The sequence below is a fragment of the Lithobates pipiens genome, unplaced genomic scaffold (genome assembly GCF_037356315.1).
Source record: "Lithobates pipiens isolate NorthernLeopardFrog02 unplaced genomic scaffold, aLitPip1_a1.2 Scaffold_13, whole genome shotgun sequence".
Classification (NCBI taxonomy): Eukaryota; Metazoa; Chordata; class Amphibia; order Anura; family Ranidae; genus Lithobates; species Lithobates pipiens.
This window is the reverse complement of record NW_027507718.1, coordinates 515,577,443-515,721,621: the sequence shown is the minus strand read 5'-3', so window position 1 is coordinate 515,721,621 and position 144,179 is coordinate 515,577,443. Positions and strand designations below refer to the sequence as shown.

The window sequence follows — 144,179 nt, the reverse complement described above, 5'->3', positions numbered from 1 at the left end:
CCAGTAGGAGGTGTAGGGGGTCAGTTAGGTGAAGTGAGTGTTCCGTAGGAGGTGTAGGGGGTCAGTTAGGTGAAGTGAGTGTTCCGTAGGAGGTGTAGGGGGTCAGTAGGCGGAGTGGGGGTTTAGTAGGAGGTGTGGTGTGTGTGGGACGCAGGTTCGGGACCATGTGCCGGTGACGCGACCTGATTCGTAAGTGGCTTTATGTGCTATTCATATGGTTTGTATTGCCTAGTCGGCTAGATATAAATGGTGCTGATCGGAGGGTTACCATGAGTCGTTATGTGGCAGTGGCGACTGGGCTCAAATGAGGAGCAAAGCTGGGCAGTAAGTATGAATACATGCGAATGACATAGTAAGACCTACGAAGCCGTAGGGGGCGGTTAACGAAGGGGAACAAGATATCCAGCGTTTCGGTAGAAACAGTAACAACAAGTCCTACCTGCGACGGCGAGCGTTAAATGGCCGAAGAAAACCTACAAACAGGGAATCTCAAAAGCACCAACTCACGAACATGCAGTGAGTTGGAAGAGTCAGCCTGATGATGAAATACCGCACACTGGAACTGACACAGACCATCATAGGCGGTCTGCTTAAATACCCCCTGGGCTCCTCCCATAATTTCAGGCCACGATAGAGATAGAAATATATATCTAATCTCATATATATATATATATATATATATATATATATATATATATATATATATATATATATATATATATATATATATATATATATATATATATATATATATACACACATACATAAATACACACACACACACATACTCTGCAACCCGTGTAGCCTATATATATAGTGCATTCTGTGGTGTACTGTTTCTAATACACTTCAGGCGGTGTACACAGTATCTAATAAAGTGTGTACAGTTTCTACTACACTTCTGCACTGGGTAACTCTGCTGGCAGCTGGGAAGGATGCAGGACAGGGTTCAGTATTGTTGGATTGTTCTGCAACCAAGCCTCCAAAATGCTAGTGGTGATTATGCCACATCTCTCTCCTCCACCCCCCTCCTCTTCTTCTTCCTCTATGGCCTCTTGAAGATTTGTCCTCTGAACCAGCGGTGCTCCGTAAGCGTTCCAGGGGCTACACAAGCAGCTTTTTCTTCTTGTAGAGGGGAAAGCTACAATCATAGGTGTATTTTAAATGATAGAGACAGAATATCAACCAAAAATCCAGATAAAACAGATCAGTGAGTAAAATCAGTATTTGATCCTCTACCAACCAACAATAATTCTGGCTCCACTATGTGCTCATGTGGTACACAGATTAGTCCTGTCAGCCTAAGAAGGTGCTCCTAACAACAACCCGTTAGGTGTATAAAAGATATATGCCCAGAGAATCTCTTTCTTCCATTCAAACCTCACCATCATGGCCATGACCAAAGAGCTGTCAAAGGACATCAGGGACAAGATTGTAGACCTGCACAAGGCTGGAATGGGCTACAAGACCATCAGCAAGAAGCTCGGTGAGAAGGAGACAACTGCTGGAGTGATTATGTGCAAATGGAAGAAATACAAAATAACCATCCCTCGCCCTCGCTCTGGAGCTCCATGCAAGGTTTCGCCTCATGGGATAAGGATGAACATGAGAAAAGTGAGGGATCAGCCCAGAACTGCACGGGAGGAGCTTGTGAATGATCTCAACTTCAAGGCAGTTGGGACCACAGTCACCAAACAAACCATTGGTAAGACAATACGCCGCCATGGATTGAAATCCTGAAAGGCCAGCAAGGTCCCCCTTCTCAAGAAGACGCATGTACAGGCCCTTCTGTAGTTTGCCAATGGACATCTAAATGATTCAGAGAAGGATTGGGCAAAGGTACAGGCCGACTTTGCCTGCATTGAGGGGCCATGTATTGTAAAATTGTGGATGAGAACCTTCTTCCCTCAGCCAGAACACTAAAGATTGGTCTTGGATGGGTCTTCCAGCATAACAATGACCCAAAACATACCAACAAGGCAACAAATGAGTGGCTCAAGAAGAAGACATTAAGGTCATGGAGTGGCCCAGCCAGTCTTCAGACCTTAATCCTATAGAAAACTATGGAGGGAACTGAAACTTCCGAGTTCCAAAGCAACAGCCAAGAAACCTTATGGATTTAGAGAAGATCTGTAAAGAAGAGTGGACCAAACTCCCTCCTGAGATGTGTGCAAACCTGGTCACCACCTACAAGAAATGTCTAACCTCTGTGCTGGCCAACAAGGGTTTCTCCACCAAGTACTAAGCAATGGCGGCCCGTGCATTGTGGGCGCAGGTGCGCTGCCCCCCCCCATCCATGCACCCAGCCCCTTTCAGGACGCCAGATACATGGATTCCTATGGCGGGGGCAGGAGGGTATGGTACTTTTTGAAGCACCTGATTAGAACCAGAGGCTCTAATAGGCTTCAAAATAGGGTGGGCTTGGGGCGCAGAGAGTGCACCCTGATCCCACCCAATTGTGTGGCGATAGCAAATTAATTTTCGCTACTTTCACACCAACCTTCCTCCACACCAATTAGTAGGCGGGGCATCAGACCTGTTCCCTGATTAGCCAAAGCGCCAGGCCACCCTATTCGATGCCTGGCGCTTAGGAAGAGGAGCGTAGGAGACACATGCTGGAGTGGAGTTCGCCGCCGCTCTGGTGCACTTGGGGAGGAGCTGCTGCCTGGTGGTAAGTGCCTGACCACAGGGGGTCTGTCAGAGCCACGAGCCATGAACGGGGGGGGGGGGGGGTTGGGGGTGCTGCCAGAGCCACGAGCCCTGCAATGGGGTGCTGTTAAAGCCACAAGCTCCAAGGGGGTGAGCCCAGAGATGGGGGGGGGGCAAGTGTGCTGTCAAAGCTGCGAGTCCTGAGAGTTGGGGGGGGGGGGGGGTCGATGGGCACAATGTATGTATTTGGTGGGCACAGCAGCTGTGTTTGATGGGCACAGTGGCTGCGTTTGATGGGCAAAGTGGCTGCATATGATGGGTGCATTTGATGGGCACAGCAGCTGCATATAATGGGCACAGTGGCTGCATTTGATGGGCACAGGGAGGCTGCAATTGATTTTTTTTTTTTTTTTTAAGAATGTTTCAGTTTGTTTGTGCCCTCCCCCCCAAAAAAAATAATTTGAGCACCAGCCACCACTGGTACTAAGTCATGTTTTGCTTGTTGCTTGGGGGGGGGGGGGAATCAAATACCTATTTTACTCACTGAACCGCAACTCGATTTATAAAATTTGTATCATGTTTTTTTTTTTTTATTTCTTTTCAGGATTCTTGGTTGATATTCTGTCTCTCTAATCATTTAAAATACATAAACCCCCATTGTGTACTTAAAGCGGAGGTCCACCCTAAAATGGACCTCCGCTCATCGGAATCCCCCCCCCCTCCGGCGCCACAATCGGCACCTTTCAGGGGGGAGGGGGGTGCAGTTACCTGGATAATCCAGGTAACTGCACCCACTTCCGGGCTAGCGCTCTGCGGAACGAGCGTAGGTTACGCCTCCGTTCCGCAAGCGCCCGCCCCCTTCAGCAAGTGCCCCGCTGCCTGCTGGGAAACACACAGCTCCCAGAGGCAGCGGGGACCGTCCGGATTGCGCCGCGCGGCTCGCGCATGCGCAGTAGGGAACCGGGAAATGAAGCCGAAAGGCTCCATTTCCTGATTCCCATACCCAAGATGGCGGCGGGACCCGGCAGCCGAGCGAGCGATCGGCTTCGGGTGCCGACATCGCGGGCGCGCTGGACAGGTAAGTGTCACTATTTAAAAGTCAGCAGCTGCAGTATTTGTAGCTGCTGGCTTTTAAAAAAAAAAAAAAAAAAAAAAAACGCGGAGTCCCGGTGGACTCCCGCTTTAAAAGTGGGGGGTACGCCTGTATACCTATAATAAGAACGATAGGCCCTTCATCTCTTTGTAAGTGGGCAAACCTACAAAATCTGCAGGAGATCCAATCATTATCCCCCCTCCCCCCACACATTGTACAATACAGCTCGGAGGAGGGGAGAGGAGAAGAGAGGAGAAGGGGGGAGGAGGGGAGAGGAGGAGGGGGGCTCCTGCCTGACGCTCTCCTTGGCCCAGCTCTGACTGCCTACCAAAGTTTATTCCGATGTTGTCACCCTGCGTCAGAAAGACTGCAGGTCACATGATCACCAGGTGAATAATAAAAAAAAAAATGCACCAGCAACATCTAAGGACAAGTAAGCTACAATGCAAATCATTTTTATTTTTTTTTTGCTATATCTGATGCACTTTGTAGTATAATATTTAGTGGTGTAACAGTCACTTGGTTTAGCGCCATGTGTTTCAATTATTTATAATAGGAACAAATACACAGAAGTAAGCTACAATCTATTCATTTGTCTTCTTGTTTGTCCTGTAGGTGCGCTTTTTTTTTTTTTTTTTTTTTTTTACGCGGCGGAATAAAATCTATTAGTACAGTGAGATGTGTGTGACCACATGTGATCATCAGATGTACCACACACACAGGTCTTTTTATGAATTGTGTTCTAATATCGGGCAATACACACGGCGGAGCGCCCCCCCCCTTACCCGCGTTATTGATAACGATGACCCTCTGAGCCGCGTCCCCTCCGTTCAGCTCCTGCGCAGCTTGCACTGTCTTCTTCACCCCGTCTGCTGAGCCCAGGTCTGCCGCCACCCATCTCACCTCCACGTCCGGGTACTGGAGTGTCAGCTCTTCGGCCAACGCGTGCAGCGCCCGCTCTGTGCGGGCCACCAGCAGCAGGGCAGAGCCCGGCGCCGCCCTGGGGCACAGTTCCAACGCCAGGCTCCTGCCAAACCCCCGGGAGGCCCCCGTGATAACACACAGCACGGTGCCCAGGCTGGAGCTTCTCCCTCCATCCATCTCCTGCATTGTGCAAAGGAAAGGTTGCACAATGACTGTCATTCTCCCCCCCCCCCTCGTCTCCTTCCTCATCTTAAATCCGGCCCCTTTCCTTTTTTTTTTTTTAACCACCTTTATTAGCAGTAGAAGCAGGCGAACAATACCGTGAAAATACGAAACCACCTGGGTTTTGGGATTAACCCATTCATGATGAGAATACATGTTTTATTATATTATACAGCAGGGATCTGCAATTAGTGGACCTCCAGCTCTTGCAAAACTACAAGTCCGATCATCTGGGTGTCATGCTTGTGGCTGTCAGAGTCTTGCTATGCCTCATGGGAGTTGTAGTTCTGCAACAGCTGGAGGTCCTCTAATTGCATATCCCCGTTATACAGGATTTATATCGCGCCAACAGTTTGCGCAGTGCTTTACAACACGAGGGTAGACAGTACAGTCACTTTACAATTTGGTACAAGAGGAATCAGAGGGCCCTGCTCGTTAGAGCTTACAATCTAAAAACCTCTTACAGTTCAAAGCAGAAAATTGGGCTTGAATGACGTTTTATTTATTTTATTTTTTATTTTTTTTAAAGCCTATATATTTAATATAAAAAATAAAGAAATAAAAAAAAGTCTACATCAGCTGTTTCTGCAGATTTTGATGCACAGCTAAGTTTAACCACTTCAGCCCCGGACCAATTGTCAGCCTAAGGACCAGAGGTCTTTTTACAATTTCGCACTGCACTGCTTTAACTGGTAATTACACGGTCATGCAATGTTGTACCCAAACGAAATTTGCGTCCTTTTCTTCCCACAAATAGAGCTTTCTTTTGATGGTATTTGATTGCCTCTGCGATTTTTATTTTTTGCGATATAAATGGAAAAAGACCGAAAATTTCGAGAAAAAAATATATTTTCTACATTTTGTTATAAGAAAAATCGAATAAACTCAATTTTAGTCATACATTTAGGCCAAAATGTATTCAGCCACATGTCTTTAGTAAAAAAAATGTCAATAAGCGTATATTTATTGGTTTGCGCAAACGTTATAGCGTCTACAAACTAGAGTACATTTTCTGGAATTTACACAGCTTTTAATTTATGACTGCCTATCTCATTTCTTGAGGTGCTAAAATGGCAGGGCAGAACAAAACCCCACCAAATGACCCCATTTTGGAAAGTAGACACCCCAAGAAAATTGCTGATGGGTATGTTGAGCCCATTGAATATTTTTATTTTTTTGTCCCAAGGGATTGAATAATGACAAAAAATAAAAATAATTTTTTTTTTACAAAAAGTTGTCACTAAATGATATATTGCTCACACATGCCATGGTTATATGTGGAATTGCACCCCAAAATATATTGTGCTACTTCTCCCGAGTACGGGATACCACATGTGTGGGACTTTTTGGGAGTCTAGTCGCGCACGGCACCCCAAAAACCAATCACCACCTTCAGGATTTCTAATGCCCGTACACACGAGCGGACTTTTCGACATCCAAACTCCGACGGACTGAGTCCGGCGGACTATCCGATCGTGTGTGGGCTGCAACGGACTTTAGCGAAGCTAAAGTCTGACGGACTTTAGAAATGAAGCATGCTTTAAATTTTCCTGACGGAACTCCGCCGGACCCGGTCCCCTTTGAAAAATCCGCTCGTGTGTGTGCTACTCCGACGGACTAAAACCGACGCTAGGGCAGCTATTGGCTACTGTCTATGAACTTCCTACGTCGAATCCAGTCGTACGTCATCACGTTCGACTCCGTCGGAGTTTGGTGTGATGGTGTGTGGTCAAGTCCGTTCGGTCAAAAAGTCCGCCAGAACTCCGTCGGAACTCCAGCGGAACTCCGGCGGAACTCCTTTGGAGGTCTGTCAGACTTAATTCCTCTCGTGTGTACGGGGCATAAGGGTGAAAATTTTTGATTTCACTTCTCACTACCTATCACAGTTTCGAAGGCCATAAAATGCCAAAATAGCACAAAACCCCCCCAAATGACCCCATTTTGGAAAGTAGACACCCCAAGCTATTTGCTGAGAGGCATGTTGAGTCCATGGAATATTTTATATTTTGCCACAAGTTGCGGGAATATTACAAAAAAATTTTTTTTATGCTCAAAGTTGTCACTAAATGATATATTGCTCACACATGCTATGGGCATATGTAAAATTACACCCCAAAATACATTCCGCTGCTTCTCCTGAGTATGGGGATACCACATGTGTGGGACTTTTTGGGAGCCTAACCATGTACAGGACCTCGAAATCCAAGCACTGCCTTCAGTATTTCTAAGGGCATACATTTTTTATTTTACTCCTCACTACCTATCACTACCTATCACAGTTTTGAAGGCCATAAAATGCCAAGATGGCACAAAACCCCCCCAAATGACCCCATTTTGGAAATTAGACACCCCAAGCTATTTGCTGAGGGGCATGTTGAAACCATTGAATATTTTTTTTTGTCCCAAGGGATTGAATAATGGCCAAAAATAAAAATTATTTTTTTTTTACAAAAAGTTGTCACTAAATTATATATTGCTCACACATACCATGGTTATATGTGGAATTGCACCCCAAAATATATTGTGCTACTTCTCCCGAGTACGGGGATACCACATGTGTGGGACTTTTTGGGAGCCTAGCCGCGTACGGCACCCCGAAAACCAATCACCACCTTCAGGATTTCTAAGGGTGAAAATTTTTGATTTCACTTCTCACTACCTATCACAGTTTCGAAGGCCATAAAATGCCAAAATAGCACAAAACCCCCCCCAAATGACCCCATTTTAGAAAGTAGACACCCCAAGCTATTTACTGAGAGGCATGTTGAGTCCATGGAATATTTTATATTTTGCCACAAGTTGTGGGAATATTACAAACTTTTTTTTTTTTGCACAAAGTTGTCACTAAATGATATATTGCTCACACATGCTATGGGCATATGTGAAATTACACCCCAAAATACATTCTGCTTCTTCTCCTGAGTACGGGGATACCACATGTGTGGGACTTTTTGGGAGCCTAGCCGCGTACGGGACCCCGAAATCCAAGCACCGCCTTCAGGATTTCTAAGGGCATTCATTTTTTATTTTACTCCTCACTACCTATCATTACCTATCACAGTTTTGAAGGCCATAAAATGCCAAGATGGCACAAAACCCCCCCAAATGACCCCATTTTGGAAAGTAGACACCCCAAGCTATTTGCTGAGGGGCATGTTGAAACCATTGAATATTTTTTTTTTGTCCCAAGAGATTGAATAATGGCCAAAAATAAAAATATTTTTTTTTTTACAAAAAGTTGTCACTAAATTATATATTGCTCACACATACCATGGTTATATGTGGAATTGCACCCCAAAATACATTTTGCTGCTTCTCCTGAGTACAGGGATACCACATGTGTGGGAATTTTTGGGAGTCTAGCTGCGTACGGGACCCCGAAAACCAATCACCACCTTCAGGATTTCTAAGGGTGAAAATTTTTGATTTCACTCCTCACTACCTATCACAGTTTCGAAGGCCATAAAATGCCAAAATAGCACAACCCCCCCCCCCCCCCCAAATGACCCCATTTTGGAAAATAGATGCCCCAAGCTATTTGCTGAGGGGCATGTTGAGTCCATTGAATATTTTCTTTTTTTGTCCCAAGGGATTGAATAATGGCAAAAAATAAAAATAACATTTTTTTTACAAAAAGTTGTCACTAAATTATATATTGCTCACACATACCATGGTTATATGTGGAATTGCACCCCAAAATACATTTTGCTGCTTCTCCTGAGTACGGGGATACCACATGTGTGGGACTTTTTGGGAGCCTAGCTGCGTACAGGGCCCCGAAAACCAATCGCCACCTTCTGGATTCCTAAGGGCGCAAATTTTTGATTTCACTCCTCACTACCTATTACAGTTTCGAAGGCCATAAAATGCCAAACCCCCCCATTTTGGAAAGTAGACACCCCAAGCTATTTGCTGAGAGTCATGTTGGCTGAACGAAAAAAAAGAGATTGATCGGTGGGTATGCCCACCATTAGAATACCTCCCTTCATCCACCCACTTCTAATGATGGACATACATGCACCATTTATATATGCCGAAGCATGGGGGCATCCAACTACAAAAAAGTTATGCAACATACACATGGCGAACTTTTCCACGGGCAAGCCCTCCGTCGTAATTTCGACCGTATGTACGCGGCATTAGGAGTAAAATCGCTCCTCCGCCCCCCGGCTGCACCCATGCTTCAGCATATATGCTCTTTTTTTTTTAACTGTAGTGGTGAAATCACCTCCTACAGCATTGGAGTCACGGCTTTATGTATCGTGGGAGCAAACGCTGTTGCTGTCAAGATAAATAAATCCACGCTGCAACTGAATGGCGTACCTAGTAAGCAAATTATGGTTAACGTTAAAACAAAGTAACATTACAGTATAACAGTAAAACCTTACCATACCATAACTGCAAAGCAAATGCCAAAAAAAACTGTAAAAAATAAAACATTTTTTAACACAACCTGTGCCTAAAATATATATATGCCGAAGCATGAGGGCATCCTCCCGCAAAAAGTTATGCCGCGTACACATGGTCGAACTTTTCCACGGGCAAGCCCTCCGTCGGAAATTTCGACTGTATATACACGGCATTAGGAGCAAAATCGCTCCTCTGCCCCTGCTGCCCCCATGCTTCGGCATATATGCTCTTTTTTTTTAAACTGTAGTGGTGAAATCACCTCCTACAGCGTTGGAGTCACAGCTTTATGTATCGTGGGAGCAAACGCTATTGCTGTCAAGATAAATAAATCCGCGCTGCAGCTGAATGGCGTACCTGAAAACAAAAAAAATGGTTAACAATAAAACACAGTAAACAGTAAAACATAAAAAATTTGAGAGAATAGAGAGAGAGAGAGAACAATAAAACGACAACTATTTTTTGTTTTTATATTTTATATTTTTTTTGTTTTTTTTATTTTACTTTAACTAGCCTGTGAAATGCTGTACCCTACGCTAATACTTCACTAGTGAATGGTAGCGTTCAAAACATTCACCAAGGCAAAGACCAGGATTGCCAGGACAGCGTGGACAATAACAACGGGTGTCACGCCTATATCCACGCTTGGTACAGACACGACATCTTCTTTGGGGGGTTCGTTGGGTAGGGGTACTCGGGAGGGCATAAGGAAAATGCCTCTCATGCAGCCGGCTTACTGCATTTGGTTGGGAATGGTGAGGTGCAGAACCGTCTGGATACAGAAGGTCTGTGACAACCTCTCCCCGGAAAAAAATAAAAGTTAAAGTCCCGCCTGAAGCTCTGTATAGCACATAAGCATTCAGCATAGCCAATTGAAATAAGTAAACAGACACTTTTTTGTACCAGCGTCTGGCCTTACGGGCAACTAGATACGGTGCCAGCAACTGGTCATTGAGGTCCACCCCTCCCACATTTTTGTTATATTTGTGGACACAGAGGGGTTTTTCCACAATACCAGTCGCCGTATGAATTTGAACCGTCGTGTCTGCATGAAGGGAGGTAAGAACGAAAACATTCTTATTATCCCTCCACTTCATAGTGAGCAAATTATTACACCGATAGCAGGCTCTCTCCCCCAGCCTAAGACGGGAATCTACAAGCCGCTGGGGAAAGCCCCGGCGATTAGGTCGCATGGTGCCACATGTTCCAATCTGCTGATCAAACAAATGACTAAACAGTGGCACGCTCGTGTAATAATTGTCCATGTACAAGTGGTACCCCTTTCCGAACAAGGGTGACACCAAGTTCCACACTATCTTGCCAGCGCTTCCTATGTAGTCAGGGCAGTTCTCCGGCTCTACGTGACTGTCTTTACCCTCATAAACCATAAAACTACATGTATAGCCTGTGGCCCTGTCACAGAACTTATAGAGCTTGACCCTGTATCTGGTACGCTTGTTGGGAATGTATTGTTTGAATGACAAGCGACCAGAAAACTTAATCAGGGACTCATCAACGCAGACAACTTTATGGGGAGTAAACAAGTCTGCAAAACGTTGGTTGAAGTGGTTTATGAGGGGCCGAATTTTGTAGAGCCGATCGTATTCAGGGTCTCCACGAGGATGACAGAGTTCATTGTCACTGAAGTGCATGAACCGCAGGATCTGCTCGTATTGTTTCATGGACATGGAGTTAGAGAACACGGGCATGTTGTCAGTCGGAAGCGTGGACCAATATGCCCGCAACGTCATGAATTTATGTGTGCCCATGTTGAGGGAAAGGCCCAGAAAGGTCTTAAATTCGGAAACCGTAACTGGTTTACAATCTCTGGCAAGGGAAGGCAACTGGGGATTAGCGGCGATGTGTTGACCAGCATATAAATTAGTTTGATCCACAATAGATCTATAGAGATCTTCCGTGAAATACAGCGAATAAAAATCAAGTGGCATAAAATCAGCTGTATCCACCTGAATACCGGGTTGGCCAGTGAATGGGGGAAGTAAAGTACTGGTGCTGCAGAAGTGGTGGGCACCCAATCAGGATTGGCGAATTCTGCAGGAAGGGCACTATGGGAACGACGGGCCTGCCTTTGTCTTCTTCTTGGTGGCAGCGGGACACTACTTGTGCTTGCCACCTCGCCAGCTTGAACTGCACTTATGGGACTTGCCACGTCACCACGTGATACTGCAGTGCTGGATGTACGTCCAGGGTCTACTAGGCCGCTGGTGCTTGCCAGTTCACAAGAAGGATGAGCGGCTCTAGTACTTCTCTGCTCCATACGAGGGACCTGCGATTCTTGCACCTCAACAACATCAGAAGATCGGGGTCGGGTACGCCTGACGTTAACAGGGACCTCATCTTCGTTGTCAGAGCTATGTGTCATGGAGCCGCTGTCCTCTACAGGATCGTATTCTGAGCCTGAATCTGACAGATCAGTGTTTTCCTCTTCACTATCTGTCATGCTCAGAAACGTGTAGGCCTCTTCACTAATGTACCTTCGCTTTGCCATTTTGGGCTCTAAATTTAGGGGTACACTAGTGAAACTCACAGGTAAAAAAGCACCTAAGCTGTCAGCGACTGTATAAAACGCTACAAAAAAAAATGTTAGCGATCGCAGGGATCAAGCCTGACTCTGCGAACGCTGCAGTTATGTGTGTTGTGTTTTGTAAGTGACAGTGATCGATCGATACTGCACTTGGGGGGGCTGGGCTGGGCTGGGCAGAGGGACAAAACGCAGGTGCTAGCAGGTATCTGTATTGATCCCGCTAACAATGCGTTTTTTTGGAACCCTAAACTGCTGGGGACGCTAGTATAGATCTGATCAGATCAGATATTGATCTGTTCAGATACTATACCACTACGGGAGGTGTATGCTTTGCACGTGGGTGTTAGCGGTACTAGCACTAACCTAGCGGTGCCTGGGGCGACGCAGACCCTATCTGACCCTAAAACCTAATTGATATCACCCGCCGGCTGATCAGGGGGTTAAAGCTTTATTGGGTAATAAATGGCGGGTGCCCTGAATGCCCGGAATGTTCTTCAATGGGAAGCACTGGGGGACACTATGAATCTTCTTCACTGGGAAGCACTGGGGGACACTAGGAATGTTCTTCAATGGGAAGCACTGGGGGACACTAGGAATCTTCTTCACTGGGAAGCACTGGGGGACACTAGGAATCTTCTTCAATGGGAAGCACGGGGGGACACTAGGAATGTTCTTCAATGGGAAGCACTGGGGGACACTATGAATCTTCTTCACTGGGAAGCACTGGGGGACACTAGGAATGTTCTTCAATGGGAAGCACTGGGGGACACTAGGAATCTTCTTCAATGGGAAGCACTGGGGGACACTAGGAATCTTCTTCAATGGGAAGAACTGGGGGACACTAGGAATGTTCTTCAATGGGAAGCACTGGCTGACACTAGGAATCTTCTTCAATGGGAAGCACTGGGGGACACTAGGAATCTTCTTCAATGGGAAGCACTGGGGGACACTAGGAATCTTCTTCAATGGGAAGAACTGGGGGACACTAGGAATGTTCTTCAATGGGAAGCACTGGCTGACACTAGGAATCTTCTTCAATGGGAAGCACTGGGGGACACTAGGAATCTTCTTCAATGGGAAGCACTGGGGGACACTAGGAATCTTCTTCAATGGGAAGAACTGGGGGACACTAGGAATGTTCTTCAATGGGAAGCACTGGCTGACACTAGGAATCTTCTTCAATGGGAAGCACTGGCTGACACTAGGAATCTTCTTCAATGGGAAGCACTGGGGGACACTAGGAATCTTCTTCAATGGGAAGAACTGGGGGACACTAGGAATCTTCTTCACTGGGAAGCACTGGGGGACACTAGGAATGTTCTTCAATGGGAAGCACTGGCTGACACTAGGAATCTTCTTCAATGGGAAGCACTGGGGGACACTAGGAATCTTCTTCAATGGGAAGCACTGGGGGACACTAAAAATCTTCTCCACTAGGAAACACAAGGGAACACTATGGCTCTACTGGGAAGTACTGGGAGACAGTATGACATTTTCCCCGGGAAGCACACCATGTTTTTCCATCTTATCTGTAATGCTGTGTTCCCTTCAAAACAAATGCTCACCTGCACAGCAAATCCAGCACCATGTTTGGATGCCATACAGTGGGTCCCACACTATCATCTTGGTCCTCTTTAGCTGGCTGTTTATTCTACACTAGGGATATTCTTGGAATTCGGGGTCACTGGGCATCTGGCACTAGGAATACTGTTGCTCATTCAATGCCTGAGGGAATGAGGCAGATGGTCTGGCTGGGCTGGGTGTGTAGCTAATTTATCAACATCAGGTGGATAAACAGTCTTGAACACAAGTCTTGTTGGATACCACATAACAGCCGAACCTTGCAAGTTAAAGCTATGAAACTACATGTACCAGCATGCCTGTTGGTCTTTGGGGACAGAGGTGACAGATCAGAAGTATATGTTGCACTAACATGTCAAGCCTTAAAACTGTACACATTTATAAATGGCACTCCAGAAAAAGAAACCCACCATTCCACTGTTTTTTTTTTTAAATAATATGCAGTATAGTGATTACTGGTGTACTGCACTCACTTTAGCCCTTTTACTGTCACCGCCGCGCACCCCACCATGTTTCCCAGGCTCCGCGTGCCCATAGGCGGATCAGGGATCGGCAAGGTGGGTGCCACTGGGTAAAGGGGAGAGAGATCAATGAACATCCATTATCTGATATCCCCTTCCAGCTACTGACAAGGGAGCCACGTGTGAAAAGTCACTTTCCACAGCCAGTAAAGAAGCTAGAAGAAGAATCTGGATCTGAGCTGCATTAGCTTTATTGGAAGGCATGTGAGACATTGGGGGTCTTTTAGATCCCTGATGTCTTATTAAACAGAACCTGTCAACAAAAAAAATCATCACACAGGGGATTTTTTGTCCTCTGCTGTATGTGATGAAAAATAAAGTAAAAAAAAAAAATTAAGTGTAATGTTATACCGCAACAATAAAACAATGTTGCCCCAAAATTGTTTATCACCTCCCCCACTCATACATACAAACATAAATAAACATTTCTAGGTGTCCACACCTAAAAAATGGCGTTGGGGTCCCCCCAGGGTCCATACCAGACCCTTATCTGAGCATGCAGCCCGGCCGGTCAGGAAAGGGGGTGGGGGCGAGCGAGCACCCCCCCCCCCCGAACCGTAGCAGGCTGCATACCCTCAACATGGGAGGTGGGTGCTTTGAGGAAGGGGGTGCTCGGCGGGCCCCATGTTGATGAGGACAAGGGTCTCTTCCTGACAACCCTGGCCGTTGGTTGTCAGGGTCTGCGGGTGGGGGGCTTATCAGAATCCGGGAGCCCCTTTAATAAGAAGGCCCCCAGATCCCAGCCCCCCACCCTATATGAATAAGTATGGGGTACATCACCTGGGGGAAAGAAAGTCAATAAAAAAACACACAACAGGTTTTTAAAGTAGTTTATTAGGCAGCTCCGGGGGTCTCTTCCATCTTCAGGGGTCTCTTCCAACTCCTCAGCTCTCTCCGACCTCTTCTGCCGCTCTCTGGCCTTCTCTCCCAGTCTCCAGTTCTTCTCCCGCTCCCTGGCCTCTTCTCCAGCTCTCTGATTCTTCTCCCGCTCTCCAATTCTTCTCCCGGGCTCCTCCGCTATCTTCTGCTCTTTTGCCACTCTTTTGCTAGTGGTGGCCCGGTCTCTTCTGTCATCTTCTTCCCATATTGACACAACACTCTCTCCCGCTGTAATTCTGTGTACATGGTACTCAACAACTTATATAGGCATGGGGCGGGGTCGCCGGGTGATGTCACCCAGTGACCCCACCCTTTATGATGGCACAGTCCCAGCATGCCCAGGGACCCCGCCCCTTACGATATCACCGTCCGGGGCATGCTGGGACTGTGCCATCATAAGGGGCAGGATCACCGGATGACATCTGGTAAGGTCTGGTAAAATCCATTACCAGACCTAAGGGATATTGTCGCCTCTCTCTCACGCTCGCTGCAATAGGAAAATGTGATTTTCCTATTGCAGTGAGCGTGAGGTGTACACCTGAGAACCAGCCGAGAACCAGCGCGATAGGATCACACTGGAAACATTCTCGTGGGCAGGTGCTGGAGCTGCCCTTGCATCGTATTTGGTCCGTTGGACCAGCATACAGACAAACGAGTTTCCCGCTAGGAAATTGGTCCATTGGAGTTCTGGCGGGAAGATATAAAACATGTTCTATTTCTACAGTCTGTCTGTCTGACAGCAAAGGTCCGATGGAGCCCACACACGATCAAATTGTCTGACGGATTTGTTCTGTTGGATCTTTACTGTCAAAAAGTCCTGTCGCGTGTATGTGGCATTACAGTAAAGAACCCTCTACGTAGTTTAATGTTAAACCTCTTTTCTTCTAATTTTAATGAGTGGCCACAAGTCATGTTAAACTCCCTTCTGTGAAAAAGTTTTATCCCTATTGTGGGGTCACCAGTACGGTATTTATATATTTAAATCATATCCCCTCTCAAGCGTCTCTTCTCCAGAGAGAATAAGTTCAGTGCTCGCAACCTTTCCTCATAACTAATATCCTCCAGACCCTTTATTAGCTTTGTTGCCCTTCTTTGTACTCACTCAATTTCCAGTACATCCTTCCTGAGGACTGGTGCCCAGAACTGGACAGCATACTCCAGGTGCGGCCGGACCAGAGTCTTGTAGAGCGGGAGAATTATCGTTTTATCTCTGGAGTTGATCCCCTTTTTAATGCCAATATTCTGTTTGCTTTGTTAGCAGCAGCTTGGCATTGCAGCCATTGCTGAGCCTATCATCTACTAGAATCCCCAGGTCCTTTTCCATCCTAGATTCCCCCAGAGGTTCTCCCCCCAGTCTATAGCTTGCATTCATATTTTTGCCACCCAAATGCATTATTTTACATTTTCTAAATTTTTCTACATGGAATTTTCCAAAACGTAATAAGAAAAATCCAGAAGTGGTTGAGTGCACCCTTCCTTGACATGCAGAAAAACGCACTGTCCTTTAGTGGATGCTTAGTGGTGCAATTATATATTAATGGAACTCCTACGCATCTACAAGCGTATGCGTTTTCAAAAAAAAAGAAAAAAAGAGAAAAACATTAAAACAACTTCCAGCAATTCTGCTTGGAAACAAAGGGAGTGTTAAAACAGAACTATCTCCCACTTGGCAGGTTCATTCTGCTCAGGGAAAGGGTAGATATTGAAATGCACACCAACCCAAACAGGAAATCCCAAAACAAATTTAATAAACATAATTGTTAAATAAAATGAATAAATAAAAAAAACACAGCAATTAAAATGCCTTTTTTTCAAATGGAGTTCTAAAATAAATTAATAAATAATACGATATAAAACATAACTTTTAAAATCTATGAACTTTGACTTATAACAAAAAAACAAACTCAGAAGTTCAAACTCAAGCCCAACAGACCTTTAACCATTAAACAATTAAAGGACCATCACAGAACAAATATTTAATACCAGTGAACAATTAACCAGTTCAGCTCTCATTCCTGTACACTTCCTATGGACCGCAGTAAGGGCCGGTTCACACAGGGGGCGATGCGAGGCGACACCGACTTGCCTCGCTGCGACCTCAGCGGCGACTTGCAAATGACTTCTGTATAGAAGTCAATGCAAGTCGCCCCGAGGTCGCCCAAAAGTAGTACAGGAACCTTTTTTCTGAGTCGGAGCGACTCGAGTCGCTCCTCTCAGAACGGTTCGATTGTACAGAACGGGGGCGACTTGTCAGGTCGCGGCACGGCAAGTCGTGTCGCCTCGTGTCGCCCCCTGTGTGAACCGGCCCTAAATGTTACATTTCTGCTTTGGACCTATTTATTCAGCAATCATTTTGTCGTTACTCAACAGAACAAAATAGTACTTAAAAAGGAGCTGCACCTAAAAAAAAAATATTAAAAGCCAGCAGCTACTAATATTGCAGCTGCTGACTTTTAATAATATCACACTTACCTGTCCCAGGTTCCAGCAATGTCGGCGGCAGATGACGAGCGATCGCTCGTCTCGCTGCAGCCACCGCCACCATCCTCTGTCAGGGAATCGGGAAGTGAAGCATGAGGGCTTCATTGCCCGGTTCCCTACTGCGCATGCGCGAGTTGCGCTGCGCTTCTCTTATGGTCCCCCGCTGTGTCTCTGGGAACTGTGTGTTTCCCAGAACACAACGGGGGGGGGGGGGGGCGGAGCGATGCGGGGGTCTGCGGCGGTCTGGCCGGAAGTGGGTGCAGTTACCTGGATTATCCAGGTAACTGCACCCCCCTCCCCCCCGAAAGGTGCCGATTGTGGCACCGGAGGGGGGGAGGGATAATACTAGCGGAACTTCCCCTTTAGGGTGAAGAACCGCTTTAACAAGGTTTCTTTTGTCTTGCATTTTTTTTTTTAATGCATTCCATAACAAAAAACCAAACCAAAAAAAATATTTTTTCTACTTTTATCTACTATGATACTGTAAATTTGTACAATTTGTCTTGTTTAAAATTACACTAAAATTGTGATTCTGGTACAAAGAATTGAAAACACTTTATTTTTTCAATTTTGTGTTGTTTTTTTTTGTGACACTAAGGCAGTGATGGCGAACCTTGGCACCCCAGATGTTTTGGAACTACATTTCCCATGATGCTCATGCACTCTGCAGTGTAGTTGAGCATCATGGGAAATATAATTCTGAAGCATCTGGGGTGCCAAGGTTCACCATCACTGCACTAAGGAGTCTTTGTATGAAACATTCGCTGTGCAGATCTCTTAACCATTTGTTTGCCATATGATTATCTCCTATGATTGTCAGTTCCATCTAGTGGAGACAATGCTGTAAACATTAGTGCCTACGCAAATGGTTAAGACAACCATTATACATAGACCTCTAAATAAAATAACAAAAAAAAAACAAAAACAAAAAAAAGTTAGAATATTAACAGTTAGAAAAGTCGAGATGTAAATAAAATCCGGAAATTAATAGTTAAGGGGAGAAGGGGAAAAGGGAATTCATTAGGGCAGATTAGGGTCAACAAAGTGTTAAAAAATGGTTAAGTAGGAACAAATTTAATTTAAAAAAGTACTTTTTAAAAGCTGGTCACTTTAACTGCAAATAAATGAAACAGAGTAGATATAAAAGTAACATTGTTACTTTGTATCCCTCTAACTGGTGCCAGATGTTCTGATTTGTTGACTGTATGGCCCCTTTCACACTGGGGCAGAAGCGGCGTCGGCGGTAAAGCGGCACTGTTTATTTATTATTCAGCCACCAGCGGGGCGGTTTTAACCCCCGCTAGTGGCTGAAAATGGGTTAAAACCGCCTGCAAAGCACGGCTGCAGCGGCGCTTTTGCCGGCTGTATATCCGCACTGCCCCATTGATTTCAATGGGTAGGAGCGGTTTAGGAGCAGTAGCAGTGAATACACCGCTCCTTTACCGTCCTGCTAGCGCACCGCTCCAGTGTGAAAGCCCTCCGGCTTTCACACTGGAGTAAAAGGGGGCAGATTTTTTGAGGCGCTGTACAGGGCACACAGAATGCACCACAAACACCCCAACTCTACTCTGATTGGTAATATGCCAGACTAACTGGCTAGGATTAGTGCAGCGGGGACCAGAGGAGAGGACAGTGGGCAGTGTTTGTTTCCTCACTGACACTGACATGTGGGGTGGAGTCGACTCTGGGATCAGAGGAGAGGACACTTGTCACTTCCAGTTTCCAGGCCACAGTGGGGGTGGAGTAGACCGGTGGATTCTGACATGCGGTGCGATGCCTAAGCTAAGTGGTGGGTGGCAGTGGCGGGCTGAACAAGGATGCATTTGCAAACTGGGGGAGGGGTAATTGTGCAGACTGGGGGAGGGGGAATTGTGCAAACTGGGGGGGATTGTGGACACCTGGGGGGTAATTGTGCAGACTGGAGGGTGATTGTGCAGACTGGGGGGCTGTGCAAACTGGGGGGTAATTGTGCAGACTGGGGAAACGGGGGTTGTGCAGACTGGGGGTTAATTGTGCAGACTGGGGAAGGGGGGATTGTGCAGACTGGGGGGAGGGGGGTGTGCGGACTGGAGGAGGGGGTAATTATGCAGATTAGGGGGAGGGGGATTGTGCAAACTGAGGGGAGACTGGGCAGACTGGGGGGGAGAATTGTGCAAACTAGGGGGAAGAGCAGTCAGCAAACTGGGGGTGATTGTGGAGACTAGGGGTAGGGGGGATTGGGCAGATGGATGGGGGTGTGCTGTGAGCGTGGTGTCCCACGATCCATCCGTCAGGTGGGGGGGTGCTGTGAGCAGAGTGTCGGGGGGGGGGAACATTGTCATGCTGTCAGTGTGTCAGTGTCTGTGGTGCTGATCTATATTACGTATCTGTGGTGCTGATTTGTATACCGTGTCTGTGGTGCTGATCTGTATACCATATCTGTGGTGCTGATCTGTATACCGTATATGTGGTGCTGATCTGTATACCGTATCTGTAGTGCTGATCTATCTACTGTATCTGTGGTGCTGATCTATATACTGTATCTGTAATGCTGAGCTGTATACTTTGTTCTGTGATTCCGGGGCTGTATACTACTGAAACTATGTGTCAGGTCACCTTGAGGCGAGGTGACAGATGCACCCCGTAGGGATCAGGAGTGCACCGCAAGGTTGTGGACCCTACGGTTGACTGCTGCAGACGGGGGACAGATCTCACTGGGGTTAGAGCGTAAGATTCCCTGGGGCGCGGAGTCTAAGAGCCAGCAGGTTTTCACCAGCGCCTCGAGTGGTGAGGATGGACTTGGCTGCAACTGGCTCCAGGTCACGACACCCAGGGTCCCCCAGCTCACACCCACAGCAGGCAACAGGAGGACAGGGATGGTGAGGGACAAAGCCCAGGTCGGGGCCACAAGCAGACAGGAATAGTCAGGGATACGCCAAAAGGTCAGGATCACAGGCAAACAGGGATAGTCAAGGACACGCCAAAGTCGGTAACGGAATAACAGCAGAACACACGGCAGGTAACAGGAAGCTAACACACAAAGGTTGATCAGCAGGGCTGGCCTGCAGTGCACAGGTTAATATAGAGCTCTCTGTTAGGAGCTAGGGTGGAGCCATGCCAGAGGATGGATTACAAAAGCAGACAGGTGAGGGTCGGCTGGTCTCTAGATGAACACATGGGAACAGGTAAGTAGACAAACTATTGCATAACCATGACAGTACCCTCCCTCTTACGAGGCCTCCCCCTCCCCCGCCTGGGTCCAGGCTTAAAGGGAAACTCCAGATGGAACCTCCTCAACAGACTAGGAGCAAAGACCTCAGATGCAGTGATCCAAGACCTCTCCTCAGGGCCCAACCCTTTCCAATGTACAAGGTACTGAATAATGCCTTTACGGAGCCGGGAATCCAAAACTTGACTAACCTCGTATTTTAGATTATCCTCAGAGACTGGAACCGAGGTAGGGAGAGGACGAGAGGACTTGAGGACTAAAGGCTTCTTAGGAATGCGTAAGGGCATGAGAAGATCAGGAGCCTGAGCAGGGTCCCCCAGAGCCTTAAAGATGAGTTGGGCATCCATAACAGGACCACCAGACTGGGCAGAGGTCAGTGGATCCCTGAGGTCAGGTTGGTTAGAGGATGACATGTCACAAGAGTCAAGCTGGATAGCTGAAACACAAACAGAATGCAGAGAACACTGAGAAAAAGATTGAAAACCCCTCCTGGCCGAATGAGGTATTCTATCCAAAGGATGGATTGAGCCTCTTAAATGGGTTTGAAAGGACATAGTAGCAGTAGGGTGAGGCTGGGACACAGAAGGTTCTGAACAAGAAGCAGGAAGCTCATTGGGCATGGGCAAGTGGTGCAGAGGCCGACTGAATAGTATTGTCAGATGTAGCGACCATCTCAATCGCATCACAAGGCATAGCGACTCTGGAACTTGCAGACAAGTTAGCCTGACTGTGCGTTCAAGGGAGATTAGGGACAGGCAAAGGTAAATGGTTATGCGAACTGGAGTGAATGATCGACTCAGGTTCATAGATGGGCCCCTCATCCAGAGTACCACATGACCCAGAGAGTGCACCAGTCCGACTATTGCAGGACGCATCGCAAGGATCGCCATATACAGCGGGAAAAGCAGAAGATACTGGGATGGTGGTAACAGGAAGTCTCTCCTTTGGGGTACCCTTGAGTAGGCAGGAAGAGGAACAGGAGGAACCCCAAGCCAGGCTCTGTCCAGCAGACCAGTCAACGTGTGGAGAATGGAGCCGTAACCAAGGAAGACCTAATATGATAGGAGATGAAGCCTTAGGTAAGACAAGGAAGGATATCCACTCCTGGTGGAGTGTCCCTACTGACATCTTAACAGGAATAGTCTGGAAGCGGATAGGGCCCCCTGGGAGAACCGTGCCATCAATCGCCAAGACCACCAATGGCGTTGTAAGGGGCAAAAGGGTAAGTCTCATGGAGGATGCAGTTTCCCAATCCATGAAATTGGCAGCGGCTCCGGAATCCAGATGTGCTGAGACCGAACGAGAGGAAGCACCAACATGAAGCAACACAGAAAAGAGAAGACGAGAAGGTGAAGGTGATATTTCAGGGTCTAATACTCCACCTTCGAGATGTATTAGCCCTGAGCGTTTTTCCGGACGAAGAGAACAAGTGTCACGGAAATGACCTTTAGCCCCACAATAGAGGCATAGGCCCAGAGTTCTGCGCCTAGCACGTTCTTCGGGAGATAGCTTAGTCCAGCCCAACTGCATAGGTTCCTCGGTAGGCAGGGGGTGCTCCTCGGATCGAAGAGAAGGGCCTGGGGGCTCAGGCTGCCTAAAGAACGGGGAGTGCTGGCGTCTTTTTTCCAGGGTCCTCTCCTGAAAGCGAATATCGATCTGGTTACACAAGATTATGACACTGTCCAGATCAGCAGGAAGGGATCTTCCTGCTAATTCATCCTTCACTCTATCAGAGAGGCCATGTAAAACGGTTGCAACTAGGGCCTCGTTATTCCAGCTCAATTCAGCTGTGAGGATACGGAACTGAAGAGCATACTGTCCCACAGCCGTGAACTCTTGACGGAGACGTAAAAGAGCGCTAGCCGCTGAGGAGACACGACCCGGTTCCTCGAAGATATTCCGAAAAAGTTTCAAGAAATCAGACAGGCTAGAAACCACTGGATCATTCAGTTCCCACAGAGGGGCGGCCCAAGCTAGCGCCTCGGCAGACAGGAGGGATATGATATATGGGACTTTTGCCTGATCGGACAGGAAGTTTTGGGGCTGAAGTTCAAAATGAATTGTGCACTGGCTAAGGAACCCCCTGCAAGCCTTGGAGTCCCCAGAGAAACGGACCGGAGCTGGTAGTTGTAATGAATGTGTTGCTGCGACTGATGCGATAGGTGCAGCAGCAGATAGCGGTTTCGGTTGTTGAACTGGGGGTCCTAATGAGGCCTGAGTCTGTTCAAAACAGGATGCCAAATCCTGAAGGAATTTCATCATCTGGGTCTGATGCGATTCTTGGGTCTCAAGTCTGCGAACTAAGCCCTGCAACGGATCGACTGCAGGAAGCGGCACGTCAGCCGGGTCCATGGCTGATCAAACTGTCAGGTCACCTTGAGGCGAGGTGACAGATGCACCCCGTAGGGATCAGGAGTGCACCCACTGGGGTTAGAGCTTAAGATTCCCTGGGGCGCGGAGTCTAAGAGCCAGCAGGTTTTCACCAGCGCCTCGAGTGGTGAGGATGGACTTGGCTGCAACTGGCTCCAGGTCGTGACCCCCAGGGTCCCCCAGCTCACACCCACAGCAGGCAACAGGAGGACAGGGATGGTGAGGGACAAAGCCCAGGTCGGGGCCACAAGCAGACAAGAATAGTCAGGGATACGCCAAAAGGTCAGGATCACAGGCAAACAGGGATAGTCAAGGACACGCCAAAGTCGGTAACGGAATAACAGCAGAACACACGGCAGGTAACAGGAAGGGCTGGCCTGCAGTGCACAGGTTAATATAGAGCTCTCTGATAGGAGCTAGGGTGGAGCCATGCCAGAGGATGGATTACAAAAGCAGACAGGTGAGGGTTGGCTGGTCTCTAGATGAACACATGGAAACAGGTAAGTAGACAAACTATTGCATAACCATGACAACTTCACCAGCCGCCACTGTACAGATGGTTAAAACATTACTTTTCCATTTATTCAAACTTTAAAAATTGTGATTAGGAATGGGAGGAGGGTAACAATGTTATTTGTGGGGTGAAGGGTGTAAGCATTGGTGTTCAGTGGAGTGGTGTATAAGCATTGGGGTGGGATCGGGTGGAAGTATAGGTGTTCATTGGCAGAGAAAAAATTATTGGAGTTCAGTGGAAGAGGAAATATTGGTGATTAGTGAAGGGGGGAAACCATTGGTGTCCAGTGGCAGAGGGGAGGACATTAGTGCTCATCAACAGAGGGGCTATACATTTGTGTTCATTACTGGAGGGGAGGGCATTGGCATTCATTACTAGAGGGGAGGACATTGGTGTTCATTACTGGGGTGGGGGACATTAGTGTTCATTACTAGAGGGGGGGGGCATTGGTGTTCATTACTAGAGGGGGAACATTGGTGTTCATTACTAGAGGTGGGACATTTGTGTTCATTACTAGAGGGGGAACATTGGTGTTCATTACTGGAGGGGGGGCATTGGTGTTCATTACTGTAGGGGGGGTATAGGTGTTCATTACTGGAGGGGAGGACATTGGTGTTCAGTTAGTAGCAGAGGGGAGAACATTGGTCTTCGGTGGTCTTCGGTATTACGTCCTGTTCATACAGAACAGGACATAAGCCTCCAATTTTAAAATATCTCTAACCAACAAAGGCGTACGTCCCGTTCAGTATGAATATCCATTGGGACATGAATGCATTCATTTGCAATAGCTAAAATTTTGAGAGGGTTATGAGAAGAACATTTCAGATTATTTGTGGAATTAATGCATTTTTGTCTCTGTACATCCAGGTTTATGTATATATTTTTGTGGTGTTATTTTTACAGTTACTTATATTTTATACTGGTATTTTTTATTGATGCATTAGTATTATTTTCAAATTAATAGTAGAGATCTAATATGTTTCTTGGCCACAAGATGGAGCTGTGTTCCTGTGCTGTGTTTTTAATTTAGAAGAATAGCATTTAAAAATGTTTTTCTTTGTTTAGTCTACATTTACTTTTAGGGAAAGTGTTTTTACATCTCCCATTTTTATAATTTTTGTATTTAATTACAGCAGGTATTAACTACTTCCATACCAGACACTTTCACCCCTTCCTGCCCAGGACAATTTTTAGCTTACAGCGCTGTCGCACTTTAAATTACAATTGCGCGGTCATGCAACACTGTACCCAAATTACATTTTTATAATTTAATTCCCACAAATAGAGCTTTCTTTTGGTGGTATTTGATCACCTCTGCGGTATTTAATTTTTGCGCTATAAATTAAAAAAGACAGACAATTAAAGGAAAAACAAATGAGCACTGATAGGCAGCACTGACGGCACTGATTGGCGACACTGATAGGCGGCACTGACGGACACTGATAGGCAGCACTGATGGGCACTGATAGGTGGCACTGGATAGGCAGCACTGAGGAGGAGCTACTGACAGGCATTACTGAGTGGCACTGATTGGCACTTTAATGGGGCACCGAGAGGCATTACTGATGGGGAACTAATTGACACCTTTTTGGGCCCTGATTGGCACTGTTGTGGGCAGTGGGCACTGATCAGCACTAACAGGCATTTATTATGGGGACAGGCTGACAAGTGTTGGGCACTGATTGGCAGCTGAAGGGCACCTTTTGATGGGGGCTGTGCTGATAATCAATGTGCTGATTATCAGCACAGACCCCACCTCTGACAGGGAGAGCCGCCGAACCCGCCTGGTTCACGTGATGATCCGCTGTGATTGGTCACAGCTGATTACGTGGTAATAAGCTTCTGTCAGAGGCTTTATACCACAATTGGAGTTGCGGTGTGTCAGACTTACACACAGCACCTCCGATCGCCTCGCTTGCGCTCCCCTGCTGGCACGCGCTGGCTATTTTATCCTGATCATGTCCTATGACGTCCGGTCAGGATATCACAACCACTTTGTCATCGTCATTCTGCTATATGGCAGGTGGCAAGTGGTTAAAAATAGATTTTGTGTCTTTTATATGCTTTTCTTTAGTTTGGGGAGTTGTTTTATGACACTTCCTGCGTGTGGATTGTATGTGGCTAACGATCTCCGCCAATATGGGAGGAGTATCCCTTCTCCTTTCTCCTGGTGGGGCGTAATCATTGCCGCTGTTTCTGCCCACAGCTGTCCCATATATAGAGTGTGATGGCACGTGCTGACTACACCCCTGACAACATCAATGATGACAAAACACATAGGGAGGAGTCAAGACGTATGACTTCATCATTTACTGGGACACGGCAGCCGTCCTGTTGGTTAGAAACTTTGGTTTCCATTTACATTGCTGTTTATCGATTACTTACGAGACATACTACACTATGCTATGCTCCTTCCATCTTTCTTTATATGCTTGGGAGTGATCTAAGAAGTGTGGGCATTGAAGGAATACCTAGAAAGGAAGAAAGATACATCTCCAGTGACACCAGTCCAGGATTATTTTGGATGAGGCTTTTCTGACCTTCTTTAGGAGGTCCACATCAAACGGTAAGAGGATTGGTGGCGGCTATCCTTGGTTACACCTAGTCTCTTTTGGTGTGGAATATGGTTTGAACCACTTCCGATGGGGAGTTATGAACTTTCTTTAAAGGACTGTCTCATTTAATTGCGCTCTCTTTTTAGCGCTGTGCCTATTTAAAAAAAAAAGTATCCCAAGAGGCTGCCGGATCAGCTACACGACATTCTGGCCTATCTTCAATGCTAATTCATAACTCAATGTTCAAACCTAAAAATTTAAATGCATAACTCTATCTGCAAAAATAAAAATAAAAAATTATTGTAAATATTAATTTGTAAATATCAGTTTATAAATTTCTTGTGAATATCCATTTATACATATCAGTTTGTAAATATGAGGTTATAAATTTATTGTAAATATCAATTTATAAATATCAATTTGTAAATATCAGTTTCTATATTTATTGTAAATATCAATTTGTAAATATCAGTTTATAAATACCTAAATATCAATTCATTGTAAATACCTAAATAAATTTATAATAAATACATTTATTGTAAATATCAATTTATAAATATCAATTTGTAAATATCAGTTACTATATTTATTGTAAATATCAGTTTATAAATACCTGAATATCAATTAATTGTAAATAATCTTAACCACTTAAGGACCGCCGTATTGCCATTCTACGTCATCAGAATGGCACAGGCAGGCACAAGCACGTAGATGTACGTGCCTGCCTTCCAGCGGGTGGGGGGTCCGATCGGACCCCCTCCCGCTGGCTACGGCGGTCCGTTTCCCTCCGGGAGCGATCCGTGATGAGGGGATGGCCATTGGTTTCTGGCCACCACCTCTCGATCGCTCCTGGCCAATGACGAACTTCCTCCCACTGTGTATTGTTTACACAGGAAGGAGGAAGTGATGTCATTCTCCTCGGGGCGGTCTTTTTGACCGGACTACGAGGAGAAGACACAAAGTAAGTGCACCAAAATTCAATCCCTTGGGACAAAAAAAAAATATTCAATGGTCTCAACATGGCCCTCAGCAAATAGCTTGGGGTGTCTACTTTCCAAAATGGGGTCATTTGGGGGGGTTTTGTGCCATCTTGGCATTTTATGGCCTTCAAAACTGTGATAGGTAGTGATAGGTAGTGAGGAGTAAAATAAAAAATGTATGCCCTTAGAAATCCTGAAGGCGGTGCTTGGATTTCGGGGTCCCGTACGCGGCTAGGCTCCCAAAAAGTCCCACACATGTGGTATCCCCGTACTCAGGAGAAGCAGCAGAATGTATTTTGGGGTGTCATTTCACATATGCCCATAGCATGTGTGAGCAATATATCATTTAGTGACAACTTTGTGCAAAAAAAAAAGTTTGTAATATTCCCGCAACTTGTGGCAAAATATAAAATATTCCATGGACTCAACATGCCTCTCAGTAAATAGCTTGGGGTGTCTTCTTTCCAAAATGGGGTCATTTTGGGGGGTTTTGTGCTATTTTGGCATTTTATGGCCTTCGAAACTGTGATAGGTAGTGAGGAGTTAAATCAAAAATTTGCACCCTTAGAAATCCTGAAGGTAGTGATTGGTTTTCGGGGTGCCGTGCGCGACTAGACTCCCAAAAAGTCCCACACATGTGGTATCCCCATACTCGGGAGAAGTAGCGGAATATATTTTGGGGTGCAATTCCACATATAACCATGGCATGTATGAGCAATATATCATTTAGTGACAACTTTTTGTAAAAAATTTTTTTTTTTTGTCATTATTCAATCCCTTAGGACAAAAAAAATAAATATTCAATGGGCTCAACATACCCATCAGCAATTTCCTTGGGGTGTCTACTTTCCAAAATGGGGTCATTTGGGGGGGGGGGGGGGTTTGTACTGCCCTGCCATTTTAGCACCTCAAGAAATGAGATAGGCAGTCATAAATTAAAAGCTGTGTAAATTCCAGAAAATGTACTCTAGTTTGTAGACGCTATAACTTTTGCGCAAACCAAAAAATATACGCTTATTGACATTTTTTTTACTAAAGACATGTGGCTGAATAAATTTTGCCCTCAATGTATGACAAAAAAAATCGCAAAAAAAAAAATCGCAGAGGCAATCAAAAACCATCAAAAGAAAGCTCTATTTGTGGGAAGAAAAGGACACAAATTTCGTTTGGGTGCAATATTGCATGACCGCGCAATTACCAGTTAAAGCAGCACAGTGCGAAATTGGAAAAAGACCTCTGGTCCTTAAGGTGTTTATTGGTCCGGAGCTGAAGTGGTTAATATCAATTTATAAATTTCTTGTAAAAATCCATTTATACGTATCAATTTGTAAATCTGAGGTTATAAATTCATTGTAAATATCAATTTGTAAATATCAGTTTATAAATACCTAAATATCAATTCATTGTAAATAATCTTAACAGTGTGTTTTTAATGTGTGCTATTAATAAAAAAGAGCTTTCTTTCTTCTTCGTTTGTAACAGTAAATGTACATAATGTACATGGGGTCCTTATTTGTAAATATCAATTTTTAAATATCAGTTTATAAATTTATTGTAACTATCCATTTATAAATATCAATTTGTACATATGAGGTTATACATTTATTGTAAATATCTATTTATAAATATCAAATTGTAAATATCAGTTTCTATATTTATTGTAAATTTAAATTTGTAAATATCAGTTTCTATATTTATTGTAAACATCAATTTGTAAATATCAGTTTATAAATACCTAAATATCAATTCATTGTAAATAATCTAATCAGTGATTTTCCTTTTAATAAAAAAAAAAAAAGAAAAGAAAAAGAACTTTCTTTCTATTCACAATTTGTAACAGTACATGGGGCCCTTATTTGTTCTTTAAGCTCTATTTTTTGGTTGTGGTCCTCCGATCCCAATGCAAGTCTACCAGACAGGGTGTAACAGATTGAAAACAATGGACATTCTGTAGTTTCTAATGAAATAAAAAACCCACAACGCTGATGATAGGCACCACGACATCCAGCGTACCTAAGATCAGTCAAGGCTTTGAGTCATATGAGGGAGTTTGGCTTAAAATAGAGATTGATGATGATGATGATGATGATGCACATGACACACAAGTGTGATAGTCAACGGGTCAAAGAGGCCACCTAAAATTCTCCAATTTACTATAGAAAATTCATTTCAGATTTTAATGCATCTATCAGGGGCTTGCTACATCTCCATTTGGATGCAATGGGACAGATGTAGTAAAGGAAATTAGTTAGAGCGGTAATAAAATTTACTATTGTATGCTTTCATTGTGGACATGCATGAGTACTCAGATATACAGTATCTCACAAAAGTGAGTACACCCCTCACATTTTTGTAAATATTTTATTCTATCTTTTTATGTGACAACACTGAAGAAATGACACGTTGCTACAATGTAAAGTAGTGAGTGTACAGCTTGTATAACAGTGTAAATTTGCTGTCCCCTCAAAATAACTCAACACACAGCCATTAATGTCTAAACCGCTGGCAACAAAAGTGAGTACACCCCAAAGTGAAAATGTCCAAATTGGGTGTGTCAATATTTTGTGTGGCCAAAGTTTTCCAGTCACTGCCTTAACCCTCTTGGGCATGGAGTTCCCCAGAGCTTCACGGGCCACTAGAGTCCTGTTTCACTCCTTGGAGCTGGTGGATGTTGGAGACCTTGCGCTCCTCCACCTTCCGTTTTGAGGAGGCCCCACAGATGCTCAATAGGGTTTAGGTCTGGAGACATGCTTGGCCAGTCCATCACCTTTACCCTCAACTTCTTTAGCAAGGCAGTGGTCATCTTGGAAGTGTGTGTTGGGATCATTATGTTGGAATACTGCCCTGCGGCCCAGTCTCTGAAGGGAGGGGATCATGCTCTGCTTCAGTATGTCACAGTACATGTTGGCATTCATGATTCCCTCAATGATCTGTAGTTCCCCAGTTCCGGCAGCACTCATGCAGCCCCAGACCATATCATTCCCACCACCATGCTTGACTGTAGGCAAGACACACTTGTCTTTGTTCTCCTCACCTGGTTGCTGCCACACATGCTTGACACCATCTGAACCAAATACGTTTATCTTGGTCTCATCAGACCACAGGACATGGTTCCAGTAATCCATGTCCTTAGTCTGCTTGTTTTCAGCAAACTGTTTGCGGGCTTTCTTGTGCATAATCTTTAGAAGAGGTTTCCTTTTGGGACGGCAGACAGACCAATTTGATGCAGTGTGTGGGGTATGGTCTGAGCACTGACAGGCTGACCCCCCACCCCTTTAACCTCTGCAACAATGCTGGCAGCGCTCATCTATTTCCCAAAGACAACCTCTGGATATGATGCTGAGCACGTGCACTCAACTTCTTTGGTCGACCATGGAGAGGCCTGTTCTGAGTGGAACCTGTCCTGTTAAACCACTGTATGGTCTTGGCCACCATGCTGCAACTCAGCTTCAGGGACTTGGCAATCTTCTTATATCCTAGGCCATTTTTATGTAGAGAAAAAATTATTTTTGTTCAGATTCTCAGAGAGTTCTTTGCCATGAGGTGCCATGTTGAACTTCCAGTGGCCAGTATGAGAGAGTGAGAGCGATAACACCAAATTTAACACACCTGCTCCCGATTCACACCTGAGAACTTGTAACACTAACGAGTCACATGACACCTGGGAGGGAAAATGGTTAATTGGGCCCAATTTGGACATTTCCACTTAGGGGTGTACTTACTTTTGTTGCCAGCGATTTAGATATTAATGGCTGTGTTTTGAGTTATTTTGAGGGGACAGCAAATTTACACTGATATACAAGCTGTACACTCACATTGTGTCATTTCTTCAGTGTTGTCACATGAAAAGATAGAATAAAATATTTACAAAAATGTGAGGGGTGTACTCACTTTTGTGAGATAATGTATGATTTGAAGGAAGTAGCTTCAACCAAAGGCTTCTCACACACATGCTTTGAAATACAGATACGTGAGCTGTTTTACTTGCTAATATATTTGTAATTCTGCTCAGACATACTTGTGATTCACACATCCCTACACACCACATAACCAGGAGAGTGACACTATTATTCATCCATGTTGTAACTTTACAAATTCCTGGGTCTCCGATATGCTTATTGGTCAAGTCATCAATACTGTATATAATATCAACAATTATACTTTTTTTTTTTTTTTTTTTTTATGTTTTTTAAAATCAATTTTTAGGAAAAGAAAAACATACAGTATATTACAGGCACATATAGATACACTATATTGCCAAAAGTATTGTGACACCTGCCTTTACACGCACATGAACTTTAATGGCATCCCAGTCTTAGTCCGTAGGGTTCTATATTGAGTTGGCCTGCCCTTTGCAGCTATAACAGCTTCAACTCTTCTTCTCCTTTACACGCACATGAACTTTAAAGTTATTGTAAGGCTTAGTTAAAAAAAAAAAATAATGAACATGTCATATTTACCTCCACTGTGCAGTTTTTTTTTTGCACAGAATGGCCCCGATCCTCGACTTCTGAGGTCCCACAGGGGCCCTGGTAGCTCCTCCCCGCATTATATAACCCCCTAGGAAAAGCGCTCTCCCGGGGGGGGGTTACCTTGCGGCCGTGCTCCCGAGTCCAGCATTTGCATCCATAGAAACAGAATGCCGGACTCGGCCCGGCATCCGCGTCATTGGATTTGATTGACAGCAGCGGGAGCCAATGGTTGAGCTGCTATCAATCTATCAAGTCAAGAGACGGGACAATGGGCAGAGGGGAGGGGCGTGTCTCCAGCAAGTAAAACGGGGGGGCTGGTGGGCCAGTCAGTGACAGAAGTTTTACATGAGGGTTTACAACCCCTTTAATGGCATCCCAGTCTTTGTGTTGTGGGATAGAGTACATCTACTGATCCATATCTGATCCATATCTTAGCAAAAACAGGGAGAGGCTCTAGAAACCAGGGAGCCTGCCTTTAAACACACATGAACTTCTTGCTAGGCTGTCCACAAGGTTTGGGAATGTGTGTATGGGAATGTGTCACCAGAAGCACATTTGTGAGATCAGGCACAGATGTGGATGAGAAAGCTTGGCTCGCAGTCTCTGCTATAATTCATCCCAACGGTGTTCTATCGGGTTGAGGTGAGGACTCTGTGCAGGCCAGTCAAGTTCCTCCACCCTAAGCTCACCCATCCATGGACCTTGCTTTGTGCACTGGTGCACAGTCATGATGGAAAAGGGAGGGGCCATTATGGTGTGGGGTTGTTCTTCAGAGGTTGGGCTTGGCCCCTTAGTTCCAGTAAAGGGAGCTCTTGAGGTGTCCGCATACCAAGACATTTTGGACAATTTCATGCTGCCAACTTTGTGGGAACAGTTTGGGGATGGCCCCTTCCTGTTCCAACCAGACTGCTCACCAGTGCACAAAGCAAAGTCCATAAAATACATGGATGAGCGAGTTTGGGGTGGAGGAGCTTGACTGGCCTAAACCTGATAGAACACCTTTGGGATGAATTAGAGTGGAGACTGCGAGCCAGGCCTCCTCGTCCAACATCAGTGTCTGACCTCACAAATGTGCTTCTGGAAGAATGGTCAAACATTCCCATAGACACACTCCTAAACCTTGTGGACGGCCTTCCCAGAAGAGTTGAAGCTGTTATAGCTGCAGAGGGTGGGCCAACTCAATATTGAACCCTACAGACTAAGACTGGGATGCCATTAAAGTTCAGGTGCGTGTAAAGGCAGGTGTCCCAATAGTTTTGACAATATAGTGAAAGAGTCATGAAAAAAGCACCCTTGTGTTTTCTAATCTAATACACGACTGTTTGTGTAAAAAGGTATCATTTTGCTGATTAAGTAAAAAATATATTGTTGTGTAAGATGGGTCTTGTGTTGAAAACGAAACTAGACATAGGAAGTGACGTATGTGTCATAAGACAGTCTGTGTTTATATCTGTCTGTCACATTGTGACTGACATTGTGATTGGTTGATGTAATTTGAACATGTACCCTTATTGGTGGAAGATGGCCAGTAACGCCCATACTTAACACCTTGCCGGGGATAATAAAAGTGAAACAGTATATGAGTCAACGGGTTGTTGGGTCAATTATTTATATATGATGTTTCCTATGCTTAGAGATATTTTGGATATGAAGCAACGGAATCGGCAGATGGCAAGGTAATTATAAGGTAAGGTAATTATAAGGTAAAGTAATTCTAATGAAATAATAGATTATAATTAGATAATAAGATAACAGTCAGGACTAGTGTTTAAAGGTGTAATCGCACCTTTGGATGACACAAGATAGTTACAAAGTCCAGTAGTGATCTCTATACAGTGTAAAGCTATCAGGTTGTCCAAAACATTATCAGGACAGGACAGTGCAGCTGGGAGTGGGTGGGTAGGTAGGAGGGTGGATGATGCAGGGTGTGTGCTAATGAGGTCAGCTGGTCAACTCCTTCCTGTGTCATATTCTATAGTCTGACCAGGAAGTAAGACATTACTAATGGATACGTCTGGAAACATGGACGAGGACAAGTAAAGCAAGTGTATGTAGAATTTATGGAAAGCGTTGATATTTTTGAAAAAAAAAGTACATGAATACACTATTGGTACATAAGGGAGATGGAATTTAGAAAAAAAAAAAAAAAAGTGAACTTATCCTTTAATGTGTACTGGACTTCACAAGGGTTCAAAGTGCCTTCATGCTTACTCAGGTGTGCTACTCATCCCAAGCCTCCCATTAATGGAATGTGCAGTCAAGAAATTAGCTTTTCTGCTTTCTTTACTAAATGGTAAAATGGCATTACAGGGTCCAAGTAATCATAAGGTGTTCAAATGCTAACGTCTCTTCCATTAGCCGCAAGCTGTACTCACAGAGTTAAAGAGGAAGTAAAGCCTCATAAATAAAAAATAAAAAAATAACCCCTGCAAGCCAAAGGCATAATGAGCTAGTATGCATAGTATACTAGCTAATTATGAATTACTTACCTGAGATCGAAGCCCCCGAAGCAGTCCTCGTTCCCCTCCTTCCGAAGCCGCCCTCTGTCCTGGAGGGAAAAATGGCCAGTAATAGCTCGTGGTCTGCTGGATCGGTTAGGAGAGCAAGAGGCACTGTTTGGAGGAAGCACCTAAGCAGGGTGCCAAAGCGTTTTGTCACACAGCTCTACCCCATCTATCAATAGCCTAGGCTATGCTCGTTATAGGCTGTACTATGCTGGCAATAATCTACTGTAAAGAGATGTGAGAGACTAGTATGATTGTTGTATTTGTTCTTTATTGTATACGCTTATCAAAAACCAAAAACATATCTTTAAAAAATAAAAAGAACGAGGGGCAGCACTTGGAGCCAATCAGGCTCTACTGCAGTCCACATGTGCTGTCTATTTAACATTAGGAGCTTCCTTGGAGTAGGAGAGAACAGAGTTGTAATCAGTGTACTGCTTCATTGCCCATTCCTAGGCAGGGTGAGTCCCAGACCAGTGGTATTGGTTAGCTATAGTGAAGGAAAAAGAGGGGTCTATAGTACAAAATTTAATGGTGCAGTCTAACAGGTAGACATGTGCACTGACAATAAATGTGTTTGTTTTCATTTCATTTGTTTTTTTTGCTTTTTTCGGAAATTTGGAATCCTGAAAATTCAAACTTGTGAACTTTCAAATCTCCTGAATTTCACATTTCCGAATTTCAGATTTTAAAAATTTCCGAATTTAGAATTTTCAAATTTCTGAATTTTCAAATTTCCAAATTTCGAATTTTCGAATTCCGAAATTCAGAATTTTTGAATGCCGAGTTTCCGAATTTTCAAAATTTGAAAATTCAGAAATTCCAAAATCCGAACATTCTAAAATCTGAAAAAAAAGAAAGAAAATCAGTAAAATTCAAAATAATAATAACTAATAATAATATTAAATTATAGGTATTGGAATTATCTTTCAAATTTGGCTGTTTGTGAATGTAACATATACAAATTTATCTGAAGTTACGAACTATCTGAAATAATGAATGCTGCATTCAAACAAATGGAATGGAACAAATTAATAGTAAATAATAATAATAAAAAGGTTTTATTATTATTATTGTTATTTATTATTATTATTAGATCGTTACATTCCATTAGTTTAGCGACGGCATTTGTTATTATGGAGAATTTGTACCTACGGATAAATTCGTTACGTTCACAAACAGCCAAATTTGAAAGGAAATTCCAATACCTATAATTTAATATTTACTATTAGTTAGTTATTATTTCAGATTGTCGGGTTTTCGAATTTTCATATTTTCATTCTTTTGAATGTTCAGATTCTTATTTTTGGATTTTCAAATTTCAAACAAAGAAGTTTTGAATTTCTGAACTTCAGAATTACCGAAATTTTGGAAATTCGGAATTTCGTGAATTCGAAATTTCGTAAATTGTAAAATTCAAAATTTCAGAAATTCGGAATTTCGGAAATAAAAAAAAAAAAAAATCTGAAATTCACAATTTTTTGTCAAAATTCGTTAAAAAAACTAATTCGGAACTAAATTAATTTCACATGTCTACTAACAGGGGTGCCTAGATCACAAGTACACACTGGGAGCTGTACACAATGCCCATAAGCACAAGTCTTTATAAGCACAGACTTTTATAACCAGATCGAGAAGCCGTTCAACTGGCACTAATCAAACAAATGATGCTAATCGAAAAAATCAACAGGCTTGCCAGATATAAAGGTGTCACCCTGGAGAATGTCCAGCATTTTCTTTGCAGAGACCTGACAGTCAACAAGTTGTCCACTTTCCTGCAAATGAATAAAATGAAGGCGGGCATCGGGGTCTGCTGTATGACGCCGCATCTGCTCCTGCATGGCGCTATCCAGGGGCCCTGTAGGGTGGGGGGAAATAAAGCGCATTAAGTAGGGCAGAAAATACCATAATAACATGTTTATATAAAGGAAACCTGAAGACTTTTTAAAGTTAATGTCTGTGGAAAAAAAATAAAAAATTCAATACCTCTCTGCAATGCATATGTAGCACCCCTCTGACACCCCAAAGGTAAGACAGCACCTCCAGAGGCAGGGGCGGGCTAAGACTGAATGAATCCTTGAATCCATGGCTAAGACTGAGAAAAGATATTGTGCGCCAGTCACTTTTGTCTTTTTATAGTTTTATTGCAGAACAATCAGGGAGGTGAGGGTTAGGGGTCCCAGATACCGTATTTCCAGCTTCACTGTGTGAAAACCTTTAAGCCGACAACACTATAAGCACGTTCCCAAATTTCTGTACATCCTCCAATGAGTCGCCAGGCCCTTCTGAGAGACCAGCCTTCTCCCTGGCTCCCTCCAGCAAGGGGGCCTCTCCCCTGGTTCTCCTCCTTGGCACAGGTTCCTTCAGACCAGGCAGGACATCATTAGGACCACTTCAGCACACTTTAGGCTCCAACACAGGCTATTGGGCCTAAACAAACAAAAAAAAAAACTCTCTAGCAATACACATCAAACTGAGCATGTGCAGAGTGCCCCCAAGGCTCCCCATTGGAAGATTTCCCTCTATTACTGTTCTTTTGCCTTCACTTTCAGAAAGAGGTTGGCACAAGAACTTAAAGTGTTACTAAACTCACAACAGTAGAATCAGTCTGTTTATGCAGTAAAGCATGCTTGTTATACTCACTGTGGAACCTAAGGGGTTAATCCTCCCCATTGTGTAAAAAGGCTGTTTGATCCTGTGTTCTCGGATCCTCCCCTTCTTCCACTGTTCCCAACCCATCTCCTTATAGAACAGAGCCTTGGGGGGCACTCTGCACATGCTCAGGTTGGTGTGTATTGCTAGAGAGGTTTTTTTTTTTTTTTTTTTTTTGGGAAGAGTGCATGTGATCAGCACAGGGCCAATCAGTACTGTCCAGAAAGAAGGTCAGGGGTCCTGCAGCCTCATAGGACAGTCAGTGGAAAATGAAAACTCCTCCTACATCAGACATTGATAGAAGTCAAAAGACTGCTATATACTACTGATGAGAAAAGGTATTTTGTAGCTTATATTTACCAAAATAATTGCATTTCCATGTTCCGTGTACTGTGGGGGACCAGATATAGTGAATGCAGGGTCCGGGGTTTAGTAACACTTAACACCTTCCTGCCCAGACAATTGCGCGGTCATATTACACTTTACCCAAACTAAATTTTTATTATTTTGTTCCCACAAATAGAGATTTCTTTTGGTGGTATTAGATCACCTCTACGATTTTTATTTTCTGCTAAACAAATAAAAAAAAGACAGAAAATTTTGAAATAAAAAAAGTTTTTTATTTCTGTTACAAAACTTTGTAAATAAGTAAGCTTTCTCCTTCACTGGTGGGCACTGATATGCAGCACTGATGGGTACACATAGGTGGCATTGATGGGCACTGAAAGGCACCACTGATAGGTGGCACGGATGGACACTGATAGGTGGCAGGGATGGGCATGGATGGGCACTGATAGGTGGCACTGATGTACACCAATGCATGCTACTCATAGATGCCAATCAGTGGCAAAAAAAAATGCCTGCCAATCAATGATGTCCATTGTGGGCACTGATTGCCATCCATTGTGGGCACTGATTGCCATCCATTGTGGGAACTGATTAGCATACCTTGTCGTGTCTAGTGGTGGGCATCCCTGGTGGCATCCCTGGTGGTCCTCGGGGGGGGGAGGGGCTGCGCTGATAATCAATCAGCACATACCCCCCCCCCTGTCAAAAGAACAGGCGATCAGCTCTTCTCTACTCACGTCTGACAGATACGAGTGAGGAAAAATCAATCAACGGCTCTTCCTGTTTACATCGAGGTCAGCTGGATCAGATTGGACACAGCTGATCACACAGTAAAGAGTCTCTGTCAGAGACTCTTTACCTAGATCGGAGTTGCAGAATGTCGGCCTGACTCACCGCAACAACGATCGCTGCGATGCGTGCCCCCAGGGCACACAGCAGCGTGACATTCTGGCAATATCATATGACGTCCGGTCAGGATATCACAACCACTTTGCTAACGTCATATTGCTATATGGTGCCCGGCAAGTGGTTAAAGTGGTTGTAAACTCATTACAACCACTTTAACCTACAGGTAAGCCTAGATTAAGGTGCAAGAAATATCTCCCAAACTTAAAAGATTTAGGAGATATTTGCAGGAATAGTGGCATTGATGTCTATGGCACATGCGCCGTAGACATCGGACTAAGGCGCACCGAGCGTGCCGTTTCTAGTGCCAGCACCGGCGCGCATGCACGGGTTTGACGTCATCGCGGCTCTGGCCAGTTACAGCTTCTGAGCCGCGATATCCAGAAGTTAATCCGGGATAGATGGCGGCGTCGGAGGAGCCAAACGAGGGCTGATGCCGGGGCTTTGATCTGCAGGGTGTATTTTTTTTTCTTAAAAGGCTTTACTTCCTCTTTAAGAACTAAAAGTAGAACTACAGGCAAATCCTTTTTTTTTTCATTATGGATAGATCAAGGAAGGGTTATAACCCTTGCCAGATTTTTTTTTCACCATCCGTGTCCCATTGTGGAGATTTCCTTTCACTGTTCCATAACCAAATAGGAAGTAAGAGGAAATCCCTGAAAATTAATGGGTTTCTTTGGGGTCCCTGAGGTCGCCAGAATACCCCATTGGAAGATTTTCCCACTATTACTATTCTGGGGACAACCCAAAATGTGGGGGTTTTCTTTTACTTAACTTTCAATAATAATGGTAAACAGAACAAATAGTCTCCTTAACCACCTCGCGCCCGCCCTATAGCCGAATGACGGCCGTAGAGCAGGCACGTTCGTCCGGGTGGCCACCCCTGGACATCCTGATGTTTACTTCCGCAATGCGCGCATTGTGGAAGTTCTGTGTTCGCCGTGTCCCCCGGGGACAGGCAAACACAGATCGCTGTAAACGGCCAATCACAGCGGCCATTTACAGCGTGATCGGCGTGTCCAATGGGAGATGATCTCATATGTAAACATATGAGATCATCTCTCAGCGCCGCTCTCCCTCCTCACACAGGCAGTGTGAGAGGGGAGAGATGAACGGTTGCAGCGGCAGCCGTTCTGCCTCGAGTTAAAAAAAAAAAAAGTGCCATCCTCCCCCAGCAGTGCCATCCTCCCCCAGCAGTGCCATCCGCCCCAGTGCCATCCACCCCAGTGCTACCTGCCCCCAGTGCCATCCACCCCAGTGCTACCTACACCAAAAAACATCAAAAAGCTCACTATGCCTCTTACTAAATACCTTGGAATGTCTACTTTCCAAAAAGGGGTAATTTGGGGGGTATTTGTACTTTCCTGACTTGTTCGGGTCACAAGAAGCGAGGCCACCAGTACATCAGATGTGATCAATTTTGTGCGATTCGCACCACACCTTGTAGACTCTCTAACTTTCACAAAGACCAAATAATATCCACTAATTTGGGTTATTTTTACCAAAGATATGTATCAGTATAAATTGTGGCCAAAATTTATGAAGAAAAATTAATAATTTGCATAATTCTGTCACAGAAACAAAGAAATATGCGTTTTTTTTTCAAAATTTTCGGTCTTTTTTCATTTATAGCGCAAAAAATAAAAACCCCAGAGGTGATCAAATACCACCAAAAGAAAGCTCTATTTGTGGGGAAAAAAGGACAACAAATTCATTTGGGTACAGTGTTGCATGACTGAGAAATTGTCATTCAAATTGTGAGAGCACCAAAAGCTGAAAATTGGTCTGGGCAGGAAGGGTGTTTAAGTGCCCAGTAAGCAAGTGGTTAACAGGGACACAGACAGCAATAAAAACTGATGGGGGTTCTAATCACTCTCCACTCTATCCAAAACTAAAAACAAATTTGCCTTTAGTTATACTTTAAACGTTGGAGCAGGTGCCCAAGAAAGAGTGAGGGGCTGGCGTGTCCCCCAGTTTTTCCCTCTGTAGGAACTGGATGGCCAATGAGAGGAGTTTCAGATAGGGCCTGGGAGGATGAATATCTGATTTTAGCTGAAAGCCACAAACTACCTCATATTCATTGATCTAAAGCCGGTATTTGGGATATATTGATGCCATTATTTGGACTGTTCAGTTGAAGGAGAATTCAAGTAAAAGAGTTTACTCCAACAAAAACTAGCTGTGCAATAACCTAATGGGTGAAATTTTCAGCTCAGTCAATACCTGGGAGGTGACGCGAGTTCTGTGTTTTACTGGTCAGTGCTCGAGTTGGTGGTGATGGTGGTGGAGTCTCCCGTCTTTTGTTAAGAGTAATATGGTGGCCATGGCCTCCATGTCAAATGGGCCCTGGGTGGTCGGCTGGACTCTGGGACCTTCTTCTGTATCATGTGTCAAGAATGGGCTCATGTAAGTGAGTACTCCAAGCAGGAAGGGGTCAGGCCACCATCCGTACACGTGATACTGATCGGTTTGGGTTGAACAACTTGTGACGCACTGCAAACTTGCACTTAGAGGCTGGCACTTGGCTGGATGTGAGGCCCACATGTGAATGAGTCCTGGCTTCACCTTACAGGTGACCATATTCATGGTGGTCTCCATCAGTTACTAGCAGTTACATGCACAGGATTAAGAAGTTTTGGCCAGGCCCGTGTTGGTGGTAAGATCACAGGATTGGGGCTGAAGGTAAGTATAAGATCAGTTTCAGCATCAGAATGGACTTCATCAAACTTCTTGGAGTCTGTTTTGGAGCTGGGAGCCTAAAGTCCTGGGAGGAAAGACTGGCAAAGATGTGACAAAAGTTTGGACTTTGGAGCCTCAGAGAACTCCATCAAAGGGAAAACACTGGTACTCCGCAGTGAGATTCTCCCTGTGTTGCAATACCTCGCCTAGGCCTGGTCCCCCGGGTCAACACCTGCAAGGCCATCACCAGGGAGGTGTTTCACTTCATCTGGAGCTTAAAAATGGACAGTGTGAAGTGGGCGGTCATGTTCAAGGAACCTCTCAAGGTCGGTAAGGGAGTGCCCGACATCGCCACATTACTGAGGGTGTTCTTTGATTGTAACTGCATCCGCAGGACTTTGGTTGACCAAACTGTGGACTCTGTTGGTAACTCCATGTCCCGTTTTTTCCTCCTGCCTCTTTGGAGGTCCCTGGGATGGCACAAATGGGACAGCTCCATCCCCTACAACTGGGACTTTCCTTACTCTGATATTTTTAAGTTTATCAAGGAGCTGGGGCTGCATGGAGTTAAGCCCGACTTGTGGAAGTCAAAAACTATCCACAAGTTGATTAGAGCATCTGACATTTTTTAGACTGTTCCAGGCCTCCCTTCAGCCACTTGCAAAGTGGTGTGGACAACAGGCACAAAGTTCTGGCATGGATGGCAATCCAAGGGGAATTGGACATTCATGCATGTCAGAAACCTTTGCAGATACAGGCACTGCCCCTTTTGCATCATCCAGTGGGGAAAATGTTTTGCATGTTTTCTGGGAGTGCCCCTTTGCACAGGGCCTGTTGAGGTCCTTGGAACCTGAACTTAAAGACTTGGTACCACAGACTGCTATCACACACTTCGGTGTGTTGAACGGACTCTTCTGTGAAACTCATTCACAGGAGGACATTGACAGTGCCTCGTGGGTGCTATGCTGCATTAAGGACGCTTTATGGTGTGCCAGAAAGCGCCTCATCCACCAGCGGGAGAGGATGTCCTTCGAGGACTATCGTAGACTGACTCACAGTCTGCTCAGAGACTATAAGTTCATGGACTTTAAGGAGGAAGAGGAGGTCTGAAGGTTTCCCCTCCCCCCTCCCTCTCCCCCCTGTATCCTTTGGCAGTTCAATAAAGCTTCGGGCCTGTGAACTCTTTTTTCCCTCCCCTAGCCCCCCGCCCCCCCCCCCACTCTCCCCATCACACCCATTGCCCATTGGAATGCTATTTGACAGTATATGACTTGACATTTTTTGACATGTCTTTGAAGTAATGCTTTCAGTGTAATGCAGCGTCATGCATGATGTGATGTTTCGGGGTACTATTACTCTGCGCAACACATCAGACATCATACCGCAGGATTGTATGCTTGGAACCGTATTGTTATGTAGTGTAATTATGTGCTGCATCACAGTACAGAGTGGAATGTACCCTGCTGAAATATTTGTTTTTTTGTATATTTTCGTGCAAAATAAAGTATACATTTTCAACCAAAAAAATAAGATCAATCTGCCTGCACTCGGGAAGGGGGTAGGGCGAGTTTATTAACTAGAGATGACATTGGCATTTACATTTTAGGGAAAAATAATTCATCACATCAAGAGAACTTATGTTTTAAAACTCTTGTTTCTACGTCCAGTTTGTACATGGAAGCAGCCATAGTTGGTCCTGATTTTATGATGATTCTGCTTCCTGCTTGGTGGTGCGGCTCTCAAATTGTTCCCCACTGGTCCTCAGTGTAAATTTATGCACTCTAAATATGAATTATCACATAAAGTTTTTCAGGAGGTGTTTAGCAGGGATGTCGACTTTACTGCTTAGTACACTAGAGGGAGAATCTACAAATCTGTATGTGGATCAAGGTAGCTATTGCACCCTCTGTACCTGCTGTACTTCCCCTTTTTATCTTTTGTTTCCTTTCCCTATTTTGCTTTAAATGTTTAGCACATTGAATTTTACTAAAAGTGAGAAGTTACCTGGTGAGTAGTTGAGTACCTGGACATCCTTCTCCTCCTCGGCCAGCACCTTAAACATCATCTCCCGAGCCGCCTTCCCAGCGCAGTAGAGAGTACAGGACTTAAATGGCTGCTGAGCTGCCAAAGACGTGAGATTGACCACCAGCCGCTGTAGCCCTGGCCGGCCCGGGAAGATCTTCAGCAGGGAGGAGGTCAGACACAGCGTTGATGACACGTTGAAGGAGAAATATCTGTCCACTTCTAGAGGGTCCGTAAAGTCCACAAAAGATTTGGTAATATCACCCAGAGACCCTGCGGAGGAAAAAGAAGACACAGACTTGCAATCAAGAATAGTCATTAAAGTTTGACAGCCAACCAGGTTCAGCACAAACTTCTATATCTGCACAATCTGTACAATAAGGTGGCCACGTTTCTAAAATGAAATTCAACGACACCCTACAGATCACGCCCACTTTTAATGGAGGTGGGAGAGGGGAGAAACAAGGGAGGGAGATAATTGCGCCATGCCAAATGCATCACACCAAATGCCCAGTGTGGCCAAACTGTGCTATCAGTGGGAGGGTCTTAATAGGGAATAGTTTATCTGAGCCTATGTTGCCCTGAGTCAAGAGTACAAGCCCAGGTATGCATTGCAGGTCACCATCACAAGCAAGGGCAAGGCAGCAAATGATCCACATCCATATCTACTGCAACTAAGTCTGCACAAGCCCAAAGTGGAGGGACATGGAAGACCACATAATATTGGCACATGATGGATTACCCTTCAGCTGCCTGGGCTGGGGACACCATTATTAAAGCTGGAAATTAATCAGGACACGTTGTTTTAACTGGGGATGTAATCTGCAATGTTTATTTTCATGGGAACAGCCCTCTAATTTGGGGACTGTCCCTGGAAACTGGAGATGTCTGGTCACTCTACTGTATATAAGATATTTTAGTAGATGGATCTTCCGTGCCTGTGTTGTGTGTGGTCAGCTGCCATCTAATGCACCCATGGAGAAGGGAACAGGAAGCCCTGGAGCAGCCTTTTCTAACCAGGGTGCCTAGGCTTTTTTCAGCGGTGCTTTGGCAAAATGCCTGAAAATTGCCCAAAACTTGTATAACTGGCAGTGGATGGATGAAGCCTGGCTTTTGAACCCCTTTCAGACTGAGCCGCCACCGGCGTCAGCGGTAAAGCGCCGTTTTACCGCAGTTTTAGCAGTGCCGTTTGCTATTTTAACCCCTGCTAGCGGCCAAAAAAGGGTTACATCCACCCGCAAAATGCAGCCGGAGTGGCGTTTTGCCGGCGATATCACAGCACTGCCCCATTGATTTCAATGGGGAGCAGCGGTGGAGGAGATGTGAGTTCACCCTTGGGCTTTCACACTGGAGTGAATGGAACAGCTGTTTTAGGGTATTTTGCAGGTGCTATTTTTAACTCTATAGCGCCTGCAAAACGCTCCATGGTGAAATGGGTCTTAGTTACACAAAGTCACATGTTTTTATTGTGCACCATTACAACTTTCCAGCTGCTGGCATGCTAACAACCAATGATGTCATAGGTTGATAAGGAGGACATCAAGTGCCTGTACTGCATCCTTGTTTGCCCCACCCCGTCAGCACTGGGGTCACATTAGCTCAGCAAGAGAGAGACTGGTGGAGAAGAGAAACCTTGGAATACTTACTAGTCAGCAGTAGCACCAGTGTACAAAAGTGGATTTGCTTAGGAAGAATAAATCACCTCTAATGCTGGGTGTCCTACATGTGTGGATGTTGTTATCCAGTCCTCAACTTTTTTCTACCTTTAACTTTCTACTTACTACCCCACTGCCTTCATCCTCTAATACAGCTATTGCCCAGGGCATTACCAATCATTTAATAAAACAAGATAGATGCAATTTGTTATGTGCTCTCCACTGTCCAGATATCTCCCTCACTTTACATACCAAGTCCACCAACAGATTCAATATTTTCCTCTATTAACTCTGTTGCTACGGAGGATTTTGGAAGACTCTGATCAGATGCCCACCTATTTGTTCACCGGACCCCATTCCATCACAAGTATTCCAGTCAACCTCTGTCTTGATCTATTTAACACTTTCTAACTCAAATCTTCAATCTCCACCTCTATACTGGCATCTTACCCATAAAACAAATGCTATAAATTAAGTTGCAGTTCAGTGAGTAAAATAAGTATTTTCAAAACATGACTTAGTACTTGGTGGAGAAACCCTTGTTGTTGAGGTAAGACGTTTCCTGTAGTTGATGATGACCAGGTTTGCACACATCTCAGGAGGGATTTTGGTCCACTCTTCTTTACAGATCTTCTCCAAATCCTTAAGGTTTCTTGGCTGTCTCAAAGTTAAAGCTCCCTCCATACATTTTCTATAGGATTAAGGTCTGGAAATTGACTAGACCACTCCATGACCTTAATGTGCTTCTCCTTGAGCCACTCCTTTGTTGCCTTGGCAGAATGTTTTGGATCATTGTCATGCTGGAAGACCCATCCATGACCCATCTTCAGTGTTCTGGCTGAGGGAAGAAGGTTCTTCTCCAAGATTTTACAATACATGGCCCCGTCCATTGGCCCCTCAATGTGGCAAAGTCTGTCTGTACCTTTAGCAGAGAAACAGCCCCAAAGCATCAAATTTCCACCTAGGTGCTTGACTGTAGGGATGGTGGTCTTAGGGAGAACTGGTGCCCAAAACTCAACTGCATATTCCAGATGAGGTCTTACTAATGATTTGTACAGGGGCAAAATTATATTGCTCTCTCTGCAGTCCATGCATCTCTTAATACAAGAAAGGACTTTGCTCGCTTTGGAAAGCTTGGCATTGCATGCTATTATTAAGCTTATGATCTACCAAAACTCCCAGAGCCTTCTCCACTATGGATTCCCCCAGTTGTACTCCCCCTAGTATGTATGATGCATGCATATTCTTAGCCCCCAAGTGCATAACTTTACATTTATCAACATTAAACCTCATTTGCCACATAGTTGCCCAATGAAACAGTGCATTGAGGTTGGCTTGTAAGTTGGAGACATCCTGTAAGGATGTTATTCCACTGTATAGCGCCTAGAGGCGATTCAGTTCGCATTGTGCGCTATACAAGTATTTCATTCATTCATTCATTCATAGCTTGGTGTCATCTGCAAAGACGGAAATGTTACTTTTAATCCTAGACCCAATATCATTTATAAAGATACTAAAAAGTGAGGGTCCCAGCACTGAACCTTGGGGTACACCACTGATAACCTTAGACCATTCAAAGTATAAATCATTAACCACTACTCTCTGAATTCTGTCTTTTAACCAGTTTTCTATCCTTCACAAACTGATCTTTCCAAGCCTGTAGACTTTACCTTACACGTTAGCCGCGTGTGGGGAACCTAGTTACATAGTTAGTCAGGTTGAAAAAAGACACGAGTCCATCTAGTTCAACCATAAAATAAAACTGTGTCAAACGCTTTTGCAAAATCCAAGTATACTATGTCCACAGCTATCCCTCTGTCCAAGGTTTTACTTACTGCTTCATAAAAATAAATCAGGTTTGTCTGACAACTTCTATCTTTCATGAATCCATGCTGTCTGTTGTTTAAAATATTTTTTTTCTAGCAAGAATCCATCTATGTGGTGTTTCATTAAACTCCCCAGTATTTTCCAGATTAAAGAAATTAAACTAACAGATTTGTAGTTACTTGGCAAAGATTTGGATCCATTTTTAACTATAGACACCACTGTGGCTCTAATCCAGTCATAAACAAGTCCCTAAAAATTAGAAACAATGGAATTGAAATGACAGAGCTCAATTCTTTTAGGATCTGTGGGTGGATGCCATCTGGTCCTGGTGCTTTATCCACCTTTATTTTGTCTAAATATTTCTGGACCATATCACTTTTGAGCCATTGTGGATCATACGGGGCTGTGTCAATACCATCCTCATTATGGACATGAGCTCCCCCATTCTCCTTTGTATACACAGAGCTGAAGAAAGTATTTAATAAATTTGCCTTCTCTTTGTCCCCAGTCACCCATTCCAGATTATTTTGTAAAGGTTCTACATGCTCAGATCTGACCTTTTTACTATTGATATATTTGAAGAATTTTTGGGGGTTTGTTCTACTGTCATTTGCAATCTGTCGTTCATTTTGAATTTTTGCGTCCTTGATTTCCTTTTTGCATATTCTGTTATATGCTTTGTAACATTTAAACGATGATAGAGTTCCTTCATTTTCATATTTTTAAAAGCTCTTTTTTTCTTATTTATAGCTTTTTTAACTTTGGCCATGAGCCACATAGGTTTTATTTTTAGCCTTTTAAAAGTATTTCCCATGGGAATATACGTTGCAGTGAGTTTGCATACAGTCATTTTGAAGAATTCACATTTATGTTGTTTATCGAAGCAACATTTCCTCCCAGTCTAAGTCTCCAGTGTGACCTACACACTACCTCATCTCCCCTTCCAAAGACTCTGTCATCAGACCCCTCCTATTCTCTATCTGCACATCCTCCATTGGTCTGTTGATAGCCTCCTATTGGTTCCAAAAACATCACTATGTTGATGATGTCCAAATCTGTCTCTACTCCTCAACATACCCCTTCATTCTCCTTGCATATCACTAATTTTCTAAATCATTCATAATAGAATAGATATCACACAGCTTCCTAAAACTAAATCTATCCAAAACTAAACTCATAATATCCCCCCCCCCCCTCCCTACTTTTCCATCAAGAATACCATCAGTATTATTGCTTTTGCCACTTCTCAAACTAGAGGTGAAAGCATATTGTCAGGTCACCTTGAGGCGAGGTGACAGGTGCACACCGTAGGGATCAGGAGTGCACCGCAAGGTTGTGGACCCTACGGCTGACTGCTGCAGACGGGGGACAGATCCCACTGGGGTCAGAGCGTAAGATTCCCTGGGGGTGCGGAGTCTAAGAGCCAGCAGGTGTTCACCAGCGCCTCTGGTGGTGAGAATGGACTTGGCTGCAACTGGCTCCAGGTCGCGACCCCCAGGGTCCCCCAGCTCACACCCACAGTAGGCAACAGGAGGATAGGGATGGTGAGGGACAAAGCCAAGGTCGGGGCCACAAGCAGACAAGAATAGTCGGGTACACGCCAAACGGTCAGGATCACAGGCAAACGAGAATAGTCAAGACACGCCAAAGTCGGTAACGGAAACCAGTAGCAGATCACACGGCAGGAAACAGGAAGCTAACACACAAAGGAATACACAATGGTTGATCAGCACTGATGGCCTGCAGTGCACAGGTTAATATAGGGCTCCCTGATAGGACCTAGGGTGGAGCCATGCTTAGAGGAGAGGCTATAAAAACCACCAGGTGGAAGTGGCTGGCCTCTAGTCTGAACACATGAGGGGAGGTAAGCAAACACAGGAAGATCACTGCATAACCATGACACATATACTTGTGTCCCAGAGCATGGGGTGCAGGCTTGTCCTGATACCAAACAGAGGGCTAGTAAATGTAAAGGGGAAAGGATCGCTGCTACTCTCGCCCAGCCCAGGTGAATAAAAGATAAGGACCAGCCTTAGCCTACATGTCTCCACCAAACCACCCCAGTGGGTGAGGCGAAATGCATCAGTTTCTGTGCTTTGGTGGAGACGTGTAGGCTGAGGCTGATCTTTATCGTTTATTAACCTGGGCTGGTCAGGATTAGGGGTGATCCTTTCCTCTTTACAACTATCAGAATTATTACTGTCTCATGCCAAGGTGCTAGGTATAATCCTGGACTCTGACCTCTCCTTCTGGCACCACATCTAATCACTATTCAAGTCTTTCTGCCTTCACCTCCATAACCTTTCCAAAATTCTCCACTTCTTAACCAATGACACCACAAAAAGTTACTAATTAAATCCTCTATATTAGTAATAGACTTTCCTACACGGCATTACCAAGGAATTATTGGAGCTGCTGTAATAATCATGTTACCTTGTACTATTCAGCTATAAATAAGCTTGGAAGCTGCCTGCTTGTGGCAGGATTCTTGAGGAGCATGGGCAGGGCAGGACTTTTGGGCCCTACATTCTATACATTACCGTATTTATCGGCATATAACACACGCCAGCCTATAACACACACCCCAAGTTTAGGAGGGAATTTTAAGGAAAACTTACATTTAGATCCCTTTCACACCGAGGGCGTTTTTCAGGTGCTATAGCGTTAGAAATAGCACCTGCAATCCACCCTCAAACTGCTGCTCCTTTGTCTCCAGTGTGAAAGCTCCGAGGGCTTTCACACCGGAGCGGTGTGCGCTGGCAGGATATCAGGAAAAGTCCTGCCAGCAGCTTCTTTGGAGCGGTGAAGGAGCGGTGTGTTTACCACTCCTTCACCGCTGATCCCCATTGAAATCAATGGGGCAGCGCTGTATTACCGCCGGCAAACGTCGCTATTGTGGCGTATTGCGCCGACGATATAGGCTCTGCGGTGAGAAAGGGGTCTTAAATGCCCATCAATGCAGCCTTATCAGTGTACATCTGCAGCCTTGCCCATCCATCTGCAGCCTTGTCCAGTGTCATTGCAGCCTTGTCCTTTGCAGCCTTGCCCCAGTGTCATTTGTAGCCTTGTCAGTGTAGCCTTGTCATTTGCAGCCTTGCCCCAGTGTCATTTGCAGCCTTGTCATTGTAGTCTTGAAGTTTAAAAATGGCTCTGCCGAGATACAGAGTCCTCTGTATCTTGGCAGCTCTCGGGTCCTCTTGGCAGCTCTCAGGTCCTCTTGCAGTCCCGAGCGGAGCTGAGAGTAGCCGAGTGTACTCGGCTCAGCTCACAGTCACGCCCAGTCCCTGTGTTATGTCCATCATAGGGCAGGACTGGGTGTGACTGTGAGTGGAGCCGAGCCGAGTACACTCGGCTCTGTATCTTGGCGGGGCTCGCTGGGTCCCCTATTGGGCGGGGCACATGGGCTTGAGCCCAGTCAAACCCAATGGTAAGTCTGGCCTTGAGCATGGGTAAGATTCATACTTTTGCTTCTATCCAAAAGAGTGACCCTCTTGTCATAACAAGGAGCAATTAATAAATTACAGTTGGGTAGTTTTTTGGACACTGATATCATTGGGTACAAAGTATGGGTTAGACCAGTGATGGCAAACCTTAGCACCCCAGATGTTTTGGAACTACATTTCCCATGATGCTCATGCACTGTGCAATGTAGTTGAGCATCATGGGAAAAGTAGTTCCAAAACATCTGGGGTGCCAAGGTTTGCCTTCCCTGGGTTAGACAATATCAGAAAAGCTTCAGATGTAGCTTTTGGTAGCTTCTGTAGCCTTTGAGGGCCTACAGGTTATATTGGATTACAGAAAGACCGTCCAGTGTTTATGGTTGGGCTGGATCTAACAGATTGTATGATCCAACTGTAAACCATGGATAGCTATAGAGGAGCCATACAGTACAAGCTTGTAGACTGTATTAATATGTAGGTGGTTAGTATTTTTTGCTGTGTGTCCCTTTGGGATGATCAAATGATGCTTCCCATTCCATAGTTAAAGACATTTTTGATTTTAGATACTTTTACGCCTTCCGTGAAAAAAAAAAGCAAATGAACTTCCTTTGTCCCTGGAAGAACTGTAAAAGTGGTGACATGAAAAAAACACTTATCAAAATACGACATTTTGGCAACATTTGTCCCTTAAGCAGCAATGTGTTTTTGATCTCCCTTCTAGATTGTAAGCTCTAACGAGCAGGGCCCTCTGATCCCTCCTGTATTGATTTGTATTGTAAGTGTACTGCCTGCCCTCATATTGTAATGCTGCACAAACTGTTGGCGCTATATAAATCCTGAATAATAATAATAACTTTATATTATTGGCAGCTCTATGTGACATTGCGTCCTTACCTGCGTTATTGACAATGAGGATCCTTTGTGCCGCGTCCCGTCCATTCAGCTCCTTTGCAGCTTGTATTGTCTTCTTAACCCCGTCTGCTGTGCCCAAATCTGCTGCCACCCATTTCACCCCGATCTCCGGGTACTGAAGTGTCAGCTCTTCGGCCAAGATGCACAGCGACTGCTCTGTGCGGGCCACCAGCAGAAGAGAAGAGCCTGGTGCCACTCTGGGGCACAGTTCCCACGCCAGGCTCCTTCCAAACCCCCGGGAGGCCCCTGTGATAACACACAGCACAGTGCCCAGGCTGGAGCTGTTGTGCCCATTTGTGGCATCCAATGTAAAGTCTCCGAACTGAAACTTTTTCTCCCGACACTCCCTATCATGAGGTCCATTCATATTATACACGGGGGTATCTACATGGCCATTGCTTTCCATCTCCCTGCTATGCCTGCTCATTGTATACAATGTTCTGACTATATACTTGTCCTTCTTCCTCTGCTGCCCTGTCTGCTCATTGCATGTACTGGCAATTTATATACTCATCCTCCTTCCTGTCTCTATACAAATCTATTCATTGTATGAACCGTGACATATCTCCCCCTCCCTGTCCTACAAAGACGCACACTGATGCTATCTCTCTTTTTATATAATTAATTGCTGCGCAAAAGGTCACACATAAAACCGTATAATGCAAGCAAAAATACTATAGTACCATTGGTTTCATCAGAAAGGGTTTCAGCCTTTATTAAAGTGGAACATATGGTAACTTTTTAAGTCTAAACAAAAACTATATGGTCCTATGCCAAAATTACACTCACCGGTCACTTTATTAGGTACACCTGTTCAATTGCTTGGTAACACAAATTGCTAATCAGCCAATCATATGGCAGCAACTCAATGCATTTAGGCATCTAGACGTGGTGAAAGAGACTTGCTGAATTTCAAGCTGAGCATCAGAATAGGGAAGAAAGGGGATTTAAGTGACTTTGAACGTGGCATGGTGGTTGGTGCCAAACAGGCTGGTCTGAGTATTTCAAAAACTGCTGATCTACTGGGATTTTCACTCACAACCATCTCTCGGTTTTACAGAGAATGGTCCAAAAAAGAGAAAATATGCAGTGAGCAGCAGTTGTGTTGAAAAAATGCCTTGTTGATGTCAGAGGAGAATGGGCAGACTGGTTCCAGATGATAGAAAGTCAACAGTAACTCAACCAACCAAGGTATCCAGAATACCGTCTCTGAACACACAACATATCAAACCTTGAAGCAGATGGGCTACAGCAACAGACAACCACGCCGGGTGCCACTCCTGTTAGCTAAGAACAGGAAACTGAGGCTACAATTCGCACAGGATCAAAATTGGACAATAGAAGATTGGAAAAACATTTTGTTATACGTCGGTACTTTATTAGCTGCCATAACCCTGGTATTTCCTGAAACGGCGGGCGGTCCTCTTTCAAATAAAAGTCATCACCGTGGCCGATTCGCCCGTAAGATCACTTTTATCGGCGGTGGGAGAGGTGCCCCCCTCCCGCCGTGCTCCGGTCTTTTCCGATCCTTTCCCCTCAGTAGCATGGAGCCAAGTGAGGGAATGATGGCCCCCACTCAGCTCCATAACATTGGATGATGGAAGCCACGTCAAGCGTCACTTATGCTCAATGGTCTTTAAGGGGAATTATTATTTTTTTTTTAAAAGACATTTATTTATTTCTATTTTTATTGCTTTTAAGTGTAAATGTGAGATTTGGGGTCTTATTGACCCCAGATATAACATTAAAGAGGTCCTGTCATGCTTTTTTCTATGACAAGGAATGTTTACATTCCTTGTAATAGGAATAAAAGTGACCCAAATATATTTTTATTTTTTTAAAGGACAGTAAAAATAAAAAGTAAAGAAAATAAGAAATGTTTTATTTTTTTAAAACACCCCATCCTGCCGCGAACGCATGCGTAAATCGCGCCCGCATATGAAAACGGCGTTCAAACCACACATGTGATTTATCGGTAGAGCGAGAGCAATAATTCTAGCAAAAGACCTCCTCTGTAACTTAAAACTGCTAACCTGTAGAGATTTTTAAACGTTGCCTATGGAGATTTTTAAGAGTCAAAGTTTGTGATATGTTGGGTATCAATTTACTTTAATAACGTAACACTATCTTTCACAATTTATAAAAATGGGGCTAACTTTACTGTTGTCTTATTTTTTCAATCTAAAAAGTGTATTTTTTTCCCAAAAAATTGCGCTTGTAAAACCGCTGCGCAAATGCGGTGTGACATAAAGTATCGCAACATCTGCCAGTTTATTCTGTAGGGTGTATGAAAAATATATATATAATGTTTGGGGATTCTAAGTAATTTTCTAGCAAAAAAAATAAAAATGTATTTTAACCACTTTAAGACCGAGCCTCTTTTTTAGATGGGGTGTTTACAAGTTAAAGCGGGAGTCCACCGGGACTCCGCGTTTTTTTTTTTTTTTTAAAAGCCAGCAGCTACAAATACTGCAGCTGCTGACTTTTAAATAGTGACACTTACCTGTCCAGCGCGCCCGCGATGTCGGCACCCGAAGCCGATCGCTCGCTCGTCTGTCAGGTCCTGCCGCCGCCATCTTGGGTATGGGAATCAGGAAATGGAGCCTTTCGGCTTCATTTCCCGGTTCCCTACTGCGCATGCGCGAGCCGCGCGGCGCAATCCGGACGGTCCCCGCTGCCTCTGGGAGCTGTGTGTTTCCCAGCAGGCAGCGGGGCACTTGCTGAAGGGGGCGGGCGCTTGCGGAAAGGGGCGTAACGTACGCCCCTTTCCGCAGAGAGCTAGCCCGGAAGTGGGTGCAGTTACCTGGATTATCCAGGTAACTGCACCCCCCTCCCCCCTGAAAGGTGCCGATTGTGGCGCCGGAGGGGGGGGGATTCCGATGAGCGGAGGTCCATTTTAGGGTGGACCTCCGCTTTAAAACATTTTGTTTTGCTAGAAAATTACTTAGAACCCCAAAACATTATACATTTTTTTTCTAACATACTAGAGAATAAAATGTCGGTTGTTGTAATACTTTCTGTCACACCGTATTTGCGCAGTGGTTTTTACAAGCGCACTTTTTTTTTTTAGAAAAAATCGACTTTTTTGAATTAAAAAATAAGACAACAGTAAAGTTAGCCCAATATTTTTATATTTTGAAAGATAATGTTACGCAAGTAAATTGACACCCAACGTGTCATGCTTCTGCTCCTGGAATGGCGACAAACTTTTACCCTTAAAAATCTCCATAGGTAGCATTAAAAAAATTCTACCGGTTGTATGTTTTGGGTTACAGAGGAGATCTAGGGCTAGAATTATTTCTCCTGCTCTATCGATCACGACGATACCTCACATGTGGGGTTTGAACACCGTTTTCATATGTGGGCGCTACTCATGTATGCGTTCAAGCTCGGCGGGACGTGTTTAAAAAATTTTTTTTTTCTTATTTATTTTACCTTTTATTTTTAGACTGTTTAAAAAAAAAAAAGTGTCACTTTTATTCCTATTACAAGGAATGTAAACATCGCTTGTAATAGAAAAAAAGCATGACAGGACCTCTTAAATATGAGATCTGGGGTCAAAAAAACTTCAAATCTCATATTTGCACTAAAATCCCAAAAATAAAATAAAAATTGTCATTTAAAAAAAAAAAATTGGCACTTTAAGAGCTATGACATCGCTTCCGCCCCCTGCAGTGTCATGGAGATGGGTGGGGGCCATCGTCCCCTCACTCTTCTCCATGTCAGCCAAGGGGACAGACACAATTGCCTTCGCCGCTGCCGACGGCTCCGGTAAGCAGCGGAGGGCACCAGATCGGCGGGAGGGGGGCCCTCTCCCGCCACCGGTAAAAGTGATCTCAAGGCAAATCCACCACACAGACCACTTTTATTTGGTAGCCGGCCAAATACAGGGATACCAGGGGTTATGGCAGCTAGCTGCTGCCATAACAACGATATCCGTCCTCAAAGTAGGGACGTACATCAGCGTGCGGTGGTCAGCAAGTGGTTAACTTGTGAAAACAAGTTTGAAAAATAAACACCAAGGCCTACCTGAGTATTGTTGCTGACCATGTCCATGTCCACTACAGTGTCCCCATCTTCTGATGGCTCCTTCCAGCAGGATAATTCACCATGTCACAAAGCTCCAATCATGGTCCCTGTACTCCAATGGCCTCCACACTCCCCAGATCGTTGTAATGTGGTAGAATGGGAGATTGGCATCATGGATATGCAGTTGACAAATCAGCAGCAACTGCCTGATGCTATTATGTCACTATGGAGCAAAATCCCAGAAAGCCCGGAGCAAAGAAGAGACAACTAGGCGCAGGGCGGCATGACAGGGTTAACATTGGGGGACGTGCCAGGAAGCTAGAGAGGGCGTATAGTCACAGGACTGGAGGGGAGGAGCAGAGTTAATGTGCGGAAGGGGCGGCTCCTCCCCTCCTCAGTCTGCTGACCTGGAGCGAGCAGGGTGGCAACATGGCGGTGGCGGAGGAGCTTTTTGCAAAGCTCAAAGCGGAGGCGGCATCCCGGGGCCTGGGATGGCTGGAATCTCGGTTGGCAGCGGCGCTGGGTGAGTCCGCACCAGCGGCCGAGCGGTCCGGGCGGGTGTTGGCGCGAGCTTGGCGCTCGTGGCCTCCGGATCGCTTCTCCCCAGACCCCCTTCTCTCCCCCCTCCCTGGGCATAGCGGCGCACGTGGCCGGGCGCACAGACCCCTTTCAGGCCTGCCCACGAAGCGAGCGGCGGGGCTTTCGGCGGGGGGGGCTCCCACAAGCGGCCTTCTCGATCTGGCAGGGCGGTGGGGGGGGGCTGGCCATGCTGGGACACAGACTTTGAGGGCTGGGGGACCACGGACTGTGCGGGAGGCCCCTGCCCCAGGCATGGCGGGGGCGGGGCTTACTTCGGAGGCACCCGGGGGGATGGCTGCTGGGCTACAGGGACATGCGGCAGGTGGCCCCTCTGGGATGGATGGACGGCAGGTGCCCCATTGCAGTGGTCGCCGGGCTGAGGCTGATGGGGGGGTGGCGCTGGGCAGTGGCCTGGAGCGGCACTGTGCCAGGGGGCGGACGGGCCCTGGAAAATTGTTGCGGAAGTCAGCGAGCGGATCTGGTGCGCTACAGAGGAATCGGTCGGTCCGCGGATCCCCGGCATCCAGTGACGCATACGCTGGAGGGCAGTCGGCAAGTGAGGCGGAGCTGTTTGCAGGTCGCTCGGAAGGGGAGTTGTCGCAATCGGAGGACGAGGGGCAGCAGGCGCTGCCGACGGAGACGGACTCGGGGCCTTCGGCTGGTGGGACTCCTTCCAGGCAACGCAGTGAGTCCACACTTCATTTGTCTGCTTTGCAGGGTGATGGTGGGGTGGGGGTGGGGCGGGGGTGGGGCGCGCGCGCAAGGGGCGGACGAGTGAGGTTGCGCCGGCCGTGCCGGTGACAGATCGCGCGGTGCCGGAGGCGGGTTTGCAGGGCTTTCTAGCGGGCTTGAGGGAGCTGGTTCAACGTTTTGAGCCGGGGGTGGGGGGGGGACCCCGTGGCGGCGTGGCTGGGATCAGGCGCGGGGGTTGGGAGGGAGGGGGGAGGGGCGGGGTCGGTGAGTCAGGTGAGCGGGGCCGTGGAACCTGCGGCGCCTGCCGCGCTGGGGGCGGGGGTGGCTGAACAAGGGTCGGACTAGCCGTCCGCGGGGGGGGGGGGGGGGAGACCGCTGTGCCTACGAAGAAGCAGGATTTGGTTCGCTTAGCAGACGCGGCGAAGTGCGAAGTTTATGTCTGCTTCGAGGGGCCCTTGGGGGCCCATTTGAAGCCGGAAGTTAGGGAAAAGATATGGAAAGGCGAATACGTGGAGATTTTCGCCCTCCTACCGTTGGAGAAGTTTAATCTCGATAGGGTGAGGCCGGAGGACCACAAGAAGCAGGACGAGGAGAAGAGGCGTTACAGGCTCATTCCTCAGACATTTACGAATTGGTTGCAGGCCTTCGCCATTTTGGCTAGTGTGATAGGGGAACGGAACCCGGAGCACTGCTCAGCGCTGTTTTGCTACCTTGACGCCGTGGGAGAGGCCTACAGAGTCTACGGGGGAACGTCATGGTTGCACTATGACGAACAATTTCGTCAGCGGATGGCCATTCGCCCGTCCTTGAGGTGGGATCATAAGGACATCAGCTTGTGGATGCGCCTTATGACCTCGGCGAGGTCATCTAGCCAGTTTTTTCAAGGGGGGGGCCGGTGGGTCCACTAACCCCGGACAATCGGCCACAAGAAAGAAAGGGGTGTGCTGGCAGTTCAATGAGGGCTCCTGCAAGTTCGGAGGGTCATGCAAGTACAAGCATGAGTGCTCGGGATGTGGTGGGGGGGCACCCCTTGTCCCGCTGCTGTAAGCACGGAAAGGGCAAGCCCGGCTATGCTGCTGGAAAGGGGGATCACGCCGGTGAAAGTGGAAAAGATGCGGCCTTTCCTCGCTAGGTACCCGGATCGGGTAGCTGCACAGTTGCTGGCCCGGGGTTTCGAGGAGGGTTTTCGGATTCCGGCGCAGCTGGGGGCAGCGCCCCCCGTTGCACGCAATTTGCGGTCGGCAATTCAGCACGCCGGGGTGGTTTCGGACAAGTTGAAGAAGGAGGTGTCGTTGGGACGCATGGGGGGCCCCTTTTCTGTCGCGCCCATTCCGGATTTGGTGGTGTCGCCTTTGGGCGTGGTGCCCAAAAAGGAGCCCAACAAATTCAGGCTCATTCATCACTTGTCATATCCGAAAGGGGGATCAGTGAACGATGCCATTGATCCGGCAGTTTGCGCAGTGTCGTATACGTCGTTCGATGCTGCGGTTTTCTGGGTGAGGAAGTATGGAAAAGGGGCTCTGATGGCAAAAACTGATATTGAATCGGCTTTTCGCCTGCTTCCTGTGCATCCCGAGAGTTTTCAGCTGTTGGGTTGTCGGTGGCAGGATGAATTCTATGTCGATCGTTGTTTGCCTATGGGCTGTTCCATATCTTGTGCGCTGTTCGAACAGTTTAGTTCCTTCCTGGAGTGGGTGGTGCGGGACATCGCGGGACTGAATTCAGTGATTCATTACCTGGATGACTTCCTCTGCGTGGGCCCGCCTGCTTCGGAGGTCTGCGCGGTGCTGCTGGCTACGTTGGAACACGTTGCCGAGAATTTCGGAGTTCCCCTGGCGCCGGAGAAAACGGAGGGTCCTTGTACGGGGTTGAGCTTCTTGGGCATTGTTTTGGACTCGGAGAGGATGGAATGTAGGCTGCCGGAGGACAAGTTGAGGACGCTGCAGGCTGAGATTCGTGGGATGTTGGGGTTGCGCAAGGTTCAGCTTCGACCATTGCAATCGCTGTTGGGTAAGTTGAATTTTGCGTGTCGCATCCTGCGATGGGTAGGGTGTTTTGTCGACGGCTGTCGGCTAGCACCGCGGGGGCCTCCTCGCCCCAGCACTATGTGCGTCTGTTGAAGGCACATAGGGAGGATTTGGCGACATGGCACACGTTCCTGGCTAGCTTCAACGGCAGGGCATTGTGGATGTCGGGCCCGGTTAGTAATTTTGACCTGGAGCTGTACACGGATGCGGCAGGGGCGGCTGGCTTTGGTGCCTTTTTCCAAGGGCGCTGGAGTGCGGGGCCCTGGCCTGAGTCATGGAAGGCGGCGGGCTTGCTTAAAAACATGTTACTTCTGGAGCTGTTTCCGGTGGTGCTGGCAGTGGAGCTGTGGGGCGAAGCGTTTCGGAATTTGAAGGTTCGCTTTCATGGGGATAACTTAGGGGTGGTGCAGGTGATCAACAAGGTATCGGCGGCGTCTCCGCCGGTGGTCAAGTTTCTCAGGCACCTAGTGTTGCGATGTTTACAGTTAAATGTGTTTATCTATGCTGTACATCTTCCGGGGGTGGAGAACGTTATTGCTGATGCTTTGTCTCACTTCCAGTGGGACAGGTTTCGGGAGTTGGCACCAGGGGCAGAGGAACGCGGGGTTACTTGTCCGGACTGGCTGTGGAGGATTGCTTTGGAAGAGTAGCGGGCTGGATCCGTCGGTCGGTGAGCGAGTCTACGTGGTCAGCGTACAGCAAAGTGTGGGCAGAGTGGGATGACTTTGTCCGGCAGGTTTCGGTGGGGCGGGAGGAGCAGGACTGGCGTTTGCTGGTGATTTATTTTCTTTCCAGGAATTTTGAGTTGGGTGTGTCTGTGGCCGGGCTTAATCGGAAGTTGGCTGGGCTGGCGTTTTGGTTTAAGTTGAGGGGTTTACCAGACGGGACGAAGGATTTTTGGGTTAGACAAGCTATGAGGGGTTACAGGCGCTCTCATCCCAGTAGGGATACCAGGCGCCCGGTGTCGTTTGAGCTTTTGGGGAAATTGTTGGTGCAGTTGTCTGGGATCTGTTCTTTGCCCTACGAGGTGGCCTTGTTCAGGGCGGCATTTGCACTGGCATTCTTCGGGGCGTTGAGGGTTAGCGAATTTGTGAGCCCGTCGCGGACGCGACAGGGGGGTCTGGGGATGTCTGAGGTAGTATGTGAGGGGGACCGGCTGTCCATTGTGGTGAGCCGGTCTAAGACTGATCAGCGGGGCAGGGGACGATCAGTACAGGTGTTTGCGCTGCGCGGGTCTCCCTTGTGCCCTATTGCGTTAGTGCGCAACTTTCTGGGCGTACGCCCGACCGTGGGTGGCTCTTTTTTGGTGCATCAGGATGGCCGGTCTCTCTCGAAGTTCCAATTTTTGGCTGTTTTTAAGCGGGGCATAGTTGCGTTGGGTTTGGGGGATCAGAGATTTTCCTCACATTCCTTCCGCATTGGGGCGGCGACGGAGGCAGTCAGGTGGGGTTTGGACGAGGCGACTGTGAAGCGGATCGGGAGATGGGAATCCAAGCGTTTTTCTGTCGTATGTTCGCCCGCATTTATTGTTTGTGTATCGTCGTTAGGGGCTTGCGGGTACTTTGATGTACTGTTTGGTTATTGACTTTTGGGTTATGTTTTTCTTCTCTTCCTTTTCTCGCAGGCGGATGACAGGGATTGGTGTGGATAGTTGGCCACTCATATGTGTGTTGGGGGGCCAGAAGGGGTGATGCTCGTCCGGATGGCCGTCAGCTCGGTTTTTCCCGCCAGGATGCTGTTATCCGGTGGTTGGGTGTGCCGGGCATGCTGTGGGGGCGGGGCGGTGGCTGATGTACATAGGTTCGCACACTTAGACGGCCCATGTGCTGGTTTTGCACGTGGGGGGCAACGATTTGGGGGTGAAGACCATGTTGGATTTGGTGAAGGAAATAAAATTTGATTTTTGGCAGCTCCGCTGTGTTTTTCCACACATGATCATCGTGTGGTCAGACATGGTGGGTAGGACGTCCTGGAGGTTTGCGCGGTCGGTGGAAAAAATTAACAGGGCCAGGAGGAAGATTAATAAGGAGGTCAGCGGCTTTGTGGTCAGGAATGGGTGGTTGGCGGTGAGGCACTTAGAATTGGAGGTGGATACGTGGCGCTATCTCAAACGAGATGGGGTGCACCTCAATGATGTGGGGACGGATTTATGGTCCCTTGGTATCCAGGATGGAGTTCAGAGAGCGTTGAGGGTGTGGCAGGGCGCGCAAGGGTAAGGCTTTGCCCTTGCGTGCTGTGGCATGGTGTTGGTCTGTGCGGATGAAAGATTTACCCCAGTGATGGAACAGTGCGGGACCTATCGGTGGCATAGTACCCGTCAGTGGTGATACAGCTAATAGTGGTTTTTAGCTGAAGTTGGGATCAGGTGCACTGCGGTCAGGGTTTGGCCTCTGTGCTAGTTTGTCAGCTTGAGGTCTATTAGAGTTGGGTACCGCAGTGCCGGATGGTTTTATGATGGTGGTTGGTGGGTTTATCTTAGCACAGACCAACGGGAGGAGTTTAATGGAGGAAGTGCCTTAATACCTGAGTTTAGATTGGTTAATTTATGTTATTTATGTTATTTATGTTATGTATGTTAATTATTTTGAATACTTTTATAATAAAGATAATTGGCTGCTACGGCCATGTTTTACTCCAGATTTTGGTGTGGTCTCAGTTTCTGGGGTATATATAAAAGTATAAGGGGGCGTAGCAGTGGTAAAATAATTTGGTAAAGGGGAGTAAGTCACAGTATGTTGTACCCTAGTCAAGAAAGCCCGGAGCAAAGAAGAGACAACTAGGCGCAGGGCGGCATGACAGGGTTAACATTGGGGGATGTGCCAGGAAGCTAGAGAGGGCGTATAGTCACAGGACTGGAGGGGAGGAGCAGAGTTAATGTGCGGAAGGGGCCGCTCCTTCCCTCCTCAGTCTGCTGACCTGGAGCGAGCTTCCCACCCTCCCTCCCTTAGTTTTTTTTTGGGGGGGGGGCTGTCGTTTATTAACATGTTGCTTTATTTTCCAGTGTTGAGTTGTCGTGGCAGCGGCATGGTGTTGGTCTGTGCGGATGAAGGATTTACCCCAGTGATGGAAGAGTGCGGGACCTATCGGTGGTATAGTACCCGTCAGTGGTGATACAGCTAACAGTGGTTTTTAGCTGAAGTTGGGATCAGGTGCACTGCGGTCAGGGTTTGGCCTCTGTGCTAGTTTGTCAGCTTGAGGTCTATTAGAGTTGGGTACCGCAGTGCCGGATGGTTTTATGATGGTGGTTGGTGGGTTTATCTTAGCACAGACCAACGGGAGGAGTTTAATGGAGGAAGTGCCTTAATACCTGAGTTTAGATTGGTTAATTTATGTTATTTATGTTAATTATTTTGAATACTTTTATAATAAAGATAATTGGCTGCTACGGCCATGTTTTACTCCAGATTTTGGTGTGGTCTCAGTTTCTGGGGTATATATAAAAGTATAAGGGGGCGTAGCAGTGGTAAAATAATTTGGTAAAGGGGAGTAAGTCACAGTATGTTGTACCCTAGTCATGAGGAATATTTCCAACACCTTGTTATATCTATTCCAAGAAGAATTATGTCAGTTCTGAAAGCAAAAGGGGGCCAAACCCGGTACTAGCAAGGTGTACCTAATAAAGTGGCCAGTAAGTGTATGCTCAACAGTGGCACTAACTATGCAGTAACATGAACGGGGGGTGCACCTACCCACACGCCAGGAACTACTGAGCTAAAAACATAAATTTTACTCAACCCAATAAAAATGCCAAAAATAGTGCCATTTGGCACTTACAGTATACTATATGGTTTTTCTTTTCCTAATTTAATTGGGTTGAATAAAATTTATGTTTTTAGCCCAGTGGTTCCTGGCGTGTGGGTAGGTGCACCCCGTTCATGTTACTGCACAACTTTACATGTCTGCATGAATACATTTTTTGCATATCACAATATACAGCAAGAGCATCCTTTTTTCAAACAAAATTTTACCATGTATCATTTTCCAAAGCAGTACTTGAGCTCCAGTCAGATGACTTTGCCTCAGGCTGAAAATATGTTGTTAATCTACTGCAGGCAGGAGACTCAAGCCGCCTACACACGATCAAAAAATCCGGTGGAAAAGTCCGGCGGACTCAAGTCCAGATGACTCAAGTCCGCCGGACAATCCGCCCGTGTGTGGGCTCCGGCCGACTTTTTTTACCCAAAAATCCGGCGGACTAAGAAAGTAGTTTTGCACATAAATATGTCCGCCAGACTCGCATTTCGACGGACAATACGGCCGTGTGTGTGCTAGTCCACCGTACTTTTGAAATGAACTGATATTTCCTGTCCTGAGAAAAGTCCGCTCATTTTGAGTGTGGCTCCAGGTAGCGGGGACCAGTGGAGGAGGCGTCGCTGGCCCCATCACCTGGTATGGACTTAAAGGGGAATCCCTACGCCGAAAAAACGGCATGAGGGTCCCCCTCTAGGTCCATATCAGACCATTATCCGAGCACGCTGCCCGGCCGACCAGGAAAGGGGGTGGGACGAGCGAGCGCCCCCCTCCTGAGCCATACCAGGCCACGTGTCCTCAACATGGGGGGGTGCTTTGGGGAAGGGGGGGCTGTGCGGCCCCTCCACCCCAAAGCACCTTGTCCCCATGTTGATGAGGACAAGGGCCTCTTCCCGACAACCCTGGCCACTGGTTGTTGGGGTCTGCGGGCGGGGGGCTTATCGGAATCCGTGAGCCCCCTTTAATAAGAGGGCCCCCGGATCCCGGCCCCCCACCCTATGTGAATGAGTATGGGGTACAATGTACCCCCTACCCATTCACCTGTGAATTTAAAAAAAAAAAAAACACAACACACAAGGGTTAAAATAGTTTATTGCACAGCTTCCGTCTTTGGGGGTCTTCTCGCCAGGCTCCTCCGCTATCTTCTGCTAGCTCTTTTACTAGCGGAGGAGCCCGGCTTTCTTCTTCGCCGCCGCCCTCTCCTTCTGACTTTGGGGGTCTTGTCCCCCTCTTCGGTTCTTCTTGCCGGGCCACAGCTCTTTTACATGCGGTGGCCCGGTCTTCTGTCGCCGCTATCTTCTGGCCTTCTGTTCTTCTCTTCTTGAGCTGTTGCCTCATCGCTGTCTCTGGGAACAATGACAGGCACGCGGCGTGCTGGCGACTTATATAGGGACATCGCCTGTCATTGTTCCTAGAGACAGCGACGAGGCAACAGCTCAAGAAGAGAAGAACAGAAGAACAGAAGGCCAGAAGACAGAGGCGACAGAAGACCGGGCCACCGCTTGTAAAAGAGCTAGAAGAAGGCTTGGTGGCCTGGCAAGAAGAACCGAAGAGGGGGACAAGAACCCTGAAGAGGGGGACAAAACCCCCGAAGTCGGAAGAAGAGGGCGGTGGTGGGCCCCCCGCCCGCAGATCCCGACAACCAACAGCCAGGGTTGTCGGGAAGAGGCCCTTGTCCTCATCAACATGGGGACAAGGTGCTTTGGGGTGGGGGGCCCCATGTTGAGGGCACGCGGTCTAGTACGGCTCAGGAGGGGGGGCGCTCGCTCATCCCCACCCCCTTTCCTGGCCAGCCAGGTAGCGTGCTCGAATAAGGGTCTGATATGGACCTAGAGGGGGACCCCCACGGGGATTCCTCTTTAAGTCCATACCAGGTGACGGGGCCAGCGACGCCTCCTTCGCTGGTCCCGGCTACCTGGAGCCACGCTCAAAATGAACAGACTTTCCTCCGTGTGTGTGGGCGAGTCCGTTAATTTCAAAAGTACGGTGGATAGTCCGGCGATACAGCGGATAGTCCGGCGGACTAAGTCCGCCGCACCTAGTCCGCCACAAAAGTACCGTGTGTGGGTAGGTAGCTCGTTCGGAAAGTCCAGCGGACATTCTGGCGGTTTGTCCGCCAGACTAAGTCCGCCGGATAGTCTGATAGGTGTGTACACGCGTCTTCTGCAAAATTGTAACTTTGCAGCCAGTCACAGGATGAGAGGCTGCAGAAGGGACTGATCTGTCTCAAACATTCACACCTCCCAACTTTCTGAGATGGGAATGAGGGACACCTATTAGCAAAAATTTGTAGGCATAGGACACACCCCCTACCACGCCCCCTTAAAGGAGAATTGTAGAAAAAAAATTATTAGTTAAACCCACAAGTGCTTTTTTACCACTATTATTCCTTTATATTGACTTTTGGAATTCACAAATGCAGCAATTTAGAAACTGAATGAAAGGTTTAGCGCTGGAAAACACTTTTTGATAGATCAGACCAAAATGAGGGACAAATGAGGAGGAAAGAGGGACAGAGGGACTTTGTTCCAAATCAGGGTCAGTCCCTTGAAATCCAGGACAGTTGGGAGCTATGATACATTTGTGAAGGCAACCAAGAACTGCAGGCACTAGGATTCACATGATTGTGTCATCTCTGAGTCAGCATCTCAGTCCAGGAAACAGATGGTCCTGGTGGATGATGTCTATAGAAAGATGACTTTTTCCTTCTGAAGAAAAAAAAGTCTTTGCCAAGGAAATACATATCTGAAAGTGTTGCTCCGATTACTGGGTGCCATGCAGTAAACTTAGTTACTTACAAGTCATCAGTTGTGAATTAAACTAAAATGATGACGAGGTGTGACCGGAAGCCGACCTGGATGAACGCTTAGGATAGGAGCTCTCCCTAAGCTCACAGCTAAACTCTGCTTTAGGGGACTTTCCCCACTCGCGACATGGGCAGATCTAGGACCACCCGCTCCACCAAGGCTAGGGGACCCTCCCGACCTCCAACAGGTTCTTCTGCTACCCTCCGGAATTACTTTACATCAGCCGACATGCTGCCAGGTGGCGCAGACAAGATGGTGCTGAATGTCTCTCCCTCTTGATCCCACGCCTCACAGCAGCCTTCCTCCTCTGCTCCGGTGGGAGTTCAGGTCCCCGCAGATGTCTCAATTCCAGCCCTGGATGGCAGGTGGCCACCTTCACAATCGAAAGCGGCGAGTGCTTCCCCCTCAGGAGCCTCCCTAACTGCTGCACCGCACAGACCCTCTCACCAAGCTTGGCCCCCAATCCTATACACAATGCTCAATGCTTTCACATGCCTGCTGAGGACAGCATCTGAAACCTGCCTACACCCATGCACAAGACAGACGAGCCCAGTGTCTTCCACTTCCTCAGAGCATCCCATAGACTTTCCTGCTTACCCTGGTCTGTTGCAGTCCCCAGCCCATCAATTGCTAGTGGCAAGGCATTTGGAGAATCACATGCTCCCCCATGCTTCCACTTCAGCGCCTGCCTCTCCCACGTTTCAGAGGCCACCTAGGTCCAGGGACCCCAGCTACTCCAGGGGTGCTGTAGGACCCCCCACACCTCATAATTACGCTAATGGCTCTCCTGGTCAACTCCCGGGGGGATTCACCCCTCCAGCATACTTTCCCCTAAACTCTCCAGCCTGGTATGAACCGTGGGATCCTCACCTGGTGCATGTACCCCAAGCTCAGTCAGATGCTTTGGTGCAACCTTCTTCCCCTCACCTACCTTTGCAGATGGTGACAGCTGCCCCTCTTCACCAAGTACCTCCTTCCTGGCAGCCCTATCTTCAAGTTATTCCTACCAAGGAGGACTTTAAGTAGTTAATAGAAGATGTTAAAACTATCTGCCATGCTGAAATCCAAGCCCTTCAAACAGATCTCAAGCATCTTGCGATCTGGGTGAAGATGGCAGAAGAAGAGTTTCAGGAAACGAAAATGGCAGTTCACCACACCCAACTCCAAGGAGCTGACCATCATCTCCTACTAAGGGACATGCAACGCCATCTTGAGGACTTGGACAATAGAGGACGCAGGAATTATATGTCGTTAATAATATGTCGTTTTACAGACCCTGTTTAACAACCTACTGGGTGAATCCCCCCACCAAATACATCGAGATGGACCGAGCCCACTGTACTCTGCCACCCAAAGGTCCTTCGACTAAGTCACGAGATGTCATCTGCCAGTTAGCCCCCTCCATATCAACATTTTTTAAAAGATCTTATGCAGTTTGTTAGATCTTTGTTTTTCTGACCAAAAATCATTCCGGCTAATAGATATTTGTTAGAGCCTTCAAGATCAAGTGGTTTTAACATTAGATCTCATATAATTTCAGAGATATCCACATAAAAATAGAGATATTAGGTGGTACATAAGGATGGGTTAGCCCCCCACATGTAATTTTCTGACCAAAAATCATTCAGGCTAATAGATATTCATCAGATCTGGTAAGATCAAGTGGTTTTAACGTTAGATCTCACATCATTTCAGAGATATTCCACATAAAAATAGAGATATTAGGTGGTACATAAGGACGGGTTGGCCCCCCTTATCAAATTTTCTGACCAAAAATTATTCAGGCTAATAGATATTCGTTAGGTGGTACAGAAGTTACATCCATTTTCATCCATCTCTGGAACCGTGTTTGGATAGTTCTTCAGCGGGTGCCTATAGTCTCTTCTCAGACCTCCCTGCCTCATGGTGATCTCTCCTCAAGCCTAAGTCTTTAGCTAGTCCTCCCTTCTTGCAAAGCAGGCTGGGCTTGGTAGTTCTGCCCCCTTTAGAAATGAATGGGGCCATTTTGTGATGAGACTTCAAGTCCCATGGTCCTCTGCTGCTGCTTGATTGGCTCCCTCTCCCTGCCAATAGGGACACAGAGAAGAGAGCAGAGTGGGCGGATGCCTGTGGGTGAGCACAGCTCATCACTCAAGGAAGAGGAGAGGGAGAGATCCCTCACAGGGACTGACAGGCAAGCTCTCCCTTAGTGAGTGCCTGTTCCAGTGTCTATTCAGTCTGGCGGTTGCTGGCAGGAGGTGCGGGACCACGGGTGTCAGAGCAGCCCCCGCTACACACTCCCTCCACCAAAGAACCTTTGGTCCGCCAAAGGAGGTAAAGATCTGTTACATGCTTTTGATATACACACGGAAAAAAAACAGGCTAGTGTGCACAGGAAACCATACAATTTACATCTGCATAAAACCCTGGCAGAGGAACATCCCAACAATTAGCATAGGAGGGGAGGTTGTCCTGCCTACAGCCCATCTTAACTGGAATGGCCCAGCTAGATGTGCCAGGGGGTGAGTTGGGATTGTCCACCACCAAATCTGTGGGGAAAGGGTCAGTTGCTTCAAGAGTCCTTTTTGCAATGAGAACAACCTCCTCAGAGCTTTCACCAAAAGTATCTAATGTTGTCTTTCGGATGGGTGAATAACCCTTGGCTCTCGCTGTTCTTTATGTTTTGGGGTTACAGGCACACTGGTCTCTTCCTCTTCCTGCATATTAGCTTCAACTTCCTCCTCAATGAAGTCTTCGGGGTCATCTGTCAGCAGGGAAGATTGAGGGTCTTCCAACTCTTCAAAAGGTGGAATTTGAGGTACAAACTCAGGAGCCTGTGGTATGAGAGTCCCCTCAGTCACTTTGGGAGGAGGAGATGGGAGGGGGGTCGGGTGGCAGGCCCTGGCATTTTAGACAGCCACAGAAATCTTTCTCTTCATCCTCGCTGTTTTCGCCAGGATCTTTTATGTGGAATATCTCTGAAATTATGTGAGTTCTAACATTAAAACCACCTGATCTTACCTGATCTAACAAATATCTATTAGCTGGAATTTTTGGCCAGAAAATTGCATGTGGTGGGGTTGCCCATTTAAGGATCTAAGGGGGTGATTTACTAAGGGCAATATAGGAAGTTCACTGCGTTCAGAGAAATTTTCCCCCAGCTCAGTGAATGAGGTGAAGCTCTTCTGCCTCCCGTCATTCTTAGTTACACTATATTGTCAAAAGTATTGTGACACCTGCCTTTACAAGCAGATTAAATTTAATGACATCCCAGTCTTAGTCCGTAGGGTTCAATATTGAGTTGGCCCACCCTTTGCCGCTATAACAGCTTCAACTCTTCTGGGAAGGCCGTCCACAAGGTTTAGGAGTGTGTCTATGGGAAGGTTTGACCATTCTTCCAGAAGCGCATTTGTGAGGTCAGGTACTGATGTTGTATGAGAAGGCCTGGTCTGCTGTCTCCGTTCGAATTCATCCCAAAGGTGTTCTATCAGGTTGAGGTCAGGACTCTGTGAAAGCAAGTCAAGTTCCTCCACCCCAAACTTGCTCATCCATGTCTTTATGGACCTTGCTTTGTGCACTGGGGCGCAGTCATGTTGGAACAGGAAGGGGCCATCCCCAAAATGTTCCCACAAAGTTGGGAGCATAAATTGTCCAAAATGTCTTGGTATGCTAACGCCTTAAGAGTTTCCTTTACTGAAACCAATGGACCAAGACCAGCCCTTGAAATACAAACCCACACCATATTAGGTCAGGCACTGATGTGGATGAGAAGCCCCAGCTCGCAGTCTCAGATCCAATTCATTCCAAATGTGTTCTATAGGGTTGAGGTCAGGACTTTGTTCAGGTCAGTCACATTCCTCCACCCCAAACTCGCTCATCCATGTCTCTATGGACTTTGCTTTGTGCACCGGTCAAAATCATTTGGTGGAGGGGGGATTATGGTGTGGAGTGTTTTTTTAGGGGTTGGGCTTGGCCCCTTAGTTCCAGCGAAAGGAAATCTTAAGCATACCAAGACATTTTGGACAAATTCATGCTCACAACTTTGTGGGAACACTTTGGGGATGGGCCCTTCCTGTTACAACATGACTTATGTAGCATTTCTATTTTCATGTGGACTATTTCTGAAATTATATGAGATCTAAGGTTAAAACTACTTGATCTAATAAATATCTATTAGCCTGAATGATTTTTGGTCAGAAAATTGCATGTGGGGGGCCAACCCATCCTTATGTACCACCTAATATATACATTTTTATGTGGAATATCTCTGAAATTATGTGAGATCTAACGTTAAAACCACTTGATCTTACCCGATCTAATGACTATCTATTCGTCCAGATGATTTTTGGCCAGAAAATTGCAGGGGGGGGGGGGGGGGCTAACCTGTCCTTATGTACCACCTAATATCTTTATTCTTATGTGGAATATCTCTGAAATTATGTGAGATTTAACATTAAATCCACTTGACCTTACCGAATCTAACGAATATCTATTAGCCTGAATGATTTTTGGTCAGAAAATTGCATGTGGGGGGCCAACCCGTCCTTATGTACCACCTAATATCTTTATTTTTATGTGGAATATCTCTGAAATGATGTGAGATCTAATGTTAAGACCACTCGAAATTGCCGGATCTAACGAATATCTATTAGCCTGAATGATTTTTGGCCAGAAAATTTGATTGGGGGGACCAGCCCCCCCTCATTAACCACTTTCAGACCGGACCATTTTGCTGGCTTAAGACCAGACCACTTTTTGCGATTCGGCACTGCGTCACTTTAACTGACAATTGCGCGGTCGTGTGACGTGGATCCCAAACAAAATTGATGTCCTTTTTTCCCACAAATAGAGCTTTCTTTTGTTGGTATTTGATCACCCCTGCGTTTTTTTTTTTTTGCGCTATAAACAAAAATAGAGCGAAAATATTGAAAAAAATGCATTATTTTTTACTTTTTGTTATAATAAATATCCCCCAAAAATATATAAAAAAACATTTTTTTCCCTCAGTTTAGGCCGATACGTATTCTTCTACATATTTTTGGTAAAAAAAATCGCAATAAGCGATTATTGATTGGTTTGCACAAAAGTTATAGCGTTTACAAAATAGGGGATAGTTTTATGGCATTTTTGTTAATATTTTTTTTTACTAGTAATGGCAGCGATCAGCGATTTTTATTATGACTGCGACATTATGGCAGACACATCAGACATTTTTTACCAATTTTTGGGACCATTGTCATTTATGCAGCAATCAGCGCTATACAAATGCAGTGATTCCTGTGTAAATGACACTGGCAGTGAATGGGGTTAACCAGGGGGTGGCAGTGTAGGGGTTAAGTGTTCCTAGGGGCGTGTTACTAATTGTGGGGGGGCTGGGCTTTGTGTTAGTGAACACTGATGTCTGCTCCAATCACATGGAGCAGAGATCAGCGTCACTTGTTGCTAGGCAGAACGGGGAGATGCTGTTTGCAACGGCATCTCCCCGTTCAGCCTCCCCGTGAGACGATCGCGGGTATGCCCGCGGCGATCGAGTCCGCGGGACCTGCGACCGGACTCACGGGGGTCCTGAGCAGCACACGAGTGCGCCGGCGGCGGCGCGCACGCGATGGCAGGGCCGCATATAAAAATGGATGTACCTGTAAGCCATTCTGCCGACGTACATCGGCGTGCGCCGGTCAGGAAGTGGTTAATCACTTAATAAGTCTCTAATTATGTGAGATCTAACGTTAAAACCACTTGATCTTACCGGATCGAACAAATAGCTTACAAAATAGCTAACTGTTTGATACATTTTTTGATACGGGGGGCTGATGACTGGTTAGCCCCCCCACAGCAAATAACTGTTAATATTGTTTCTTCTGTGTGAGATCTAACACAAACAATGGTTGATCTAACCTGATCTAACAAAGAACTAACAAACTGCATAAGATTTTTTCTAAAATTTTGATATGGGGGGGCTAACCCGGCAAAGGTAAGGTGTCCCTAACCCCGGAGGTCACCATTAGGCCTCAAGGGACCCGGGACTTTTCTACAGCCGTATATATTTTGATGTGTTGATTTTCTCATGCAGACTTGAAAAGCAGGTGAAAGGTCCACTTTAATATCGCTCATTCACTTCCCATTGAGAAAAAGAAAACAAATAGTATATTGATCTGTGTTTCTTCCATGTGACGTACAATATAAGCTGTGCATGTGATGACTGCGGGAAATTTTCCATGCTCAATTAAAGCATAGCAACAGAACACAACCAAATACATAAATGTCAAAGACCATTGACACGGCCATTTCATACATTTGTGGTGGAAAGGTCAGTCTTTGAGAAGTCAGTACATATTTGTTTCTTGCTGCACATCTAAGGATCTAAGGGGGTGATTTACTAAGAGCAATTTAGGCAGTTTACTGCGTTCAGAGAAATTTTCCCCCAGCTCAGTGAATGAGGTGAAGCTCTTCTGCCTCCCGTCATTCTTAGTTACACTATATTGTCAAAAGTATTAGGACGCCTGCCTTTACAAGCAGATGAACTTTAATGGCACCCCAGTCTTAGTCCGTAGGGTTCAGTATTGAGTTGGCCCACCCTTTGCCGCTATAACAGCTTCAACTCTTCTGGGAAGGCCGTCCACAAGGTTTAGGAGTGTGTCTATGGGAATGTTTGACCATTCTTCCAGAAGTGCATTAGTGAGGTCAGGCACTGATGTTGTATGAGAAGGCCTGGCTCACAGTCTCGGCTCTAATTCATCCCAAAGGTGTTCTATCGGGTTGAGGTCAGGACTCTGTGCAGGGCAGTCAATTTTCTCCACCCCAAACTCCCTCATCCATGTCTTTATTAGGGTGACCACATTTCCAAACTGCCATTCAGGGGCACCAACACCCCCCCCCCCCCCCGCCCCAAAAAAGATGATTTTTGACATTTTTTTGCTGATTTTTGGGGCAGGGGTGTATGAAATCAGCGGACCTATGAAGAACAACAATATGGCGTGCAAAGTGTGTCATGGTGAACAGTGGACATGTGTTAAATTGTGCTAAATATTGGCTTAAAGGGGGTGTTGTTAAAGAGAGTCTGAGATGATTTATATAGTGCAGAATATGGTAATGTTAAATAGGGAATGCAGAATGTATGGTGGTGAGTAGTATGTACAGGAGAGGAGTGTGGAGTGTATGGCGGGAGGTAATATGTACTGAAGAGGAGTGCGGAGTGTATAGCATGGAGTAATATGTACAGGAAAGGAGTGCTGAGTGTATGGCGTGGGGTAATATGTACAGGAGAGAAGTGTGGAGTGTGTGGTGGGGGGGGTGATATGCACAGGAGAGGAGTGCGGAGTGTATGGTAGGGGAGTAATATGTACAGGAGAGGAGTGCGGAGTGTATGGTGGGGGGTAGTATGTACAGGAGAGGAGTGCAGAGTGTATGGTGGAGGGTAATATGTACAGGAGAGAAGTGTGGAGTGTATGGCGGGGGTAATATGTACAGGAGAGGAGTGCGGAGTGTATGGCGGGGGGGGGGTAATATGTGTAGGAGAGGAGTGCGGAGTGTATGGTGGAGGGTAATATGTACAGGAGAGGAGTGCGGAGTGTATGGTGTGGGGTAATATGTACAGGAGAGGAGTGCAGAGTGTATGGCAGGGAGGTAATATGTACAGGAGAGGAGTGCGGAGTGTATGGTGGGGGGTAATATGTACAGGAGAGGAGTGCAGAGTGTATGGCAGGGAGGTAATATGTACAGGAGAGGAGTGCGGAGTGTATGGTGGGGGGTAATATGTACAGGAGAGGAGTGCAGAGTGTATGACAGGGGATTAATATGTACAGGAGAGGAGTGCAGAGTGTATGGTGGGGGGTAATATGTACAGGAGAGGAGTGCGGAGTGTATGACAGGGGGGTAATATGTACAGGAGAGGAGTGCAGAGTGTATGGTGGGGGGTAATATGTACAGGAGAGGAGTGCGGAGTGTATGACAGGGGGGTAATATGTACAGGAGAGGAGTGCGGCGTGTATGGCGGGGGGTAGTTAGTGGAGAGAGGAGGAAGAGGAGTGCAATACCACCTCCTGATAGTCTGTCAGCCACTGCTATACCACCTTGGTGGCTGGGCACTCTGAAAGGATGTAAGGGGGCACTCTGGAGGCACTAAGGGGGCACCCTGGAGGTTGTAAGGGGGCACTCTGGTGGTACTAACTTAGTCAGAGCCCCCTTACATCCTCCTCCAGAATTGCCCTGAATCTCTAGCAAAGTTTCCAGGATTCCAGACGGTACAATTGTCCCCTCAATAGCAGACAGTTTTTCTTTGAAGATGGGGAAGGGGGCAAGTTGTCCAAGAAGAATACTTGCAGTGATTTTAGGGTATAAGAGCATGCCGGGTGTGCTAGAAGGCACACTTTGGGAGGGGAGAGAAATTGTGCAGGAAGGGGGGGGGGGGGGGTTGAATAAAAAATCTGACCCCCCCAGCACAATTTCTCTCCCCTCCTAAAGTGCCTCCTAGCACATACAGCATGCTCTTATACCCTAAAATCACTGCAAGTATTCTTTTTTGACAAATTGCCACCTGTCTCTCTGTGTCTCCTTCTCCTGCAAGTGCCAAGCATTAATATTCTGTACAAACCTCAGATCAGCACATACCGTCCTGTTGTGTCCATTCCCCTCCCCCTCCTTCTCCTGTCTGGGACATCCGAGCCGAGGAAAGGGGGAGGGGACTTCAGTCCATTTGTTAGTGTGAGGTGGGCAGGAGGGGGGAGGAAGGGAGAGATGCCGTGCAGTACACACTGTAATCGCAGCGTGTGGCAACAGAAACACCCCACACAAGCTGCAAGCCAGTCACTGGAGCCAAGTGCGGAGGTGAAAGAACTAGCAGTGACTCCCAGCAGCACTGGCGCGGAGGAGGAGGATGTAAAATCCTCCTCCGCTTTAAATGCTGGGCAGTGACGTCACTGGTTGCCAGACACAAGGCGGTGTAGTGTCACAGTTTGCTGCCTATCACAGGATGGTGCGGAAGTGACGTTGTTGCGTACTGCGCATGCGCGATGCGTTCCAAACGCTCGCGCCGTGCGTTCCAACATAGTTTCGGCAATACAGTTCAGCGAAACCATCACATAATGTTACGGAAGTGATGTTACACACAACACAAACACGGGCCACGTTGTTGCGTATTGCGCATGCGCGATGCGTTCCAAACACTTGCGCCGTGCGTTCCAACATAGTTTGGGCAATACAGTTCAGCGAAACCATCACATAATGTTACGGAAGTGAAGTTACACACAACACAAACACTGGGCCGTTCGTTACAACACTAATACTTCCCTTGTTACCTAGTAGGTTTTGCATTGCTGGGACTTGTAGTGCCTATCCTGAGCTACATGCTTCAATGTTCAGTGTCCTCATCCCTATCCCCATGCTTCAATGTTCAGTGTCCTCATCCCTATCCCCGAGCTTCAATGTTCAGTGTCCTCATCCCTATCCCCGAGCTTCAATGTTCAGTGTCCTCATCCTTATCCCCGAGCTTCAATGTTCAGTGTCCTCATCCCTATCCCCCTGCTTCAATGTTCAGTGTCCTCATCCTTATCCCCGAGCTTCAATGTTCAGTGTCCTCATCCCTATCCCCCTGCTTCAATGTTCAGTGTCCTCATCCCTATCCCCGAGCTTCAATGTTCAGTGTCCATCCTTATCCCTGTGCTTCAATGTTCAGTGTCCTCATCCCTATCCGCAAGCTTCAATGTTCAGTGTCCTCATCCTTATCCCCATGCTTCGATGTTCAGTGTCCTCATCGAAGCAGGGGGATAAGGATGAGGACACTGAACATTGAAGCTCGCGGATAGGGATGAGGACACTGAACATTGAAGCAGGGGGATAGGGATGAGGACACTGAACATTGAAGCTCGGGGATAAGGATGAGGACCCTGAACATTGAAGCAGGGGGATAAGGATGAGGACACTGAACATTGAAGCTCGCGGATAGGGATGAGGACACTGAACATTGAAGCAGGGGGATAGGGATGAGGACACTGAACATTGAAGCTCAGGGATAAGGATGAGGACACTGAACATTGAAGCACAGGGATAAGGATGAGGACACTGAACATTTAAAGCTTGCGGATAGGGATGAGGACACTGAACATTGAAGCACAGGGATAAGGATGAGGACACTGAACATTGAAGCTCGCGGATAGGGATGAGGACACTGAACATTGAAGCACGGGGATAAGGATGGACACTGAACATTGAAGCTCGGGGATAAGGATGAGGACACTGAACATTGAAGCACGGGGATAAGGATGGACACTGAACATTGAAGCATGGGGATAGGGATGAGGACACTGAACATTGAAGCATGTAGCTCAGGATAGGCACTACAAGTCCCAGCAATGCAAAACCTACTAGGTAACAAGGGAAGTATTAGTGTTGTAACGAACACTTCCGTAACATTATGTGATGGTTACGCTGAACTGTATTGCCGAAACTATGTTGGAACGCACGGCGCAAGTGTTTGGAACGCATCGCGCATGCGCAGTACGCAACAACGTGGCCCGTGTTTGTGTTGTGTGTAACATCACTTCCGTAACATTATGTGATGGTTTCGCTGAACTGTATTGCCGAAACTATGTTGGAACGCACGGCGCGAGCGTTTGGAGCGCATCGCGCATGCGCAGTACGCAACAACGTCACTTCCGCACCATCCTGTGATAGGCATCAAACTGTGACACTACAGCGGCTATAGCAACCAGTGATCAGGGGTAGGTGGAGGAGGTGGAGGCGGAGCCAGCGCTATGGCGGCTCGGTCCGCTGTAGTGTCACAGTTTGATGCCTATCACAGGATGGTGCGGAAGTGACGTTGTTGCGTACTGCGCATGCGCGATGCGTTCCAAATGCTCGCGCCGTGCGTTCCAACATAGTTTCGGCAATACAGTTCAGCGAAACCATCACATAATGTTAAGGAAGTGATGTTACACACAACACAAACACGGGCCACGTTGTTGCGTACTGCGCATGCGCGATGCGTTCCAAACACTTGCGCCGTGCGTTCCAACATAGTTTCGGCAATACAGTTCAGCGAAACCATCACATAATGTTACGGAAGTGAAGTTACACACAACACAAACACTGGGCCGTTCGTTACAACACTAATACTTCCCTTGTTACCTAGTAGGTTTTGCATTGCTGGGACTTGTAGTGCCTATCCTGAGCTACATGCTTCAATGTTCAGAGTCCTCATCCCTATCCCCATGCTTCAATGTTCAGTGTCCTCATCCTTATCCCCGAGCTTCAATGTTCAGTGTCCTCATCCCTATCCCCCTGCTTCAATGTTCAGTGTCCTCATCCCTATCCCCGAGCTTCAATGTTCAGTGTCCATCCTTATCCCTGTGCTTCAATGTTCAGTGTCCTCATCCCTATCCGCAAGCTTCAATGTTCAGTGTCCTCATCCTTATCCCCATGCTTCGATGTTCAGTGTCCTCATCGAAGCAGGGGGATAAGGATGAGGACACTGAACATTGAAGCTCGCGGATAGGGATGAGGACACTGAACATTGAAGCAGGGGGATAGGGATGAGGACACTGAACATTGAAGCTCGGGGATAAGGATGAGGACACTGAACATTGAAGCTCGGGGATAGGGATGAGGACACTGAACATTGAAGCTCGGGGATAGGGATGAGGACACTGAACATTGAAGCATGGGGATAGGGATGAGGACACTGAACATTGAAGCATGTAGCTCAGGATAGGCACTACAAGTCCCAGCAATGCAAAACCTACTAGGTAACAAGGGAAGTATTAGTGTTGTAACGAACGGCCCAGTGTTTGTGTTGTGTGTAACTTCACTTCCGTAACATTATGTGATGGTTTCGCTGAACTGTATTGCCGAAACTATGTTGGAACGCACGGCGCAAGTGTTTGGAACGCATCGCGCATGCGCAGTACGCAACAACGTGGCCCGTGTTTGTGTTGTGTGTAACATCACTTCCGTAACATTATGTGATGGTTTCGCTGAACTGTATTGCCGAAACTATGTTGGAACGCACGGCGCGAGCGTTTGGAACGCATCGCGCATGCGCAGTACGCAACAACGTCACTTCCGCACCATCCTGTGATAGGCATCAAACTGTGACACTACACCGCCCCTGTTCCCAGATTGTCTGTTTCATTCCGGGACACTGTATTGTCCCGGAATGAAGGTGCCCGGGACCAGGGACAAAGATGTAAATTACGGGATAATCCCGGGCAATCCGGGACACGTGGGCACCCTAGTCTTTATGGACCTTGCTTTGTGCACTGGGGCGCAGTCATGTTGGAACAGGAAGGGGCCATCCCCAAACTGTTCCCACAAATTTGGGAGCATACAATTGTCCAAAATGTCTTGGTATGCTAACGCCTTAAGAGTTTCCTTTACTGAAACCAATGGACCAAGACCAGCCCTTGAAATACAAACCCACACCATATTAGGTCAGGCACTGATGTGGACGAGAAGCCCCAGCTCACAGTCTCAGATCCAATTCATTCCAAAGGTGTTCTATAGGGTTGAGGTCAGGACTCTGTTCAGGTCAGTCACATTCCTCCACCCCAAACTCGCTCATCCATGTCTCTATGGACTTTGCTTTGTGCACCGGTCAAAATCATTTGGTGGAGGGGGGATTATGGTGTGGAGTGTTTTTTTAGGGGTTGGGCTTGGCCCCTTAGTTCCAGCGAAAGGAAATCTTAAGCATACCAAGACATTTTGGACAAATTCATGCTCACAACTTTGTGGGAACACTTTGGGGATGGGCCCTTCCTATTACAACATGACTGTGCACCAGTGCACAAAGAAAGGTCCATAAAGACATGGATGAGCAAGTTTGGTGTGCTGGGAACTTGATTAGCCTGCACAGAGTCCTGACCTCAACCCGATAGAACACCTTTGGCATGAATTAGGCAGGATTCACACCTATGCAGTTTTAGTGCTTTTTGCATCTTGCAGATTTGCACTACAATCCATTTAACATGGTTTCCTATAGAACACGTTCTGTAGTGCAAATCTGCAAAATGCAAAAAGTACTAAAAATGCATAGGTGTGAATCCAGCCTTAGAGCAGACACTGCGAGCCAGGCATTCTCATCCAACATCAGTGTCTGACCTCAAAAATGTGCTTCTGGAAGAAAGGGTGAGCCAACTCAATATTGAACCCTACAGACTAAGACTGGGATGCCATTAAAGTTCATGTGCGTGTAAAGGCAGGTGTCCCAATACTTTTGGTAATATAGTGTATATATATATATATATATATATATATATATATATATATATATATATATATATATATATATATAGATTGGTGTAATATATATATTTTAGCGTTGTTGTAGTATATATTATAGATCAGTCTCTGTTGCTCTGGGTACTCCATTGTGAGGGGTGCCGGTGGCATGGTTTAGCTATAGAGAAGTAGAGTGCACAGGCAGTGGGCTCTGACGTACTGCTTTTTTGGCTATACGGAGACCGTCTTCTCCTCTCACACAACACCAACACCATTGACCCCCTTGCAGCCACCACTCTGATGAACATGTGCTCTATCACATTCACCACATGTGATTCGGACAGGAATTGCACCGCATTCCTGTTCAAATCACATAAGATTCTTTGCAGTGCACTTTGAGCCCATTCACTTTGTATGGACTCAGATCGTACAGCACATTATCAGTGTAGCCCCCTGGTGTTTAGGCAGGGTTGCTCCTAAATTTACCTGCCAGGTATAGCTGCCTTGGTCTATTGTTAGGGATCAATTGATTTCACTCTAAGTCTGTACTTGCTTCACTTTTTTCTTCTGCCTCTAGGTGGCCGGGTACTTGGTGGCATTAGATATGAGAAGGGCACTGCAAGGTCGGGTTATAGGTTTATGGGGTATCTCAGCCAATAGGCAGGGGTTTTCTTAAATCCCTTGGCCGGCTGGGAGAACCTATATATATTTGGGTGGAGTCAGGTGATCGGTGTTCTGTGCCACCTGGACGGCTGTCTGGGTGGACGTGTGTTGTATTGCCCGGGCTGCTAGGCCGGAGTTTGAGCCTATCCCACATCTGGCTGCTAGGCTGTCTGAGGGCCTATCCAGAAGCAAGAGAGCAGCACAGGGTTGGGATTGCGGCTTGCAGGCCAACCAGAAGTGGCGGAGGTAGAGGTGAAGCTGACGCCACCAAGGGTCCATCCACCTTATTACCAGGGACTATAGTGAGTAGCTGAAGCAAGTACTAAATGGGGATGGTGAAGAATCGAGAAACTTCAGTGGGTATCAAGCCAGGGCCCCGGCCAGCGGAGGTGATCCTTGCAGAGCAGTCTTGTGCGTCAAGCCAGGGACCGAGCGGACCAGTGGGGTGAAGCTTGAGAAGCATTTTGAGTGCCAAGCTAGGGACCCAGTGGAGAATCGGGGGTGACGCTTGAGGAAGATACCACCGTGAAGATTGGAGGAACTCAAGGGATTCAGTGTCAGTGAGAGAGACTGGGAGCTCAGTGGGCTGAAGAACTACAAGAAGTGATTGTAGTGGAAGTGAAGGAACTTTTACAATTTGTCTTCTAAGACTGTTGCCATAGGAGACAGCATTCCTACACATGCAGATGCGGCGTCTCGCTGGATGCCTTTCCCTGCATGGCTGTCCTCCTGTTGAAGTCTCGGAGTCTGCCAAATAATCTTGCAAATACCTAAGGATGTCCTGGCCCTAGCCCTCTCTCCCAAAGTTCTGTTAAAAGAAATAAAATATTTTTTGCACTTCTTTTAGAGAAGTGTCTAATAGGAATGAGCCAAACACCCCCCCCCCCCCCCCCGGTTCAGTTCGCACCAGAACCCTTGAACGGACTGAAAATTCATAGGAACTTTAGAACCCCATTAAATCTATGGGACTCGAACGTTCGAAATCAAAAGAGCTAACACTGATTTTAATGACGATTAAAGTGAAAAAAAAGTGAAATATTCCTTTAAATATCATGCCTGGGGGGCGTCTATAGTATGCCTGTGAAGTGGCACGTGTTTCCCGTGTTTAGAACAGTCACTGCACAAAATGACATTTAATGGAAAAAAAGTAATTTAAAACTGCTTGCGGTTTTAATGTAATGTCTGGTTCCGGCAATATGGATGAAAATCATTGAGAAAAATGGCATGGGTAGCCCCCTTTGCCCATTACCATCCCCTTTGAGTCTTGTACGGATATTAAAGGGAACCCCATACCCAAATATATAAAAAAAAGGAATGGGGCCCCCAGACCCTAAATACTCAGAACAGCAGTATACAGGCGGTGCAAACAAGACAGGGACTGTGTAGGTTTGTTGTGTTAAGCAGAATCTGTTTGTAATTTTGAACTGGTACATTTTTAAAGTGTAGCTCCAGTCAAAAAAATCAGTTTTAAGCTTTTTGCAAAACATAAGGAAGGGTTATCACCCCTGTATAATTTTTGTTGGCCAGCCGTCCTTTTTTCATCTCACCTCCTGTTGTCTCCTTCCGTTTGCAAGTAGGAGACATTTGTAAGTTGGGTGTTTTAAAGTAGGGGCCTGCCCTATATGCTTTGCTGAAATTTGACCCTAAGGTGTTGGTGTTGCCACAAGTTAACACTGTAAGCCCTCAAAGTGACTCTTGGTGGGCGCTGGAGCGCCGTGCTGTAAACTATTATATCAAGAATTGTAATTACATGCCATTGTTGAACAGTGGTAGAAAAATTGGGCCCTTGGTGGTTGTGGTGGTGGTGGTGCCACAACACTGTATGTCCTCACAGTTACTCTCGGTGGGGGCACTGGAACGGGCCCTGGTGTGAAATATTATATCAAGAATTGTAATTACATGCACCTGTTAAACAAGGGCTGAAAAATTGGGCCTTAGGCACTGGTGCCACAACACTGCAACCTCTCCCAGATACTCTAGTTGGAGTGCAGGAATGAGCCCTGCTGCAAAGCATTGCATCAAAAATTGTAATTACATGCCCCTGTTAAACAGGGGCTGAAAAATTGGGCCTTAGCCACTGGTGCTGGTGCCACGACACTGCAACCTCTCCCAGTTACTCTAGTTGGAGTGCGGGAATGAGCCCTGCTGCAAAGCATTTCATCGAAAATAACAATTACATGCCCCTGTTAAACAGCTGCTGAAAAATTGGGCCTTAGCCACTGGTGGCGTCACCCAGAACTAAAAATGTTCTTCCAAGCTATCATCAGGATCATTGAGGAGGAAGAGGATAGTCAGTTAATATAACAGGACAGTCACTCAGCATAGTCTTGAAGGGATGCGGCATTTAAAAAAAAATTATTCGGTTACATCAGCTTCAGGTGCTTGGTAGCTGGTGGTGATCCAAGACTGATTCATCTTTATGAAGGTCAGTAGATCAACCGATTCGGTGGACAGGCGCACCCTGTGATCGGTTACAAAGCCTCCAGCAGCACTGAATGTGCGTTCCGAAAGAAAGCTGGATGCAGGACAGGCCAGTAGCTCAATTGCATACTGTGCAAGCTCTGGCCAGGGATCCACCCTCAAGATCCAGTAACCCAGAGTATTTTCGGTGGGAAAGGTGTCCAAGTCTGACCTTGCCCCTAGGTATTCCTGCACCATGTAAATCAGATACTGGCGATGGTTGCTGGAACCGATCATACCTTGGGGCTGCGGACTAAAAAATTGTCTGAACGCATTGGTCAGATGGCCACCTTCTCCACCGCTCCTTCTGTGACTGACCGAAGCCTCAGCAACTCGTTGTCCAGGACCAGGAGTTTGTAACCTCCCAGTCTCTGGGAATGTACAGACCTTTCTGCAAGGCCTCCCGGAGATGTCTCATCCTCTGCTTCCTCTGCGATGGCAAGATAAGGTCGGCAACCTTACCCTTGTACCGTGGATCAAGGAGAGTTGCCAGCCAGTAATGATCCCTCTTATTGATCCGTAGAATACGAGGATCCTTCCGCAGGCTTTGCAGGATCAGGGAGGCCATGCAGTGTAGGTTAGCTGAGGCATTCGGCCCGGAGTCTTCTGGGTCACTAAGGACGACAGGAACCGCAGCCACCTCCTCCCAGCCAAGTACAAGTCCACGGGTTTCTTGGGACTGTAAATCATCCTTAACCACTTCAATACAGGGCACTTTCACCCCCTTCCTTCCCAGCCCAATTTTCAGCTTTCAGCGCTCTAGCGCTTTCAGTGACAATTGCGCGGTCATGCTACACTGTACCCAAATGAAATTGTTATCATTTTGTTCGCACAAATAGAGCTTTATTTTGGTGGTATTTATTCACGACTCCGTTTTTTTTTTTTTGCGATATAAGCGCAAAAAAAGCGGAAATTTGGGAAAAAAACAATATTTTTTTTTTTCTATTTGAAAAGAAATCCAATAAAATCAAATTTTGTCATAAATTTAAGCCAAAATGTATTCTGCTACATGTTTTTGGTAAAAAAAATTCCGTTAAGTGTATAATAATTGGTTTGTGTGATCACGGACATATGTACGCAAATGATCATGTACATATGTGTGCAGGTGATCACGTACATATGTGTGCAGATAATCATTGGGACATGTGATTTTTGTGGGACATATGTGGGGGACATGTTTTTATTATTAGGGACATGTGTTTTTATTATTTGGGGACATGTATGTTTTGGGACATGTGTGTTTTGGGGACATATGTGGGGACTGTGTTTGTACTGTGTGGTGTGTTGACACTACACTGATGATCAGTGAGTAAAAAGCTGTGAAAAGCAGCCCATACTCACTGATCATCAGCCGGCTGCAGCGATCCGCTCTCCTCTCCTCTGCGATGACTTCCGTGTGAGGAGAGGAGAGCCGATTGCCTAGCAACCGGCTGTTTGTTTACATCACATGACGGCCGTGATTGGACACGGCCGTCATGTGATCAGGAGGGCCAATCACAGAGCCCTCCTGCCGATCTGAGATGTGCCGTGTCCGGGTGACACGAGCACATCGGGATCGCGCCGCTGCGCGGGCGCGCGCGCGCGCGATCCCGCTACTCCTGAAGGACGTTCCTGAACGTCCTATCAGGAGCAGGCGGCTCCCACCCGGCCGTATATATACATTGGCCGGGTGGGAAGTGGTTAAAAGCCTGCAGCTGCTGATGCTGAGTGTCAGGCTCCACCTCCATGCTGACACAATCCTCCTTCTCCTCCTCTTCCTGTGTGATTGACGGGACAGCAGGAACACTGTCTGGATAAAGGGGGCCTTGAGAGGCAAGGAAGTCCTCCTCTTCCTGCCTCTGTTCTGCCTCAAGTTCCCTGTCCATTATTCCATGCAGCGTATGCTCCAACAGGTGGACAAGAGGTACAGTGCACTGTCACTGCTCACCATACTGGTGACCTCCTCAAATGGTGACAGGACAGTGCATGCATCCCTGATCATGCTCCACTGGCATGGGGAAAAAAAACCAAGCTCCCCGACCCTCTTCTGGTGCCGTAGTCGCACAGGTACTCATTGATGTCCCTCTGCTGTGTGTGCAGCCGCTGCAGCATGGCCAACGTTGAGTTCCACCTGGTGGACATGTCACATATAAGGCGGTTCTTGGGCAGGTTCAACTCCTTTTGGAGCTCTGCCAGCCGCGCACTGGCATGATATGATTGGCGGAAATGCACACAGACTTTCCTGGCCTGCCTCAGGACATCCTGTAAGCCCGGGTACCTGCCCAAGAACCACTGCACCACCAAGTTAAGAACCTGAGCCACACAGGGCACATGGGTCAGTTGTCTCTGTCGGAGGGCTGAGAGAAAGTTGGTGCCATTGTCGCAATCCACCATTCCTGGCTTAAGCTAGTGTGGCATCAACCACGTCTCAGCCTGCCCCTGCAGAGCTGACAAAATATCTGCCCCAGTGTGGCTCCTGTCCCCCAAGCACACCAGCGCAAGCACGGCATGGCTTCTTTTTGCCTGCGTACTTGTGTAGCCCCTTGAATAGTTAGTTCCGCTAGTTCCGAGGACAATGCACAGGAAGAGGCCATGGAGGAAGAAGAAGAGGGGGGGAGGAGAGGGGTGTGTGACAACCAGTAGTAGCATTTTAGAGGCGTGGTGGCGGAACAACCTCCAACACTACTGCACCTTGTCCTGCATCCTTCCCAGCTGCCAGAAGAGTCACCCAATGCGCCGTGAAAGAAAGCAGTAATATGCACCTTACCGCTGACCGCCCTGTCCAGCGAGGAGGCATGGACATTACCTTCCACGTGCCAGTAGAGAGCCGGAATTGCCTTCCGTGAGAAAAAGTGTCATTTGGGAACCTGCTACTGAGGAACCGCACATTGCACAAACTCACGGAAGGGGGCTGAGTCTACCAACTGAAAAGACAGCAGTTGAAGTGCTAGCAATTTAGCCAAGCTAGCATTCAACCGCTGGGCATGTGGATTACTGGGAGTGAACTTCTTTCGGCGGTCCAGCAGCTGGGGCAGGGAAATTTGCCTGGTACAATCGGACGTCGGTGTACTGCTAGCAGAGTGCCCGCAAGTACTTGGCTGTGACACACCTAATTCTACACCTTCATTCCTCTCAGTGAAGGTTTCAGAGAGGACTGAAGGTATAGTGGGGTTGGAGATCCCAGCTGATGAGGAGCAAGGAGAGGTCCGCTTTGTTCTTTGGTGTGGGTCTTTAAGGTATGCTTGCCAACGAGCTGCATGGCAGGTCAACATATGTCTGGTCAAGCATGTGGGGCCCAAGCGGCTGATGTTTTGGCCATGTGAGATACGCTTGAGACATATGTTGCAAATAGCAGCGGTGCGATCTGATGCACTCATCTCAAAAAAGGCCAACACCAAAGAACTTTTGGAATAAGTGCAGAGGCAGCGCCCTGCACAGGCGGAGCTCTGCGGTGTGATTCAGTTGGTGTGCTGCCCTTAAGCTGGCCCCCAGAGGGCATCCTGCCCCATTGAAGATGTGCCTCCTTCTCCTCTCAGGCACCCATGTGGAGTCAGTGACCTCATCATCCCCTCCCTCTTCATCACTGGAGCAAACCTGGCAGTATGCTGCAGCCGGAGAAACATGACTGCCAGATTGCTGTCCTTCTTGAGCATCCCCTCTCTCTGGGCTCACGCTAATGCCTTCCTCTAGCTGGGTATCATCATCAGAGCCTTCAAAACGCTGGGCATCCTCGTGGAGCATGTACCCAACACTGTGCTCAAACAGTTCGGGGGACTCCTCAGGAGGACATGGTGGGTCTAGGGAAGGAGTGACTGATGATATTGAGACGAGGGAAGAGGACACGTTGGCAGCTGCTTTGCCAGTACCCTGAGCCTGAGTGAGAGAGGATGAGGGGGATGAGGAGGGCTTAGTCATCCACTCTATCGGCATGTTGTGGCTCAACACATCCAGCTGCCGAAAATAAGGACAAGGGTGCCCCATGGCCACGTGCTGATGAGGATGCACCGGGTCCACGACCAGCACTGTTGCCTCTAGACACAGAGCCTGCTTCCCCTCTTTTATTGGTTTGTGACTGTCTGCAGATGCTGCAGATGCCTGTGTTACAGAAACAGAACAACACCAGCAATAAGGGGTAGCGTCAGGTGTATACTGTGCAGGTGGCACACAACACCCACTGTAAATGCTGCAGATGCCTGTGTTACAGAAACAGAACAACACCAGCATTAAGGGGTAGCTTCTGGTGTATACTGTGCAGGAGGCACACAACACCCACTGTAACTGCTGCAGATGCCTGTATTACAGAAACAGAACAACAGCAGCAATAAGGGATATCGTCAGGTGTATACTGTGCAGGAGGCACACAACACCCAGTCTAACTGCTGCAGATGCCTGTATTACAGAAACAGAACACCAGTAACAAGGGGTAGCTTCAGGTGTATACTGTGCAGGAGGCACACAACACCCACTGTAACAGCGCTAGGTTCCCAAGCAAAAAGACACTGTCCCTGCCTATCCTGTTCTTTCCCTGCATGCCAACACACTACACAAGACCGACACGCTGGCGAATTACGGCACTCCTCACTGCCGGCGCTGTGATTGCCCAAGCATGCGGGGTCACAGTGCATGCTTGGCCAATCATGAGCCAGCAATTCACTGCGATGGCGCAGTACATTGTGGGCCGTGAGCGCCACACGAATATGGCGCGAACAGCCCAAAAAGTTGGGATTCCCCAAACAGTCGGTGTTTGAGCTCATCCCTAGTCTCGGTATGCTGACGCCTTAAGAGTTCCCTTCACTGGAACTAAGGGGCCAAGCCCAGCCCCTGAAAAACAACCCCCACACCGTAATCCTCCTCCACCAAACTTTACACTTGGCACAAAGCAGTCAGGAAAGTACCATTCTCCTGGCAACCACCAAATCAAGACATGTCCATTGGATTGCCAGACCGAGAAGTGTGATTGATCACTCCAGAGAACGAGTCTCCAATGCTCTAGAGTCCAGTGGCGGCAAGCTTTACACCACTGCATCCGGCACTTTGCATTGCACTCGGTGATGTAAGGCTTGGATGCTCGGTCATGGAAACCCATTCCATGAAGCTCTTTATGCATTGTTGTTGTGCTAATCTGAAGGCCAAACCAAGTTTGGAGGTCTGTAGCTATTAACTCTGCAGACAGTTGGCGACTTTTGCGCGCTTTGCGCTTCAGCATGCGCTGACCTCGCTCTGTCATTTTACGTGGCCTACCACTTCGTGGCCGAGTTGCTGTTGTTCTCAGTTGCTTCCACTTTGTTAGAATACCCCTAACCGTTCACGGTGGAATATTTAGTAGCAAGAAAATTTCACAGATGGACTTATTGCACAGGTGGCAACCTATCACGGTACCACGTTTGAATTCACTGAGCTCCTACAAATGGTTGTAGAAGCCGTCTGCATGCCTAGGTGTGCGATTTTATACAGCTGTGGCCATGGTGGTAATTGGAACAACTGAATGCAATGATTTGGAGGGGTGTCCCAATACCTTTGACAATATACAATATAGTGTATATCTCCAGAATGGGCAACAGATGACAAAAACAAAAATATGATAATGTTTTTAACCCTTCCCCACTCAATCGAAAAAATAAAAAAAATATTAAAAAGCGGCTTTGGATATACTCATTTTCTTTTTTTTATTATTATTTCAAACATTTGATTGGCTGTTTGTGTTTTGCATCACCTTACTTCACACTTAAGTGAATGAGGCCCTAGAAAGGATGGTTCAGAGACCATAGATCTGCCTTCTGTTTTCCTCTGCTCCTTTAACCGCATTGCTAAAAAAAAATTCATATAGCCATTTAATTGTCTTTATGCATCTCTGGAGTGCGGAGAATCGCTATGTGATTATCGAAGCTAATGTAATGCTAATGTCTGATGGAATACAAGACTCTAATGCATATTCCTGAACCCCAACATCCCAACATGGTATCCTCTGGATGTGACATAAAATACATCTTGGTTTTCCCATACCGGCTCTCCATGAAGACCCTCAACGCCTGTGGTGCGGTCTGTGATGTCCTACAATTCCTGATCAGTTTGTTTGCTCCCCCTGGTGAACTCTTTCATGTGCAATCAGATACGATTTACGGGAAAAAGACCTCCCACATAGGGAGCAGGAATATGGCTTCACCCCTGTGTGAACCCTCTGATATCTGCTAAGATCTGACCTCTGGGAAAAACATTTCCCGCACTCTGCACAGGAATACGGCCTCTCCCCAGTGTGAACCCGATCGTGTTTAATAAGGTGCAGTTTCTGAGTAAAACATTTCCCGCACTCAGAACACGAATAAGACTTGTCCCCCGTGTGGACGCTTTTGTGCCTGTTAAGACGTGAGCCCGGTGTAAATATCTGACATACGTGCTGGCTTGGCTGCTCTATATACTAAATCCACTAGCATGCTATTTGTGTCCATTCTGGGCGGTGGACTGTTTGATGTAGAGAAAAAATGTGGGCTCCCCTCACATAATTGGTGAATATTGAAGATCAGGGTTATACCAATTGATGTCCCTTGTGAGTACTTTGCCATATGGGTCATTTGAGTGACGTTTGCGTATCCCACTGGTTCATAATCCACCTCCCAGTGCCTGGATAGAGGGTTCCTTTATTTACTATTTCACATTCCCTATACTGTCCAGTGTATTGACTCTGGTTACTATAGTGATTTCCTGTTTTCTGTTTGATGCAATTTATTTATACCCCTGATGAAGAGAGTTTATTTAAGATCTCAAAACTCGTTGGGTTTCCTTGCCTTCCGTCCACTGTAGGGTTTTGTTATACAGTTGGATTGAGGAAGTATACAGTGTAACAGGATATGTACTTTATGTTTATGTTTGTAAACGCATGTAATTTGTATTGTATCTAATATTGTAAATTTTAATTATTCATTATTATTAAATTACGCATTTTCATCTTGATATAATTTTGTATACTTTGTATGGCCACCTGCCCATGTTAAAGTCCTCTCCCTAGAGGAGCAAATGTTTTTTCATATTATCTTGTGCCTGTTAAGAGACATTTTGTGGGAAAAACATTTCCCGCACTCGGGACAGGAATACGGCTTCTCCCCCGTGTGCATCCTCCTGTGCACCATGAGATATAATTTGCGGGAAAAGATTTTGTTGTTGCACTCCGAGTAGGAAAACGGCTTCTCGCCCGTGTGGACCCTTTCGTGTCTGTTAAGGATGGATTTCTGTGAAAAACACTTCCCACACTCTGAGAACGTATATGGCTTCTCCCCCCGTGTGGACTCTTTTGTGTTTAATTAGTTCAGATTTCTGGGAGAAACATTTCCCGCACTCGGAACACGCGTACGGCTTGTCCTTCGTGTGAACTCGCTCGTGAATGACAAGATCTTTGCGGGGGAAACATTTCCCGCACTTGAAACACAAATAGGGCTTCACCCCCATATGAATGATCTCGTGTATGAGAAGAGCTGATTTGCGGGAAAAGCTTTTTTCGCACTTAGGGCAGGAATACAGCTTCTCTCCCGTGTGAATGTTTTCATGTCTGATGAGAGCCGATTTGCGGGGGAATCGTTTCCCACATTCGGAGCAGGAATGCGGCTTCTCCCCCGGGGTGAACACTCTCGTGTCCAATCAGGCCTGATCTGCAGGGAAAGCATTTCCCACACTCGGGACATGGATGAAGCTTCTCTATGGTGCGAACCGTCTGTGGAGGCCTGAGCTCGGCTTTCTCAGCAAAACCTTCACCATACTCATCAAACGGGAAATGCTCATCCATAGTGCAAGTCGTAGGATAAGTGGTGGGGGGTGCGTAATCGGGATAAAACCCTCCATGTATAGAGGGATCAGATGACAGATCCTCACAGTGAAGTTCTGGATTAGGGATGAGCCGAACACCCCCCGGTTCGGTTCGCACCAGAACTTTCGAACGGACCCCAAATTCGTACGAACTTTAGAACCCCATTGAAGTCTATGGGACTCGAACATTCGAAATTAAAAGTGCTAATTTTAACGGCTAATATGCAAGATACTGTCCTAAAAATGGTTTGGGGACCTGGCTCCTGCCCCAGGGGACATGGGTCAATGCCTAAAATGTTTTTAAAAATGGCCGTTTTGGCGGGAGCACTGATTTTAATGACGATTAAAGTGAAAAAAAAAGTGAAATATTCCTTTAAATATGGTGCCTGGGGGGTGTCTGTAGTATGCCTGTGAAGTGCCACGTGTTTCCCGTGTTTAGAACAGTCCCTGCACAAAATGACATTAAACGGAAATAACATCATTTAAAACTGCTTGCGGTTTTAATGTTATATCTGGTTCCTGCAATATGGTTGAAAATCATTGAGAAAAATGGCATGGGTAGCCCTCCCTGCCCATTACCAGCCCCTTTGGGTCTTGTACGCATATTAAGGGGAACCCCGTACCCATATTAAAAAAAGGAAAGACGTGGGGCCCCCAGGCCCTATATACTCAGAACAGCAGTATACAGGCGGTGCAAACAAGACAGGGACTGTGTAGATTTGTTGTGTTAAGTTGAATATGTTTGTAATTTTCAACTGGTACATTTTTAAAGTGTAGCTCCAGTCAAAAAAACTATTTTTAAGCTTTTTGGAAAACATAGGGAAGGGTTATCACCCCTGTATAATTTGTTTTGTCGTCCATCTTTTTTCATCTCACTTGCTGTTGTCTCCTTCCGTTTGCAAGTAGGAGATGTTTGTAAGTTGGATGTTTGAAAGTAGGGGCCTGCCCTATATGCTCTGCAGAAATGGCGGAACAAGGTGTTGGTTTTGCCACAACATTGTAGGCCCTGAAAGTGACTCTTGGTGGGCGCTGGAGCGCCCTGCTGTGAACGATTATATCAAGAATTGTAATTACATGCCATTGTTGAACAGTGGTAGAAAAAATTGACCTTTGGTGGTTGTGGTGCTGGTGCCACAACACTATAAGTCCTCACCGTTACTCTGGGTGGGCACAGGAAGGGGCCCTCCTGTGAAATATTATATCAAGAATTGTAATTACATGTCCCTGTTAAACAGGGGCAGAAAAATTGGGCCTTAGGCACTGGTGCTGGTGCCACGACACTGCAACCTCTCCAATATACTCTAGTTTTATTGCAAGAATTAGCCCTGCTGCAAAGAATTGCATCAAAAATTGTAATTAAACGCCCCTGTTAAACAGGGGCAGAAAAATTGGGCCTTAGGCACTGGTGCTGGTGCCACCACACTGCAACCTCTCCCATATACTCTAGTTTTATTGCAGGAATTAGCCCTGCTGCAAAGCATTGCATCAAAAATTGTAATTAAACGCCCCTGTTAAACAGGGGCAGAAAAATTGGGCTGCTGGCACTGGTGCTGGTGCCACCACACTGCAACCTCTGCCATATACTCTAGTTTTATTGCAGGAATTAACCCTGATGCAAAGCATTGCATCAAAAATTGTACTTAAACGCCCCTTAATTAAACTGTAATGGAGTCACACAACACCCACTAAGCCCTGCAGATGGCTCTATTAGAGAACAGCAATAAAGGGTAGATACAGGTGTATATTGTGCTGGAGGCACAAAACACCCACTAACTCCTGCAGATGCCTTTATTATAGAACACCAGAGATAAAGGGGTATATACAGATGTATACTGTGCTGTGCTGGAGGCACACACAACTTCCAATAACTCCTGCAGATGGCAAGTGGGCTCAAATAGAGAAGAGCTATGTAGGTGGATATAGCGGTGTGTACTGGGTACAGAGCACGCAGACAGCACGCACAAGCTCCTAACACTACTGACTGCAAGCTCTATTATAAAAGATAGATCACTAGCTATATAGGTGAGGTGAATATAGCGGTGTATACTGCGGTCAGGGCAAGCAGACAATAACCACTACAGAAGAGCAAGATTGAAAATCGGCCAATAACGATCTGTGTGTACTGTGTTGAAGGTACACAGAACACCCACTAACTGCTTCAGACGCCAACACACTACACAAGGCCGCCACGCTGGCGGCCTTATATAGTGTGGGGCGTGTACTACACAGCCTGAGCTATGATTGGCCACAGGCATTCTTCCCACTGACCATCACATCAATGTATCATGAGTTGTAGATAGGGATGAGCCGAACACCCCCCGGTTCGGTTCGCACCAGAACTTTCGAACGGACCCCAAATTCGAACGAACGTTAGAACCCCATTGAAGTCTATGGGACTCGAACGTTCGAAATTAAAAGTGCTAATTTTAACGGCTAATATGCAAGATACTGTCCTAAAAAGGGTTTGGGGACCTGGCTCCTGCCCCAGGGGACATGGTTCAATGCAAAAAAAAGTTTTAAAAACGGCCGTTTTGGCGGGAGCACTGATTTTAATGACGATTAAAGTGAAAAAAAAAAAGTTAAATATTCCTTTAAATATGGTGCCTGTGGGGTGTCTGTAGTATGCCTGTGAAGTGCCACGTGTTTCCCGTGTTTAGAACAGTCCCTGCACAAAATTACATTTAACGGAAATAACACCATTTAAAACTGCTTGCGGTTTTAATGTTATATCTGGTTCCTGCAATATGGTTGAAAATCATTGAGAAAAATGGCATGGGTAGCCCTCCCTGCCCATTACCAGCCTATTTGGGTCTTGTACGCATATTAAGGGGAACCCCGTACCCATATTAAAAAAAGGAAATGCGTGTGGCCCCCAGGCCCTATATACTCAGAACAGCAGTATACAGGCGGTGCAAACAAGACAGGGACTGTGTAGGTTTGTTGTGTTAAGTTTAATCTGTTTGTAATTTTCAACTGGTACATTTTTAAAGTGTAGCTCCAGTCCTGTATAATTTGTTTTGTCGTCAATCTTTTTTCATCTCACTTGCTGTTGTCTCCTTCCGTTTGCAAGTAGGAGATGTTTGTAAATTGGATGTTTGAAAGTAGGGGCCTGCCCTATATGCTCTGCAGAAATGGCGGAACAAGGTGTTGGTTTTGCCACAACATTGTAAGCCCTCAAAGTGACTCTTGGTGGGCGCTGGAGCGCCCTGCTGTGAACGATTATATCAAGAATTGTAATTACATGCCATTGTTGAACAGTGGTAGAAAAATTGACCTTTGGTGGTTGTGGTGCTGGTGCCACAACACTATAAGTCCTCACCGTTACTCTGGGTGGGCACAGGAAGGGGCCCTCCTGTGAAATTTTATATCAAGAATTGTAATTACATGTCCCTGTTAAACAGGGACAGAAAAATTGGGCCTTAGGCACTGGTGCCATCACACTGCAACCTCTGCCATACACTCTAGTTTTATTGCAGGAATTAGCCCTGCTGCAAAGCATTGCATCAAAAATTGTACTTAAATGCCCCTGTTAAACAGAGGCAGAAAAATTGGGCCTTAGGCACTGGTGCTGGTGCCACCACACTGCAACCTCTGCCATATACTCTAGTTTTATTGCAGGAATTAGCCCTGCTGCAAAGCATTGCATCCAAAATTGTACCGTATATACTCGAGTATAAGCCGAGATTTTCAGCCTCTTTTTTGAGGCTGAAAGTGCCCCCCTCGGCTTATACTCGAGTCATCGCCGTCTGACTGCTCGATCAGCGTATCGAGCAGACAGATGGCGGACATACTACAATTCGAAAGCCGCGCCTCCGCCTCCGCCTGTGATAGGCGGAACACTCAATTTCCCAGCAGTCAGTGTTCCGCCTATCACGGACATCCGCTCATCCTCGTACTACGGACGAGGATGAGACGATGTCCGTGATAGGCGGAACACAGGCTGCTGGGAAATTCAGTGTTCCGCCTATCACAGGCGAAGGCGGAGGCGCGGCTTTTGAATTTTAGAATGGCCGCCGAGGCGCCGACGAAGAGCGGCGATCCTGGCAAGGCACGGGACGGAGGCAAGGCAAGGCACGGCACGGGACGGGACGGAGGCAAGGCACGACACGGGACGGAGGCAAGGCACGGCACGGGGCGGAGGCAAGGAGGCAAGGCACGGCACGGGACGGAGGCAAGGAGGCAAGGCACGGGACGGAGGCTCGGGACACAGGCTCGGGACACAGGTAGGCTGGACACACACACACACACACACACACACACACACACACACAGGGATGGATGGATGGAGACACACACACACAGGGATGGATGGATACACACACACACAGGGATGGATGGATGGAGACACACACACACAGGGATGGATGGATGGAGACACACACACACAGGGATGGATGGATGGAGACACACACACACAGGGATGGATGGATGGATGGAGACACACACACACAGGGATGGATGGATGGATGGACACACACACACACAGGGATGGATGGATGGATGGACACACACACACACAGGGATGGATGGATGGATGGACACACACACACACACAGGGATGGATGGACGGACACACAGGGATGGATGGACACACAGGGATGGACGGACACACACACAGGGATGGACAGGCATGTCTCACCCTCGGCTTATACACGAGTCAATAAGTTTGCCAGTTTTTTTGGGGGTAAATTGGGGGCCTCGGCTTATATTCGGGTCGGCCTATACTTGAGTATATACGGTACTTAAACGCCCCTGTTAAACAGGGGCAGAAAAATTGGGCCTTAGGCACTGGTGCTGGTGCCACCACACTGCAACCTCTGCCATATACTCTAGTTTTATTGCAGGAATTAGCCCTGCTGCAAAGCATTGCATCAAAAATTGTACTTATACGCCCCTGTTAAACAGGGGCAGAAAAATTGGGCCTTAGGCACTGGTGCTGGTGCCACCACACTGCAACCTCTGCCATATACTCTAGTTTTATTGCAGGAATTAGCCCTGCTGCAAAGCATTGCATCAAAAATTGTACTTAAATGCCCCTGTTAAACAGAGGCAGAAAAATTGGGCCTTAGGCACTGGTGCTGGTGCCACCACACTGCAACCTTTGCCATATACTCTAGTTTTATTGCAGGAATTAGCCCTGCTGCAAAGCATTGCATCAAAAATTGTAATTAAACGCCCCTGTTAAACAGGGGCAGAAAAATTGGGCTGCTGGCATCGCCCAGAACCAAAAATGTTCTTCCAACATATCAGCGGAGGAGGAAGAGGATAGACAATCAACATAACAGGACAGTCACTCAGCATCAGCATAGGCAGTCTTGAAGGGATGTGGTATTTCAAAAAAAATTATTCGGTTACATCAGCTTCAGGTGCTTGGTAGCTGTGGGTGATCCAAGACTGATTCATCTTGATGAAGGTCAGTCGATCAACTGATTCGGTGGACAGGCGCACCCTGTGATCGGTAACAAAGCCACCAGCAGCACTGAAGGTGCGTTCCGAAAGAACGCTGGATGCAGGACAGGCCAGTAGCTCAATTGCATACTGTGCAAGCTCTGTCCAGTGATCCATCCTCAAGACCCAGTAAGCCAGAGGATTTTCGGTGGGAAAGGTGTCCAAGTCTGACCTTGCCCCTAGGTATTCCTGCACCATGTAAATCAGACGCTGGCGATGGGTGCTGGAACCGATCATACCTTGGGGCTGCGGACTAAAAAATTGTCTGAAAGCATCAGTCAGACGGCCACCTTCTCCACCGCTCCTTCTGACCGATGCCTTAGCAACACGTTGTCCAGGACCAGGAGTTTGTAACCTCCCAATCTCTGGGAACGCGTTGCACAGACCTTTCTGCAAGGCCTCCCGGAGATGTCTCATCCTCTGCTCCCTCTGCGATGGCAAGATAAGGTCGGCAACCTTACCCTTGTACCGTGGATCAAGGAGAGTGGCCAGCCAGTAATGGTCCCTCTCCTTGATCCGAAGAATACGAGGATCCTTCCGCAGGCTTTGCAGGATCAGGGAGGCCATGCAGCGTAGGTTAGCTGAGGCATTCGGTCCGGAGTCCTCTGGGTCACTAAGGACAACATGATCCGCAGCTACCTCCTCCCAGCCACGTACAAGTCCACGTGTTTCTTGGGACTGTAAATCATCCCTATAAGACTTCTGCTGCTGCTGCTGATGCTGAGTGCCAGCCTCCACCTCCATGCTGACACAATCATCCTCCTCCTCCTCTTCCTCCTCCTCATCCTCTTCCTGTGTGATGGGTGGCACAGCAGGAACACTGTCTGGATAAAGGGGGCCTTGAGAGGCAAGGAAGTCCTCCTCTTCCTGCCTCTGTTCTGCCTCAAGTGCCCTGTCCATTATTCCACGCAGCGTATGCTCCAAGAGGTGGACAAGAGGTACAGTGTCACTGATGCATGCACTGTCACTGCTCACCATCCTTGTGGCCTCCTCAAACGGTGACAGGACAGTGCATGCATCCCTGATCATGCCCCACTGGCGTGGTGAGAAAAAACCAAGCTCCCCTGACCCTGTCCTGGTGCCGTAGTCGCACAGGTACTCATTGATGGCCCTCTGCTGCGTGTGCAGCCGCTGCAGCATGGCCAATGTTGAGTTCCATCTGGTGGGCATGTCACATATAAGGCGGTTCTTGGGCAGGTTCAACTCCTTATGGAGCTCAGCCAGCTGAGCACAGGCATTAAATGATCGGCGGAAATGCACACAGACTTTCCTGGCCTGCTTCAGGACATCCTGTAAGCCGGGGTACCTGCCCAAGAACCGCTGCACCACCAGGTTAAGGACGTGAGCTACACAGGGCACATGGGTCAGTTGTCCCTGTCGGAGGGCGGAGAGGAGGTTGGTGCCATTGTCGCAAACCACCATTCCTGGCTTAAGCTGGCGTGGCGTCAACCACCTCTCGGCCTGCCCCTGCAGAGCTGACAAAACATCCGCCCCAGTGTGGCTCCTGTCCCCCAAACAAACCAGCGCAAGCACGGCATGGCATCGTTTTACCTGCGTACTTGCGTAGCCCCTGGAACGCCTATGGAGCACCGCTGGTTCTGAGGACAGAGCACTGGAAGAGGCCATGGAGGAAGAAGAAGAGGAGGGGGTGGAGGAGAGAGGTGTGTCACAACCAATAGTAGCATTTTGGAGGCGTGGTGGTGGAACAACCTCCAACACTACTGCACCTTGTCCTGCATCCTTCCCAGCAGCCAGAAGAGTGACCCAATGGGCCGTGAAAGACAGGTAACGTCCCTGTCCATGCCTGCTGGACCATGAGTCAGCGGTAATATGCACCTTACCGCTGACCGCCCTGTCCAGCGAGGCAAGGACATTGCCTTCCACATGCCGGTAGAGAGCCGGAATCGCCTTCCGTGAGAAAAAGTGTCGTTTGGGGACCTGCCACTGAGGAACCGCACATTGTACAAACTCACGGAAGGGGGCCGAGTCTACCAACTGAAAAGGCAGCAGTTGAAGTGCTAGCAATTTAGCCAAGCTAGCATTCAACTGCTGGGCATGTGGATGGCTGGGAGTAAACTTCTTCCGCCGGTCCAGCAGCTGGGGCAGGGACATTTGCCTGCTATAATCGGACGTGGGTGTACCGCTAGCAGAGTTCCCGGAAGCACTTGGCTGTGACACACCTAATTCTACACCTTCATTCCTCTCAGAGCAGGTTTCAGAGAGGACTGAAGGTCTAGTGGAGTTGGAGATGCCAGCTGATGAGGAGCAAGGAGAGGTCCGCTTTGTTCTTTGGTGTGGGTCTTTGAGGTACGCTTGCCAACGAGCTGCATGGCAGGTCAACATATGTCTGGTCAAGCATGTGGTGCCCAAGCGGCTGATGTTTTGGCCACGTGAGATACGCTTGAGACATATGTTGCAAATAGCAGCGGTGCGATCTGATGCACTCGTCTCAAAAAAGGCCCACACCAAAGAACTTTTAGAATAACGCGCAGAGGCAGCGCTCTGCACAGGCGGAGCTCTGCGGTGTGATTCAGTCCGTGTGCTGCCCCTAAGCTGGCCCCCGGAGGGCATCCTGCCTCGTTGGACATGTGCCTCCTCCTCCTCCTCCTCCTCCTCCTCCTCCCTCCTTCCAGGCACCCACGTGGAGTCAGTGCCCTCATCATCCCCTCCCTCTTCATCGCTGTAGCAAACCTGGCAGTATGCTGCAGCTTGTGGAACATGACTGCCAGATTGCTGTCCTTCTTGAGCATCCCCTCTCTCTGCTCTCACGCTACTGCCTTCCTCTATCTGAGTGTCATCATCAGAGCCCACAAAACACTGGGCATCCTCCTGGAGCATGTACCCAACACTGTGCTCAAAGAGTTCAGGAGACTCCTCAGGAGGACGTGGTGGGTCTAGGCAGAGGCGCCTCTAGGCTTTGTGAGGCCTTAGGCAAACCTTAGACATGAGGCCCCACTCAATCACATAACTGAAAAAAATATTTGAGTGATAGAAATTGCTGCAGAAAAGACCGCAGACATGATAAAAGAGATGGTCAGAGACGGCAGACATGATACAAGAGATAATCAGAGGCCACAGACATGAGATAATCAGAGGCCGCAGACATGATACAAGAGATGGTCAGAGGCCGCAGACATGATACAAGAGATGGTCAGAGGCCGCAGACATGACACAAGAGATGGTCAGAGGCCGCAGACATGACACAAGAGATGGTCAGAGGCCGCAGACATGACACAAGAGATGGTCAGAGGCCGCAGACATGACAAGAGATGGTCAGAGGCCACAGACATGATACAAGAGATGGTCAGAGGCCACAGACATGATACAAGGGATGGTCAGAGACTGCAGACATGATACAACATGATAACGCCACATTGCTGCAGCACCCACCAAACACTAGAGCCACAGACAGAGTTCAGACAGATAATCCCTCTATACACTACTCTGTCCTCTACTACAAGCAGGAGAAGCTGACGCATTCGCTTTGGGTGCCCTGCAGTGCATCCTGGGAGTTGTAGTCTCTGCAGAGCACAGGCACTGGAGGGCCAAGTCCAGTGTGTGGTGTGGAGAACTACAACTCCTGCCTTGCAATGTGGTTCTGGCTTTGGGTGAAGGCTAGGATGGCGGTAGAGCTTGCTATTGCCTGCAGCTGATGAGAATTATCTTTAAAAAAAACACGTTAATAATGTAAACATAAAGATCTGGTTCACACGCACTAATTGCTTCAAGCTCACTGATTGGTTGCTAGAGGTTACTGCACATAATTACAGCTTACCCATTGGTTGCTGTAGGTTACTGCACATCATTACTGCTCACTGATTGGTTTCTATAGGTTACTGCTTATCATTATCACTCTGGTTGCTAGAGGTTATTGCACATTATTAATAATCACTGATTGTTTGAAAGGGGTTACAGCACATCATTACTGCTCACTGGGTGGCAGAGCAGTATTGTGGTGTGTGACGCAATTGTTGGGGTACTGTTGGTTGGATGGCAGGATACAGGATACAGTTTAGGTTGATGATGGCAGCATTGGGGTGAGAGGCTGAGATATCTCCCATATAATGATAGGGGGTAGGGTGATAGGATGCCAGAGGTGGGGTACAAGAGGGATGTGGATGATAATGGCAGGAGGCAGGGTTGTAAGATGCTAGAGGTGGGGTACAGGGTAATGATGACAGGGGGTGGGGTGGTAGGATTTCAGCAGAGGGGGAGGATAATGATAGTAGGGAACAGGGGGGATGAAGATGAGGATGATGATGGGGATAGATTGTTGGATGCTAGAGGTGGGGTACACGGGGGTGATGGGGATGTTGATGACAGGGGGCAGGGTGGTTGGATGTCAGAAGTAGGGTGTGGGGATGATGATGATGATGATGATGATTATAGTAGGTGAGGTGGTAGGAAGCTGGAAGAGGGGTACAGGGGGGTGACGATGACAGGGGGTGGGGTGGAAGGAAGCTAGCAGAGGGGTACTGGGGGAGGTTGAAAATGATAGGGGGTGGGGTGATAGGATGTCAGAGATCGGGTACAGGGGGATGAAGATGAGAGGTGGTGGAGTGGTAGAAAGCTGGCAGGGGGGTACAGGGGGTGAAGATGACAAGGGTGGAGTGGTAGAAAGCTGGCAGAGGGGTGCAGGGGGGATGAAGATGACAGGGGGTGGTAGGAACCTGACAGAAGGGTGCAAGGGGGAGGAAGAGGACAGGGGATGGGGTGGTAGGAAACTGGTAGAGGATTGCAAGGGGGATGAAGATGACAGAGGCTGGGATGGTAGGAAGCTGGCAGAGGGGATGAAGATGACAGGGCATGGGGATGTAGGAAGCTGACAGAGGGGATGTAGATGACAGGGGGTTGGGTGGTAGGAACCTGGCAGAGGGGTGCAGGGGGATGAAGATGACAGGGGGTGAGTGATAGGATTTCAAAGATGGGGTACAGGGGGATGAAGATGAGAGAGGTTGGAGTGGTAGGAAGCTGGCAGAGGGGTACAGGGGGTGAAGATGACAGGGGTTGGAGTAGGAAGCTGGCAGTGGGGTGCAGAGGGGATGAAGATGACAGAAGCTGGCAGAAGGATGCTGAGGCGATGAAGACGACAGGGGTTGGTAGGAACCTGGCAGAGGGGTGCAAGGGGGATGAAGATGACAGGGGTGGGCTGGTCGGAAGCTTGCATAGGAGTGCAGGGTGGATGAAGATGACGGGGTGAGGATGTAGGAAGCTGGCAGAGGGGATGAAGATGACAGGGGGGTGGGGTGGTAGGAACCTTGCAGAGGGGTGCAGGGGGATGAAGATAATGGGGTGGGGTGGTAGGAAGCTGGCAGAGGAGTGCGGGGGGATGAAGATGACAGGGGTGGGGGATGTAGGAAGCTGGCAGAGGGGATGAAGATGACAGGGAGTGGGGTGGTAGGAAACTGGCAGGGGGGTGCAGGGGTGATGAAGATGACAGGGGGGAGGTGGCAGGAAGCTGGCAGAGGGGTGCAGGGGGGATGAAGATGACAGGGGTGGGGTGGTAGGAAGCTGGCAAAGGGGTACACGGGGGGTGAAGATGACAGGGGGTGGGGATGTAGGAAGCTGGCAGAAGGAATGAAGATGACAGGGGGTGGTAGGAAGCTGGCAGAGGGAATGAAGATGACAGGGGGTGGGGTGGAAGGAACCTGGCAGAGGGGTGCAGAGGGCTGAAGATGACAAGGGGTATGGATGTAGGAAGCTGGCAGAGGAGTGCAGGGGGGATGATAAGAAGTATGATGATAGTATGCCAGGCCCAGGAACAGGATAATGATGACAGGGGTCAGTAGGTGGCATCATATGCTGAACGGCAAACATATCATCAGTGTACTGCTCTGTGTCTGAGTGAGGTCGCAGGTGGCCGGCAGCGGTGATATTCTGGGCGCCGGTCATGGGATGCTGTTTGTGTCCGGTAGTGTCGTGCAGTACCTTGAGACCTGGATGATCGGCAGGCGCCAGCTCCATTATGGATTTGATCAGGGAGCTGCTCAGCCGCTGCGGGCATTATCAGAGCTCTCTCTGCAAGTGCACATGGTAGGAGAAGGATATCCTCAGAGCGCGGAAGAAGGGCAGGAGCCAGAGGAGGGGACTACATGCAGCCACTCGGGATCATGACTCATGAGCTCTCGGGCAGTTCTCAAGTGGCCGGGGAAAACCTGGTTGCGCGTATGGTAGGCTTTTGCCCCGCATTAAAGTCTCTGAGGACGCTGACCAGGGGACATTCACTCCCACACACAGTAGGCAAATTAGGTCGGCCGCGAGGCCCCTGGGAGTGGGAGACCTTAGGCGACAGCCTAATTTGCCTAATTAGAGAGCCGCCTCTGGGTCTAGGGAAGGAGTCACTGATGATGACATTGAGAGGAGGGAAGACGATGCGTTGGCAGCTGCTTTGCTACTACCCTGAGACTGGGTGAGAGAGGATGAGGAGGATGAAGAGGGCTTGGTCATCCACTCTACCAAGTCGTTGGCATGTTGCGGTTCAACATGTCCAGCTGCCGAAAAGAAGGACAAGCATGTCCCATGGCCACGTGCTGATGACAATGCACCGCGTCCACGACCAGCACTGTTGTCTCTAGACACAGAGCCTGCTTGCCCTCTTTTATCGGCTCGCGCCTGTCTGCCTCTCCTTGCTGGCCTTCCAGACATGGTAATGGCCTGAAGGGAGTTGGGTAAAACAGCAGTTGGGTAGTTTATATTGTGCTGGAGGCACACAACACCCACTAACTCCTGCAGATGCCTTTTTTATAGAACACCAGAGATAAAGGGGTATATACAGATGTATACTGTGCTGTGCTGGAGGCACACACAACTTCTAATAACTCCTGCAGATGGCAAGTGGGCTCAAATAGAGAACAGCTATGTAGGTGGATATAGCGGTATGTACTGGGTACAGAGCACGCAGACAGCACGCACTATCTCCTAACACTACTGACTGCAAGCTCTATTATTAAAGATAGATCACTAGCTATATAGGTGAGGTGAATATAGTGGTGTATACTGCGGTCAGGGCACGCAGACAATAGCCACTACACAACAGCAAGATAGGAAATCAGCCGAAAATGATCGGTGTGTACTGTGTTAAAGGTACACAGAACACCCACTGCTTCAGACGCCAACACACTACACGAGGCCGCCGCAATGGCGGCCTTATATAGTGTGGGGCATGCACTACACAGCCTGAGCTATGATTGGCCACAGGCATCCTGCCTGTGGCCAATCATGGCTCTCCTCGCTGCTGGCGCTGCGATTGGCCAAGCATGCGGGGTCACAGTGCATGCTTGGCCAATCATGAGCCAGCAATGCACTGCGCCATCGCAGTGCATTGTGGGCCGTGAGCGCCACGCGAATTTGACACGAACGGACCAAAATGTTCGGATTTCGCCGAACGGACGAACAGCCAATGTTCGAGTCGAACGTACGTTCGACTCGAACACGAAGCTCATCCCTAGTTGTAGATATAGCAATTTTTAGCAGGGGTTCCCTGAGACTGGAAAGATATTTTTAAGGGTTCCTCTGTGTTGGAAAGGTTGAGAAAGAGAGCCCGCAGCAAGACAGAGAAATAGGCGGAGGGCGGGCATGACAGGGTTAACTGGGGAAGATGTCCTGTGTCCTGAAGGGGCGTTGCCATGCAGAGGCTGGGAGGGGAGGAGCAGTGTTAATGTGTTAGAGTGGGCAGCTCCTCCCCTCCTCAGTCTGCAAGGAAACGAGTTTGAGCTGGGAGCTGGAACATGGCGGCCGTGGAGGACCTTTTCGCTCGGCTGAAGGCCGAATCGGCATCCCGCGGACCGGGATGGCTAGAGGCGAGGCTGGCGGCGGCGCTGGGTGAGGTACCCCCGGTGGCCGAGCGGGAAGGTGGCGGGCGGGCGCGAGCGCGGCGCTCCCGGCCGCTGGCTCGCTTTGCACCGGACCCCCCTCCCCCCCCGACCTGGGACACGTGGAGGCAGCGGCAGGTATGGCAGGGGACACTCAGGCCTGCCCGCGAAACGCGCGGCGCGGCCTGCGGAGCGGCCAGGGGGGACTGTGGAGCTGGGGGACCATGGAGCTGGTGAGAGCCAGGTGGGGGGGGGGGGGGGGGGGCTGGAAGTTCACGGCCGGTGGCGGACGGGAGCAGGAGGCCCAGGACTGTGCGGAGGGCCCCACCTCATGGCCTGGAGACGGCGGGGGCGGGGCTGGCATCGGGGACGCCCGGGAGGATGGCTGCCGGGCGCAGGGGACTGTCGGCAGGTGGCGCTCCTGGGGTTGATGGTCGGCAGCCGTCCCCTGCTATGGGACGGCGGGCTGTGGCAGACGGCGGAGAGACGGCAAGCTGGCCCTGACAAGTCCTCGCGGAAGTCGGCAGGCGGATCTGGCGGATTGTAGAAGACCAGGGAGCTCCACGGATCCCCGGCACCCAGTGACGTTTCTGATGGATGGCAGCCAGCAGGCGAGGCGGAGTTGGCGGACGTCCGCTCGGAGGGAGAATTGTCGCAGTCGGAGGACGAGGGACGGCACAGCATTCCGACGGCAGTGGACCCGGGACCCTCGGCTGGTGGGACTCCATCCAGGTAACACGGTGAGTCCGCTTATGTTTGTTATCCTATGTCTGGCAATGTGGGGGGGAAGGCGGGTGGGGGCCGGGTGGGTGCGGGGCGGCCTGAGGGGGCCGCGCCCATTGCGCCGACCGCGGCAGTCACGGACCGCGCGGCGGCGGATGAGGGGTTGAGAGGTTTTTTGGCGGGTTTGAAGGAGCTGGTCCATCGGTTCGAACCGGGAGTGGGTGGGGCTGGGGCCCCGGTGTCGGCTTGGGTGGCCCCGGGAACGGGGGATGGGGCGGACGTTGGGGGGCGGGGGGGTCGACGATGGGGGCTGCGGAGCCGGCGGCGCCTGCCGCCGTAGTGGCTGCGGTGGCTGACCTGGGGGCGGGTTCGGCACCCGCTGGGGGTGGGACGGCTTCGGAGGCCTCCAAAAAACAGGACTTGGTCCGTTTAGCAGATGCTGCGAAATGTGAGGTATATGTTTGCTTCGAGGGGCCCCTCGGGGCTCATCTGAAGCCTGAGGTCCGCGAGAAGATCTGGAAGGGTGAGTATGTGGAGATCTTCGCCCTGCTGCCGCTGGAGAAGTTCAATCTGGATAGGGTGAAGCCGGAGGATCACAAGAAGGAGGATGAGGAGAAGCGGCGGTACAGGCTCATTCCCAGGACGTTTACCAATTGGCTGCAGGCGTTCGCGATTTTGGCTAGTGTGATAGGCGAGAGGAACCCGGAGCACTGCTCGGCGCTGTTTTGCTACTTGGACGCCATGGGAGAAGCCTATCGGGTCTACGGGGGAACGGCATGGTTGCGTTACGACGAACAGTTTCGTCAACGGAGGGCGATTCGCCCGTCCTTACGATGGGATCATAAGGACATCAGTCTTTGGATGCGCCTTATGACTTCAGCGCGGTCGACTGGCCAGTTTTTTCCAGGCGGTGCCGGTGGGTCCACTAACCCCGGACAACCGGCCACAAGGAAAAAAGGGGTGTGTTGGCAGTTTAACGAGGGGTCCTGTAGGTTCGGGGGGTCGTGCAAGTACAAGCACGAATGCACTGGCTGCGGTGGGGGTCACCCTTCGTCCCGCTGTTTCAAGCAAGGAAAGGGCAAGTCCGGTGATGCGGCTGGAAAAAGGGGAAACTCCGGTGAAAGTGGGAAAGATGCTGCCTTTTCTCGATAGGTATCCGGATCGGGAAGCGGCGCAGTTGCTGGCCCGGGGGTTTGCGGAAGGTTTTCATATTCCGGCACAACTGGGGGTGGCACCCCCTTTGGCTCGTAATCTGCGTTCGGCGTTGGCTCACGCCGAGGGGGTGTCTGCGAAACTGGAGAAGGAGGTGGCTTTGGGGCGCATGAGCGGCCCCTTCCCGACGGCGCCCATTCCAGATTTGGTGGTGTCTCCCTTGGGTGTGGTGCCCAAAAAGGAGCCTAATAAATTTCGGCTCATTCATCATCTTTCGTATCCAAAAGGGGGATCGGTGAATGATGTATTTGACCCTGAGATTTGCGCGGTGTCTTATACGTCCTTTGACGCGGCAGTCTTTTGGGTCCGGAAGTATGGGAAGGGGGCATTGATGGCTAAGACCGACATTGAGGCGGCTTTCCGGCTGCTCCTGGTCCATCCGGACAGCTTCCGATTGCTGGGTTGTCATTGGCGGGAGGGGTTCTACGTCGATAGATGCCTGCCCATGGGATGTTCCATATCGTGTGCTCTGTTTGAGAGGTTCAGCTCTTTCCTGGAGTGGGTGGTGCGGGACGTCGCGGGATTGAACTCAGTGATCCACTATCTGGACGACTTCCTCTGCGTGGGCCCGCCTGCTTCGGAGTTGTGCGCGATACTGTTGGCTACGCTGGAACACGTTGCGGACAAGTTTGGCGTTCCCTTGGCTCCGGACAAGACGGAGGGCCTGCGGACGGTGTTGAGCTTCTTGGGCATTGTGCTGGACTCGGAGAGGATGGAGTGTAGGTTGCCGGAGGAGAAACTGAGGGCGCTCCAAGCGGAGATTCGCGGGATGTTGGGATTACGCAAGGTTCAACTTAGGCCGCTGCAATCGCTGCTGGATAAGCTGAACTTTGCGTGTCGCATACTGCCAATGGGGAGGGTGTTCTGCCGACGGCTGTCGGCCAGTACTGCTGGGGCCACCTCGCCCAAGCACTAAGTGCGCTTGGTCAAGGCACATAGGGATGACCTTGCGACGTGGCACGCGTTCATGGCTAATTTCAACGGCAGGGCGCTGTGGATGTCGGGCCCTGTCAGCAACTTTGATCTGGAACTGTACACGGATGCGGCGGAGTCGGCGGGCTTCGGTGCCTTTTTTCAGGGCAAATGGAGCACGGGGCCTTGGCCGGCTGCGTGGAAGGAGGCGGGCCTGGTTAAAAAACATGTTGCTGCTGGAGCTTTTTCCGGTGGTTTTGGCGGTCGAACTGTGGGGGGAGGCTTTCCGGAATCTGAAGGTGCGCTTTCATGGGGACAATTTAGGGGTGGTGCAGGTGATCAACAAGGTGTCGGCGGCATCGCCGCCGGTGATCAGGTTGCTCAGGCACCTTGTGTTGCGCTGCTTACAGTTGAATGTGTTTATTTGTGCTGTGCACCTTCCAGGCGTTGAGAACGTCATCGCTGATGCTTTGTCTCGCTTCCAGTGGGACAGGTTTCGGGAATTGGCACCGGGGGCGGAACAGCAAGGGGTCCCTTGTCCGGAATGGCTGTGGAGGATTGTCTTGGACGAGTAACGGGCTGGATACGGCGGTCGGTGAGCGAGGCGACATGGTCCGCATACAGCAGGGTGTGGAGTGAGTGGGTTGCGTTCATGCAGCAGGCCACGGGGGGTCAGGAGGACCAGGATCTACGCTTGTTGGTTGTTTATTTTGTGGCCAGGAACTTTGAAGCTGGGGTGTCTGCGTCCGGGCTTACTAAAAAATTAGCTGGGTTGGCATTTTGGTTCAAGCTCAAGGGTTTGCCGGACGCGACAAAGGATTTCTTGGTCAGTCAGGCCATGAAGGGTTATCGGCGTTCTCAGGTCCGGAGGGATTCTAGGAGCCCGGTTTCGTTCGAACTTTTGGGCCGGTTGTTGGAGCAAGTGGTGGGGGCCTGTTCGTCGCCATACAAGGTGGTTTTGTTCAGAGCGGCTTTTGCTTTGGCATTTTTTGGGGCTTTGCGGGTTAGCGAGCTGGTTAGCCCATCGCGGAGCCGGCAGGGTGGTTTGGGCTGGGACGCGGTGGTGTGTGAGGTGGACAGGTTGTCCATCCGGGTATGCCACTCCAAAACGGATCAACAGGGCAAGGGCAAATTTTTGACGGTTCGCCCTGCGATCCCCGGGCCATTTTTGGTGCATCAAGATGGGCAATTTCTCTCGCGTTTCCAGTTTTCTGCGATTTTTCAGCGATGCTTGCAGGCCTTGGGTTTGGGGGGGCAAAAGTTTTCCTCACATTCCTTCCGCATTGAGGCGGCCACTGAGGCGGTCCGGTGGGGTCTGGATGAGGCGGCGGTTAAGCGTATTGGGAGGTGGGAATCCAGGAGGTTTCAGTTGTACGTTCGCCCTCATTTGTTGGTTGCGTGAAGTGCTGGGTGGGGGATAAGTGACTGCTTATTGTTGATTGTTGTTTTTTTCTTTGTGTTTTTGTATGTTTTTATATTGATGTTGGGGGTATGTTTTTTCTTCTCTTCCTTTTCTTACAGGCGGCCGGCCGGGCAGGGTGTGGATAGTGGGCCACTCATATGTTTGATGGGGGGCTAGACGGGGAGATGCCCGCCCGGAGGGGCGCCAGCTTTGGTTCTCTAGGCAAGAGGCATTGATACGCTGGCTGGGGTTGCCGGGCATGCTATGGGGCAGGGCGGTGTCGGGAGTCCACCGTTTTGCCCGCTGGGACGGGCCTCCGGATGTGCTGGTGCTGCACGTCGGTGGCAATGACCTGGGGGTCAAGACCATGCTGGATCTCATCAAGGAGATCAAGTTCGATTTTTGGCAGCTACGCCTTGCTTTTCCACACATGGTTATTGTGTGGTCTGACATGGTGGCCAGGACAGCATGGCGGTTCGCAAGGTCGATGGACCGGCTGAACAGGGCCCGGAAAAAGGTCAATAAGGAAGGTAGTGGTTTTGTCGTCAGGAATGGGGGTTTGGCTATCCGGCATCTTGAATTGGAAGTGGACACCTGGCGCTACCTGAAGAGGGATGGGGTTCACCTGAACGATGTGGGTACCGATATTTGGTCCCTGGGGATCCAGGACGGGATCCAGCGAGCTGTGAGGGTGTGGCAGGGCATGCAAGGGTAAGGTGTTCCCCTTGCTTGCTGTGGCATGTTGTTGGTCTGTGCGGATGAAGGATTTTACCCCAGGGATGGAAGAGTTCGGGGCCTATCGGTGGTATAGTACCCGTCGGTTGGTGATATAGCTAACAGTAGTTTAGCTACAGTGGGTGATCAGGTGCACTGCGGGCAGTGTTTGGCCTCTGAGCTAGTTTGTCAGCTTGAGGTCCGTTATAGTTTGGGTACCTTAGTGCCGTTAATGGTTTATGGTGATTGGTGGGTTATCCTAGCACAGACCAACGGGGAGGAGTTGCAATGTAGGAAGTGCCTTACTACCTGATTTAGTTATGTTAATTTATGTTATTTATGTTATTTATGTTAATTGTTTGAATATTTTTGATAATAAAGATAACTGGCTGCTACGGCCATGTTTTACTCCAGATGGGTGTGGTCTCAATTTCTGGGGTAGTAGATGGGGAGGGGCGTAGCAGTTTTTAAGAAGGAAAATGTTGGGTCAGTAAGTCACATCAGTTATACAATAGTCAAGGCAGTTCTTTTTTTTTTTTCCATGAAAATTTTCTTTTATTAAAGATAATGGTAAACAAGACATGTATAATACCTTACAAAAACGCAACAGACAAGCATATATTGTTATCATTACAGAAGAGAATATGGAACATCATCTTCGGTCTGAGTACAAGCAACATGTACAAGTAATTTCAGAAGAACTACTGTTATGCTTTATGCGTATGCCCTTCATTCATAAAAGAAAAATCTATGTTATGTAGGGCAAGCATGGTGAAGTAAAGATAATCGTGTGGGCTCCTAGAAGAGCCTCACCTTCAGTTGTACATTTCTCGTTTGGGGGGATGCTGACCGCAGGCCCTTCTCACATTGGGACCTACACTCCGCACCTCCTCTGTGAATATTGCCCAACTTCAAAAAAAATAGATGATGGAAAGCTCAGAAAATTATATTGGGAAGGGGGGTCAGGGAGGGTGAAGGGGAAGGTGGAAGGGAAAGATTGGGAAAGTGAGGGGGAGGGTTGAGGGGACGCGGCTCCCAGTCCCCTCCGTCTACCATGTATCAAGCTCCCTACACCTTGTTAGAGACAGATCAGAGGGTAAGTAGTAAGGTCATTAGGTATTATCGTTTGCTATCATCGCCCGCTACGAGCTATTAGCTGTTGGAATTCCAGTGATTTACGGAATTTGTGCCAGTTTTCCCAAATTGCCGTATATCTGGTGATTTTATCCTGAGAAGAAAATATCAGCTCCTCTATCCCTGCAATATGGTCAATGCGTGAAATCCATTCAGTCAATGTTGGGACCGACGCGGACCTCCAATGAACCGGCAGGCAAAGCCTGGCCGCATTAATCATATGCATTGCACTTGATTTGAAATATTTTTATTTTTTATTTTTTTTGAGTGATGAAGGAGATATTGTGCTGGGGTAAATTCCAAGGGGAGCAGAGATACTGAAGACGTTACTTCATTAACTTTTTGCCAGTATGATTGAATCTGAGGGCAGCTCCACCATATGTGTAAAAAAGTGCCTTGACCCTGGCCACATCTCCAGCATCGGTCAGTGACCGATGGTAAGAATTTGTGGAGAATCTCTGGCGTTTTGTACCACCTTGTCCTAATTTTGTATCCATTCTCTTGAGTGTGGACATTTAGCGAGCCTTTATGGATATATAGGTGAATTCGTTCCCAGTTTGTGTGTGAGATTTCGGTATTTAATTGCTTCTCCCAAAAGTCATGCTCAGTTTGTAGGATACTCTGTGCTTCTTGAAACATGGAAGCATAAAGTACTGAAATAACGTGTCTCTGGGGGGAGAGCTCCATACACATCGTTTCGAACGTCGTCGGATTTTTTGTGAAATTTCCCTTGGCACCTGAGCTGGTTAAGTAATGTTTGAGTTGGAGATAAGGCCATAGGGGAAAAGACTTAGTGGGCGACTGTGCTGCCAGTTCTCTTTGGTTAAGGAGTCTACCTCTCGAGAAGAAATGCCTGGCTTGCATCTCCCCATGTGGCCATTCTCGAGAGAGAAACCCCCCATCCATCCCTGGGGCAAAGGCAGGGTTTCCTCTGAGTGGGGTGAGGGCGCAGTTTACGTTTGAGACTGCATGTACTTTGCATACCCGATCAAACACCTCTAGGGTCGCATTAACTAGAGGGTCAGAACGCACACCGATCGGTCTATGTGTATTAGCTAGCCATGGAACCATTTTAAGGTCAGAGTCCACCATTAGGTTCTCCAGGCGCACCCAGCCCTTACACTTGATGTGAACTCTCCAGTCCACAATTCGGGCCAACTGTGTAGCCCAGTAATACCTCTGTAAGTCCGGTAGCCCGATGCCGCCTTCGGATTTGGGTAGTACCAATTTAGCCCACTTAATTCTAGTCCCTCTAGTTCCCCACAGAAAGGTTCTACAGAGTTTTTTATATGTCGCAAAAAAGGAAGGTGGCAAGCCGATTGGTATTGTCTGCATTTTATATAAGATACGCGGGAGCACCGTCATCTTTAAGATCGCCGCACGTCCAAACCAGGAGATACCGGGCACATCCCATTTATTTAAGTCCATGCTCAACTTTCTTAGCTCAGTCAGGAAGTTTAGGATGTAAAGGTCTTCCAACTTACTTGGTAACTGAATACCCAAATAAGTGATAGCGTCAGTTTTCCAAGTGAAGGGGAAGTTCCTCTGGCAATGTGTAACAACGTCAGGTGGAAGGGTAATATTTAGAGCAAACGATTTTGAAAAGTTGATTTTTAAATTGGAAATAAATCGGAATTGTGTCAGTATTTGCATTAGATTCGGTAGGGTCGTTAGGGGAGAAGAGAGGAAGAGAAGAACGTCATCTGCAAACGCTGCCACTTTAAATTCCCGGTTATTGATCTCAATGCCTTTTATGTCAGGGTTTGCGCGAATGCATCTCAAAAAGGGTTTGAGTGTAAGTATGTAAAGTATGGGGGATAGGGGGCAGCCCTGTCTGGTGCCATTCTGGATGGGGAAGGCCTCTGACAGGTGGCCGTTGACGCGGACCCTGGCACTTGGATTTGTGTATAGAGACATAATATATGCTCGCATACGTGAGCCCAAGCCCAATCTCGCCAGGGCCGCGTCCATATAATCCCAGGCCACCCGGTCAAAGGCCTTCTCCGCATCCATAGAAAGGAAAAAACCTGCACTGCGTGTGGAAGTCAACCAGTGGTGTAGGTTTAGAGCCTTGATGGTGTTGTCCCTGGCTTCTCTGCCAGGAAAAAAGCCCACCTGGTCCAATCCCACCCAAGCCGGCACGTGATATGAAAGCCTGTTAGCTAACATTTTAGAGAAAATTTTTACATCTACATTTAAGAGCGATATCGGTCGGTAATTAGCTACGTTGGTAAGGTCTTTGCCATCTTTTGGAATTACCGCAATGTGTGCAGCCAACAGGCTATGCGGGGGGTCTACAGTGTTTGTCAGAGTATTAAAAGCCTTCAAAAAGTGCGGTCCAAGAAGGTCTGGGAAGCATTTAAAATATTGCGAAGAGTAGCCATCTGGCCCCGGACTCTTACCCGGTTTTGTGGATTTTAGGGCCGCCACCCATTCTTCTGAGGAAAAAGGGGCTTCCAAAGCTTGCTGGTCCTCATATGATAGGGTTGGTGGGCCGTGCTGTTGAACAAAATCTTCAATCAGGTTCGCCCTCTCTCCCCTCGGGCCTAGAGTAACTTCTGTCTGCTGTATGTTATAGACCTTTGTAATACTCATGGAACTGACGTGCTATCTCCTCGTTTTTCGTATGAGCCTTCCCTTTGTGATCTACAATATGATGAACGGTATGGGAAAGAATACGTTTCTGTATGCAACGTGCAAGGAGCCTACCTGGTTTGTTGCTATTTTCATAAAAGAACTTCTGCGATCTCAATTGCTGTTTCCGCGCTCTTTTATACAATTCCTCTTGTAGGAGCATCCGAGTTGCGTCCAGTTCAGTCGCAACTCTAGCCGCCCCTGAGCATTTATGTTGCGCTTCCAACTGTGAGATTTTGGCTGTCAGCTCCAAAATTCGGGCTTGATGAGCCCGTTTTTTCTTTGCAGCGAGAGCCAGTAAGTGCCCGCGTACCACACATTTGTGTGCCTCCCACTGAACCATAGGGGAAACATCTGGTGTTTCATTATGTCGGAAAAAATCGCTTATGGCTTGTTTAATTGTTGCCACATCCCCTACATCTGTAAGAAGGGATGAATCCAGTCTCCAAATTTTTGAATATGTATCCCTTTGGGGGAACCTGAGGATCAAGGTGACCGGATGGTGGTCCGAGATCACCATGGGCTCTATCGTAGCTTTGTGTAGGTAACTCAAATCTTTCTGGCCCACGAACAGATAATCTAGTCGCGAGTAGCGTTTATGAGGGGCCGAAAAGAATGTAAAGTCTTTCCCCGTTGGATTTAGGGTACGCCAAGTGTCATGGAGCGCAAGGGAGGCAAGTTGTAACTTCGCCTGTCGTAAAGTTGAAAATGGTATAGACGATGTGCCTGTGGAAGTGTCTAAAAGTGGATTTAGCGCCATGTTAAAGTCTCCCCCCAGAATCCCCAGGCCTGACATGAACGAGGTCAATTTCAGTAAGATTTCCTTTAGGAAGCATAATTGTTTCGAGTTCGGACAATAGATGTTTGCCAAGGTCAGCGGTTTGTCTTTCCATGTACCTTTCAAAAAAAGGAATCTGCCCTCAGAATCTACCAATTTATCAGTGACAGTAAATACAAACGTCTTTGCCAATAAGATAGCTACCCCTTTGGTCTTTGAATCAGCACAAGTTGCATGGTGCACTGTTGGGAAACGATGATTAGAAAGCCGGGGAATGGACCCTGTTTTGAAGTGGGATTCCTGAATAAATACGATGTGGGCTTTCTGCCTCTGGACCTCGGATAATAGACTACTGCGTTTTTCTGGAACATTAAGACCTTTTGTATTTAGAGAGTAGACCTTGAGGGACAGGGGAGCTGAGGACTGCATCTCCAAGGGTATTCTAACACCACACTATAAAATAGAAAGCGTTCCAGCTAATGGCAGACGGAGGGGGCCTGAGGCAGAAGGGGGGGGAGGATAAGGGTGGGTGAGAGGGGGGTGAGGGTAGGAAAAGGGAAGAGGGGGGAGGAGAGACAGGTGGGTAGGGAAGAGAATGCGAGCTTAAACAGAGGCTCGGGCAAGGGTTTGAGGACCCCAATCCGAAACCCGGTGTGACACCGTATTCCAATAGGATGAAAGACGGGGCACAATTCTCGTACTGTACTAGTACACCTACTCAGTCTAGAGAGGTAATAACCGGAGACAGCCTCAGCCTGCTAGGCTATCTAGGCAGGGTAATCCTGCAGGACAGTGATATTACAAGTCCCTACCGGAATTTTCCAGAGGGGGAACCAGCCTACTCTGGCTAGGGGAAGGAGTCTAACACCAAAACCAGTATAAACGTCCGTCCTCCGTCTCCCCATAAAGTATGGTGAGTTTCAAAGGGGAGTCCTCTGCATCGGCCCGCCAAGAGTGTGTGGAGCCCGCCATCACAACCCACCCCCGATTAGGGGGGTGAGCCCCAACAGCGAGCCCCCACCCAATTTCAGAGTCGCCCAGTGGAAGCCGCGAGCCCAAGACTCCCGACTGTCCACTACACACCCCGAAGAGGAATACTCCGTGACTGGCATCTCAGCAGTCCGGTGTCCCGAAGCCCCATCCGTGGGGGGGGGGGGGGCTCCAGGAGACCGGAAAGCACAAAGCTAGGTCATCCAAAATTGGGTGTCCTTGAGAGATATAAACATAAAACATAAGAAGAACAGTGTCAAAAACAGTACAAATAAAAGCAATAAACCCAAACACATAATCCAGTAACCTATTTAACCTGTATCCAGAGTTTCACAGCTTCTCCGTGATGATTTCCAGCTTCAAACCCAGCATCATCGGCACCCTAATCCTCAACATAAAGCCACTTAGTTAGCGAGGGTTTATGCTAAAGTCCCCCCCATCTAGGGGCCTAGGACCTGCTCTAAGAAAGGGATGGGATACCATTCCCTAATGTGATCCAGCGTGTGCCTCGACCCCCACACTATTCAAGATAGTAAGGTGCCACTGATGTTGATAGCTAAAACAGGAGAGAAAATTTTACAGCTAGCTTTCCTCTTGACCTGTCAGATTACCACTATATCTACCCCTCACCTAGTCGACATGGACCCTCGTTCCCCGGTGCCTCGGCTATATATTGGTGGGGTGCCTACCCCCTTGACCAATTCTCCCATTGTGATGGTTAAGTCCCTGGTGATCACAAGGGACAAAGATAGTGGGGGGCAAAGCAGCATATTAAAAATAAAACAAGCAAAGAAAAATATACATATATATATATATATATAAAAAGAAAAAGGGGAAAGGGGGGTGAATGGATACAAAACCGGGAATAGCTACTGTACGAATTTCAAGTCCAGCACATCGGGGGGTGGGGGGGGGGGGCTCCACGTTAAGCAGATCGGGTTATGGGTGAGTAAGGCACAGTCCGTAGCCGGGTCAGTTCCTTAGGGGGGGGGATTGCATTCCTCCCATATTCCAGATATGGCTCTGCATCGTACCAAATGAAAAATGACCGCTCCTAAGGCAAAAGGACGATAAAAACGCCTGGGAGCCTGCGAAGTGAACGCACACTTCATATCCGAAGCGATGCAGCGGCCGCACATAGAAGTCTCCTTCTTTGAAGCTGACTGACCCCAGCAGCATCAGGTATATCGGCTAAGCGACTTCCCCCCTTCCCCACCTAGAGCGAAATGAAGGCATGACCATATAGTATAACCCCGGTAAGCATCCAAGAACCTTAATTAGTTTAAAATCGTGATCCCAAGTTAGGTGGCCACTAGATGGAGTGATCAGTTTAGGTGTAGTCTCGGGGCCCAGGGGTACCGGGGGGCGAGGGAGTGGAATTGTGGCCATGGGGAACAAGGGCTCAGTCAAATCAGTCAGGGAAGCAGCTTACCAAGCCAGTCATGGTGTTATAGCCGGTCAGTTCTACGTCGAACCGAAGATGGTGAGGCACGTGGGCTCTCTTCTGTCTCCATGTCTCCCCGTCTTCTTGGTGGAGTAATGGACGAGGATCTTCTTCGTCGTTGTCTGCTTCTTTGGGTCCGAGGTGTTACTTCCTGCCGTGAGGAGATCCAGGGTTCCGGTTGCATAAAAGCGCCATACCAGTCTGGCACTTCTACATACGGTATGTTAAGAATATCACAGAATTGCCGAAGGTCCCCTGGTGTCCTCAACATCGCTGTGTGATTTCCAACCGTAGCTTGCAGGCAGAATGGAAATTTCCAGCGATAGGGGATGCGATGTTCTCTGAGAACCTGGAGAAGCGGCCGAAGGTCCCTTCTGTGTTGTAGGGTAATGGTGGACAGATCTTGGTATATCTGGATACGTGCACCTTCGTGTTCTAGGTTAGCATGGGTATGTGCAAGTCGCAGAATTTCTTCTTTCTGTGCAAAGTTGACCAAGCAACATACAGCATCTCTAGGTGGGTCAGTATCTCTGCCTCTTGGTCTAAGCGCTCTGTGACACCTCTCCATCTCCACCGGGGCATCCGGCGGTCTGCCCAAAAGCGTGTTAAAGATCGCCCAAACTGCAGCTTGTAGATGGGGGCTTTCCATTGTTTCTGGGATCCCTCTGATGCGGAGGTTGCGCCTGCGGCCCCTATTATCAAGGTCCTCCATATGTCTATGCATGTCAATAAGGTGCTGTGCCTGTACAGTGGATGCTTGCTGCAGTTGGTGAATGGCCGCCCCATGTGTTGCTGTGGATGTTTCAACTTGGTCCAGCCTGCCAGCCACTGCTCTAATCTCTGACTTCAGGTCTGAGACTGCTGCGCTCAGTGAGCATTTGATATCAGCCGCCACTTGCTGGAGGTCAGCCAGGCATAAGAGGGGTGAAGTGTGTGAAGCTCCCCTACCTGACTGGTGGCCGTCCGTGTGCTCCGAGTCTGTCGGGAGGTGTCCACTCTGAGCCGCGGCTCGCGGCGCGGCCTGGGATGCGGTCGACATTGCGGCCTGCGATGCGGCCTGTGATTCTGCCGGCTGCGATCGGAACATCACCGGTATGTTCCTGCTGAGTGGCGGGGCCGGGTCCTGTTGTGACCGGGAGGTAGAGCGACTTCTCCCAGTCATCTGTGGTACTTTTCCGGACAGTTCCCTGCTTATGTAAGGGCTTCTAGGAGGAACGGAGGACGGAGCTCGTCTCCTAAGCTGCCATCTCGCTCCGGTGCCAGGCTACGCCCCCCTAGTCAAGGCAGTTCTAGTGCCCTTTGCAGTGGAAATTAGGCAAAACGTCTCTGTTACAAATCTAGCCAATCTGAATTGTACATAAATCGTATGAAACCCTCCACTTACCTGGCAGTGTGAAGAGGTGCAGATTCTCAATCATGATGTCCTCAGACAGATTCTTGTGTCCTTCTATGAAGTCCCACTCCTCCATGGAGAAAAAGACGGCCACATCCTGACACCTGATAGGAACCTGACAACACACAATGAGACAGTCACTATCCAGATATACCGCTTCTGATCCCGGATAATGCCCCAGAATTCCCGGCACCGCTCACCTCTCCCGTCAAAAGCATTATGATCTTGTTGATGACCTCCAGAATCTCCTTTCCATTCCTCTCTGGAGAAGGCTCCATGGTGGGGACTTGGCTTCTGTTCCATCCTTTTGATGAATGGGACTGGCTGCCGAGTGTCACATGATCATCGGATGTCCTCTTCACTATGGAGAATTTCTGTGTATTAGAAGACCTAAATGTTAGGTTAAAAAGGTAGGTTAGGGTAAGGTTTTACCCTTTTCATGACCAGGCCATTTTTTCCTATTCAGCACTGCACTTCTTTAACTGTTAATTGTGCGGTCATGCAGCGCTGCACCCAAATTACATTTACTGTATATAATTTTTTTGTTTCACACATATAGAGCTTTCTTTTGGTGGTATTTGATCACCACTATTTTTTTTTATTTCATAAACGAAATAGAACAGAAAATGTTTAATTTTTTTTACTTTCTGCTAAAAAAATATCCAATTAAAAGAAAAATGAAAAAAAAAAAAATTGAACTTCTTCATGAATTGAGGCCAAAATGTATTCTGCTACATGTGTATATGTTGAATGGTGTTGCGCTCCACAATTAATACAAATAAATAAATTAATAAATATAAATGTATATATCCATATACAATGCGCAGATGGTTATAAAATAACTGCTATCCCTTTCAAATAGTGAGTAAATGCTCCCTCAATAGTATCCAAACGCATGCAATCTACCATTTAATCCCTCTTACACTAAAGTGCATCTAGAGACAATAAACAATAAAGTGCATCCAGTGCCAGAAAATACATATAGTCAAGCTAAAAATATGTATATATATATTAAATACAAGATATAATTCGATCCATAGTGCATATAGTGTAAAACACAAAATATAAAAATAGTATAAAAAATGTGTAATATTAAAAAATAGCCAAACAATGAATAATCAGGTATCCAATAAGGTGCAACGAAGTAATTCGTATCCAATAGTGATAGTGTCTATTTCTGTAAAAAAGTTCTCAGTCCATATCAAGGCTTACACTTTGTGTGTCCACTCTGTGTCATAAACATATGATGACTCCGTGAGCAAACAATAATTCCACCGGTGATCTCGTGAATAGGTGTCCACACACTGGGTGCAATGGCTACCTTACCTCACTGCTGTAAGGTAAACAGCAGATATTTCTTTCAACAATCAGATGGTACAGGCAATATGGGTGGTCCCCTCTAGGTCCTCAGCCACAAACCATTATTCACATCCATAGGATAAAAGAAGGAGCTCCAATAGTGAAGTATGTAATAAAATCAAACTTTATTCTAAAAAGGACATAGTCCTGGGTACTGACATTTAGAATGAAATATATAGGCAGAATATAAACAGAGCAACAGCATCAATCGAACGGACACCACGTTCGTACTCCGGATGTCACTTCCGGTATCCTCCTAGTCCAATCCTACGCGTATCGTTACTTGGACATGTGACTTCATCAATTTCCAAGAGACTGCAGACATAGTACAGGAGATGGCCAAAGACTGCCGACATACTACCGGAGATGGTCAGAGAGGGCAGACATGATACAGGAGATGGTCACAGACTGCAGAAATACTACAGGAGATGGTCAGAGACTGCAGATATAGTACAGGAGATGGTCAGAGACTGCAGACATAGTACAGGAAATGGTCAGAGACTGCAGCCATGATATAGAAGATGGTCAGAGACTGCAGACATACTACAGGAGATGGTCAGAGACTGCAGACATATTACCAGAGATGGTCAGAGACAGCAGACATGATATAGGAGATGGTTAGAGACTGCAGACATACTACAGGAGATGATCAGAGACTGCAGACATACTACAGGAGATGGTCAGAGACGGCAGACATGATACAGGAGATGGTTAGCGACAGCAGACAAACTACAGGAGATGGTGAGAGACTGCGGACATACTACAGCAGATGATCAGAGACTGCAGACATGATACAGGAGATGGTCAGAGACTGCAGACATACTACAGGAGATGGTGAGAGACTGCAGACATACTACAGCAGATGATCAGAGACTGCAGACATGATACAGGAGATGGTCAGAGACTGCAACTGCAGACATAACACAGGAGAAAGTCAGAGACTGCAGATATAATATAGGAGATGGTCAGAGACTGCAGAGATAGTACAGGAGATGGTCAGAGACTGCAGACATAGTACAGGAGATGGTCAGTGACTGCAGAAATTCTATATTAGATGATCAGAGACTGCAGACATAGTACAGGAGATGATCAGAGACTGCAGACATAGTACAGGAGATGGTCAGAGACTGCAGACATAATGCAGGAGATGGTCAGAAACTGCAGACATACTACCGGAGATGGTCAGAGACTGCAGACATACTACAGGAGATGATCAGAGACTGCAGACACACTACAGGAGATGGTCAGAGACGGCAGACATGATACAGGAGATGGTTAGCGACAGCAGACAAACTACAGGAGATGGTGAGAGACTGCGGACATACTACAGCAGATGATCAGAGACTGCAGACATGATACAGGAGATGGTCAGAGACTGCAGACATAGTACAGGAGATGGTGAGAGACTGCAGAAATTCTATATTAGATGATCAGAGACTGCAGACATAGTACAGGAGATGATCAGAGACTGCAGACATAGTACAGGAGATGGTCAGAGACTGCAGACATAATGCAGGAGATGGTCAGAAACTGCAGACATACTACCGGAGATGGTCAGAGACTGCAGACATACTACAGGAGATGATCAGAGACTGCAGACACACTACAGGAGATGGTCAGAGACGGCAGACATGATACAGGAGATGGTTAGCGACAGCAGACAAACTACAGGAGATGGTGAGAGACTGCGGACATACTACAGCAGATGATCAGAGACTGCAGACATGATACAGGAGATGGTCAGAGACTGCAGACATACTACAGCAGATGATCAGAGACTGCAGACATGATACAGGAGATGGTCAGAGACTGCAACTGCAGACATAACACAGGAGAAAGTCAGAGACTGCAGATATAATATAGGAGATGGTCAGAGACTGCAGACATAGTACAGGAGATGGTCAGAGACTGCAGACATAGTACTGGAGATGGTCAGTGACTGCAGAAATTCTATATTAGATGATCAGAGACTGCAGACATAGTACAGGAGATGATCAGAGACTGCAGACATAGTACAGGAGATGGTTAGAGACTGCAGACATAATGCAGGAGATGGTCAGAAACTGCAGACATACTACCGGAGATGGTCAGAGACTGCAGACATACTACAGGAGATGGTCAGAGACTGCAGACATAATACAGGAGATGGTCACAGACTGCAGACATAATGCAGGAGATGGTCAGAAACTGCAGAAATACTACAGGAGATGGTCAGAGACTGCAGACATACTACAGGAGATGGTCAGAGACTGCAGACATACTACAGGAGATGGTCAGAGACTGCAGACATACTACAGGAGATGGTCAGAGACTGCAGACACACTAGAAGAGATCATCAGAGACTGCATACATAGTACAGGAGATGGTTAGAGACTGCAGACATGATACAGGAGATGATCAGAGACTGCAGACATGATACAGGAGATGGTCAGAGACTGCAGACATAACACAGGAGAAAGTCAGAGACTGCAGATATAATATCGGAGACGGTCAGAAACTGCAGATATAATATAGGAGATGGTCAGAGATTGCAGACATAGTACAGGAGATGAACAGAGACTGCAGACATACTATAGGAGATGGTCAGAGACGGCAGACATAATACAGGAGATGGTGAGAGACTGCGGACATACTACAGCAGATGATCAGAGACTGCAGACATGATACAGGAGATGGTCAGAGACTGCAGACATACTACAGGAGATGGTGAGAGACTGCAGACATGATACAGGAGATGGTCAGAGACTGCAGACATAACACAGGAGAAAGTCAGAGACTGCAGATATAATATAGGAGATGGTCAGAGACTGCAGACATAGTACTGGAGATGGTCAGTGACTGCAGAAATGTTATATTAGATGATCAGAGACTGCAGACATAGTACAGGAGATGATCAGAGACTGCAGACATAGTACAGGAGATGGTCAGAGACTGCAGACATAGTACAGGAGATGGTCAGAGACTGCAGACATAGTACAGGAGATGGTCACAGACTGCAGACATAATGCAGGAGATGGTCAGAGACTGCAGATATAATATAGGAGATGGTCAGAAACTGCAGAAATACTACAGGAGATGGTCAGAGACTGCAGACACACTAGAAGAGATCATCAGAGACTGCATACATAGTACAGGAGATGGTCAGAGACTGCAGACATGATACAGGAGATGATCAGAGACTGCAGACATGATACAGGAGATGGTCAGAGACTGCAGACATAATACAGGAGAAAGTCAGAGACTGCAGACATAATGCAGGAGATGGTCAGAAACTGCAGAAATACTACAGGAGATGGTCAGAGACTGCAGACACACTAGAAGAGATCATCAGAGACTGCATACATAGTACAGGAGATGGTCAGAGACTGCAGACATAACACAGGAGAAAGTCAGAGACTGCAGATATAATATCGGAGACGAACGCAGGCGCCGTTCATCCTCGGCAATTTTCTGAATCTGTGTTGATGTGTACTGCGCATGCGCAGTACGCAGCGGACACTATCGGATGGAGGAGGTTATTTGACAAGACACCCTGGACACTATACGGCAGAATAACGGCCCAAGGATTGGAAGGAGTGGGTGGGGCCTGATGGTGTAAACAGAGACTAGTTCTCAAACAGGTCCGCTCCGTATGGTCACGTGACTCCCTTTCCCACATCTTACACAGACTGACACTAACGGTCGCTCTAAGCATAGCATGCCCATATATGGGAGCTCCCTGGTGGGTGACGTCACAGGCAGCTCCCTTAGCCGTTAATATTGAGTGCGGAGCTGTGCCCGTGTCATTATTGTGTGGAGAGAGTTCGTGAGAGGTACTGTCTGTATGCAATCATCCATATGTTCTTCGGATTGTACAATCATATCCCCCCCACACACACGCACACATTACAATCAGATTGTACAATCTCCTATAGCTGGCCATACATCATACAATCAGATTTTACAATCCTCTATATATGTAATGTGAATGTGAGAGATCCGTCCAATTCCTCTACTACATAGTTGATGGCAGTTCTATAGGAGATCGTACCATCAGATTGTATGGTGCATAGGAGATCGTACAATCATCTAGGGAGGTCCAGGACCCCCCTTATTAGACGGATTAGGAAGGAAGATATCATTGGACGATCATGTATAACACCTGGATTGGATGTACAGTAATAACATGGAGGGGGAGATATGATCGTTATGGTGTATTGGTTATGAATTTCCATAAACAGCATCAGATCAATCATCCAATAAGAGGAGACCCTACTACACTAACTCCTCCCCCTCATGGCTGAGACACCTCCTCCCCTCCCTCCAGTAATGAATGGCGGGGGGGGGGGGGGGGGCTGTGTTTAGGGTGGGCGGGGACAGGGAGGGGCGAGATGAATAGACTGTTGTCTGTGGGCGGTGTTTAGAGATGGGCGGTTTATAACGCCCGCCCCCTCCCTTCACGCTGATAGATCACACGGCCCAAGGATTGGAAGGAGTGGGTGGAGCCTGATGGTGTAAACAGAGACTAGTTCTCAAACAGGTCCGCTCCGTATGGTCACGTGACTCACTTTCCCACATCTTACACAGACTGACATTAACGCTAACGGTCGCTCTAAAAATTGCATGCCCATATATGGGACCTCTCTGGTGAGTGACGTCACAGGCAGCTCCCTTAGCCGTTTATATTGAGTGCGGAGCTGTGCCAGTGTCATTATTGTGTGGAGAGAGCTCGTGAGAGGTACTGTCTGTATGCAATCATCCATATGTTCTTCGGATTGTACAATCATATCCACCCCCCCCCCCCACACACACACGCACACATTACGTCCAGTAATGAATGGCGGGGGGGGGGGGGCTGTGTTTAGGGTGGGCGGGGACAGGGAGGGGCGAGATGAATAGACTATTGTCTGTGGGCGGTGTTTAGAGATGGGCGGTTTATAACGCCCGCCCCCTCCCTTCACGCTGATAGATCACACGGCCCAAGGATTGGAAGGAGTGGGTGGAGCCTGATGGTGTAAACAGAGACTAGTTCTCAAACAGGTCCGCTCCGTATGGTCACGTGACTCCCTTTCCCACATCTTACACAGACTGACATTAACGCTAACGGTCGCTCTAAAAATTGCATGCCCATATATGGGACCTCTCTGGTGAGTGACGTCACAGGCAGCTCCCTTAGCCGTTTATATTGAGTGCGGAGCTGTGCCCGTGTCATTATTGTGTGGAGAGAGCTCGTGAGAGGTACTGTCTGTATGCAATCATCCATATGTTCTTCGGATTGTACAATCATATCCACCCCCCCCCCCCCCACACACACACGCACACATTACGTCCAGTAATGAATGGCGGGGGGGGGGGCTGTGTTTAGGGTGGGCGGGGACAGGGAGGGGCGAGATGAATAGACTATTGTCTGTGGGCGGTGTTTAGAGATGGGCGGTTTATAACGCCCGCCCCCTCCCTTCACGCTGATAGATCACACGGCCCAAGGATTGGAAGGAGTGGGTGGAGCCTGATGGTGTAAACAGAGACTAGTTCTCAAACAGGTCCGCTCCGTATGGTCACGTGACTCCCTTTCCCACATCTTACACAGACTGACATTAACGCTAACGGTCGCTCTAAAAATTGCATGCCCATATATGGGAGCTCTCTGGTGAGTGACGTCACAGGCAGCTCCCTTAGCCGTTTATATTGAGTGCGGAGCTGTGCCCGTGTCATTATTGTGTGGAGAGAGCACGTGAGAGGTACTGTCTGTATGCAATCATCCATATGTTCTTCGGATTGTACAATCATATCCACCCCCCCCCCCCCCACACACACACACACACGCACACATTACGTCCAGTAATGAATGGCGGGGCTGTGTTTAGGGTGGGCGGGGACAGGGAGGGGCGAGATGAATAGACTGTTGTCTGTGGGCGGTGTTTAGAGATGGGCGGTTTATAACGCCCGCCCCCTCCCTTCACGCTGATAGATCACACGGCCCAAGGATTGGAAGGAGTGGGTGGAGCCTGATGGTGTAAACAGAGACTAGTTCTCAAACAGGTCCGCTCCGTATGGTCACGTGACTCCCTTTCCCACATCTTACACAGACTGACACTAACGCTAACGGTCGCTCTAAGCATAGCATGCCCATATATGGGAGCTCTCTGGCGAGTGACGTCACAGGCAGCTCCCTTAGCCGTTTATATTGAGTGCGGAGCTGTGCCAGTGTCATTATTGTGTGGAGAGAGCTCGTGAGAGGTACTGTCTGTATGCAATCATCCATATGTTCTTCGGATTGTACAATCATATCCACCCCCCCCCCCCCCCCCCACACACGCACACATTACGTCCAGTAATGAATGGCGGGGGGGGGGGGCTGTGTTTAGGGTGGGCGGGGACAGGGAGGGGCGAGATGAATAGACTGTTGTCTGTGGGCGGTGTTTAGAGATGGGCGGTTTATAACGCCCGCCCCCTCCCTTCACGCTGATAGATCACACGGCCCAAGGATTGGAAGGAGTGGGTGGAGCCTGATGGTGTAAACAGAGACTAGTTCTCAAACAGGTCCGCTCCGTATGGTCACGTGACTCCCTTTCCCACATCTTACACAGACTGACACTAACGCTAACGGTCGCTCTAAGCATAGCATGCCCATATATGGGAGCTCTCTGGCGAGTGACGTCACAGGCAGCTCCCTTAGCCGTTTATATTGAGTGCGGAGCTGTGCCAGTGTCATTATTGTGTGGAGAGAGCTCGTGAGAGGTACTGTCTGTATGCAATCATCCATATGTTCTTCGGATTGTACAATCATATCCACCCCCCCCCCCACACACACACGCACACATTACGTCCAGTAATGAATGGCGGGGGGGGGGCTGTGTTTAGGGTGGGCGGGGCGAGATGAATAGACTGTTGTCTGTGGGCGGTGTTTAGAGATGGGCGGTTTATAACGCCCGCCCCCTCCCTTCACGCTGATAGATCACACGGCCCAAGGAGTGGGTGGAGCCTGATGGTGTAAACAGAGACTAGTTCTCAAACAGGTCCGCTCCGTATGGTCACGTGACTCCCTTTCCCACATCTTACACAGACTGACACTAACGCTAACGGTCGCTCTAAGCATAGCATGCCCATATATGGGAGCTCTCTGGCGAGTGACGTCACAGGCAGCTCCCTTAGCCGTTTATATTGAGTGCGGAGCTGTGCCAGTGTCATTATTGTGTGGAGAGAGCTCGTGAGAGGTACTGTCTGTATGCAATCATCCATATGTTCTTCGGATTGTACAATCATATCCACCCCCCCCCCACACACACACGCACACATTACGTCCAGTAATGAATGGCGGGGGGGGGGCTGTGTTTAGGGTGGGCGGGGCGAGATGAATAGACTGTTGTCTGTGGGCGGTGTTTAGAGATGGGCGGTTTATAACGCCCGCCCCCTCCCTTCACGCTGATAGATCACACGGCCCAAGGAGTGGGTGGAGCCTGATGGTGTAAACAGAGACTAGTTCTCAAACAGGTCCGCTCCGTATGGTCACGTGACTCCCTTTCCCACATCTTACACAGACTGACATTAACGCTAACGGTCGCTCTAAAAATTGCATGCCCATATATGGGACCTCTCTGGTGAGTGACGTCACAGGCAGCTCCCTTAGCCGTTTATATTGAGTGCGGAGCTGTGCCAGTGTCATTATTGTGTGGAGAGAGCTCGTGAGAGGTACTGTCTGTATGCAATCATCCATATGTTCTTCGGATTGTACAATCATATCCACCCCCCCCCACACACACACGCACACATTACGTCCAGTAATGAATGGCGGGGGGGGGGGGGGCTGTGTTTAGGGTGGGCGGGGACAGGGAGGGGCGAGATGAATAGACTATTGTCTGTGGGCGGTGTTTAGAGATGGGCGGTTTATAACGCCCGCCCCCTCCCTTCACGCTGATAGATCACACGGCCCAAGGAGTGGGTGGAGCCTGATGGTGTAAACAGAGACTAGTTCTCAAACAGGTCCGCTCCGTATGGTCACGTGACTCACTTTCCCACATCTTACACAGACTGACATTAACGCTAACGGTCGCTCTAAAAATTGCATGCCCATATATGGGACCTCTCTGGTGAGTGACGTCACAGGCAGCTCCCTTAGCCGTTTATATTGAGTGCGGAGCTGTGCCAGTGTCATTATTGTGTGGAGAGAGCTCGTGAGAGGTACTGTCTGTATGCAATCATCCATATGTTCTTCGGATTGTACAATCATATCCACCCCCCCCCCACACACACACGCACACATTACGTCCAGTAATGAATGGCGGGGGGGGGGGGGGGGGGGGCTGTGTTTAGGGTGGGCGGGGACAGGGAGGGGCGAGATGAATAGACTATTGTCTGTGGGCGGTGTTTAGAGATGGGCGGTTTATAACGCCCGCCCCCTCCCTTCACGCTGATAGATCACACGGCCCAAGGAGTGGGTGGAGCCTGATGGTGTAAACAGAGACTAGTTCTCAAACAGGTCCGCTCCGTATGGTCACGTGACTCCCTTTCCCACATCTTACACAGACTGACATTAACGCTAACGGTCGCTCTAAAAATTGCATGCCCATATATGGGAGCTCTCTGGTGAGTGACGTCACAGGCAGCTCCCTTAGCCGTTTATATTGAGTGCGGAGCTGTGCCCGTGTCATTATTGTGTGGAGAGAGCACGTGAGAGGTACTGTCTGTATGCAATCATCCATATGTTCTTCGGATTGTACAATCATATCCACCCCCCCCCCCCACACACACACGCACACATTACGTCCAGTAATGAATGGCGGGGGGGGGGCTGTGTTTAGGGTGGGCGGGGACAGGGAGGGGCGAGATGAATAGACTGTTGTCTGTGGGCGGTGTTTAGAGATGGGCGGTTTATAACGCCCGCCCCCTCCCTTCACGCTGATAGATCACACGGCCCAAGGATTGGAAGGAGTGGGTGGAGCCTGATGGTGTAAACAGAGACTAGTTCTCAAACAGGTCCGCTCCGTATGGTCACGTGACTCCCTTTCCCACATCTTACACAGACTGACATTAACGCTAACGGTCGCTCTAAAAATTGCATGCCCATATATGGGAGCTCTCTGGCGAGTGACGTCACAGGCAGCTCCCTTAGCCGTTTATATTGAGTGCGGAGCTGTGCCAGTGTCATTATTGTGTGGAGAGAGCTCGTGAGAGGTACTGTCTGTATGCAATCATCCATATGTTCTTCGGATTGTACAATCCTATGCACCCCCCACACACACACACATTACAATCAGATTGTACAATCTCCTATAGCTGGCCATACATCATACAATCAGATTTTACAATCCTCTATATATGTAATGTGAATGTGAGAGATCCGTATGAAATCCGTCCGATTCTTCTACTACATAGTTCATGGCAGATCAGGGCTGGACTGGGACAGAAATATGGCCCTGGACTTCATCCAGACCGGCCCACTTACATTTTGAGTGTCCCATCACCAGCCCCCTTACATCAGAGTGTCCCATCACCAGCCCCCTTACATCAGAGTGTCCCATCAGCACCCCCTTACATCAGAGTGTCCCATCACCAGCCCCCTTACATCAGAGTGTCCCATCACCAGCCCCCTTACATCAGAGTGTCCCATCAGCACCCCCTTACATCAGAGTGTCCCATCACCAGCCCCCTTACATCAGAGTGTCCCATCACCAGCCCCCTTACATCAGAGTGTCCCATCACCAGCCCCCTTACATCAGAGTGTCCCATCAGCACCCCCTTACATCAGAGTGTCCCATCACCAGCCCCCTTACATCAGAGTGTCCCATCACCAGCCCCCTTACATCAGAGTGTCCCATCACCAGCCCCCTTACATCAGAGTGTCCCATCACCAGCCCCCTTACATCAGAGTGTCCCATCAGCACCCCCTTACATCAGTGTCCCATCACCAGCCCCCTTACATCAGAGTGTCCCATCACCAGCCCCCTTACATCAGAGTGTCCCATCACTAGCCCCCTTACATCAGAGTGTCCCATCACCAGCCCCATTACATCAGAGTGTCCCATCACCAGCCCCCTTACATCAGAGTGTCCCATCACCAGCCCCCTTACATCAGAGTGTCCCATCACTAGCCCCCTTACATCAGAGTGTCCCATCACTAGCCCCCTTACATCAGAGTGTCCCATCACTAGCCCCCTTACATCAGAGTGTCCCATCACTAGCCCCATTACATCAGAGTGTCCCATCACCAGCCCCCTTACATCAGAGTGTCCCATCACCAGCCCCCTTACATCAGAGTGTCCCATCACCAGCCCCCTTACAACAGAGTGTCCCATCACCAGCCCCTTACATCAGAGTGTCCCATAAGCACTCCCTTACATCAGAGTGTCCCATCACCAGCCCCCTTACATCAGAGTGTCCCATCACCAGCCCCCTTACATCAGAGTGTCCCATCACCAGCCCCCTTACATCAGAGTGTCCCATCACCAGCCCCCTTACAACAGAGTGTCCCATCACCAGCCCCTTACATCAGAGTGTCCCATAAGCACTCCCTTACATCAGAGTGTCCCATCACCAGCCCCCTTACATCAGAGTGTCCCATCAGCAGCCCCCTTACATCAGAGTGTCCCATCACCAGCCCCCTTACATCAGAGTGTCCCATCACCAGCCCCCTTACATCAGAGTGTCCCATCACCAGCCCCCTTACATCAGAGTGTCCCATCACCAGCCCCCTTACATCAGAGTGTCCCATCACCAGCCCCCTTACATCAGAGTGTCCCATCACCAGCCCCCTTACAACAGAGTGTCCCATCAGCACCCCCTTACATCAGAGTGTCCCATCACCAGCCCCCTTACAACAGAGTGTCCCATCACCAGCCCCTTACATCAGAGTGTCCCATCAGCACTCCCTTACATCAGAGTGTCCCATCACCAGCCCCCTTACATCAGAGTGTCCCATCACCAGCCCCCTTACATCAGAGTGTCCCATCAGCACCACCTTACATCAGAGTGTCCCATCACCAGCCCCCTTACATCAGAGTGTCCCATCACCAGCCCCCTTACATCAGAGTGTCCCATCACCAGCCCCCTTACATCAGAGTGTCCCATCAGCACCACCTTACATCAGAGTGTCCCATCACCAGCCCCCTTACAACAGAGTGTCCCATCAGCACCCCCTTACATCAGAGTGTCCCATCAGCACCCCCTTACATCAGAGTGTCCCATCACCAGCTCCCTTACATCAGAGTGTCCCATCACCAGCCCCCTTACAACAGAGTGTCCCATCAGCACCCCCTTACATCAGAGTGTCCCATCACCAGCCCCCTTACATCAGAGTGTCCCATCACCAGCCCCCTTACATCAGAGTGTCCCATCACCAGCCCCCTTACATCAGAGTGTCCCATCACCAGCCCCCTTACATCAGAGTGTCCCATCACCAGCCCCCTTACAACAGAGTGTCCCATCAGCACCCCCTTACATCAGAGTGTCCCATCACCAGCCCCCTTACAACAGAGTGTCCCATCACCAGCCCCTTACATCAGAGTGTCCCATCAGCACTCCCTTACATCAGAGTGTCCCATCACCAGCCCCCTTACATCAGAGTGTCCCATCACCAGCCCCCTTACATCAGAGTGTCCCATCAGCACCACCTTACATCAGAGTGTCCCATCACCAGCCCCCTTACATCAGAGTGTCCCATCACCAGCCCCCTTACATCAGAGTGTCCCATCACCAGCCCCCTTACATCAGAGTGTCCCATCAGCACCACCTTACATCAGAGTGTCCCATCACCAGCCCCCTTACAACAGAGTGTCCCATCAGCACCCCCTTACATCAGAGTGTCCCATCAGCACCCCCTTACATCAGAGTGTCCCATCACCAGCTCCCTTACATCAGAGTGTCCCATCACCAGCCCCCTTACAACAGAGTGTCCCATCAGCACCCCCTTACATCAGAGTGTCCCATCAGTAGGGCAGTGGACAGTATCAGTAGAGCAGTAAATGGTGTCAGTAGAGCAGTGGACAGTGTCAGTAGAGCAGTAAATGGTGTTAGTAGAGCAGTAAATGGTGTCAGTAGAGCAGTAAATGGTGTCAGTAAATCAGTGGACAGTGTCAGTAGAGCAGTAAATGCTGTCAGTAGAGCAATAAATGGTGTCAGTAAATCAGTGGACAGTGTCAGTAGAGCAGTAAATGGTGTCAGTAGAGCAGTAAATGGTGTCAGTAGAGCAATAAATGGTGTCAGTAAATCAGTGGACAGTGTCAGTAGAGCAGTAAATGGTGTCAGTAGAGCAGTAAATGGTGTCAGTAGGGCAGTACATGGTGTCATTAGGGCAGTAAATGGTGTCAGTAAATCAGTGGACAGTGTCAGTAGAGCAGTAAATGGTGTCAGTAGAGCAGTAAATGGTGTCAGTAGGGCAGTACATGGTGTCATTAGGGCAGTAAATGGTGTCAGTAAATCAGTGGAATGTGTCAGTAGAGCAGTAAATGGTGTCAGTAGGGCAGTGGACAGTGTCAGTAGAGCAGTAAATGGTGTCAGTAGATCAGTGGACAGTGTCAGTAGAGCAGTAAATGGTGTCAGTAGGGCAGTATGTATAGTGTATGGTGGGGGGAGGGGGTATATAGTGCATGGTGGGGGGAGGGGGGTGTATAGTGCATGGTGGGGGGAGGGGGGTGTATGGTGGGGGGAGGGGTGTATGTATAGTGTATGGAGGGGGGTGTATATAGTGTATGGTGGGGGGAGGGTTGTTTGTATAGTGTATGGAGGGGTGTGTGTATAGTGTATGGAGGGGTGTGTGTATAGTGTATGGTGGGGGGAGGAGAGGTGAAAGTGCTATGAAATCCTGACAATTAAAACACTTACCTTACAATCTTGTCTGCAGTCCCAGCGCGATCTCTGCACACATTCCAGAGCAGCAGAGAATAGGGAGGCTCCGCCCACCTCCTTGTCCCTTCTGCAGCCATCCAGAGGATTGGAGGAGAGCACCATGGAGGCTCCGCCTCTGCCTCTGTGTCCAACTCCCGTCCCGCACTGACAGCTGAACAGCAGCTGAAATAAAGCAGTGCTACGCCGCTGCGAACCCGAAATTAAGGAGACACGGCCATGCAGGGAGCCACTGACGGGTCTGAAATGAATAATGTGCCCGGGTCTCAGGTGGTCAGAGACCCGGGCACATGTTTCAAAATCCATACTGTCCGGGTGAATCCCGGACAGGTGGCAACCCTAAGGTGCCGGCATCTTCAGTAAGGGAATCAGAAAGTGAAGCCTTGCGGCTTCACAGCCTGGTTCCCTACTGTGCATGTGCGAGTCGTGCTGCGGGTTTTGAATTATCCCTGCTGTCTTCTGCTGTCTTCTCCCTGAAGACAGCGGGGGGACGTAGGAGAGGCCAGACATGGCGTAGTTCACCGCAGATTCTGCGGCGCTCTTTCGCCAGAAGTGGGAGCAAATACCTGTATTAGACAGGTATCTGCCCCCCCCACCAAAGGTGGCAAATGTGACACCGGAGGGGGGGAGGTACCGGATCAGCGGAAGTTGCATTTCTGGGTGTAACTCCAATTTACTGGTGGCATGTATTGTGTGGTAGCACTTTTGGCATATAGAGGCTTTTTTTTTTTTTTGCTCTACACATGACTAGGGTACAGCTTGGTCCACACCAGGCCCCGACTGGCCATAGGGCAGACGGGCATTTGCCCGGTGGGCCGGGGCCGCCCGCTCCAAAGAATATTGCTGTTTAGGCCGCACAGCGGGAGGTAAGCGGCGACCACGGCCTGAACATGGTTAACACAGGCCGTGGCCGCCGCTCGCCGCTACCGATATGCGGCCATTCTGTGTCTCCTCCGGCGGAACTGGCGGCTGAATGTGCTGAGCTGTGTGTCTCTCACGCACAGCTCAGCCTCAGCGCTGCGCTGACAGTTCCGCTCTCTGATCCCAGGGGCTGCTCCTCCTCCTCCAGCCAAGGTGTCTGCGCGGTGAGGCAAGGGGCGGGGCTGCTGTGAAGACGTTTCCCCCGCTCGTGCCCACCCCTTCTCTTGTCGGGAGCACATGTGAGGAGAAAGCTTCCCTCACCATTGGCCACCACAGAGGGCCAATCAGAGACCTAGAGGGGCATCATGGGAAATGTAGTCCCAGAGAAAGGTAGCCCAATTGTTTTCAGCAGGGAGCTGACTACACTCCCCAGCATGCACACTGCTGGGGTTGGGGGGTGGGGGGAGGGAGAGAAAAACCTGGAAACAAACAGAAGTGCCTGTAGCAGCTACTACAGGAGATGAAAGAGAGGACTGTGCTGGGGAACTAATAGCCCCAGCACCACCAGAGAGAGCCATGCTGCACTGCACCAACAGAGAGAGCCATGCTGCACCACCACACCAGAGAGAGAGTCACGCTGCACCGCACCACCAGAGAGAGAGCGCCATGCTGCACCGCACCACAAGAGAGAGAGCGCCACGCTGCGCCGCACCACAAGAGAGAGAGCGCCACGCTGCGCCGCACCACAAGAGAGAGAGCGCCACGCTGCGCCGCACCACCAGAGAGAGCGCGCCACGCTGCGCCGCACCACCAGAGAGAGAGCGCCACGCTGCGCCGCACCACCAGAGAGAGAGCCACTCTGCACCACCAGAGAGAGAGCCATGCTGCACCACCAGAAAGAGAGCCACGCTGCACCACCAGAGAGAGAGAGCCATGCTGCACTGCACCACCAGAGAGGGCCTTCCATTCGGCATTTTTAGATATTTATTGTTAGTCAGGTGGAGCGCATTAGTACCTTTCGTTTACATTTCTTCCATTCGGCTGTCATCCACTATCCAAGGGTATGCTTGGGATACATGCTACCGGATGGCACTGTAGCTCTCATCCAGCTTCATCTCTGCCCAGACCAGCCTGCTTAATTCAGCTGTCTGCTCCTTGTGTGACCAGTACCTTTCCTGGATGGAGGGGATAATTTTTCCCTGGTGTTGCTGTTCACAGGCTAGTGCTTCCTTCCAGAGTTCGCAGCAGATAGAAGCAAACCATCCCAGCAGGACCTTCTCTGATGCTGGTCCTCTGTGCTGTATCTGTACCTCTCGCAACCTCCTTCTGAATTCCTCTTCCATGGTGGCTGGTATCTGTGCCTCTCCTCCTGTCCTGCTATCCGGGCCTAGGATCCAGGTGGAGGTTTGGATGTCCCAGACTGCAGGAAGCGTCCCACTGCTTGCCACCAAAGTAACAAAACGTCCCACACTCCGCTTGAGTGCTTTCATCATTTACCACTTCCTCCCAGTCTCAATATAGATATCAGATATTCCAACCGCTCACAAGCACAAAACAAGATGAGACCTGTTTAGCTGCTGACATGGACTGTTTATTAAAACCAGAATACAAGTCTTTTTATACACTTTTAACACAAGGGGTTAGATAACGAGATAGGGCTGGCTCCTGGATACCCCCCCCCCCCCCCCCTCTCTAGCAACAACTTAGCAGACAACTATATAATTAGCATGTAAATTAACAGCACTTAAGGCAGCCCAGGTGACCAGACAGTCTGTCTCCAGAAGTCAATGTGATCAGCTCTTTCAATGATCATGTATTGTTCAGAATTAAACAAACTAAGAATAGTGTTTACATATATCCTGGGAGCTATTGTGGTTAAATATTACTGTTCCATTTTACGTAATCCAAGATATATTTTCTCACCCACCCTGTGCCTTGAAAAAACAGCTCCTGTGATTGCCACATTATCTCGTTATTGGAATTGAGAGTCAATTTATTGTAGTGCAGTGTTAGTATAGTGCGTTATTGTAGTGCAGTGTTAGAATATAGTGTTATTGCAGTGCAGTGTTAGTATAGTGTGTTATTGTTTTTTTTATTATTCATTCTTTATTAAATAATTAAAAAATATTTTAACAAAAACATTAATATTTTATGTTATAAATTCTTATGTTATTTTAAATAGTTTAGCACAAAAATAGGGTAAAGAGAGAGCATCTTACACAAGGCAAAGATGTTAGAGAAATTAAGTATTATACCTTTAAATGTCAGCTATGAATATGCATAGAAATAAAGATTTATCTTCATTAAAGCGGGATTCCACCCTAAAGTGGAACCTCCGCTGATCGGATCCCTCCCCCCCCTCCGGTGTCACAATTGACACCTTTCAGGGGGGAGGGGGGTGGAGATACCTGTCAAAGACAGGTATTTACACCCACTTCCGGGCATAGACTCCCGTGGGAGTCTACGCCATTTCCTGCCCTGCCACGCTGTCTGCTGGGACACACACGGGTCCCAGTGACAGCGCGGAGATTTCCTATTGCGCGGTGCGACTCGCGCATGCGCAGTAGGGAACCGGGAAGTGAAGCCGATTCGCTTCACTTCCTGATTCCCTCACCTAGAATGGTGGCGGTGGCGGCAGCAGCCGAGGCCCGAGCGATCGATCGGCCTCGGCTGCCGGCATCGCTGGAACCCGGGACAGGTGAGTGTCCATTTATTAAAAGTCAGCAGCTGTAGTATTTATAGCTGCTGGCTTTTAATATTTTTTTTTTTTTTGGTGGAATCCCTCTTTAAGTTTAAAATGCTTAGAAATATGTTTTATATAACCCTATTATACCTCAATATGCTGAATAATCATATAACTATGAAAATTCTACATTAGCAGAAATTGAAAAACATAGCTCACAACAATGAAATGTTTAGAATCTCGTGTATAGAACATCCTGTGGCAGGGTGTTGCCTGTAAAACGGACATTCCCTCCTTTCTGCTTCACATACATATAAAGGTTGCAATTATACAAGACATTACAAGCAGAAAGGGGGAAGGTTTATGTATGGACGCCCTGGGCACTGATTTGTGGAACCAGTGCCCGTCAAAACATACACTGTGGCTATTGGCGCCGTTTGGCATTAAGGCGCCTGCCTCTCCGTTCAATTTTTACATCCTGGTGTATTCCATCTACTCCACTTTGCCTGTTGTTGACATTCGCGTTAATCACGTTGCTGTGGTGACGCGCTGTCATCGGCAAAGCATTCTGGGGAGTGTAGGCCTGAGCTGTGGAGCGGGCACCTGCGCAGTTGTTGTCCAGTCCGCTCTCTGTTGGCGCCTTCGTTCGGCGCATGCGCAGTGTGGCGCAGCCCCCGCTCGCTGTCGGCATCCACGTTTAGACACCGACAGAGTGGGGGGTATATAAGAGCTGCTGGTTCTGTGGGGACACCGACCTGCTGTGCGCACTGTATGAAGGTTAGTAAACAGGATTAGGCTAGTTATTGTCCACACTCTCTCAGCCTTTCCTGCTGTTATATATCCTTTTTTTTTTCTCTGCATTGCTAAGCCTTGGTTTAGGCTAGACTGCATGATCGGAGACCTATCATTGATTTTGGTCTTTGAACTAATAGAACTCTCTATTGGGCTCAGATGAGCTTATTTATAGATTATTATACTCAAAGTCAAATTAAACCTACGTATTTTTATTTTTCATAGACTCCTCACTTAATGAGGCTATGTAATATTTGTTTTGTCTTCCTATGTGTACCCAGGTTGGATGTAAGTGCATCTATTCCTTTTTTCAAACCTTTTTCAACTCATGATGTCCCTACTTCATATAACGTCTTCATAATAATCTTCTATGTGGTATGTACGAGGTAGCATTTTCCCTGTATATGCTATTATATGTAAAGTCTTTTATAAAAAAATATTATTGATTGGTCTCTCTACCCCCTGCAGTCGCCATTGGTGATTCATGGGGCTGGACGTTTTTACCCCCCTTTACCCCCTTTGAGAGTATCCGGTCAGTTGTGGGCTTGGAGGTGAGTTGGGGGTATGTAATTGACTAGTACTGACATTCTTTTGTATTGGATATAGAACGTTATCTTCAATTTTATTATCTCTCAACTTATATTTCATATTTAGATACATACCTTGATTAAGGACCAGGTAGTATTCACCCACTATATTCTGTATAACAATTGTTTGTCTATTTTGTCATTATCTAAAGTCTTTATTCGTCTCCTTTTGGGTCAAAAAATTGGTTCCCCTGAAGAAACCATCGTAATGGCGAAACATGGGACTCCTTTGACCAGCGAATAAATGTTTGATCCTACCTACCATGCCGTACAGACAATGATTTTATATCGATGTATTTTGTACTGTTGTGATTCAATTTTGGTGATATACATTTTATACAATTATTCTATCAAATAAAGAATGAATATTCCTTCATTTTAAATATGTACTGCATTTATATTTCTTACTTTACAATTTTTCTATTGTGCATTTAGTACTTTACTCTGATATATTCCACTATTATTAGGCACCGCAATAATCCCCTTAGTTCTGCCATCCTTTTTTGTTATAAATTCTTATGTTATCTTAAATAATTTAGCACAAAAATAGGGTAAAGAGAGACAATCTTACACAAGGCAAAGATGTTAGAGAAATGAAGTATTATGCCTTTAAATGTCAGCTATGAATATGCATAGAAATATAGCTTTATCTTCATTAAGTTTAAAATGCTCAGAAATATGTTTTATATAACCCTATTATACCTCAATATGCTGAATAATCATATAACTATGACAATTCTACATTAGCAGAAATTGAAAAACATAGCTCACAACAATGAAATGTTTAGAATCTCGTGTATAGAACATCCTGTGGCGGGGTGGTGCCTGTAAAACGGACATTCCCTCCTTCCTGCTTCACATTGAAATAAAGGTTGCAATTATACAAGACATTACAAGCAGGAAGGAGGAAGGTTTAAGGGTGATAAAAAGGAGCATGTAATCCTATGACAGGCAGAAATGGATTTTTGAAGCCTGAACGTACATGTAACCATTTCTCTTGCATATGCAATAAATGTCTTAACTTGAATTGAGAGACGGTCTGAGAATACAGATTATTCTCCAACATTTTGGTCCTTTGAGGAGCCAGAAGTCCAAATTCCTGGAAACCACTGGCCAACAACCCAGTGAACCGACGACCGTACGGCAATACTGTAAGTCCTCCGTCTCAAATTTGACGTTAACAGAGGCCGGCTCACTGAACTAGTACCTCCCAGGCAGCGACTTACCGGACAGATTACATACATATAATATAGAGATTAATTGAATGTTTATCTGTTTCTATTCTATTTTGCTTTATCCAGGCTGAGGGAAAATAAGTAGATATGTCCGTAGTTTAATTACCTTTGATATAGGAGCTTGGTCCCATTCTAATACCCGGGTGCAGATAAAGGAAATTTGTCGACAAAGGACCTAGGTCCTGACAGCCTTGTAAACTGCAGAAATTCCCGTGGGGGACACATAAATATTCCTACATTAAAAAAATGAACCCCTGTTGATACAAAGGTATGGCCTGATAGATTTCCAGGTAACAAATAGAGGAAATTTGACGAGCCCTTGTGCTCAGTCAGCCTCATATGTTGTGTAAAACTCTGTAGAAGGTATAAAAATACCTTTTTGAATCAACAAATATTAATGTTTTGATAAAGTGTGGGAACAACAGTCAGGAGAAATAAAGTCTCTTTTGTAATTCTGTTCATTCTCCCTACAGTTTACTGAAATAATGTTTTGATAAGGAGTGAAGTGAACAGTCAGGTGAAAATACATTGGCTTGTAATTCTGTTCTGCTCCCTACAAATGAATGAAACATTAAGTAAGAAGAGAAGACACCAGTATTTTAGCAGGACACAAGATCAATAATCTAGAAGTGATATGTCACAACTAGAAAGTTTGTGAGTAGCTGCAAAAGTGTGCATCTATTGTATCAGTGTGAGAAGACCCTACAAAAAAACAGTGTACACGTTAAAATGGGTGTGATCCATGGAAAATCTGATGGTTTGAATGATGATGCGGACAATACAGCATGGGGGGAGATGTGGACAATACAGCATGGGGGGAGATGTGGACAATACAGCATGGGGGGAGATGTGGACAATACAGCATGGGGGGAGATGTGGACAATACAGCATGGGGGGAGATGTGGGGGAAATGTGGACGGTACAGTATGGGGGAGATGTGGACATTACAGTTAAAGTTATGTTATGCCCCAGTTGAAGCAAGTTTATTGTGAAACATGTCGGGTACATAGCCTGCAGACTTTCTACGCTTTTTTTATTGATATCTGTATTTTTGTACCCTTCTTCATTGAGGGTTTGTACATACATGTATCTTGTTTTTTAAATTTGTTTTAATAAAACATTTCCTATCGGATTAATCTGCTCTATGAAGAGGCTTTTTGTTTTTTCCCTCTTTTTCTGTTTGCATGTTTTACGCACCTATTTAGGGTGTGATTGTCCTTTTTACCACCTTGGAGCCGAAAAAATGTCCCGGATTGGATACCCCGAGATTGGATGGTGTATTGGCATAGCTGAGGTTTATATCACCTGGATGGAGGAATTGCTGTCTATCGCAATTTGGTGTCTGAATGACTCACCACCAAGGTGTGTGGGTCCACACCTTCGGGTAAGCGTATCCATTACCTTTTGTGTTTATAACATGGTATTTGTATGAAGGGTGACATCCAGCTGCTGTCTTCAGCTCTGGGGTATTTTAAGGTTAAATTGTTTTTATTGAAAAGAAACGGTATACAATACAGGTATAATGTACTCATTTCAGATGAAAAAGTGTTACAGGTACATGACAAATATCAAACAAAGTAAGAAAAAGAAAAAAGATATGCTGGATCACAGAAAAAATACAAAAAAAAAGAACACAAGGGGAAAATAACAGGACAAAGAAAAAGGGAATTGTAGTACGGTTGACAACATGAAACCGTTTTTTTTCATAGGTTTATCTCCAACATTCAACTCTAGCACAACATAAGTAACTAGTATTTAAGATGAAACATATGCCCTTATGAGGTAACGGTTTCCGTATGACTCCTCCGCACCCCAAATGGGATCACGCTGTGACAGAGGTGTCATACCGAGCCTTGTTGAGTAACTTTTTCCACAGAAGGCGTGGAATTGCATTGAACATCATAGAGGAGGCTACTTTCTATACCAATCCGTCCAACATTTCCATTGCATGTCTACGTTTTTACCACACGAGTTCCTAAGAGCCAATAACCTTTCATATTGAAAATTGAGATTCACTTGAGCTAGTACTTCTGATGGATTTGGGGATAGTGAGCTTTTCCAATGTCGTGCGATAATCAATTTAGCTGTGTTCAGAATTTGAATTACTACTGTACGGAATTGGGTCGGATAAGTATCAATTCCGAGGTGCAGAATTGCTAAGGCGGGGTCTGGAGATTGTAGCACACCTGTAATTTCAGTGAGGATGGTAAACATTTTCCTCCAGAAACTAGAAATGCTCTTACAATGCCAGAATATGTGCAATGTCGTACCTACGTTACCACAATCTTTCCAACAGAGAGGAGATTGTGTATTAATCATTCTAGCTAGTTGGCAGGGAGTCCTATACCATTTATGTAAAATCTTTTGAGTGAGCTCCCAGTGGCTGACACATCGAGTAGCAATATATGTGCATTTAAGGGCTCTGCTCCATTGGATAACATCATAAGATTTGTTCAAATCCTTTTCCCACGTTAGCATGGACGGGGACTTCACCATTTCCTTTTTATATTGGAGGATGTTATAGAACACTGAGATACCCTTTCCCACCGTGGTGGGGGAGAGAAGGAACTTCCATGCCGAGCTGTCAATTTCAATGTTTGGTGGAGGAAACTTTAGGAGAAAGGATGAAACCTGGTTATACAAAAATTCACTCGTTTGGGGAATTGCATATGTAGATTTTAAGGAGTGGAAAGGAATTAGTTGTGAATCGGAGTATAAGTCGTCAACCCACTCTAACCCATTCTCCTTCCATAAAGTAACTTTACTATACGGGACTAGAATGTTCAGTGTTTGAATTGGGAACCTGATGGTGGCACCAAGGTTTTCCCTCGGTTGTTGCAGGCGTAAGTGTCTCCAGGCTAGGATAGTTGCCATGATTGTAGGGGAAAGGTAGGTTAAGGTTCTAGGTCTCCAAGCGTCAGCCAGTAGAAAAAGACTTAAGTGGGAGGTGTTCGCTATGGAAGCTTCTAGGTTGGTCCATAAAGGCTCAGAGCCTTGTAGGAACCAATGCTTGGCTTGCGCTAGAACTGCTGCCCAGTAGTAGTCCTTAATGTCAGGGAGGCCCATTCCTCCCGCATTTCTATGTATTATAAGTTTGTTAGAAGGGCATCGAGCCCTCTTTCCCTGCCATATGTATTGTTTAAGGAGCTTACTTAGGTCCTGGAAGTGTGACTGCTTATATACTATTGGTAGGGTTCTGAAGATATATAGTATTTTTGGCAAAATCATCATTTTGTAGGACGCTATTCTTCCTGCCCATGATAACTCTGTTTTAGAGAATTGTGAAATATTTTTCTTCACATCTTGTAGAAGGTTTTTGATATTTACTTCTGCTATATGAGATAAGTCAGTCGTTAGCTGAATGCCTAAGTAGGGGATTTGTTTGGAGGTCCATACGTACGGGAACGTTTTTTTGAGATGCGAGCTCGTGTGTTGGTTTATTCCTAAGTTCAATATTAGAGACTTGGTAAAATTCACCTTATAGTACGAAATTTGACCGAACGTTTCTAAGATTTCATGCGCGAAAGGTAGAGATACAGCTGGGTTAGTTAAGTATAGGATGAGATCATCTGCGAACAAATTAACTATATGATTTTTGTGGAGGACTTTGAGACCTGATATGTGTGGATGTGATCTAATGGTCTCCGCCAGGGGTTCTATCATCAGATTAAATATAAGAGGAGACAGGGGGCACCCCTGGCGGGTACCATTCGATATTTGGAAGGATTTAGACAAGTGTCCCATAGTAAACACCTGAGCTGAGGGGTTGGAATATAATGCTAAGATAGAAGAAAGGGCCTCCTCCCGAAAACCGAATTTTTGCAAAGCCGCCGCCATGTAGTCCCACTGGACTCTATCAAACGCCTTCTCTGCATCTATAGATAGAAGCAGAGAAGGCGTTTTCCGAGCCGTTGCCTGGTGTATAATATTAAGCAAGCGCCGTGTAGCGTCCGACGCCTGCCTCCCCTTCGTGAAACCAGTTTGATCCGGGTTTATTAAGGTTGGCATAAGATCAAAAATTCTATTGGCTACCATTTTGGCATATAATTTAATGTCTCCATTGAGGAGGGAGATGGGGCGAAAATTAGCCGGTGTATCAGGAGATTTACCTGGTTTGGGTAAGGTAACGACATAGGCCTTGAGCATTTCTGTTGGAAATGAACCTGTCGTCCTGGCTGTATTAAAGATAGAAAGAAGATGAGGGGACAATATTTTGGAGAAGGTTTTATAATATGCATTTGATAGTCCGTCAGGGCCAGGGGACTTTCCTAAAGGTAGGGAGTGTATAGCTTTCTCTAATTCGCTAAGTGTAAATGGCTCATTAAGGTCCTGTAGTTGGGTATTGGATAGTGAAGGTAGTTGAATTTTGTCTAAAAAGGAATTTATTTGTTCGTTAGATGGTCTGGAGGAGTTGGGATCAGCGTGTAGGTTGTATAAGGCTGCATAATAATCCGCAAATGCATTTGCGATTTCTTGAGGGTGTTCCAGTCTCTGTGCAGTTTTAGAGTGGAATAGGAATGGAATTGCTGTTTTGATACGTTTTTCTTTTAGGCGATTGGCTAAGAACTTACCTACCCTATTATTATGTCCATAATAATTAAGTCGGAGCCTTTTCATGGCTCGGTCATGTATTGTGCAGTACCATTCTCTAAGTTTGTAGCGTACATTGTATAATTGGTTTGCGAGGTCAGCAGATGGGTTTAATTGATTGCGGGTTTCTAGATTACGCAAGTCAGCTAATAGGTCATTTAGTGTGGAAGCTCGGATTTTTTGGATTTTGGATTTAATTTTAATTAAGATTCCCCTTATATACGCTTTGTGTGCGTTCCAATTGTTGAAGGGACTAGTATTAGTAGGGTCATTAAGGATGAAGTATTCATCGAGCTGTTGGGCAATTTCTTTATGCAGTTTCGGGTCTTGTAGTACGGTTTCATCATTTCTCCAAATGCGTACCGGGACATGGGATCTACCACTATCAATATGAATTAGAACAGGAGCATGGTCCGACCATGTAATGTCAAAAATAGAGGATTTTGTAATTCTATGTAACATGTTCTTATCCGTAATAAACATATCCAATCTGGAGTAGGAATTAAATCTGGGGGAGTAATATGTGTAAGATCTTTCACTGGCGTTAAGGCAACGCCAGGCATCAAATAGTTCCTCTTTAATCAAGAAATCTTTAAATTTGGGGAAATGATTCCGAACTCCAGAGGACGTGTCTAAATCTTTATCTAGTATCATGTTGAAATCCCCACAAATCAGGATGCTGCCAACTCGCATCAGTTCTATGCGGTTAAAAACTTTCTTCAGGAACCTTAACTGGTGCGAGTTAGGAGCATAAATACACGTAAAAGTAATAGGGATTTTGTTCACTTTACACACCAGAACAATGAATCTTCCATCAGGGTCAATAAAAGAGTTATCAAGTACAAAATCAACCGAGTCTCTTACCGCGATCATTACCCCCCTTTTTTTAGCTGAAATCGAAGAGTGCATAATGAATGGGAAGTTTTTATGTGTGCAAGGCGGCATGGACATTTTGTGGAAGTGGGTTTCTTGTACCGCCAATATGTCTACATTCAGTTTGGTTGCTTCTCGCCATAAAGATCGTCTTTTGGCGGGGTGGTTGAGACCCCGCGCGTTAAGTGACATTATATTAATGCTCATAGGTCAATAGCATGGAGCGACGTGTGCTATAATGTAATAGACTCCAACTCGCTGTCCTAAAAAATACTCCCATCAGAAAGCAATGGAAAAACAAAAATTTAGCACAATCTTGTAGGAAGTGACCACCTATGATCGAATATATACGAAATGCTGAAGAAAGTTTGTAGGGTAGTTAACAGAGGAAGGCATTCTGTAAAGGAATAGTTCCGTCTGTAGTCTGTCAACCTTTGAACGAGGCTATGCGCCATGAGATATTCAACCGTGAAAGCAATAATTGGGAAAAAAAGGGGTAAATAACCTAAAACAAAAAAACACAAAACGACGTAACCAGAATAAAAAGTAAGGCCTTCAGAGACCGGGCACTGATGTGCCCAATGTGGAGGGGTAATGGTACGATGACAGGTACCTGGTGCGCTCGGGGAATTCTTATGGATCCATTAACGGGAGGAGAACATGTGAACAGATCAGATCAGGTGCGACGTGTTTTCGACCTTCTGGGCCTCACCACTTGCCAATCGTCATGAATCTTGGCTGGAAGGTGTACTATCTGTTGATGAACAGAAGGCGTTGAGTCGGGAAGCACAATTTGCCATTGTCTCAGAAAAGGGAGACCTTCTTCCAAGGAGCGGATGATGTGGGTGGAACCGTTATGGGTTACCTGTAGGGTAGCGGGATATTTCCATTTATATAAGATGTTGTGATTCCTCATGGCCTTAGTTAGCGTTGCCATATTGCGACGAAGTTGCAAAGTGTATTGCGACAAATCGGGTAGAATTTTAAGGGTGGACATACCCTCAGGTAAGTTATTCCCTTTCCGTAATGCTTCCATGACTTTCTCTTTAGTGGTATAGAAGTGGAGTCGAAGCAGAACGTCCCTGGGAATTTCTTGAGGCAGGAAAGACGGTTTAGGGACCCTGTGGATTCTGTCGATTGTCAGGTCCAGTGGTGACAATGACGGCACTAAAGTGCGAAAGAGGTCTTGGGCGTAGGGCAAGAGTTGTTGTGTAGTGACCATTTCTGGGACCCCCCTAATTTTAAGATTGTTCCTACGGGAACGGTCCTCAAGGTCCGCCATTTTCCGTTGGATTTTATCAATAGCTTCATGGTGTGCTGAGTGCGAGTCCACCAGTGTATTAAATGAGGAGGTGACATCACTCATTTTGTCTTCCACCTGTTGTATCCTGTCACCTAGTTCGTTTATTTCAACTCTGCATTGGCGTAAGCATGTTGTTATGTCTGTTTGCAATGAGGATCTCAATAACATTAATAGTTCCTTTAGCATAGTGTCAGAAATGGGTTGCCCTGTGGTCGGAAACTGTGCAAAAGGGTCTTGCGTGCACTGAGGGGTAGGTCTGCCGCTGGTCAGGCCACTCACCTCCATATCCCTGTCTGTTGCCCTGGGTTGTGGGTGGGTGACTGGCTCCATCCTGGGTTTCGACTTGACTGGGCTCCTGGACGACGGAGACGTGTTGGGAGAGTCAGAGTCTAAAGATGGAGTTCCTGTATCTTCCTCCATCTGCGCTGCATCTTCCGCTCGAGCCTCTGTGCGCACTGGAGGCTGCTGTAGTTGCGGTGTGTGTCTCCCTCCGCCATCTTTCTGTGGCCCGCGATCTATGGCCGGGTAGAAATCCGACAATTTCAGCTCGTTTGGCTGCTTCTGATGTTTCCGCGGCATGTTGATATGCACGGCGGGTGTCTCCGAGATGCGGATCGGTCGTTCTGCTGGCTCTTGCAGTTCTATAGCGGGCGATTGCTGCCTGATTCCCCGAGCGCTGAGCGGAGCTCTTTTAGATAGCGGCCATCACGCTGCGCGGTCGCCACGCCCCCCCCAGCTCTGGGGTATTTTGACGTGTGGCATTGCAACAGATCCTGACTACTCTCTACTAGACATGTGCAGAGTAAAATATTTCGTTTCGGAATTTCGTTTTCGTCTGAAAACTTAATTTATTTAGTTACTCCCGAAATTCGTTTTTATTTATTTCGTTTTTCGTTCAAAAATTGCATTCGTCCGAAAATCCACATGAATTACGGTCGAATCTGTCTTGGAAGGCTTATGGTGTCTGTCGAATGTATAAAGAAGATTCGACGGAGCTAACTATATAGCATACTTTAGAACCCTATTAAAGTCTATGGGACTCCAACGTTCAAAATCTAAAGTGCTAATTTTAAAGGCTAATTTGCAAGTTACTGTCCTAAAAAGTGTTTGGGGACCCGGGTCCTGCCCCAGGGGACATGTATCAATGCAAAAAAAAGTTTTAAAAACGGCCGTTTTTTCGGGAGCAGTGATTTTAATAATGATTAAAGTGAAACAATAAAAGTGTAATATTCCTTTAAATTTCGTAGGGGGGGGTTGTCTATAGTATGCCTGTGAAGGGGCTCATGTTTCCCGTGCTTAGAATTGTCCCTGCACAAAGTGTCATTTATGCAGGAAAAAAAGTCCTTTAAAATCACTTGCAGCTATAATGAATTGTCGGCTCCCGTAATACAGAGAACACTCATTGAAAGTCATTGATAAAAAAATAAATAAATAAATAAATAATAAAAAAAGCGTGGGGGTCCCCCAAATTCAATTACCAGGCCCTTCAGGTCTGGTATGGATATTAAGGAGAACCCTGCCTCAAATTTAAGAAAAAATTTGACGTGGGGTTCCCCCTAAATATCCATAACCAGACCCTTCAGGTCTGGTATGGATATTAAGGGGAACCCCGCGTCAAATTAAAAAAAAAATTGACGTGGGGTTCACCCTAAAAATCCATACCAGACCCTTTATCCGAGCACGCAACCTGGCAGGCCGCAGGAAAAGAGGGGGGGACGAGAAAGCGGCCCCCCTCCCTCCTGAACCGTACCAGGCCACATGCCCTCAACATTGGGAGGATGCTTTGGGGGTCCGTGACCCCTCAAAGCACCTTGTCCCCATGTTGATGAGGACAAGGGCCTCATCCCCACAACCCTGGCCGGTGGTTGTGGAGGTCTGCGGGCGGGGGGCTTATCAGAATCTGGAAGCCCCCTTTAACAAGGGGACCCCCAGATCCCGGCCCCCCCCCTGTTTGAAATGGTAAGGGGGTACAAAAGTACCCCTACCATTTCACAAAGAAAGTGTAAAAAATGTTTAAATAAAACAAACACACTTTTTAAAAATTCCTTTATTAAAAATAAAAAAAGATTCCAGCGGCGGTAATCCACTCTTGCTATCCAGCGACGGACGGTCAGCTCTCCATCGATGTCTAATGTCATCCAGCGCAGCGCAGCATCCTTCTTCTGTCTCC

At 47.5% G+C, this 144,179-nt stretch overlaps 2 protein-coding genes across 3 annotated transcripts in view; both read right to left on the bottom strand.

Moving 5' to 3' along the window:
* LOC143975602 (sepiapterin reductase-like) overlaps positions 1 to 4,883 on the bottom strand; it is a 20,958-nt gene extending 16,075 nt beyond the window's left edge. Inside the window, exon 1 of the mRNA XM_077478079.1 lies at positions 4,528 to 4,883. Within this exon, the coding sequence (XP_077334205.1) occupies positions 4,528 to 4,852 (325 nt within the window). The 5' untranslated portion in view covers positions 4,853 to 4,883. The remainder of the gene's footprint in view (positions 1 to 4,527) is intronic.
* A 29,275-nt stretch (positions 4,884 to 34,158) lies between these two features.
* On the bottom strand, positions 34,159 to 115,294 carry LOC143975600 (sepiapterin reductase-like). Of its 2 annotated transcripts, XM_077478077.1 has the most exons (4): positions 115,111 to 115,294; positions 114,902 to 115,025; positions 42,495 to 42,785; positions 34,159 to 35,763 (listed from the first exon to the last, which is right to left on the bottom strand). In XM_077478077.1, exons 1-4 carry the CDS (start codon positions 115,186 to 115,188, stop codon positions 35,576 to 35,578), a joined length of 681 nt encoding a protein of 226 aa, XP_077334203.1. In that variant the 5' UTR covers positions 115,189 to 115,294; the 3' UTR covers positions 34,159 to 35,575. The 2 variants fall into 2 exon arrangements, with proteins under 2 accessions (XP_077334203.1, XP_077334202.1); XM_077478076.1 differs by lacking the exons at positions 114,902 to 115,025; positions 115,111 to 115,294 and adding an exon at positions 50,329 to 50,836.
* Between the last annotated feature and the right edge of the window lie 28,885 nt (positions 115,295 to 144,179).

Excerpts from the sequence above, each read along its gene's own strand:
- LOC143975600 (XM_077478076.1), bottom strand. The coding sequence starts at position 50,773 with ATGAGCAGGCATAGCAGGGAGATGGAAAGCAATGGCCATGTAGATACC. Across the intron at positions 42,786-50,328 it reads CCTCATTGTCAATAACGCAG|GGTCTCTGGGTGATATTACC; the intron begins GTAAGGACGCAA and ends TTTCCTCCGCAG. Across the intron at positions 35,764-42,494 it reads GGTACTCAACTACTCACCAG|GGCCCCTGGATAGCGCCATG; the intron begins GTAACTTCTCAC and ends CCCACCCTACAG.